The sequence below is a fragment of the Phacochoerus africanus genome, chromosome 8, assembly GCF_016906955.1.
Source record: "Phacochoerus africanus isolate WHEZ1 chromosome 8, ROS_Pafr_v1, whole genome shotgun sequence".
In the NCBI taxonomy this organism is placed as follows: Eukaryota; Metazoa; Chordata; class Mammalia; order Artiodactyla; family Suidae; genus Phacochoerus; species Phacochoerus africanus.
This window is the reverse complement of record NC_062551.1, coordinates 84,282,403-84,421,546: the sequence shown is the minus strand read 5'-3', so window position 1 is coordinate 84,421,546 and position 139,144 is coordinate 84,282,403. Positions and strand designations below refer to the sequence as shown.

Here is a 139,144-nt window from a genome sequence, read left to right as displayed (position 1 = left end):
CGGCATCGCCGCCAACTCTGTGGCTGCCTCGCTGATGAGCTGGTCGGCCGTGGCGAACGGGGGCGGAGTGCCCGCCGGGGGGCTGGTGGCCACGCTGCAGAGCCTGGGTGAGTGCAGGCGGAACCAGGGGCGTAGACACCAAGGCCAGGTGGCTCTCTTTACTGTTCTGAACCCTTTTCACAGGCTAACTCAGCTCTCCGAAGTGGGGATTCTTTCTTTTTTATTTTAATTTTATACTGGAGTATAGCTGATTACAATGTGTTAGTTTCAGGTGTACCGCAAAGTGATCCAGTTAATACATACATCTATTCTTTTTCAGATTCTTTTCCCTAGAGGTAGGGATTTTTTTTTTTTCTCCACACCCAATCCCAGCCACATCAGTGACGACTGCTGCTGATCCTTAACCCTGTGAGGCCACCAGGGAACTCCAAGGTGGGGATTCTTATAATCCCTACCACACAGCAGGGAAACTGAGGCACTGGGGGATTAAATAATTCACTCAAACTCCAGCTAGTTAGCACCATAATGGGATTCAAACCCAGGCAGGCTGCCTTCTGTGTTTTCAGCTTCTAAGGTCGGGTGCCTGGTTAATGCTTTGGCCAAGTCCCAATCCTCATTTTCCTCTTGTGTTAACCAGAATAACCATCCTCAAGCTAACTTTTTTTTTTGTCTTTGTGCCTTTTCTAGCGCCGCTCCTGCAACATATGGCTAGGTGTCTAATCGGAGTTGTTAGCCACAGCCACAGCAATGCCAGATCTGAGCATCGTCTGTGACCTAGACCACAGCTCACGGCAATGCCGGATCCTTAACCCACTGAGCAAGGCCAGGGATCGAACCCACAACCTCATGGTTCCTAGTTGGATTCATTAACCACTGAGCCACAAGGGGAACTCCCTCAAGCTGACATTTTAGGAATCTTCTCAACCTCAGAGACCCAGAGTGGCAAAGAAATGTGGTGAAGCAACCCAATTCAATCTCACACTAAGTCTGGTCTTGCATTTTCTTGAACATCATGAAGGAGACAGATACAGAGCACAGAATGGTGCTTCTAGAAAACATGCATTCATTTCCCCCCTCCTGCTCCCTCTCCCTCTCTCTGAGGCCTCCAAAATCTTAGAGAAAAACTACCCCCTGGAGTTCCCGTCGTGGCTCAGTGGTTAACGAATCCGACTAGGAACCATGAGGTTGCGGGTTTGGTCCCTGCCCTTGCTCAGTGGGTTAACGATCCGGCGTTGCCGTGAGCTGTGGTGTAGGTTGCAGACGCGGCTCGGATCCCGTGTTGCTGTGGCTCTGACGTAGGCCGGTGGCTCCAGCTCCGATTGGACCCCTAGCCTGGGAACCTCCATATGCCGTAGGAGCGGCCCAAAGAAATAGCAAAGACAAAAAAAAAAAAAAAAATGTATGTTAGAGAATGACTAGGCTATAAAATCAAGCAAACAAAGGTTTGCCTTTTCAGAGCAAACGATAGCTCACTACATGTTAAAAAAACAAACAAACAAAAAAAACAAAAACAAACCAAAAAAAACTACCCCTGCCAAACTGCCCCTCTGCCTTTCTGAATGCTTCATCTTCTCTCTGAATCACAAAACCCCAAAGAATAAGCCCCAAAGGAAGACAAAGCCCTTCTCAGAGAGGGCAGAGTCAGCAGTGGGAGACGAAGGATGAAGGCCAAGCTAGAAACAGTCCTGTGCTATGAGATGGTTATCCTCTCACATGTCACAGGGTTGGGACAAGGACGAAATATCTTGCTTGCAACCCCCCAGCACCCACAGGGAGGTCTCCATAAAGGAGGCTGTTTGCATTGCTAATAACGCAGTGCGGACAGGAAGAGAATGAGCTCTTATTTTTGTACCTTCTTTTCTTTCTTTCTTTCCTTCCTTCCTTCTTTCTTCCTTCCTTCCTCCCTCCAGCACCTGCAGTGTATGGAGGTTCCCAGGCTAGGAGTCAAAATGGAGCCCAGCTGCTGGCCTACATCACACCTCTGGATCCGAGCCACATCTGCAGGCAACTTCAGATCCTTAACCCACTGAGCGAGGTCAGGGAATGAACCCTCATCCTCACGGCCACCATGTTGGGTCCTCAACCTGCTGAGCCGCTGGGAACTCTGTGTCTTTTTCATCTCTAAAAAGGAGTTCCCATCGCGGCACAGTGGTTAACAAATCCAACTAGGAACCATGAGGTTGTAGGTTCTATCCCTGGCCTTGCTCAGTGGGTTAAGGATCCGGCATTCCTGTGAGCTGGGGTGTAGGTTGCAAATGTGGCTCGGATCCCACATTGCTGTGGCTCTGGTGTAGGCTGGCGGCTACAGCTCCGATTAGACCCCTAGCCTGGGAACCTCTATATGCCGCTGGAGCGGCCCTGGAAAAGGCAAAAAGACAAAAAAATAAATAAAAAATAAAAATAAAAAAGCAGCTCTGATTTGAGAAGGCAAGTTAGTGGGGGCAGGGGTTCGGCGGTGAGGAGTAGGACTCCCTTCGCAGAAGGTCCTCTAGGGCCTCTCTTTCTCTATCTGGAAGTGAAAAGTTTGAACTTGACTTAATGTTTCCAGACCCTTGGATTCTCAGGCCTGGTGCCTGGACCCCAAGTGACCTGGCTGCATTTGTTTTACAGGGGCTGGCGGTGGCAGTGCCCTCATGGGCAAAGTTGGGGCCTTTCTGGGCTATACTGTCAGCAAGCAACTCGAAAGCAGAGGGGAGAAGACAGAGGATGAGCAGTAGCCAGCGGCTCCCTGGAAGCCCCTCCCTCCCCGTGCTCCTCCTCCTTTTTCCAGCTGTGGTTGAGCTTCCTCTGTCATACTTGGCAATGATCTAGGTCAAAAAACAAAACCAAGCAAAACAGAATAAACTTCTCTCAGAAAACACTCTGTCCTGCTGGGAGTCGCCTTTGCTATGAGAAGCCCAACGAGATCTGGCTCTGGTCTGCCTCCTCCACACTCCCGACCCCGCTTTCCCCCTAAAGTGCATCATACCTCCTGGAGCACAACCAGCTGATCTGGTCTCTGGGCCTTGGTGTGTTTGATGCTCCAGGCCTCGAATGTCCTTAAGGAAGCGCATAACCCAGCTCAGAGATCCCCTCTTCCTCCTGCTTCCCCCCCCCACTTCCCCCCCCCCTCCCCCGTCACAGCATGAACGCTCAGGCTCCATTTCACAGGGGGCCTATTCTCGGTGATAGACGCTTCCAGCTACTTCTCTGATTAGGCAGAGATGGAGAAGCCAGCTCTCTGTTCTCTGAAGAAGCACTCGAGTAGCCTCCCTCAGATGGAGAATATAAGGCCAGGTCTTTGCTTTGGGGAAAGCGTGTAATGGCAGCTTTGAGGGGACTCAGCACAGCCTCCCTGCCCTTAGACAACTCTGGGGGCAGCGTGGACAGTTTGCCTCTGGAGCCTGCATGCCTTCTGAGGGGGAAGAGAAGGCCTACCCAAGCCCCTGGGAGGACCTGAGCTTTGGGAGGCCTGGCCAGTGAAGCAGAGGGCCAGGACCTGGGCGGGGGAAGGGCAAAGAGGCCCTGGAAGTCGTTTGGCGGTAACATCAGCCTGGTTCTAGCCCTAGTGGAGAGAGAGTGAGACTCGTGCTGTGGTTCTGGTCTGTAAAGGGTGCGCCAGCCTCAATGCCAGTTTCCCAGGGAGTCTGCACCGGGGATGGGCTGCGTGTGAGCCACAAAAGCTGGTCACAAAAGGCCCAAGTCAGCTGTCCTCAGGCCCACTGCCCCCAGTCCCACTTGTAATCCAGAATTTCTTCTTTAACAAATGTGGGAGGTGGAGGTGGGTAAGAGGCTCCATCCTGCTTTTGTTCCTGCCCCCGGGTCCTATGCTACCTCTGCAGACGGCAGTTGTGTGCCTCGGCTGGCTTGCTGTAGGTCCCCAGAGAAGTGCTGTTTGTGGAAGCAGAGCACGAATGGTGGAGGCACCATCGGCACCTCTACCACTGTCTCCACAGCTTGGGTCCAAGAGGGGAAGCTGAGCTGGGTCCCCTGCCCTGACAGTCACCATAGGACCTCAGCCGAGTCCTGCCTCGCTTAGGGCCATCCACGGTGGGGCAGAGAGGCTCCTTCTGCCCCCAGAGGATACGGGGTCTCAAGCAGCACTCTCTCCATGCCTAGTAATTGCACTCCAGCTTTTCTATAAAGTTGATATTCCAGAGGCAGAAATGTGAATCCCTCAGCTCCTTCGGGAGGGCACTGCATCTAATTCATCTCTCCTCCCCAGCGCCTGGCACAGGCCTGGCACACAGTAGGTGCTCAATGTATGTGGGTAGACATGAACCTGAGGTCAGTCCCCTCCCTTCAACCTGTCCCTTCATTTTCCCCAAACTTCATGGAAAAGAGCAACTGGACCACTTGTTCTTTTCCTGGGGGACCCTTGATAATATCAGTCTGTCCCTGTCATGCAGACCTGGGAGAGAGGGACCTGAACCCTCTTTAACAGTGAGGTCAAGTACAACGCAGTGAGGTCAAGGGCCCTACCCTTCTAGTCAATATACTCTAGCACAGATGAGGCTGGGTTTTCAGTAAGGCAATAGGGCAAAGTAGTTAAGAATTTCCCTCTGGGAGTTCCCATTGTGGCTCAGCAGGTTAAGAACCTGACATAGTGTCCTCGGGGATGCGGGTTTGATCCCTGGCCCCACTCAGTGGGTTAAGGATCTGGGCATTGCCTCAAGCTGTGGTGTAGGTTGCAGACATGGCTCAGATCTGGGGTGGCTGGGGCTGGGGTGTAAGCTGGCTGCTGTAGCTCTGATTTGACCTCCTAGACTGGGAACCTCCATATATCGCAGGTGAGGCTATTAAAAAGAAAAAGAAAAAAGAAAAAAAAAAAAAGGAATGTCCCTCTGGAGTCCTACAGACCCAAGTTCAAACCTGCCCTGCTGTCTCCTATCTTCCTGTCCTTGCACCAGTTCCTTCACTTCTCTGGGCCTCAGCTTCTGCCTCTGTAAACTGAGCATGATAATAGCATCAACTTCACAGCGTTTTTGTTATGAGATTAGATGAAATAATGATGGAGTTAATACCATGCCTGGCACATAGTAAGCACTGAGTGAATGTCTCCTGTTATGACTAAGGACTTGCATAAAGCAAAGAGGAAATAGCCAAGTAACAAGCAGGAATTAGATAATCTAACTTTGAGGTCAAGGTTTACCTGTTGGGGCTCACAGCCCGTGTTCTTCCTTCCTCCTGAGGGTGAGCACCCTGCTCCAGGACATACACCACCACCCTTATTCCCTAGAGATCATATTGCCTTGAACAGCATCAAGACCAGAGAGAGATGAACAGTTTTGCTTCCGGATTTTTTTTTTTTTTGGCTTTTTTTTTTTCAGGGCTGCACCTGCAGCATATGGAAGTTCCCAGGGTAAGGGTCAAATTAGAGCTACAGCTACCAGCCTATGCCACAGCCTCAGCAATGCCAGATCTGAGCTGGGTCTGTGACCTACACCACAGCTCGCAGCAATGCCAGATCCTTAACCCACAAAATGAGGCCAGGGATCAAGCCCCCATCCTCATGGATACTAGTTGGGTTTGTTATCTCAGAGCCACAACGGGAACTCCCTGCTTCCAAATTTTAGATCTGAGGCTTCAGCAGTTCTTAGGCTGAATGGCACTGACAGTGACCCATCTTTAAGGGCCTTTGGGCCTGTATCCGTGCGGGATAATGCCTTGCTTTCATTCTGCAGCACTCACTCAGTGTCAGGCACTGTGCCAGGTGTTAAGGACACTGCAATGGAAGAAACCCAGTTCTTACCTACCTGGAGCCCACAGCGCACAAACCAGAAGCCTCCCTGCCCCAGGCATCCATGACCCCTCTTCTCCCTTCCCTGTCACCCCCTCCTCATCCTTATCTCCTTTAACCCATCTTGGCCCTTGTTGTTCTTCATTGACCACAATCCTCTTGTCCACAAATATGAGACAGAATGATGAACACAGACCAGAATTTGCGAGTGCAACAAGTCAGGAAATGCTGAGCGCCTTTGGCCTCCTCCTTGGAAATGGTCCTCAGAGACACACACAGCTGTGTCCTGGCCCAGCTCCAGGTTGGGGACACAGGCAGGGTACTTGCCCTCTCTGAGTCCCAGCTTCCTCGAGGGGTTGGACATCAGAGCGGCCTGGCACTTCCTGCCCTAAAATTGCTGAGGCTGAAGCAGAGGCTTCTGAATCCTCTGGGTCCTATCAGAGTCTGGCCCTCTGAGGGTTGACTTTATTTTTGGAAGCTGCCAAAAGCTACCTTGCGATGCCAACTTTGGTGACTAAGGTGAGCGATGGTGCTGAGAGATGCCGTGTTTGGTCACAAATAAGGGTGGCTGGAAACAAGCAGGGCAGTTCCTTACTTTGGGACCACACCCTGAGACAAGCCCAAAAATAAATCCCATCTGTGTGGCTGACTTGATGGAAAACAAGTTGAGGTCCTCTGACGTCATCACCTCTCTCTGGACCTCAGTGTCCTAGTCTGTAAACCCGAGAAGGGAAGAGTTGGACTCTTCTCTAGACCTAAAATGTCTTTTCAAAGTGCTCAGGTTAGAGGTGTCTTGCACTTTGAGAAAAATCCCTTTATCTGGAGATTTCTTTTATTCTTTAAGGGGCCTCCTTGGCCCCCCCAGGCCCTTGAAAATCCACTCAATCCCCCCCTAGACAAGGGTCCCACAATTCCATTGTGCCATACACCAATGTGGCCACCAGGTGACAGCACAGTCTCAGCCTGGAATCCTCATCAGCCTGAATCATCCTTTAGCAGTTCCACAATTATCAAAAGCCTTCCCTGGGGCGGCCCCACCACAGACACTAGAGACCAAAATGAATCAGCCCCCCCCCCCCCCACGTGCTCTGTAGCAGGAGCTCCTGAAGCTCACAGGGGCAGTCAACCCTGAGCCTTCCGGCAGGGCCTGCCCCCTCCTCCCCTTCCAGGCCCTCGCATCTCCGGAACTCCTGAGTACAGCATTCAAGACCCTCTGCAATCAGGTCTCACTTCTAGGCCCACAGCCTAGATTTAAAGGTAATGAGCACAGGGATTTAAAGGTAATGAGCGGATGGAGTACCCGTCGTGGCTCAGTGGTTAACGAATCCGACTAGGAACCATGAGGTTGAGGGTTCAATCCCTGGCCTTGCTCAGTGGGTTAAGGATCCGGCGTTGCTGTGAGCTGGGGTGTAGGTCGCAGATGCGGCTTGGATCCCGAGTTGCTGTGGCTCTGGTGTAGGCCGGTGGCTACAGCTCTGATTAGATTAGACCCCTAGCCTGGGAACCTCCATATGCCACGGGAGCGGCCCTAGAAAAGGCAAAAAAAAAAGACAAAAAAGAAATTAAAAATAAAAATAAAAAATAAAGGTAATGAGTGGAGCACTCCACACACACACTTCTTGTCTGGGCAGCAGATGGCGTTGCCAGGAACAAGGCATCCTTGGACCCAGGCTTGGGGGGCTGGGCCAGCTGAGGGCCCAGGTCAGCAGTAGCTGGAGGGAGATGAGGCAGAGGAGGCTTGTGGCTTCCTGTGAAGAACTGAAGAGCCACTTCCTTTAAGCAGATGGCTGTGGGGGAGGGGCAGAAGACTAGGGGGCATGGGCTTCCTGGCCCAGGTGGGGAGGCCCAGAGCAGCCTTCTATTTCCTTTCTCTCTGGGGTCTCCATGGAGCAGACAGGCAGAGTCACACCTTTACCATGTGCTGTAAAGCTACAGAGAGGAGAGAGATTCGAGGCAGCTCATCTGTACAAGTAAAGAAATGAAGTCTTGTTTAGGAAGGAAGCAGGCCCAAAGGCACCTCCAGGTAGGTATGCAAAAACCTAGACCAGAGCATTGCTCAAAGGCTCCCCCCCCCCCCCCCCCCCGCCGCCGCCTTCCAATGACCTTCCTTCCTCACTCTGGGGTCTCTATTCAAATGTCGCCTACTCCGAGAAACCCTCCTTGACCGCTATTTCAGGTAACCTCCTCATTCATCTCTACCATGGTGGGAATTACAGGGCCTCAAAACCTACCTGTGTCTCACCCACAGAGATTACGATTTAACTGGTCTGGGGGGAGCCTGGGCTTTGGAAGTTAAAAAAAAAAAATTCCCCTGGAGTTCCCATCCTGGTGCTGTGGAAATGAATCCAACTAGGAACCATGAGGTTGCAGGTTCAATCCCTGGCCTTGCCCAGTGGGTTAAGGATCCCGGTGTTGCTGTGAGCTTTGGTGTAGGTCTCAGACGTGGCTCAGATCTGGCGTTGCTGTGGCTGTGGTGTAGGCTGGCAGCTGTAGCTCCAATTAGACCCCTAACCTGGGAACCTCTATATGCCTCAAGTGGGCCCTAAAAGAAAAAGAAAAAAAAAAAATCTCCTGGTGATTCTTTTATTTATGTATTTATTCTAATGTAAAGACAGACAAGTATGGGAACACTGTGCTAACATATCATCCTGTTTTAATTTTCTGCATGAGACCGGTAAAGAAATGGAGCCTTGGTTGCTCCAAGAAGCAGACCCACACGCTCAGCCCCAAATACTCAAGTCCAACTACTCAGCTTCAGAACCCAGTTCCAAACACCCAGATCCAAGGTTTTATATGTATGAACTCATTTAATCCTATAATCCTCTTAAGTGTTATTAGGATCCTTGTTTTACAGAAAAGAAGTCAAGGCAGAGGGAAGTCAAATCACTTCCCCAAAGGCAAACAACTGGCAAGTGACAGGCCAGGATTCGAACCCAGTCCGTCTCACTAGGACACTGCCTGGCACCTAGAGAGGACTCTACAAATAACTGGCCAATCGAGGAACTTAATTTTAAACTCCTTTGGCCTCATCCTATCCTCCCTCACCACACTCAGTTGAGCAACCAGGCAGCCTGTAGATTCTATTTTCTAATTATTTCTTGAGTCTGTTCACGAGTTTCCACCCACATGTCCCCCCTTCTCACCACCCTCACTACCCTCAAGCCCAGAGGACATCTACAAGTTCCTCCTAATGGGTGCTTCAGTGTTCACTCTTTTTTTTTTTTTTCATTTTTTTATTACTCAAGTGAATTTATCACATCTGCAGTTGTATAATGATCATAACAATATGATTTCACAGGATTTCCATCCCACAGCCCAGGCACATCCCCCCAGTGTTCACTCTTGTCTATTCTCCACATACAGCCAGGAAGATATGAAAAAAAATAGATCAAGTGACACTTCCCGCCCCACAGGCTCGAAACCACCCAGTGGCTGCCCATCACTTAGAATAAAATTCTACTTCCTTACTCTGGCCTTTGAGGTATTTAATAATCCCCTCCCCCAACTCTGTTCCAGCCATGCTGGCCTCTTTTCCCTTCCCAGAACCCTCCAAGTGCCTGCCAAGCTCAACGGCTTTCCACAAGCTCTTTCCTTTGCCTGGAACACTTTTGTTGCTTCAGGAGTCAGCTGGAATGTAACTTCTCCAGAGACCCGAGCCCCCACTCTAAATTAAACACTCCGTTATTCCAGCAGCCTGTACCTTATGTTCCTAGAATTGATCACGGTTGTAATAAAAGCATGATTGGTGTAAGCATTTGTTACTGTCAGACCTGCTCACTAGACTCCCATCACAAGCACGGGGCTCATCGTTATCTCCAGCACCCAGCGCAGCACCTGGCACACAGCAAGTGCCCAATAGCTTTGGTTGAGTGGAGAGACAGACAGATGGACAGCTGGGTGGACAGACAAATGGGTGGATGACCTGAATGAGTGAATGACTATATTTTAAAATTTAGAAAACTATGGAGTTCCCGTCTTGGCGCAGCGGAAATGAATCCAACTAGGGACCATAGGGTTGCGAAATCGATCCCTGACCTCGCTCAGTGGGTTAAGGACCCGGCGTTGCCATGATCTGTGGTGTAAGTCGCAGACATGTCTGGGATCTGGTGTTGCTGTGGCTCTGGCGCAGGCCGGTAGCAACATCTCCAATTAGACCCCTAGCCTGGGAACCTCCATATGCCGCGGGTGCGACCCTAAAAAGACAAAAAATAAAATAAAATAAGATAAAACAAAATTTAGAAAACTATTCACCTGGCTGTGTTTCTCAGGCCAGTTATAAAGTGCTCTATTCACCCGGGAGTTATTTTCACCCTTCGAAAGGCCCCACCCACTGGCCCTCAAAGGCCTTTCCCAGGCCGGGCCACTGGGCGGGGTTTCCGGGGCCGGATGCGTGACGTCACCAAAGTAGGTGTGCCCTGGATCAGCCTCTGCTTCCTGATTGGCGGGCGCCGGACGGCGGCCCCACGCTCTGCCGCTGCCGTCGGAGTAGACGCCGTGGGAGCAGAGGCTCGTGAACCTGACAAGGCGTCCTCGTGGGCCGCGTCAAGGTGGTCCGCAGTCGTACCAGCTTCAGCTTGTCAAGGTGGTCCGCAGTCGTACCAGCTTCAGCTTGTCGGGGTCCCCGGGGGACATGTTCACTTAGCGCTGAGCGTTTGGCCTCGCTCTCGCTGTTCTGCTGGAAGATAGGACAGTGGAAGGGGCCTGCGCTGCGGCTGTACCGCTTTCCGCAGCGGGCTGGGTCGAGAACCGGTAACCAAACCTTGACGTGCTCACATAGGCGCGGCTATTTCGGGCCTCTGACCTCGGCGAGGAAAGTCCCAGAAACACAGCCCCACACTCCTTCTCACTCTTTTGGACACGCTTCACCTTTTCCCCCCACCCCAGACTCAGACCTCCAAAGAGCTATGGGGCGAGGAGTAGCCCTGGACTCCTATTGCCTCATTCAGACCCCATGCCAGCCCTGTAAAACAGGAGATGCTATTCCCATTTTACAGATGCACAAACTGGGGTTCCTGGATGAATGGTATTTACCCAAGGTCACACAGTGAGATAGTGGCCCCCAGGCCAAACTTCAAAGCCCAACGTCTTTCTTGTACCCCTCTTGTCTACCTGTCCTGCTACCAGGCCCCTTTTGCCTGAAGCATCTTGAGGTCCTGAAGGTCCCAGGGCTCCTGTTCCACACAGCTGGATGCCACCCCACTGGGGCCTCGGCAGCTGTGTCTGGGCAGCAGCTAAGGGCTGGTTGTATGCTGAGAGTCACCTCTTTCTTCTGTGCTTGCTCACTCCCCCAAACTAGGGAGGACCCTAGACCAAAATTAGGCAGTGGCCAAGGAGCATTCTGGTAGCCATCAAGCCCCTGAAACTGGGCTGGGCCACTTATTTGCTGTATGACCTTGAGAGGCTTACTTTCTCAGAACCTCAATTTATCATCTGTAAAGGGGGCATAATATCCCTCTGCAGGGCCTCGGTGTGCTGGAATTCAGGAAAGCTGCTCTTCTCTCCCTCTCAGGCCTCCTCACCCTTGAACCCTCTCCCCTTGAGGAACGGAGCCCCCTCTCCAGGGTCCCTGTGATGTCAGAACTCCAGCAAAACCTGCACATAGCCTGGTCCTTGATGGGGATCACGTCCTGGGTTGGGCAGGCACCAGGTTGGAGTGGGCACAGCTTACTCGGCTTCAGTCCCTCTTGGTCTCCATCTCTGCTGAGGAGCCGGCTGTCTCTACTATCTGTGGCCTTTGCAGAGCCATTCCCCAGGGGACCCTGCCTCTCCTGCCTCCTTCTATTGTCCTCCCCTCCCTTCTTCCTCCCACAAATGTTTATCCATGCCTACCCTGTGCATATGTTACTGAATAAGCCGGGAGGTCCTTGCAAAGGAGGAAATTGACAAGGAAACCAAGTTATAATTCATTCACCCATCCCCAATCCTGCTGCCCTCCCTGGTTCTGCCCTCCCCAGTGCAGTCTGCTCTCCACACTGCAGCTTGAGCCATCCTGATAAAAGGGAGGTCAGAACATGTCACTCTTATGCTCAGTCCCCTCCCACGACTCCCCATCCCAGAGGAAAAGCCAGCGTCCTTGCTGTGACCTGCAAGGCCTGCATGATCTACCTCATCGCCTCCCACTCTCCCCTCTGAGAGCTCCATTCTGGCTGCAGTGGCTGCCTTGCTGTTTTTCAACATGCCAAGCATGCTCCTGCTTCCAAGCTTTGCATTTGCCCTTGGTGCTGCTAGGAATGCTTCCTTAGATATCCAGGTGGCCTCTCTCCCCTCACTCAGGTGTCTCCACCTCATCCAAGGGCCTTCCCTTGCTGCCCATCTAAATACTACTTTCTATTTCCCTTCTGTCCTTTTATCTGCACTACCAATTGACATGTAATTATTTGCTTATTTTGTGTTCCCCTACAGAAGTATAAGTCCCATGAAATCTACAATTCCCCACCTCTCAGGGGAAAAATGGGGTAGGAGAGAAAAGAATGCCAGGAAACTATGAAAAAAGAAAAGGCGTCACTAACCATACTACCATAGATAATAATATTTAAAGCCTCCATAACTTTTTTTTTTTGTCTTTTTAGGGCCATACTTGCGGCATATGGAGGATCCCAGGCTAGGGGTCGAATCAGAGCTACAGCTGCCAGCCTACACCACAGCCACAGCAACACCAGATCTGAGCCACATCTGCTACAAATGCCAGCCTATACCACAGCTCACAGCAACACCGGATCCTCAACCCACTGAGCAAGGCCAGGGATCGAACCTGTGACCTCATGGATACTAGTCAGATTTGTTTCTGCTGAGCCACGATGGGAATTCCAAAGCCTCAATAATTAAAACAACTTGATTTGGGGAGTTCCCATTGTGGCTCAGTGGGTTAAGAAACCAACAAGTATCCATGAGGATGTGGGTTTGATCCCTGGCTTCAGTCAGTGGGCTAAGGATCCGGCGTTGCCATGAGTTGGACTTAGGTTGCAGATGCAGCTCGGATCCCGCATTGCTGTGGCTGTGGTGTAGGCTGGCAGCTACAGCTCTGATTCAGTTCCTAGCCCGGGGAACTTCCATATACCAGGGGTGTGGCCCTAAAAAGAAAAAAGTGGAGTTCCTGTCATGCTGCAGCAGAAATTAATCCGACTAGAAACCATGAGGTTGCGGGTTCGATCCCTAGCCTCGCTCAGTGGGTTAAGGGTCCAGTGTTGCCATGAGCTCTGGTGTAGATCTCAGACGAGGCTCGGATCTGGCGTTGCTGTGGCTGTGTCGCAGGCCGGCAGCTACAGACAGCTCCGATTCAGTCCTTATCCTGGGAACCTCCATATGCCACAGGTGCAGCCCTAAAAAGAAAAAAGAAAACAAACAATTAATTTGGTGCAGGAAGAGACAAAGGAATGGGCTGGGCTAGGATGTTCAGAAATAGACAGGAGAATTTAGTATTTGATAAAGGTGGTCTCTCAAAGAAAAGAATGGACTCCAGCAAGTAGTGCCAGGACAACTAGGTAGCTAATTGTTTCATTGGGGGGAAAATGAGATCTCTTCCTCACATAAAGCATTAAGTTAAGCTCCAAAGGGATCAAAGATTTAAATGCTAAAAAAATAAATAAATAAAAGCAATAAAGGAAAACATGGGAGAAACTATAATCTCATAGCGGAAAAAGCCTGTCTATACTCAAAAATCAAAAAGCCATTAGAAAATATTGATAAAAGTTACCTGTATTAAAATTTAAAAAAAATTGCATGGAAAAATCATATAAGTCAATTCGTAAGATGAATGATAAACTAGAGAGATGAATAATACACTAGAGGAAGATATTTACAACTCAAATTACAGACAAAGGGTCATCTGTCTATAAAAAATTCCTGGAAATCCATTAAATCCATTAAAAGGACCAAAAATCTAGTATAAACAGGTAAAAGGTATGAATTGACTGTTCCCAGAAAAGTAAATACAAATGGCCCTTCTTTTGGCTGCATGCTCAGCATGCAGAAGTCCTGGGTCAGGGATTGAATCCCTACCACAGCAGTAACTGTAGCCACCACAGTGACAGTGCTGGATGCGCGCTGAGCCACCAGGGAACTCCACAAATGGCTTTTACTTATTTATTTATTTAGCTTTCTAGGGCCGCACCCTCGGCATATGGAAGTTCCCAGGCTGGGAGTCAAATCGGAGTTACAGCCACCAGCCTACACCACAGCCACAGCAACACAGGATCTGAGCCGTGTCTGTAACCTACACCACAGTTCATGGCAACACCAGATCCTTAACCCACTGATTGAGGCCAGGGATCGAACACGCATCCTCATGGATCCTAGTCAGGTTCATTAATCACTGAGCCACAAAGGGAACTCCCGCAAATGGCTTTTAAACATTTGGAAAGAAGATCAAACTCTTTCAAAAGAAATGAAAGTCAGGAAAACCACACAGGCAAAAAAAATCTAAAAGTTTAATAATGTACTCTGTGGGTATTTCTGTGAGGAAACCACCCTCTTACGCGTGCAAATACAAATTGGTACAGGTCTCCAGAAGGACATTTTGGAAAAATCTTTCAAAATTACAAATATGTCCAGATATTCTACTTCTGGGAATTTATCCTTCAGTTATAGTTGCATAAGTGAGAAACAATATATGTATCCAGCTATTCTCTGCAGCTCTGTTTGCAATAGCAGAAGACTGGAAACAACTCAACTGTCCATTAGTAAGTGTTAAGTTAGGTAGAGTACAGTCCATCCATAAAATGGGATACTGTGCAACTATGAAGAGAATAAGGGAGGAATTGCCTTGTGGCCCAGCAGGTTAAGGATCCAGCATTGACACTGCTATGGCTCTGGTTACAGATGTGACTCAGGCTCTATCCCTGACTTGGGAATTTCCATATGCCACAGGTGCAGCCAAAAAATAAAAATAAAAGAATTAACCTGTCCCATTCTCTAGCTAGTGGTCCATTCCTTCATGCCCTCTCCCTTCTTCTGGCCTGGGTGAAGTTATAAGTGGGGGGATTTCTGCTGTTTTGTTTAGTCTCTCCTTCAGACTGGGGGATCCCAAGGGCAGAGCTCTGTCTCTTCCTTCAAACTAAGGGCAAGGCTATGTCTCTTCCATATGTTTCAAATACATTATCTAACATTTCCTGTGCAGGTAATACAAGAAGAACCTCTCCTATGCCTCATCTCAGTTCATCACATAACAGATTTATTAATATACCCAATTTACAGATGAGAAGACTGAGGCTTAAGGAGTTTAAGCAGCTTTTTCAAGGTCACCCAGACAGTAAGTGGAGGAGTCAGGATTTGTCTAGTGGCCAATGTCAGGGTTATGGAGAGAAAACGGTGTTAATCAGTTCAAGCAGACCCTAAGCCAAACCCCAGCCTTTTCACTCATTCACTGGCTGTGTGACCTTGGGCAAGTCTCTGGAGCTCTCTGGTCTCTATCTCTATTAACGGGAAGAATGACTGTGCTTCACAGGGGGATAACACAGGTGACGTCTAGATCAGGGCCTGGTACACAGTAAGTGCTCAATAAAGGGTGTTCCTGTCTCCCTTCCTTCTCTCCTGCCTCTGGTAGAGATTCCAGGCCTGTGGGCAGATGCCTGGCCAGGCGGACCTAGCTGTCCTTGAAACAATGTTTGTGTTCCCTCCTCCCGTACTAAGAAGAGCTGGGGTTGGGGTGTTGTGGAGAGCACCCCTACACCCAGGTTCTCTCCATTCCCAGGGAGCCTCAGTCTGCTGGGGTTTAGGGGATCATCTCCAGTCTGATGGAGACACAGCCCAATCAGAGAGGGGAGATGCTGGCCCCAGCCTGACACAGAAACCACAGCGTTGTGCCACCTCACTGCACAGTGTGTGTGGCTGGGCTGTACACACAGGAGGTAGAAGGGTTGGTGCTCAGGCAGGGAGGGTGTCTGGCATTCTGACCTATGTCCAGTGAGCTGCTGGGGCCATTACCTGTTGGAAGGTAAGCATGTTGTGTGGACAGCAGCTGGAGAGGTTGGCACATCCAGCTGGTCCTTGTCAAGGTGACAGCCGGTAGGCAGCAAAAGTTATGCATGGTGGAACAAACAGGAATGACACCCTGGGGGCCCGAGTCACCCAAATTGGCCAACTTTCTTCCGCTCACTGCCTACTGACACCCTCTCACTGAGCGTCCCTGTTCCCCAAGGGCCTCAGGTCTCAGAGGGTGAGGAGATACCAGAGACCACTGAGGCAGAACTGGCTCCCCCCACCGCCATGGGGCTCCCAAGTCAGGAAATAAGAAAGCCCCCCATGAAAGCAGGAGGGACTGCAGGCAGACCACCCTTGGAAGCAAGGGTCTGCACCCAGCAATGCTCCCCACTCTTGAGAGATGGCTGCTGAGAAAAAAAAGGGCTTCTTCCTGCCCAGAGGCAGAGGATGGCCTAGTTCACCCGACCCTCATCTGGAAGCCTGGGAGCTCAGACAGGACGCTGCATCGGGACTGGCTTTTCCTTGCTGCCATCAACTTGGAGGCAACAGTGCATATTGGCCCCCAAAGTCATGGTTGCCAGCATCACCTTGTAGCCCACACTGAAGGACCACTTATGGCTGAACTGGAGGGTGCCAATCTGCCCTGGGGGGCAGGAGAGAACATGAGACTGGACTCCCTGGGACCCCCAGAATCCTTGGGCTGCAGACTCAGGGCTCTCTGGGTAGCCTCCAAGGATATGAATCATCTCCAATACCATTCTTGCTCATGTCTGAAATAGTTCAGCCCACCCAATGAAAGACCCCAGCCCCCTCCAAAGCACTCCTGTTTCCTCTGAAATAATCCAGCCGCCCCAGAAGACTTCAACCTCCATAACATTCCAGCTTCTCTCTGAAATACCCTAGATCCTCCTCAGTCCCCATAATACTCTAAATCCTTCTGAAATAATCCAGCCCTCAGTGAAATTCTGTAGCCCCCACTATGCAATATTCCAATCATCTCTGAGATGCTCCATCCCCTGCTGTGAATCTTCACTCCACTGTTAAACTGCAGCTCAACTTTATTTTTTATTTTATTTTATTTTTTTGTCTTTTTAGGGCTGCTCCTGCTGGTTCAGATGTCCTCCTGGGCCTCAAATGACATCAGGATAGAAGAACTGGAAGATGACCCCACCATCTTCTTCTCAGTGCTCCAGCCAATCAAAATCCCCTTTTAGAAATCTTTCCCCACCCCTGCCCAGGTTAAGATCCCCACTAATCAAACATTATAGTAATCCCCAAAGTTTGGGGACACCCAGGCCCTGGGGCACAGAACACTGCTGGCCTTTCAGGTCAACTTGTCAGGAGCCCCCGACTGGCTCTGCCACCCAGAGCAATTCCACAGGCTCAGTCAACCCCAGGACCCACTGAGTTTCCCCCTTGTGCTGCTCTAAGTCCCCTGTTCTGTGGCTCCTGGGTCTGTGATTAAATGATAGTGAGGGAGTTCCCACTGTGGTGCAGTGGGTTAAGACACCATCTCAGCAGCTTGGGCCTCTGTGGAGGTAAGGGTTTGATCCCTGACCCGGTGCATTGGGTTAAAGGATCTGGCATTTCCATGGCTGTGGTGGGGGTCACAGCTGTGGCTCAGATGCAATCCCTGGCCCGGGAACTTCCATGTGCCATGGGTGAGGCCATTAAAAAAAAAAAAAAGAAAAAAGAAAAAAAAAGATAGTTAGGTCAAGGCCAAGTTGCTTCTGTTCAAGGAACACAGTGACCCAGTAGGGGCCTTTGAGTCACTAGGGAGCAGAGCCGGGCCCCTGGGGGGCTACCTGCCCTTTTTTGTGCTTGTCTGAGTACCAACCACCAGGTCAACCTTATGGGAGGGTGAGTGTAGTCAGAGCCTAGCACGTCCCTGACCACAAGCTGGTTGCATGGAAGGTGATCTTAATTATGGTTAGCAAATGGCGGGAACTAGGTTCCAAGGCCGCTCTGTTGTGTTATCTTAGGCAAATCAATTTCCGCCTCTGAGCTGCAGTGGCTTCACTTTTTTTTTTTTTTTTTTTTGGTCTATTTAGGGCCGTGTGCGGCATATGGATGTTCCCAGGCTAGGGGTCAAATCAGAGCTACAGCTGCCGGCCTATGCCACAGCCACAGCATCACCAGATCCGAGCCGTGTCTGCAACCCACACCACAGCTCATAGCAATCCTGGATCCTTAACCCACTGAGCGAGGCCAAGGATCGAACCTGCAACCTCATGGTTCTTAGTTGGATTTGTTTCCGCTATGCCATGATGGGAACTCCCGGCTTCACCTTTGAAACAGATAGTAGCACTTATCTGGGCCCTTAGCAGTTTGCTTCAAGGCTCAAGTGAAATAGTGATTATAGAATGGATATGAGTTGGGTTATTTACTGCTGAGCCACAGAAGGAAATCCCTGGTGGTTACAGAATGAATCTTTCATTTAACAAATATTTATTGAGTGCCTACTATATGCCAGGCCTGCGTCAGATATAGACATAAAGTATTATTTCTCCCTGCATCAATCAGCTTATGAGGGGGAAGAGACTAGGGTGCAGAGTGATGGTGGGAGAGATTCTAAAACTCCTGATCTGACATCTCTTCCTGGCTCCTGACAGCTTTTTGTTCACCTACGGTGTACAAGGTGCTTTCAAAGCCATTATATACTTTATTCCTCATCCTGGGAGACAAATAAAAAATTCTGGTTTTACTGATGTGGAAACGAAAACCTCAAGTTAAGTCACGGCCTAAGATAACATAGCTAGTAACTTATGGGGCCAAAATTATTTTTTTGTGGGGGAGGGCTTTTTAGGGCCACACCCCCAGCATATGGGGGTTCCCAGGCTAGGGGTCCAGTAGGAGCTGTAGCTGCCAGCCTACACCACAGCCATAGCAACTGTGGGATCCAAGCCGTGTCTGCAACCTAAACCATAGTTCATGGCAACGCCAGATCCTTAACCCTCTGAGTGAGGCCAGGGATCGAACTTGCGTCCTCATGGATGCTAGCTGAGTTTGTTAACCTCTGAGCCACAACGGGAACTCCTGGGGCCAAAATTCTGGTTTCACTGATGGTGGAAACGAAAGCCTGAAGTTAAGTCGTGGTCTAAGATAACATAGTAACTTATGGGGCCAGTTGGATCCATCCTGCCTTTGACAAGGATGAGGTCAGATCAGCACCATACTCCCTGGCCCTCCAACAGCAAGGTCTATTCCTGGGGTCCTGGCCAGTGGGGCCTGAACCATCTCTGTCCTCCAGGGGTCCCCGGTCCTATAGAGGACAAGAGCATCAGACTCCAGGCAAGACCTCTGGAGGCTGGACAGGCTTCGTACGGTGTCTTGTCCCACCTTGCCCTCATACAGATCAGAAAACAGAGGCACAGAGGTGGGCAGACACTTGCTCAAGGTCACACAGCCCATCAGAGGCCGGGCCTCCATCCCTGTAGACTTGCTACCTGCTAAAGACAAAGCTTGCCAACCGCCCTCCAGTGGTGCAGACAAGAAATGCTCAAGGTTCAGAGAAGGGAGAAAAATATCACTTGCCTAGAAGGCTGAGCAAGAAAAGAGGAAAGAGAGGCTGCCAGCTGTGGGGGGACCTCTGGGCCAAGAGGTTGACAGTAGGACTTGTAATGTCATCAGCATGGGAGCCCGTCCCTGCCATACATGAGGCCAGTCCATGAGGATCCCCTCTGTCACTCACTTTGGTGCCTCCTGAGACCAGCATTCTGCTGCTGAGCTATTCTGAGAACGTGGTTTTTCCTGCTCCTGAGCTGAAATTCTGCTGCCTGAGGCTGCATCCACTGGTTAGAATTCTGCTGCCTAGGTCCCCAGAGTGAGTGTCATCCCAGAGTCACTGGGGAAGAGGGGCTCTATCGGAGTTTTCATCTGTGGACAATCTCCTAGCTCTTCCCCAGAACCCATCAGACACTGCCTCCTCCGAGAATCATCCCTCCCCAGGCCACCCCCAAGCAAAGTTCATTCCATCCTTCATTCTGCCTTTCAACCAACAGCTACCAAGCACCTACTAGGTGCCAAGCACTATCAATATGCTGGGTAGATTTGGTGACAAAACCCCTGCCCTGTTGGAGCTGAAAGTCTAGGAGGGAGAGAGAAAATCACATTGACTAATCCAATGATAGCTGGGTTCCCCCCCCCAAAAAAATCTAATTTTTATATTATATTACATTACATTTGGCAATGATCTCTCTTTTACTATAGAACAATGACTCACCCATCCTGCTTTTTTTACAAAAGACAACGACTTTTAAAAATGACCACATCAGTTGTCTTCCAGAATGTTCCACATTATAGATGAGTCTGAAGCTTCCTTTTTGTGTCATTACCCTATTCCTCTAAACCCGGTATCTCTTGTAACTGGAAGTTAGGTAGAAAGCAGGGGTTGGCAAACTTTTTCATAAAGGGGAAGAAAGTAAATATTTGGGGAGTTCCTGCTGTGGCGCAGCGGATTAAGGATCCTGTGTTGCCACAGCATTTGCGATTCTGTCTCTGGCCTGGAAACATTTGGTGGGTGCAGCCAGAAAAGGGGGGGGGAAAAGAGAAATATTTGGGCCTTTGCAGCTCATACAGTCTCTGTTGCAAGTACTTAGCACTGTCATTGTAGCATGAAAGCAGCTGTACATGGTACACAAATGGAGCGTGGCTGTGTATCAGTACAACTTTATTTATGGATATTGAAATTGGGGTTTAACTTAATTTTCAGATGTCATGCAATATTATCCTTCCTTTGATGTTTTGGAATCATTAAAAAATGTAAAAACCATTCTTAGTTCAAGGGCTGCACGAAAAACAGGCAGAGGGCCATCTTTGACCCATGGTTTGCTAACACTTTGATTGGATTTAGTTAAGCATCTGCAGCAAGACTTCTTCATAGGGGTGGTGCTGATGAATACTTAACATTCATCACCCCTGGAGGGTACTTCCAGCCTGCACCAGTTAAAGGACATCCACCAGATCTCTCCGTTGAAAAGAGGGATTCTCTTTGCAAATGCCAGATCAGCTGCTCGGAGCTCCTTCAGTACTATGTGAACTTTGTGCTCTTTATTTATTATTTATTTATTTATTTATTTGCTTCTTAGGGCCCCAGTTGAGGCATATGGAGGTTCCCAGGCTAGGGGTTGAATCAGAGCTACAGCTGCTGGCCTACACCACAGCCACAGCAACGCAGGATCCTAGCCATGTCTGCAACCTACACCACAGCTCAAGGCAATGCCAGATCCTTAACCCACTGAGCAAGGCCAGGGATCGAACCCGCAACCTCATGGTTCCTAGTCAGATTCATTTCTACTGCACCACCACAGAAACTCCCATCATGCTCTTTAAAGTCTTTCTTCTAGTGTTTTTGGCATCTGCTATGCACTGATATGTGTCCCTGTCAAATTCATATGTTGAAGCCAGAACTCCAGTCCAAAGACATGATTATATTTGGAGACAGGACTCTTATGGAAGTAATTAAGGTTAATTAAGGTCATAAGGGTGGGGCACTAATCCAATTAGACTGCTGTCCTTATAAGAAGAGACACCAGAAGAGTTCCTTCTCTCTCTGCCACGTAAGAAAACATAGAGGAGTTCCCGTCCCGTCATGGCGCAGAGGAAACGACGCCATGTACGTTGCAGACGTGGCTCAGATCTGGCATCATTGTGGCTGTGGTGTAGGCCAGCAGCTGCAGCTCCGATTAGACCCCTAGCCTGGGAACCTCCATATGCTGTGGGTGCGGCCCCCCAAAAGACAAAAGACAAAAAAAGAAAAAGAAATCATGGAGAAAGTGGCCTTCTGCAAGCCAGGAAGAGAGTTCTCACTGGAAACCCATCCTGCCAGAACTTGACCTGGGACTGCTAGCCTCCAGAACTGTCAGAAATAAATGTTTGTTGATTGAGCCACCCAGTCTATGGCTTTTGGTATGGCAGCCCAAGGTTACTAATATAACACCATTGATGATTTTTGCCTAGATCATTGATGATCCTTTTTTTTTTTTAGGGCCATACTCAGGCATGTTGAAGTTCCCAAGCTAGGGGTTGAACTGGAGCTACAGCTGCCGGCCTGCACCACAGCCACAGCAATGCTGGATCCTTAACCCACTGAGTGAGGCCAGGGATCAAACCCTAATCCTCATGTATGCTAACCTGGTTCTCATCACTGAGCCACGAAGGGAACTCCTTATTGACTATTCTTGCCTAAATTTAGGCTGCAAAATGGAGTTTTTTCCTAGTTCTTACATTCCTTCTAGCATATTAGCTGGCGTTTTTCTACAAAGAAAAGCTTTTCCTCATCAACTGGGAATGAACTGCAGTTCCTCCTAAAAAGGCAGGATAAATGCTTAATTTTCAAAGGGGAGGTTTTGGCAGTTTCTTCTTCTGCTTTTTTTCTTTTTGGCTGCACCCCATGGCATGCAGAGATTCCTGGGCCAGGGACGGAACCCGTGCCACAGCATCGACCTGAACCACTGCAGTGACCACGCTGGATCCTTACCCATTGAGCTACATAGGAATGCCATCTTTTTTTTTTTTTCTTCCCCCTTTTAAATGGGAAAATTCTAGAAACTGTGTGCTGAGAGGATAATTCTTTGGAGTGGGAGAGACAGATGGTGCAGGAGAGGAGGTTCCAGAAGGTGTGAAGTCCTAAAAAGGTGGGAGGGGGTAGCTGCAAGTGGGGAAGGGGGAGAAGGGGTGGGAGAGTGGAGGGCAGAGGAAAGGAAGTGAACTAGTTATCTGGGTGAACCTGCAGGGCCAGCTTACTAAGAGATGCACCAGAGGATTGCTGGGCCTGGTTAGTGTCCTTTGAACCTGGGATCTGTGACCCTGTCTATCTGGCAGGTGGTTTTCTCCTTCACACCCGGAGAGGTGGATGGTTGGATTGTGGCAGGCCTGGGGCTCTCCAGGCAAGCACAGTGGAAGGTGAGGAAAGTAAGGCAGTGCAGGAGCCTGGCAAGGGGGGCTGTAATGGCTGACAACAGAATCTAAGATGCTTGAAAACAGCTGTGAGGACAGGAGGATGATAGCTGGATGGGAAATGGTCGGGAGGTCTCAGTGGGCTTGCTGGGCCTTGATTTTTGGTCTTGATGTCAGTTTTCAGAATTGATTTCAAGGAACATGTTGGGGAGTTCCCGTTGTGGCACAGCAGAATTGAATCCGACTAGGATCTATGAGGATGAGGGTTCGATCCCCAGCCTCACTCAGTGGTTTAAGGATCCAGCATTAACACAAGCTGGAACCCCTAGCTCCAGGAACTTCCATATGCCATGAGTGTGGTGCTAAAAAAAGAAAGAAAGAAAAATAAAATAAAGAAACTGTGAGCACAGGAACTGAAAGGTTAGTGGAGGAGGGCAGCAGGCCCCTATGAGGACTCTTTGTTCTGTGCCCATCATCTCCGCTGTTGCATGGGGGGCGTAAGTGCCACATGGAGGACAAGGACTGGACCTGACTCCTATTTGAGCCTCGACCATCCAGCCTGGCACAGACTAGTGACAGGAAAGGCTGAGTTTGATTGATTGAATGAATGAATGAATGACAGCAAACACTTATCTGGCACTTACTATGTGCCAAGCACTAGCCTATCAGCTCATTGGTTTCTCCCAAGAAACATGTAAGGTCGCACCTGTGCCACAGCAGCAGCCCAAGCCAAGGCAGCGACAATGCTGGACCCTTAACCTGCTGAACCACCAGGGAACTCCTCTTCGTTCATTGTTTAATTCTTAGAACCAATCATTTATTTTTGCATTGGGTTTTCATTTGTTTATCTGTTAATTCCTTTGTTCCTTGATGGAGTCATGCGTCCTGTACCCAGAGAACCTGCCTCTTTGTGCCAGACTCTGCCTGGGCTTCAGGGGACATTGCCAAAAGCCAGATCCAGTCCTTGCCCTTGAGGAAAACATATCCCACACCCCACACCCCAGGAAGAAGTGATCAACAGGCACACTGCTGAGTGCTCTGTTGAGGATGAGGGGCCAGACCTTGAAGGATGACAGAGCGTGACAGATTGGGGGATCCCCACGGGCAGGGACCAGTCTCTTTCATCTTTGTCCTCCATAAGCCTGACACCAGAAAGGCAATGATAAATGTTTGTTTGTTAATTGAATACACAGGGCCACAGCCAGTCAGAGAGTGCTTGATGGTGGAGGTGATGGTGCCCAGCCAGGGTGAAGCCACTCTGCCCAAGTCCTGTACCTGCACCTCCTCCCCTGTGTCTTCCTCCCCATCCCTCCTCCCAGTTCCCTAAGAGAAATGCATTCTTATAGATACCCAACTGTTCTCTGCCACCCTAAATCATACGGAGACACACCTGAGCACACACATGTGCACACACACACAGATATTTCCATGCATCCCTGCTCATATATAGAAATACACATGCCTGCATCATGTGCCCCAATTGTTGATCCCAAAATGGCAGTCATTGTGTTTCTTGCCTATAATCACACATACACACACACACAAAAAACAGTGCTCACACACCCTCCCTACCTCCCTACTGTATCCCAACGCACATCCTTCTCCACCAAACAGCCCTCCCACACGCATCCCTTCCTCCCCAGACAGAAGGGACTCTCCTGGCCTTTGGTTGAAGACTGAAGAAGTAACAGTGGTCGGAGGGGGATTGAACCTCAGGCTGAGGGGAGGGTCAGGGATCCCTGCCAGTGGGAAAGGCTGGAACTGTCACTAAGGATGATGCTCAGTTTTTCTAAACCTTGGGTGGGTGTGGGAGGCTGACATGGTGCCAGTTCCTCAGTGTGGCCCTGCAGCTGATTCCTCTGAAAAGCAGTTTCCTAAGAGCGGGGTTTTCTTCTTCTTCTTCTTCTTCTTTTGTCTTTTTGCCTTTTCTAGGGTAGCTCCCACGGCATATGGAGGTTCCCAGGCTAGGGGGTCTAATCGACTGTAGACGCCGGCCTATGCCAGAGCCACAGCAACGTGGGATCCAAGAAGAGTCTTTGACCTACACCACAGCTCATGGCAACACCGGATCCTTAACCCACTGAGCAAGGCCAGGGATCAAACCCGCAATCTCATGGTTCCTAGTTTGATTCGCTAACCACTGAGCCACCACGGGAACTCCACCTAGGAGAGGGGGTCTTCTGCTGCTTCCCTCTGTCCTAGATAGTGCCCAGGCCCTGAAGATAGCAAAGTGTGGTGACTGGAACAGCAGTGGCTCTGGTGACAGCAGTCTGAGGTCAACTGGCCATGAGAACTTGGGTTCAGGCCTGTCCCCATCTGGGCCTCAGTTTCCTCAGCTGCAAAAGGGGGGTGGGGCAGTGATATGGAAAAGCCCCTCTTAACCTTTAAAGAGTGGGTGCTTCTGGGGGTGAGGAACATGCCCTTTTGGAGGGGTCTTGGGAAAGCAGTGCTGGGTGTTCAGGTCAGGGGAGAGGAGCCAGGGTGCAGGGGGAGGCCTGGGAAAGCTGACCCCGCGCGGTCGCGCGGGGGGGGGGTAGGAAGGTGGGGGCGGGAGGGCCTGGGATTTAAGGGCCCCTCCCCGCTGCGGGCAGCTGGCTTGGGGCTGGGGCGTGACTGCAAATTCTCCCCGTCGGCACAGCCACCGCCACCGCGGCTGCACTAAGAGACGTCCGAGGCGGCTTCTTCCTCCCTGCCCAGAGCGGGCGGCGGTCAGCACCCCAGTTTCCTCACCCCCACCCCCGTCGGCACTCGTGGCTGCTGGGAGCCCGGCTAGCTCACCCTGGGGTCGGTCGGAAGCGAACTCCCCTGGGAGCAGGTAGGCGCAGTCAGTGGAGCTGGACAACAAGCCCTGCCCCGCCCCCAGCCTGCCCTGGGCTCCGGGAGGTGGGGGTGGGGTGGGGTGGGGGTGGGATGGGGGAGGGGTGGGGAGCGGAAGCCTGAACTTGGGGAGGAGAGCGGAGGGAGTGGAAGGCCAAAGAGACCCCCCCCTTGAAAAGCACCTGAGGAGGAAAACTGAGGCGACCTGGAGACTGAGACTGATACAATTTGAGGAGGGGGCTGAGGGAATATGGGGACAATAGACTAAAAGGACCCCTCCCAACACGCAGAGGTATGGTGGGGAAAACGGAGGGAACCTGTGGAGTGGCAATGATAGAATTTGGGAAGGGGGCGGAGTCGGGGGGGGAGAACGAAGAGACCCCCAAAAGGGGCTGGGGGAGAAACTAAAGGGACCTTGAAAGCGAGGATTTGGGGGGAGAAGCCGAGGGGTCTGGAAGAGAGGAACTAAGTGGCCGGGACCGGGAGAATCAGGTGAGGGAGTTCGCGAGAAGGGGTCAAGAAGAACCCTTTCTGGAAGATGCAGAATGTGGGGCACAATTCCGGGGGTCCAGGAAGTCCCCCAATCCGGAATCGGCAGAAGTCGAGAGTGAAGTCTGTAGCGGAGAGGGGAGGGGAGGCTGCCACGAGGCAGCCCCCAGACCCTCCCACCCCGCACAGGTGGGCGGGTCCCTGGTGGCCTGGGGACTCCTTCGAGGCGCTGGAGGCGTCGGTCCCGGCTTCCTGGGGAAGTCTCCGCCCTCGGCAGGGATGGGTCTCTCTGGGTGCCCCCTTCCCGCCCGCGGTGGCGGTCTCGGTCCACGTTCCTCTCGGGATCCGGGAATTGCTGGCCTCCCCGACGGAAATCCTGCCTTTGACCGCGACTGCCGGGAGGGGCTGTCTCCATGGTAACAAGAGGGCGGACAGTCAAAGGCGGGTACTTGGCTGCAGCAGGGATCCCCGCCCGCCCGCTCTGCCCCCTTTGATTCCCTCCCCGGCCCCCATTTTGGGTCCTCAGTCGGAGGCAGCCTTTGAGACAGAGGAGTAAGGCCATGATGCTCAGTGTTCAGGGATCCTGGGGAGGGGGATCTGCAGTCTCATAGTCTTAGCCAGACTGGGACCTTGGTTGGTGTGTGACTTTAGGCCAATTCTGAGGCTTCTCTGGGCCTCATTTTCCTTATCTGAATTATGTGGGAAATTATCTCTGCCCCTACCCAGCCCCCAGCCCCACCTTATCCCCAGTCATGAGAATCAAATACAGAAAGCAGTTTTTGCCTAGTGTCCTAGAGGGGCTGAGTTACCACAGATTCAGGGAGCCTCTCCATTTTCTCAAAAGCATGAGGCAGAACCAGAAAGCCTGACAAGGCCTCCAGGGACCAGAACACAGCTGATTCTAATGAAATAAATGTCTGTGGGTCATTGAAGCCTCATCCTGGGAAATTCAGTAGGTTTGAGATCTGGTCCCCCCCCCCCCCCCCCCGATCCCCATGGTGCCACATCCAGTGGTCCCTGAGTCCTTTGACATCCTTCTGTCTGTGTGTGTGTGGCCCCGGGGGAGAGCAGGGCTCTAGGGCCACTTCACAGATGGGAAGATGGAGGTCTGGGAGTCAGTGACTGACAGGCCAGCAGGAGGGACCCAGAGTCCAGGGCATCCTGTCCCTGATGTGGTGAAGGAAGTAGCCAGAGCTGAGGCCTGTGTTTCTGCCTCATCCTTACCGAATCCCAGGAAGCTCTGTGGAGAGGGGAGGGGGTGCGGGGAGTGGCGGAAGAAGGTATAGGGTTCCTGGGCTTCGGGGCTGGCTCCCACTCCCAGTGAGTGTGAGGCTGTGAGTGACGGTGGAGAGTGTTTGTGAGTATGGTTTGGGTTTTGAGTGAATGAGCAGGAGCGTGTGAGCATATGTGTGGATGTTTGGGTATTCTGTGCAGCCATCTGGGGCTGATGTGGCAAAGGAAGTGGTCAGCCCTTAGGAGGATGGGTAGGGGGACCCCAGACCTGGGGAAGAAAGAACCACTGCCCTTCCTGTACAGAGCAGACCAGGCTAGCTTACCGTGGGACCCCAGGGAAGTCTGGCCACACTGTGGAATCTAGCCTCCTATTCCCTCAGCGCCCCCTAGACCACCCATGGCTCCCATCTCCCAAGAATCTTGAGTCCGTCAAGACTCCTGTTTTAGAGGCTAGTGGGTCAGTTTTCAGCAAGAGGTGAGAAACCACTTTTACCTACAGAAAGTGTAGAAAATTCAGCTGACCCCCTCAAGACCTTGTGGAGGGTAAAGCTAGTGTGGCCCCGCCCCCACCCCACCCCCACACAGCTGGCCTTACCAGGGGGGTAGAGTCAGACGGGGTATATCTTCTTAGCCCCTGGGTGTTCAGGGGTGGGGGTGGGGGTGGTAAGGCCCAAAGAAAGAATGATGTGGAGTTTCCATTGTGGCTCAGGGGAAACAAATCTGATTAGGAACCATGAGGTTGTGGGTTCAATCCCTGGCCTCGCTCAGTGGGTTAAGGATCCGGCATTGCCATGAGCTGTGGTGTAGGTCGCAGACTTGGCTTGGATCTGGCACTGCTGAGGCTGTGGTGTAGGCCAGAAGCTACAGCTCCATATAGACCCCTAGCCTGGGAACCTCCTATGCTGCTGGTGTGGCCCTAAAAAGAGAAAAGACAGAAAAAAAAAAAAAAAGAAGAAGAAGAAGGAATGATGTGAGATAGTTGGAGGTTCTGTGAGAGGAGAGGGCCACAGTAAGGGAGATGGGGGCTCAGGAAGGGCACTGGAGCCAGTGAGGGATGGGAGCTTTCAGCAGAGGGGCCAGGCCTTGGTGAGGGATGGGGTGCAGTGGAGCTGTGACTTTTGCCTGCCCCCGGCCATCCCGGCACTCTGAGGAGACACCGGAACTCATGCTGGATGGTGGTTTCCTGTGGCTGTTGAGTCCCAGTTCCCTTTTGGTGAAATCCCCCAGGCGTCTAGGCCAGCTCAGTCCTCCTGCTTCACCCCGACACTTCTCCTTCTCAGCCCTGCCTCCTCCCCCCTGGGCCCTGGAGGCCTTCCTCCAGGAAAGGAACAGAAGTGAAAGTTCCCTGAGCACCCACTAGGCGCCTCGTACTTTCAGGAGCTTGACCTCAATTGATGGGCAGAAGCAGCCCTCGGAGGTAGAGAAGTATATTCCTGTTTTCTAGGCGAAGAAACTGCAGCTCAGGGAGAAGTGAATTGACTTGCCCAATGCCTCAAGCTAGTTGTCAGGCTGGGGAGAATTTGAGCCGGAATCTGTCTCCAGATCCCAGAGATACTTGCCAGAGGTGACGGGGGGGTGGGGTGGGGGGGAACAGGACTTCCTGTGTCTACATCAAAGCCCCGACACAGCTTTGGCAAGTGTGGACCTTGAGAAAGGATAGGTGGGCCTGGGGCTCCTCTGTCCAGGAGTCGGGGTGGGAGAGAGGCAGTTTCCCTGCTGGGTGGCCAGCTGCCAGATGGCGGGGGCGGTGTGCTCAGTTGGCCAGGGGCTGGGTAGGAAATATGACAATCACCAGTCAGGGACAGCATGACCTCCTGCCCAGGCTTTGGAGAGAACAGAGCCGTGAACAGAACTCTGGACCTGAATTAATAGTCCTGGCTTTGAATCCCCTGTCTGGCTGCTTGACCTCCAGCAAGTCACTCCCCCCGCAGTCCCTCCCCACAAGAGGGAGGTAGACTGAAAAATGGTCTCTGGGGCCTTTCTAGCTTTGCTGCTTATGGTTCTCACTCAGCCCCAATGGGCAAGGGCCACATCTCTTCAAGCCTTCCCAGCAACTGCACAGAAGGTACAGATGCAAACACTGAGGCTCAGGGGGCTCCTACTTTTCACCCAAAGCCCCGGAGCTGGGTAGGGCCACACAGGGGGAGATGCTAAAGGTGAGAACACCATGGTCCAGGACTGGACCTTAGCTGGAACAGCCACAGCCTAACCCAGATCAAATTTGGAAGCCAGCGCCTGTCAACCGGCTATTCAAGTGGCATGTTTATTAGCAGACTCAAGTCCCTACAATGACCAGCACGCTTGTGGCCATTCTCTGAGCCACTTCCTCTCTGGTGTTCGCCGGCAGCCTAGCTCCACGCAAAGAAAAGAGAGACCTGGGTTCAGATGCTAAAGGCTAGGAAAATCAGCCACTGCCTGAGAGACCCTGGACAGGTCACTTCCCCTCTCTGGGCGGTAATGAGCATTTACAGCATGTCGCCCAGGGCCTGGCACACTGCAGATGTTCACTGAGGTCCAGATATTACTGCTCTCGAGAGGACTTCGACATAACAACACGGCTTCTCATCGGCTTTGGAGCCACATTGATATGGGGTCACATTTTAGCTTCCCCTTACTTGATGATCTTAGGGACGTTATTGACTATCTCTGTGACTCAGTTTCTTTATCTGTAAAATAGGGAAAATAATAAATAATAAAACTTAACCTGATAGGGTCACTAAATGTGATCAGCACGTGCATTGCTTGGCACAACGCCAGGCGCTGAGGAGGTGTTTGATACATTGGCCTTTTAAAACTAATAGTTACTGCCCACCCCCCACCCCCAGACTTCGAGGAAGTCAAATTACTCTCCTAGGAATTGGTGGCTGGTAGTTGAGATCAGAACCCGGCGAGGACAAAGAGTACCGGGGGCTATTTTCATGCAGATGCCAGCAGAGAGGACCCTGCCTGTCCCTTTTCTCTTTTTTCTCTGTCTCTCTTGTTCTGTCTTCGTCTCTGCCTTTCTCTTTTTCTGACTCTGTCTCACTGTGGCTCTGTCTCTCTACCTCTCATTTCTGTCTCTGTCCCTCCTCTTTGTTTCTTTCTGGCAGCGGCGTGCTGGAGCTAGTTCAGCTAGTACTGGCTCTGGGGAGCTGATTCTGCGAATCTCATTCCACTCCAGCGTTCAGGAAGTCACTTCGGTAACTTGAAATCGGCCATGGTGGGAATATGTACACCATGGAAATCAGCAAATGCTACAAATCAGGGCCTTTCTTTCTTTTAAGAGTCAGTGTACCAGCATAGCCTACCCTCCCGCCCCCTCTGCCCATGCGTCAGCTCTGCCAGGGCTCTGCCTCAGCCCACTAGGGCCCTCTGCCTCCCTTTCCAGGGCTGACAGTTTCTGAACCCCCCACCCCATTCCAGGCATGCAGAATTCCAGGCTCCCCTGAGGCTGATTTGAAAACATTGTGCTAATATGCACCCGTGTTGTTGGGAGTGAACACAGTGTATCTGAGTGGGGACCCCCGAGGTTGTAGAAGTTTGTGTCTCTGTGTGGGTCTGTGACTGAGGGAGACTACATGTATCTCCCCGGGTCCCTGTGGGGGCTCCGGGCACCTGTGCGGGCTTGCAGGCGTGGCTGTAACCATCTGTGTCTGTGACCGGGCAATGGAGAGAAGGGACTCAGATCCTGGAACCAAACGCCAGGATGCGTCACCCATGTGACCTTGGGCGAGTTGCTAAACCTCTTGGCGCCTCAGTTGCCTTGTCAATAATAATAATACTTACCTTGTAGAGTTGTTATGAGAATAAAATGAGGTAATAGACATAAAGTGTTTCATGCAGTGGTTGTCAATAGGAAGTGCTATATATTCTCCATATGCTGTTTTTTGGGAGAGCCTCTGTGTGTGTGTGTGTGTGTGTGTGTGTGAGGGTCGGGAGTGTGTGTGTAAGGTGTTGGCATATCCTTGAAGATGTCTGTGTCTATGAGTCTGCGCAGAGGCTCTGTGTGAAGTGCTGTGTGTAGCTGAGGTGATGTGTGTCTGAGAAGGTGCTGGGAGGGCAGTGTGGACCAGGCTGTAGGGCTTTGTGCCCTCTGAGATGTGCTTGTGTCTTCCTGTGAGAAGACCTCCACCCTCTTACCCGCATCTGACACCTTTGTGCTCATCTTACCCGCATCTGTCTCCTCCGTGCCTGACGTCTACTTCCTGGACTCCCCCCACCTCCCTGTCCCTTCTCTCCCTGACCCTAAGCAGCCTGTCGATCCTGGAGCCCCTCAGACAGGGGTTTCACCCCAGGGGAAGATCCTGAGGTAAAGGCCTTCGCAATGGCTTGGTGAACAGCGGCTATTTTGGGGCTTTCACCACAGCTCACCTCGCAGTTCACCACAGGGGTGTTACCTCCCCCATACACACACACACACACACACACACTCGCAGAGGAGAGAAGAGTTACAGTGGAGCGTGAGATGGGTTGGTGGGTCTAGTGGAGGCCAGGGTGCTGATGTGACAGAATTTTTGGCAGGCAGCTGGACCTGGTGAATTCAGGAAGGCTTCCTGGAAGAGGTGAGTGGTGCTGGGTAGGAGGGGCAGGACCCAGCGAGAAGAGGGAGAGGATAGCCATGAAGAGACCTGGACTTGGGGACCGTGACAGGCAAGGCAGAGGCACCTGTTCCAAGGATCCTTGGGCCCCCACTGGAAGAAATCAGGGTTCGCTGGGTCGGCCCCACCCTGCAGCTCTCCATTCCTCTCATATCTTAGGAAACCGAGCCCTCTCCCCAGCAGTTCCTCTCTGAGTGTCGCAATGGCAGAGTTTCTGGCGGGGCGTGGAGGGCCCTTGCTCAATGACCTGCCTGCCCCGTCACTCAGAGGACACGGCTACCAGGAAAGGCTTGGCTCACTTCGGGCCTCCCCGAGGGGCCGTGGTGGCCCTGGCTCCTGACCTTGGCCTCTCCTTGAGGTGGGGATAGGAACAAGCTCTGGAGGTAGGTGTCCACCTTCACTCCACCGCCAGATGTAGCCCTGGGGCTACTGGGGTTTACCTAGCCCTGCATGGGAGCAGAAACATCACTTGTTTTTAGGAGCCAGTGACTGGAAGCCTATAGTGAGCTGAACAGGGCTTGACAGAAATCCTATCAGAGAGATGGGTCTAACCCCAAAATATGTGTGTGTGTGTGTGCACGAGTCTGTAAGCCTGAGAGGCAGCCTTTGCGTGTGTGTGCCTGCTTGCATGTGTGCCTCTGCACACCTAGAGCTTGGCCTTGTGTGAGAGTTAGTCGTGTTGGTGTGTGACAGTGGTGGTGAGCCCATTTGTGCAAGTGCAGGTTGTGAGTGTGACTGTGTGCTGCTGTGTGTGTTGGTTCAAGTGGGTATAAGCGTAAGAGGTTTGGTGCGAGTTGTGTGTCTTGTGTCAGTGTTAAGTGCGCCTGAGGCGGTGGGAAGGAAATGAAGGCTGAAGGCAGGCTGGGGCAGAGCCCGGGCCTTCTGGCTTCCTGGAGAGGGCAGAGCTGGCATCTGGCTGCAGGAACACTGGCAGAGACTTCATCTTCCGTGCCCTTCTGTCTCACCCTCAGGTCTCCGGCCCCTCCCAAGGACCATGCCGCAGCCCCACTGACCCAGGAGTCGGGGCCTGAGGGGTGAGTGGGCCGAGTGGGGACGGAGGGCTTTCAGGGTCAGGAAAAGGGGTGGAGGTGGCCTGCCTGAGCCCCACAGTTCCTCACAGCCCCCTCCTCCTACAAGGGCCCTGTTGCTAGGTAACAGATGGGGAAGCCAGAATGAGGCAGCTTGAAAGGCCAGAGGCTGGACCTACGACAGGAAATGGCCTTGATCCCCCTCTGCAGAGAATCTCCAGGTGCAGGCACACAGCCCTCATGCACGCACACACACACACACACACACACACACACGCGCGCGCGCGTGCGCGCACTGATACATAGATGTGCACACACACAGAGACACACACATTCATGGAGACATTCACATGTACTTACACAGACCTGCAGACACAAACACACACACATAGACACAAATGCTCCCACACAGGGCTATGCACACGGTCATGACACACAGGCACAGAGGCACCCACTCACACACACCTGCGTGCCCAGAGTGACACTCACACACTCACACAGAAAACATGTGCATACTCCTACAGACACAAATGCATAGTCATCACATGCAGGAAACGTACACACACTCCTATACACACACAGACACAAAAAGTCACAAAGGGCTGGACATATGCACACACAGACACATACCCACAGACAAACTCACAAATACTTAGAGACACACAAAAGACAAACACACACACACAAGCACTCTGAGGGAGTCACAGAAACCCAACACGATGAAGCAATAAGAGGCAGAAATATATTCATAAACACAGCAACATCGTCAAGCAGAAAACCAGCCCCAGAGAGAGGATTCAGACTCTCTCCACACATACCATGGACACCATGGTGGCCCTGAGCCAGCTTTATCCCTCACTAGGGAGGACCCCCTCTTCCAGACCTGAGAGCAGAAGCCGCATGCTTGTGTGTGTGTGTGTGTGTCTGTGTGTGTGTGTCTGTGTGTCTGTGTGTGTGTGCACAAGCATGAATGCATGCATGTGTGCCTTCACTGGCAGGGCCCCAAGTGAAGCATGCCCCCATTCTGCAGCAGGGCACGTGGAATGGGCTGTGTGTTCTGCAAGAAGTTGGAGCCGGGGCCCAAGGAGGATGGTGGCCTGGAAGGCGACTTCAGGGGCTATGGGGCTGCAGACCACTATGGCCCTGACCCTACCCAGGGCCGGCCTGCATCCTCCTTCTCCCATATCCCCAACTACAACAATTTCTCCCCTCAGCCAGCCAGCCCCGCCTTCCTCGATGGGGCCACCATCAGGGGCATCTCAGGTAAGTCTAGTGGGCTGATGGCAGGCACTGGCTGGACCCTGGGAGGACCTAGCGGCAGAGGGGGGAGACTTGGACATCTCCTTCGGAGCCTCCAGGATGACGTGGGAGACATAGCCCTACTTTAAGCACACAGTCTGAGGGAGTGGCTATGGCCTTACCCTCAGAAAGCCCCAACTAGGGTTCCTGTCGTGGCTCAGCAGAAACAAATCTGACTAGCATCCATGGAGATGCAGGCTCGACCTCTGGACTCACTCAGTGGGTTAAGGATTTGGCACTGCCGTGAGCTGTGGTGAAGGTCAAAGATGGGGCTCGAATCCTGAGTCGCTATGGCTGTGGTGTAGGCCAGCGGCTACAGCTCCGATTCTACCCGTACCCTGGGGAACCTCCATATGCTGTGGCCCTAAAACAACAGGAAAGAAAGAGAGAAAGAGAGAAAGAAAGAAAGAGAGAGAAAGAAAGAAAATGAAAGAAGGGAGGGGGAGACAGCTCTGAAGGACTCTGATGACGGATGCGGAGGGGTGGCTGCTTGGTGGGGGAGGGGAGAAGAGACTCCCAAGGAGTCCCCAAGGTGGGAGGGATGGGCTGGAAGGGGTGGGTCCTGCATCCATGGGGACCACATGGGAAATCCACCAGAGTCCAAAGACCTCTGGGCTCCAGGGAGTTGCAGCAGTAAGGAGGCGCAGTGCCCGGCTGGGGAACAGGCCCGGGGAGGGGAGGAGGGGTAGTCCCTCTGGTGCCCCATCCGGTAGGTACTCTACTCTGACGAGAAGCCCTGACTCTGCAGGGACCGGGGTAACCATGTTCATTGCCCTTTATGACTATGAGGCCCGAACAGAGGATGACCTCACCTTCACCAAGGGCGAGAAGTTTCACATCCTGAACAACACGTAAGTGACCAGACCACCTGGCTCAGCATGGCCTGAGCTGGACGCATGACCCAGAGCAATCCTACCTGGTTCTTGTCTTCAGAAAGCTCCAGCCTAGGTGGGGAACGGGTACATGACAACAACAACCCTGGGTGATTGGTACATGTAGGGAAAGCCTGAGGAACTATGGGCACAGAAAGAACACCAAACATGGTCTCCAGGGTAGTGGTGACGACAGTAGGCTTCCTGGAGGAGGTGATTTCAAAGCTGAGGCTAGAAAAAGGAATAGACTTTGAAAGAAGAGGTGAGAAAAGGAAGAGAGAGAATGAGAGAGAATGAGACGAAACCACCAAGTGGGTGGGTCATAAAATATCAAGTGCAAAACACAGAGAGCAGAGCCCAGAGAGGTGGGTGGGAGCAGATTCTGCAGGACTTTTTAAGCCACGTTGAGGAATCTGGATTTTATAAGGAAGGAAATCTAGCCACTGGAGGGTTTTCAGTGGAGAAGTGACCTAGTTAGCTGTCTACTGCCTGCCCGAACCCCAACTCAGCTAAGGAGCCAGAAAAGAAAGCCAGGAGGCCCAGATGTCCCCAAACACATTCCTTCTGCAAGGAAAAGCTCCCAGGGCAGCCGCAGTGGCTGATGGCAGAACAGACAAAAGCCCTGGGGTGTGTGTGTCCAAGGTGAGGGGCTGGCAGGGCCAGTGTCCATCTGCTCCTCTGTTTGGCCCTGATTGTCCCCACCGGTGGGTGCTCCAGGGACTGGGTTGCTAATGACACCCCCTGTTCTGTGCCTGCAGTGAGGGTGACTGGTGGGAGGCTCGGTCCCTTAGCTCCGGACAGACTGGCTACATTCCCTGCAACTACGTGGCCCCTGTGGACTCCATCCAGGCTGAAGAGTGAGTAGGCGGTGGGGGGAGGCCAGCCTTACTGACAGGACCCTGAAGTCTGAACTCAAAGCCACCTCTCAGGCAAGTCCCAGCTCCATTCTGAGCCCGTCTCCTTGTCTATAATTCTGGAAGGTCATTGTGAGAATAAAAGAAGAAGATAATGATGATAATAATAGTAAGTAATACTTATCTAGCACGTGCTATGCTCTGGGCACTATTCAAAGTGCGTCAATAAGTTCTTTAATGAAGTTCGGAGCTAATGCTATTCTGTTTTATGAATGAGGAAACTGAGGCACAGAGAAATGAAATATCCTGCCCAGGTTCAAATGGCTAGGAAGTAGGGGGAGCTGGCATTTGAATCCAAACAGTCTGGCTGCATTTGCTAAGCATTATGTACATGGAGCCTGTCAGCAATAACAGTGCATGAGCTTTTATTTTTTTATTTTTTTAGTCTTTTTGCCATTTCTTGGGCTGCTCCCGAGACGTATGGAGGTTCCCAGGCTAGGGGTTGAATCGGAGCTGTAGCCACCGGCCTACACCACAGCCACAGCAACTCGAGATCCGAACCGAGTCTGCGACCTACACCACAGCTCACTGCAACGCCGGATCCTTAACCCGCTGAGCGAGGCTAGGGATCGAACTCACAACCTCATGGTTCCTAGCTGGTTTCGTTAACCACTGAGCCACGACGGGAACTCCAAGCTTTTAAAAATAATTATAGGGAGTTCCTGTCGTGGTACAGCAGAAATGAATCCAACTAGGAACCATGAGGTTGCAGGTTCAATCCCTGCCCTTACTCATTGGATTGAGGATCCGACATTGCCGTGAGCTGTGGTGTAGGTCAGACACGGCTCAGATCCTGCATTGCTATGACTGTGCTGTAGGCCAGCAGCTGTAGCTCCAATTCAACCCCTAGCCTGGGAACCTCCGTATGCCATGGGTGCAGCCCTATAAAGCAAAACATAATAATAATGATTATTATTATCATTATTATAAAATGCTACACAGATGTAAGGGGCCATTACTCAGAACTAATTCTATTAAGGAATCACGGGAGTATCATTTATAGAGTACCTCAGTATAATTAAGATACCATGACTGGTACTTCACCTACCCCAATTCATTTAATTCTCACAATAACACGATTGATATTATTATTATCCCATTTTACAATGAGAAAACTAAGGCTCATAAGCATTTTTAAAATCTAGCCTCACATATACAGATATAGAGGAGAAAAGAAATGATTAGAGAGACTGCACGGAGTGGGAGTCACTAGAACTTGGTAACTGATTTGCCATTGGGCTCTGGGGAGTTGGAGGAACCCAGGGTGACCCAAAGTCTTCTTGAGGCACTGAGCGGCTGTCATTTGCTCAAGTGAAGAACATAGGAGTTCTCGCTGTGGTGCAGGGGAAACGACTCCAGCTTGTTAGGTTGAACTCGGAGAGAGGAACAGCCACGTGGAGGAGATGGCCAGCAATTAGACTAGGTTGTGCCTTGCATGAGAGGTGCCCAGCCCATGCCAAGCCATGCCCCTGAATCAAGCAAGAAGAAGGGGCGTCTTTGTCTGACTGGCACTAAGCCTCCTGAGTTTATTGGCTTGGGCTCTTGCAGAGGGCACACCTGGGCTGGAGTGGACACTCAGTCCTCTTCAGAGTGGCAATGATCATTAGAGCTGTGTAAGGGACCAGAGGAAGAGAGAGAAGAGGGAAAGCCATTGGCCCCAGGACCTAACTCTGAAAAATCTGCCCTTGAAGGAGCAGGAGCTGTGGAAAACCAGGCCAGCCCAAGGCAGAACAGCCAAAACGGCAGAGGAGCGGTTTCAGGAAACCAGAAAGGGCGTGTCAGAGGCTGACACTGGATTTGGCAATGGGGGTGACCTCCGTGAGAGATCTCTCTGCATGAAGTGAGGGTGGAGGCCAGGGAGCGGGAGCAGGGAGGGAGTGGGAGGTGAGGAAGTAGAGAGCCAAGTGTGAAGTGCTTTTTCAAGTGAACGAAGGTGAGAGAGAGCAGAATGTTGGCGGCAAGCTAGGGCCTAGTACGGTTTCTTTGGGGGAAGGAAGAAATGTGGGCATAGGGAAGAAATGAGGTGGCTGGGATGGGGAAGCTGCAGATGGGGGCAGGTCGGGGGCGGGGGTGGGGGGAAGAGGGGTCCCTGAGCAGGAAGGAATGGACGGGATCCAGAGCTCAGATGGGCTGAGCCCTTCTGGGGAGGGGGGAAAGAGGCATGGAGGAGGGGAGAGGTGATGAGGCAGAAAGCGAGAGGTGTGGGGGTATGTGCTTGTGTCCACATCTCAGAGGAGGCAGTGTCATGAAGCTCGGAGAGGCACTCGGTGCAGCATCGTGGTTAAAAGCAGTGTCGTGGTTTAAGAGTGCAGGCCCTAGAGCAGACGGCTTGGGTTCCGATTCTGGCAACATAGCTTAGCTGTGGCTAAGTTGCTTAACCACTAGGCATTTCAATTTCCTCATCTATCTAATGGAGGTTAATACACTACTTATTTCATAGTGTTGTTCTAAAAATTAAGTGAATGCATATATGTATTACAGCAGAGCCTGACACCAAATAAGTGCTGTTATTATTATAGCAGTTATTAAGGAAGTAGCTGACGTCATGGGTGGGTTGGGGGCAGGGCTTTGAAAAAACTTGGGGATGTGTCCACACAGTCCTTCAGTAATTTCTCCTTCCCCACCCTGCCTGCCCTCCTGGACATTCTGCTTGCCAATGCCGTCTCCTGTCCCCCAAACGCTGCCTGGTACCCAGGTATGGACTGACAGTCCCAGAGTTCACTGAGGCTGCCACCTCCCTTGATTTGAAAACTATACTCCTGTTGATTCAGCCCAGGATGGTCACGGGCCCATTTAGTGATCAAATGATATCTGCGTCCTTTACGACACCTGTGGGCACTTCAGCTCCCCAGGGTACTCTCACAGTTGGTTAAAGCTACCATTCGGCCCCAGGAAGAACATCCAAGAGGCAGCAGGAATGCTCGAGGTCTGAGGTTGAAGTTGAGACTTAGTTTTAATTTTTAAATTTTTTGTCTTTTTGTCTTTTCTAGGGCCGCACCCACGGCATATGGAGACTCCCAGGCTAGGGTTCCAATCAGAGCTGTAGCTGCCAAGATCCAAGCTGTGTCTGTGATCTACACCACAGCTCACAGCAACACTGGATCCTCAACCCACTGAGCAAGGCCAGGGATCGAACCTGCAGCCTCATGGTTCCTAGTCGGATTTATTAACTACTGAGCCATGGGAGTTCCCGTCGTGGTGCAGCGGTTAACGGATCCGACTAGGAACCATGAGGTTGCAGATCCGATCCCTGGCCTCGCTCAGTGGGTTAAGGATCTGGCATTGCTGTGGCTGTGGTGTAGGCCGGCGGCTACAGTTCTGATTCGACCCCTAGCCTGGGAACCTCTGTATGCCGCGAGTGCGGCCCTAGAAGAGGCAAAAAGACCAAAAAAAAAAAAAAAAGGCACTGAGCCACGACGGGAACGCCAAAGCTGAGACTTAGAACAATATCCAAATTGAAGAGCATGAAGGAAAAGCAGTGGTCAGAGCTGGACAGGAATAGTCAAAAGAGGGACAGAGAAGCAGGAAAGGGTGTCGTTCCAGAAACCAAATGAGGAAAGGGTTTGAGGTGGGTGCAGGGAGAGGAACCTGTGTGATTGCCTGGAGTGGTGGAAAGAGAAGTAGGGTGGTGGCAAAGGTTTTCAGGTAGAACCTCTCAGGCCAGCCTTGTGGGCAGGTCACTTCCCCTCTCTGAGCCTCAAGTTCCTCATCTATAAAATGAGCCTGTGGAAGGAGCCACAGTAAGCTGATCACTGAAAACTGGGGTTCTAGCAGTTGTAGTTCAAGAGAAACCCAGAGAGTGGAAAAGAGAAGCCTAACGTTTATTAGGCAAACTACTATGTCCCAGGCTTTCTACATTCCCCCTCTCTGGGATCCTCCTGACCAGGTTGCCAAGCAGGTGTGTGGTCCCTGTTTCAAGGTGAGGAGCTCCAATCTTGGAGGGTGAGATGACTTTTCCCAGGAGGCTGAGTCTGGGGTTCAAGGGGATATACCTGACTTCTGCCCACCCTTCCCAACAGGTGGTACTTTGGAAAGATCGGGAGGAAGGACGCGGAGAGGCAGCTGCTCTCCCCGGGCAACCCCCGGGGGGCCTTTCTCATTCGGGAGAGCGAAACCACCAAAGGTGGGAACTGTGCCATTGCCCGCCCAACCGGAAGCCGGGCCATTAGGGCAGGGCCAGGAGCAGTGGCGGGGAGCTTGGGTCTGGGCCAAGACTGGGACGGGTTGGAGGTCAGAGCTAAGACTGGGACTGGTTTCAAAGGATATGGCCATCCACTTTCAGGGCCCCCAGCCTTTCGGGCCCCCCGGGCTTCCAGACTGGGGGTGAGGAGGAAAACGGGCCCAAAGGTCACCCTTGCCCACAGGCGCCTACTCCCTGTCCATCCGGGATTGGGACCAGGCCAGAGGCGATCACGTGAAGCATTACAAGATCCGCAAACTGGACACTGGCGGCTACTACATCACCACAAGGGCCCAGTTTGATTCGGTGCAGGAGCTGGTGCAGCACTACCTAGGTGAGGGCCACCCCCCCCAGGGTGTGCACTTCGGATTCCTGAACTAGCCCGTTAAGACTGAGGCCCAGAGAAGGGAAAGGTCTCCCAAAGCAGTGGCTGGGCCAGAACTAGAACGCAAGTGTGTGGGCTCCCAGCCCAGGATCCCGCTCTGTAGGTTTCCAGAGGAAACTGAGGCAGGAAGTGATCCCTGGCCAAATGGCGCCCCCTAACGTCTAAGATGGGCAGGAGACTGAATGGACCTGACTTGGAGGAGGGGCTGTGGGGTGGAGGAGGGAAAGCTAACACTGATACCCAGGTTTCTGCCCTGGTTGGTTAAGCCAAGGATAGGTCTGTGGAAGGGTGAGGGCTTGTGTTTACATCTTTGTCAGGAATTCCCAAGTCCATTTCCACCTGTCAGAATCCTACCTTATCCTTGGAGGCCCAGCTGGAGACCACCTCTGATGGGAACATCCCCAGTCCTTCGAGGAATCATCTCTCCCTCTCAGTGCCACCTTCTTCCCTACTCACTGGGCTGGTTGCCTTATGCCCTGGCCTGTGACCTCAGCTGTGGCCTAGCTCCTGGTTTGTTTGTTTGTATGGCCCGGCTCATTGCATGTGGAAGTTCCAAGGCCAGGGATCGAACTCACACCACAGCAGCAACCAGCACCACAGCAGTAACCTGCACCATAGCAGGAACAACAAGGAATCCTTAACCTGCTGCAGCACAAGAAAACTCTCAGCTTGGCCTAGTTCCTCATAACTGATCCTGGGGTCTCGGGCAGGATGAAGAATGTGTTGGGCATCCTGGCCTGTCTTTGGCCTCCAACCCCCCCCAACCCTCTACCCCCCCAGAAGTGAATGATGGGCTGTGCCACCTGCTCACGGCAGCCTGCACCACCATGAAGCCGCAGACGCTGGGCCTGGCCAAGGACGCCTGGGAGATCAGCCGCAGCTCCATCGCTCTCGAGCGCCGGCTGGGCACCGGCTGCTTCGGGGATGTGTGGCTGGGTACCGAGGTCCCCGGGGGTGGGAGCTGGGGCCCGAGGCTGGGACGAAGGCTTGGGGCGGCGGGGAGCCGGTCCTGACAAGCCACGGCCGCTCGACAGGCATGTGGAACGGCAGCACGAAGGTGGCGGTGAAGACGCTGAAACCGGGCACCATGTCCCCGAAGGCCTTCCTGGCGGAGGCGCAGATCATGAAGCTGCTGCGGCACGACAAGCTGGTGCAGCTGTACGCCGTGGTGTCGGAGGAGCCCATCTACATCGTGACGGAGTTTATGTGCCACGGTGAGGGGCAGGGGCAGGAGGCGGAGTCCAGGAGGGCGGGACTTAGCGCGAAGTTAAGGTGGGTGTCTCTGGAGGGGGGACCTGGGAGGCGATCTGTGATGGGACAGAGGACTGTGGACTGAGTCCGAGTGAGGGGCTGGAATGAGTGACGCCACCGGAGTGCCGTGAGGTAGAAGAGGCGGGGTTCTGCGCCTGGGGGCGGAGCCTCGTGGGGTGGTCAGCTGATGGGTGGGGCGTGGGCGAGCAAAAGCGGGAACTGCGAGGAGAAAGGATCGGGGGCGGAGTCTGAGCGGGGCGTGTCTGGTGGGAGGCGGGGATGGAGGAAGAGAAGTTGTGGGCGGAATCAGTGTCCGTGAGAATGAGGCCTGGGGGAGATCTGTGAGGGGCTGAGGCCCCTGGCAGGGTCCTGAGTCGGGGCGGATCTAAAGTGTGAAGACCTAGAGCAGGGGGCGAGGCCAGGCTACGCGAGATGGGTCCTGGGTGGGGCGGGGCCACGTGAGAAAAGGCAGGCCTAGTGCTGGGCAAAGGGTCTTGCTGCTGATTTCTGAGTTCTTCTCCTCAGGTAGCTTGCTGGAGTTTCTCAAGAACCGGGAGGGCCAGGATTTGAGGCTGCCGCATCTGGTGGACATGGCAGCCCAGGTACACTGGGGACAGCAGCCTTACCTTTCCCAGAGCCCCTTCTATTATCTTGCACAAACCCCTGTGCCCTCAAATCCCTAGCCTACCCCTGAAAGTGCAGCCGCAGCTCCTGGATCATCTGTGCAACAGCCCCTCTCTTTGAGCCCTAGTCTGAAAAGTGGGTTTTTCAAATGATGCCTCGCAGAAACCGTAGTATTCGGATCTCTCCATACCTGGCCCCCAGGTAGCTGAGGGCATGGCCTACATGGAGCGCATGAACTACATCCACCGAGACCTGCGGGCAGCCAACATCCTTGTGGGGGAGCGGCTGGTGTGCAAGATCGCTGACTTCGGGCTGGCTCGTCTCATTGAGGATGATGAGTACAACCCCCAGCAAGGTGCCCTGCCTCACCCCACCTTCCAAGAGCTCCATGGGGCCCCACATTCTCAGGAACCCTTTCCCCAGATCATCTGAGACACTCCTGTTCTGATGTAGAGGAAAAGGCAACTCTGGGCTCAAACTCAGGGCCTCCAATCAACAGGGCCTTGGGCAAGTCACCAGCCTGTCTGGGAGCTGTCTTTTCTAACAGTGAAATTCTCTATGAATATTCTCAATGAAAATCGTCAGACAACAGTAAGTCAACAGATATTTATCAAGCACCTACTATGTGCCAAGCACTGCTATAAATCTCACGTGAAAGAACCACAGGAGTGCAATTCTGAAAACTCTGTAGCCAGAATGCCTGAGTATGAAGTCTAGCCACTTACAAGCTGGGTAATTTGGGCAAGTTTTTTGTTTCTGTTTTTGTTTTTTGGGTTTTTTTTCGGTTGTTGTTTGTTTTTGCTTTTTAGGGTTGCATTTGCGGCTTATGGAAGTTCCCAGGCTAGGGGCAGAATCAGAGCTGCAGCTGCAGGCCTACATCACAGCCACAGCAACACCAGATCTGAGCCACATCTGTGACCTACAGCACACTTGCGGCAATACCAGATCCTTAACCCACTGAATGAGGCCAGGGATTGAACCTGCATCCTCATGGGTACTTGTGGGGTTCTTTACCCACTGAGCCATAATGGGAACTCCCTGGCAACTTATTAACTGCTCAGTGCCACCTTTTCCTTATCTGTACAATGAGGATAATAATAGTAATAGTTAAAAAATAGTAATGAAACCCATGGGTTTTTCATAAGGGTTAAATGAATTAACGCCTTTAACTCACAACAGTGCCTGGCACGTGTTAAAAGCTACACAAGTGTTAGCTGTTATTTTATTTTATTTTATTTTTTTGTCTCTTTGCCTTTTCTAGGGCCGCTCCCGTGGCATATGGAGGTTCCCAGGGTAGGGGTCTAATTGGAGCTGTAGCTGCTGGCCTACACAAGAGCCACAGCAACACAGGGTCCGAGCCGCGTCTGCAACCTACACCACAGCTCACGGCAACGCCGGATCGTTAACCCACTGAGTGAGGCCAGGGATCGAACCCGCAACCTCATGGTTCCTAGTCGGATTCGTTAACCACTGAGCCACGACGGGTACTCCAGTGTTAGCTGTTATTAGGATGAAAATTATTACAATGTTTATAATAACTGCCCAGCACTAAACTAGATACATAGTAAGAGCTGGCTAGGTACCAGGTCCTTTCTGATATGCCCAGAGACCACTGTGCTTCGGTCCCCAGTCCTAAAGATGCCATTCTCCTTGATCCAGCTGTTCCCAGGGATTCCTTCACTAACTTTCTCTTCTCTCCCAATCTCTCCAGGGACCAAGTTCCCCATCAAGTGGACAGCCCCAGAGGCTGCCCTCTTTGGCAGATTCACCATCAAGTCAGATGTGTGGTCCTTTGGGATCCTGCTCACTGAACTCATCACCAAGGGCCGAGTCCCCTACCCAGGTTTGCTGAGAGGTGGAGAGGTGGAAGGGTGGTCTCGGGAAGGGCTTCTTTCCTGGTTGCTGCTTTAGGAGGGGCTAGTCCCCCCGACTGATGGAGCCTCACTCTCCAGGGATGAATAACCGGGAAGTGCTGGAACAGGTGGAGCATGGCTACCACATGCCATGCCCTCCAGGCTGCCCAGCATCTTTGTATGAGGCCATGGAACAGACCTGGCGTCTGGACCCAGAGGAGAGGCCGACCTTCGAGTACCTGCAGTCCTTTTTGGAGGACTATTTCACCTCCACAGAACCGCAGTACCAGCCTGGGGATGAGACATAGCCTGTTTGCGTATCTACCAGCTCTCTGGGTGTGCCCACCAGCCCCTTCCAATCCCCAGGGCTCTGGTCCCAAAGCCCCCAGGCCTAGAACCTTGTAGAGTCCTGGTGTGTCTGAGCAAGCCAGTTGCTCTGGCACCATCTAGGGCAACCTATTCATTTGAAAGATGGGGCAAATCGAGGCTCAGAGATCATTCCTCACCCACTCTGGCCCCAAGCACTATTTCTCCCTTTCCCACTTAAGCCCCTGTAGGCCTCTAGCCTCCCTACCTGCACCCCACCCCCAAAAAGAAATGCTGAGATCTTGTCTAGTTATTTATAAAACTGTGTATCCTTTCTCTCCCTTATCTCCGGTCCCTGCTTTGGTACCCTGTCATACCACCCTGGTCCACGCTCCCGGAATTCACTTCCTGCTCAGTTCGCTCTTGTCTGTAAGTTACAAAGACAGGGAAAGTCTCTGCCAGATCCCTTTCCTGCTGCATGGACGCTCTAGTCCAGGACTAAGGTCCAAGCTCAGGACTAGGGAGAGGGTTGCTGAGGGCTCATCACCTCTTGGAAACATATGTGTGTTGATTGATTCTGTAAATAAGAAAAATGACAGTATGAATCCTTGAGCCATGAAAGCCCCTTCCTTTGGGAGGGATGATGGTTGGTGGAGGTGAGTGGAGCTGCTTTGGCTGCTGGGAGGAAGGGGAGGTGAGTCACTGCTGCACTGGGCCACCAGTTACTAAGCACTGACTCTGTGAAGGGCCCTTTGCTAGGCAGGACCCTGGGAAACAGAGATGTGAATAAGACCTGTCCCTGTCCTGGAGGAGTTCAAAGACAGCCTAGGGAGAAATAATAGTAATAATAATAACTTATTAATCAAGCATCTGAATTGATGCCAGATGTGTTTACATCCATCTTTTCATTTAACCCAGTCCTGAATCTGGCTCTATGCCTAGCTCCCCATTTACAGATAAGGAAACTGAGGCCTGGGGTCAGGGGTTACATGATGTACCCAGGTCACACAGACCTTTGTGACAAAGCTGAGATTTGTACCCAGGTCTCACAGAGCTGGGGTTTGCTCTTTCTACTAGACCTCACTGTCTCTGGGCTTTGGGGAAGGATCCTGTCTGCTGCAGGTGGATGTTTGGGGATCTTTCTCCCTGAAGATATTGGTAGAAAGTTTCCTCAGAACCCCCCCCACCAAGTTGAATGACCTAAAAGAAGGGGAATGAGGTGGCCATTGCAGCTTGAGAGTTCCCTGTGCTCAGCCATGTGCTGGGGTTTGCTGAGAGGGAGCAGTAAGATGGGGAAAAGCCAAGTGACTGCTTAGGGGAGTGGTCACAGGGGTGGGAGCCTTAGCTCTGCCCATGTCAACTGTCAGGGGCCAAGGCTTTTAGAAGGCTATGGTCTCTGGCCAGCCCAACTCACCAGAGCCTGGTGCATAAACCAGAGACCCATATTTCCACCTGCGGTGGGATAACCAGGTAAGAGCACAGCCCCGGAGCTGGGGGGCCATTGTGACTCTTGCCTCTATGACTCGCTAGTTGTGCCATTTTGTGCAAGGCTCTTCATCTCTACAAGCTTTAATTTCTTCACCTGTGAAATGGCAATAAAATGCACAATACACATTAGCTGTCACTACCATTTATAAGTCATTTACTCTCTGCCAGGCGTCTTACTACGTGCATGCTGCCATTCAGTCCTCACAGAAGCCCGTGAGGAGGGGGCTATTGTACCTTGATTTTACCAATAGGAAACTGAGGCGAAGTAAATAGATTACAGGACATAAGTGGCAGAGCAGGGACTTGAACCAGGTCTTCTGACTCCAAAATCAGTGCTCTTAGTCTCTAGAGTCTTTTCCTGGGACCAGAGTATTCTTGTCTGCCCAAAGGTATTCTGTCTGGGAGTTCCTGCTGTGGCTCAGCAGGTTAAGACCCTGACTAGGATCCATGAGGATATAGGTTCCATCCCTGGCCTTGTTCAGTGGGTTAAGGATCCAGTGTTGCCGAAAGCTGCGAAGTAGCCTGCGGTTGCGGCTCAGTGTTGCTGTGGCTGTGGTGTGGGCATGTGGGCCTGCAGCTACAGCTCCAATTCAGTCCCTAGCCTGGGAACTTCATATGCTGCGGTTGTGGCCCTAAAAAGACAAAAACAAAAAAGCACAAAGGTACCTACCTGGTACCTGGACATCCATTTAGTTTTTTTTTTTTTTAATTTTTTTTAAATTTTTTTTGTCTTTTTAGGGCCACATCCATGGCATATAGAGTTTCCCAGGCTAGGGGTCTAATCGGAGCTGTAGCTGCCGGCCTACGCCACAGCCACAGCAGCAGGGGATCTGAGCCGCGTCTCCGACCTATACCACAGCTCACGGCAACGCTGGATCCTTAACCCACTGGGCGAGGCCAGGGATCAAACCCGCAATCTCATGGTTCCTAGTCGGATTCGTTTCTGCTGCGCCACGATGGGAACTCTAAATCCATTTAAATGAAGGCCCAGCAGGGCAGGGAGCCACCAGGAGCCCACCAGGTCCCCACGACTCCTCAGCAGAGACCAGAGCCACCTGAGCCCGGAATCCCTGTGTCTACCGGTTCCCTGTCCCTCCCTCTGGTGTGGCTGAATGAACTCTCCCTCGCACCCCCGTTTCTGCACATCCTTCTGTTCCCTTCCGATAGAGCACAATGCAATTGATTAGGCCTCTGTTTTCTCAATTTCCATCACATCCTCTCCCTGCCTCCCTGAGATTACAGGCGGGTCACCTTGATTGCGGGTTTCCACCGTTCACAAAACTCTTCAGTCATTTACAAAACCATCTCTCGCCTCATTCACTCCCCCACCTGGCTCTTCTCCTCTGCGATGCATGATTTTACTGGCTTAAGGCTCAGAGGGCAATTTTATTTCCAAGTTCACGGTGAGGGAGGAGGACACCTAATTGACTAATGCTGGGTATTTCACATGCATCATCTAATTTGAGCCTCACCGTGAGGCAGTGCAGAAGTATGATTATTCTCATTTTACAAAAGAGGAAACAAAGACTCTGAAAGGCTCCAACATTTGCTCAAGGTCATCTAGCTGGATGACAGAGTCAGAATTTGAACCCAGGTTCATGTGATTCCAATGTCTCGTGCATCCGTCTGTGTAGCACTCCCTTATATGATTGAGCAGAATGGGAAAGTATAATATGAACCCAGAGTCAGGCCGGGGGAAGACATGGTACCGATAGAGGTTAGGGGTGGCCCCATATATGCTGAGAATTGTTTTCATAAAAGAGCTGAGTCATTTATTAATTTCACACACATCTACTGATGTCTCCTTAGGCTGGTCCTGTCCAGGAGGCAGAAGAGTAAACAATTACGACATTTAGGGGCAAGGTCAGTCTAGAGGCCAAGGGACACTTCTTGGAGGATGTGAAAGAAAAGTCTGCCTAATGAAGCAGCCAAAGGGTGAGATCATCTTCCATTGAGAGGACGGCATGTGCAAAGGCCCAGAGGTACCGTAGAGCAAGGCCAAGTCAGGGAAGTGCAAATAGTTATGTAAGGGAGGATTGAGGGGAAAGATGAGGCATGGAAGAAGGTTGGAAGGTCAGAGAGAGGCAAAAGATAGGAGGGTCAGAAAACCAAGGCCTCTGACCCCTGAGTTGTAGAGAAAAGTCAGAAGAAATCTCAGTTGCCCAGAACCTATTGGGGTGAAACTATTCTGGATCCCACTGCTCCAATACTGAGCTGGTGGACCCACTGTCCGCTCCAGGAGTTCTCTCAGGTACAGTATCAAAGCCTCTCTCCCACCCCACCACTCATTACACACACACACACACACACACACACACACTCACTCAGTCACTACGGTGCACTATGAATGCCTGCCTCCCACCCCACCATCCGTTTCAAACACACCCCCCAGATGGTCCTGCAGTGATGTCCATGCTCCCTCTAGTGGTCACTCTGGGCACTACACCCAAACTGCAGGAAACTTTCCTCAGGGATAGGAGGTCTAAATCTGTGCAGAACCTCCCCATCCCTCAGGATGGGAGAGACAGCAATTCAATACAGTTCCTGCTCTTGAAAACTCACAGTTTAATGGTGGTATGAGAAGGGCGCAGACACAGGCAGAAAATGTGGGAGAGCAGGGGAGGGTCCTAACTCAATTGGGACGGGGGAAGTCTTTTCAGGGGAAGTGTGGCTTCATCTCCAGAGACTTGAAAAAGGTTTAAAAGTTTGCTTGATAAAAAAGAAAGAGAGAAGCATTCCAGATTTGATAGAAGTAGGTAGCTCAGAGGCAGGAAATGAGACCATGCAGGGAGTTGCAATTAAGTAGGTGTGACGGGAGCGAAAAATTTGAGGGGGGTCAGTGGCTAAAGATGAAGGCGGTGCAGTAGGCATGTGATCTTGTCAGCTATGCACACCGGCTAGGATTCCAAGCCTTGGGCCACATGAAGTCACTGCAAGGTTTTGAGCCAGAGAGTAACACTTTCCAGAAGGAACCCACAGGTGACCCATGCAGAGGAAGGATGGGAGGGCAAGAAGCAGCAGAAGAATCACCCTTCTTGGACACAAAGAACCACACCAGGAGTTCCCACTGTGACTCAGTGGTAATGAACCTGACTAGTATCCACAAAGATGCAGGTTTGATCCCTGGCCTCGCTCAGTGGGTTAAGGATCTGGCGTTCCTGTAAACTGGTGTAGGTCACAGACACGGCTCAGGACTGGTGTTGCTGTGGCTGTGGTGCAGGTTGGCAGCTGCAGCTCTGATTCCACCCCGAGCCTGGGAACTTCCATATGCCATGGGTATGGCCCTAAAAAAAAAAGACTCACACCAGGTCACACTCAAAGGAGGACACAGAGGGTTCAGTAGGCCTGTGAACCAGACATCTCAACACACATGATGGCATCTACAGACATGGCAGTGGGGCCCCAGGCTGCACCCAGACAAACACATACCCAGACTCACAACTCAGCTCCACAAGCCGAAAGGAAACTGAAGACACACATGCGGCCCCAGACCTAGGGCGACAGTGGGAACCAAGCATACCCTGAGGGAGGCAGGGATACACACACATGCAGCGTGTCTGCCAAGGTCCCCCACACAAGCTCCCACCCTCCTCACCCCCCCACCCCGTCCCTCATCACCTCTGGCAGGAACAAAGCTGACCTTTGCCCTCTGGCCTCTGGCCTCTCCTCCCACACCCCCTGCCCAGAGGGAGGAGCTGTTTGAAGTCTGGGCTGCAGCTGGGGTTTCCTGTTGCCTGGAGGAATGTGGGAGGACTTGAAGAGAGGGGGGAGTAGAGGGAGGCCTACACAGGAGGAGGGATAATGGGGACCTGGGGGCCTTGGTTCCCACTGTACCACAGTGAAGGAGGGCTCCTGGGCCCCACTTCTGAGGTGTTCTCCTCCAGAGGAGGGGAAAACCAAGGCCATAATGGCTCCAGTCCAATGGGCCTCTTGTTCCTGGATCTGTGGTTCGGTGGCTTTAGGACAGACCCCCAACCTCTCTTGGCCGCAGTTTCCCCTTCTGTGGACTGGGGTGAATTCATGTGCAGCAATCCACACCTTTCCTGAGACAGCTCCAAGACGGAGGCCAACCCCAGACCTCTCAGAGAGGCCCATGCCCATTCCTGCTGAAGGTTCATTTCACCCTGCCCTTTCCAGGAGCTCCAGGGTCCTGGCTCCAGCTGCTGTGACCTCTCAGTTATTGTCATGGCTCAATAATCCTTTGACAGGCCCTTGCCACTTCCCAAAGTGCCATCACATTCATGCGTTCAGTAAATCTTCTCAACAGCCTCGCCTATAACGCAGGAAAGGGGTTACTCCTCAAGTTTACACATGTGGCCACTGAGACCCAGAGAAGTTAAGGACACACAAGTAAAAGCAGGATCAGAACCAGGCCAGTCTGGCTCCCACCACGTGGCCTCCAAACCCTTAGGCCCCACAGCTTTACCTCTGGACTCTCACCTCTATTTCCTCAGGTCTAACTGTACAGCGTCCTGCTTATACTGAAACAAAAGCGGTTGTGGGAGCTGAACCCAGAAAGAGATGATGCAAGTTCTTCTGTAACCTGGGCATCCTTCTTCCAGTCTGCTTTCTCTGGGAGCTTACAGCTACACTGTCCAGCCTGCGGTGACCCCAGAAGCTGTTTTGAAGGATTGGGTGGCCCCTTTTTAAAACAAGGCTTATGAAGCAGATATGGCAATTAGACACTAGGTGGCAGCAGCCGCCCGCAGGATGACTCCGCTTGCGTTTGGCTGGGGAGACCCCCCCCACCCAACACGATTTGAAGAGGCTCCAAGAGAAAGACTGGCCCCCCAATGACTGGGAAACCCTGTAATGCTTGATTTCCAGCTATGCCCAGCACCTTGGGCACCCACCCTCTCTGGGGAGGGGGCAGCTGAGAGGGGTGGGAGGGGGTAAGCTTGGATAACCCAATCTAACTTTTATTCCCCTCTCACTGAGACTTGGGCCCCACTAACCTTGCCCTCTTGCCCCTCATCACTTAACCTCTCCCCTCCTGTGCTTCTTCCAAACTCCTCTTCCATCCCATTCTGCCTGGGGCTCCCTAGCACCTGGAAGCCGGCCTTTATTCCCACCCAATTCCCTCCCCACACTTGATTTGGCCTAGGTGGGGCCTTCATGCCCTGGGGCACAGCCTAATAGGTAAGGATGTGGTAAGGGGGTAAAAGAAAGGGGAACCTAGGCTTCTTTGCCTGCCTTCCCCAACACCAAAGCCTCACTGGTGGGGGACCAGCTGGGGCAAAATGCCAAAGCCTCATCTACTTGTGATAACTTCAGACTTAGGCTTTAGAGCTGCGAAGGGCCTCTAATGACTTTAACCACTGCTTTCATTAATATCTGACCTCACGATTGTTCCCATTCAATGAAGAAATCTTTGAACCCAGGGCTTGCCTGCAAGAAGAAGCAGCTCCTAAATGGGGGCCTCTGCTGCTGGCCATGCCAGGCCCATAAAGCCAGATCAATCGGTGTTCTATGTAGAGTCCTAGACCATTCCCATTGCTGCTGTACCCCCTCGTTCCTGCAAAAGGCCAATAGAAAATGTCCCCCAGGCTCTCTTTTGTCCTCTGAGAGTTTCAGACTGTCCTAGAGGAGGGGCTTGGGAGGTGTGGAGGTGAAGGGAAGGTGGTGGCAGGGAGCTGCAGTTGGCACAATGACACCACCTGCCTTTGTCACACGCTGGCCATCACCTCGCATCACCCTGCAGGGCCAAAGGAAGAGTCAGAAACAGGTGGGCCAAGGACAAAGGCACTGCTGAAGGAACTTCAGACATGGGGCAAGACAGAAACAGCCAGCAGACACTGGGCAAAGGACTGTCAGACACACAGATGAAGTGTGTCTAGTGCAGAAATGGGACCAGCACAGGACCAGTCAGGGCCGGTGTTGGTAGACACTGAGGACAGGACAGTGACCATGCATTATTCATATCCTTGTCCCCTGTGAGCCTTGCACACCTCAGTTAACATTGGTTAAATTGAGGTGCCAAAGGAGGACACACAGGCACTGAGAGAGAAGGTCAGATGGAGACCTGGGGAGTCACAGCTCCCTGCCATGGCCCAGAGGGTAAGCAGTGGGCTTTGCAATCAAACACACCCTGGTCTGGCTGGGCTCTCCCACTTCTTCAGTGCCCTCATCTCTAAAATGGAAATGATAACAGTACCATTTTGCCAGGTCTTTGCAGGACTCAAGGGCCCTGCCGTGTGCAATAAATGGCAGCAGCAGTTCTTCCTGAGCTGTCCAGCTACTTCCCCTTGGTAACCAGGCCCTGGCAGTGCACATTCCCATCTGTGGGGATAGGCCAGGCAGGGGGCCAGGAGCCAGGGGCTGGATAACAGATGTGACCTGAAGAGGAGGTAGGTGAAAGTGCTGAGTCCAGCCCCCTGGGCACAGCAGGAGCTCTGAACTGTTGAATCTGAATCTTGTTTCCTGACACAAGGAGAAAACTCAGTCGAATTTAGGAAGGCAAAGCCCGTGTGTGTGTGTGTGTGTGTGTGTGTGTGTGTGCGCGCGCGCGCGCGTGTGTGTGTATGTGTGTTCTGTGGATCATCCAGGACTTTTGTGCCCTTGCCGCCCTTGGACTGCCAGAAAGACTGGGCTTTGGTGGGCGGCGCTAAACCAGAGCTCAGAACTTGAGTTCGTGTCACTGAGGAGGAGATGCTGGTGGGCTTTGAGGTTTCTGGAGCAGGTCTCTCGCCATAAACCTTTGCGCTTGACGGAAAGGAAGAACGCCCCCAAATTCAGGGAGCTGGCCCTCTCCTCTCTCTTCTTCCCCTCCCATTTAATTGGGACGCCCCAGAAAGTCGCAGGCCCTTAGTTAATCCCTCGATTCCCCATTCTACTCTCATTTTATTCGCAGACCCCGCCCCTTCGCTGCCGCCCGCAACCTCCGCTCGAGCCAGAGCCCCCTGCGGGGGACGAGGCACGCGGGAAATGTTCCCAACCATTGAGGAAGACCAGCAGCCCTTGGTAAAAGAGAACATGCCCCCGCGGGAGGAGCCCAGGCGCTGTGTCCCTCTGGGATCCCGGCCGCGCCGTCGGAGCAACGGGCGCCGCCCCGCCCGCCCCGCGCGCCGAGCGGCCGAGGCGGGGACTACAAGTCCCGGCGTGCCGCGCGCGCGCTCCCCCCTGGGGTTCCGGATGGTGAGCGGCGAAGGTAAGGCGAGCTCGCAGAGGCAGCGGCGGCGGCGGCGGAGACGGAGAGAGGCAGGCAGGCAGGGCGAGGGCGAGAGACGGAGGGAGGGAGCGAGCGAGCGAGGCAGACCAGACAGACAGACAGGCGGGCGGGCGGGCAGAGCGAGCCACCCGCCAGGCTGCGCTCAGCCCCGCTCGCAGCGGAGAGAGCAGAAGGCAGGAGGAGGGAGGGGAGGAGGGGGAGGGAGGGAGAGAGGGAATCCAGCTACCACCACCCAAAGCCAGCGTCTGCTTTCTGTCCTCATTTCCTTTTCCCACCCAGCTCTGAGAGCGGAGAAAGGCAGAGGGAGCGAGAGATAGAGACAGTCAGACAGACAGACAGACAGCCGGAGAGAGCGGGAGGGAGGAGGGCGGAGGAGGAGGAGCAGGAGCAGGAGGAGGACTACGCGGGGCGCGTTCCCTCCCAGGTTTGCAATTGGGGGAGTGGGGGCGGGGGTGTCCAGGGCTGTGAGAGTGTGTGCACGGTGGGGGGAGCGAGGGGGGCGCAGAGAGAGCGAAGGAGTGATCGAGGTGGGGGGCGCCGCGGGAGCGGGGGGCCGTGTCCAGCGGAGTTAGCGGCGGAGAATGTGAGCCGAGGCGCGAGCCATGCTGTCAGCAACGGCGGGCGGCTCAGGGCTCCTCCACGACTCCTCTCCCCAGCAGCCGAGCGCCCGCGTCGCCGCCGCCGCCGGAAGACAGACGCCCCCCAAAGCCCCTCGCCTGGCTCGGACCCACGGAGCCGGCAGACCAGCACTCCGGTGAGTGGCGCCTCCTCCCCACCCTAGACCCCCGCTGGGGACCGGCCGGCCGGGCTCTTTTGTGCAGCGCACCGGGGGGGCCCCGCGCCCCCTCTGCGTGCCCCGGTCCGGTCCGCCGGACCCCGTGGCTGCGGTGCCCGCGGTGCGATCGGTCTTTGTTTCCACCGGGGCCCGCGGCTCGGCTGGGCTCGGCTCGAAGCCTGGCAGGCAGCGCCGGGAAGGGGGAGGGGGAGGTGGACGAGCAGGGGGGGCAGGGAGGGGGGGTTCTCGGGTTTCCTGGCCGCCCCGCGGCTCCCCCGGCTCGGGGGCGAGGTGCGCGCCCAGCGCTGCCGCGCGCCCCCTCCTCCTCCCCCTCCCTCCGTCTTTGGATTTAAAACTGCAATTTGCTCTCCAGCTTGCTGAGAATGGGGCGGGGGGGGGAGAATGAAGGGGGGACCGTGGGAGCGGAGAACAAGGCTGGATTTTAGGAACCGCGCTGGGAAAGGGGGAGACTGCGGAGGGAGGAGCACCTCCCCTCCAACCCCCAAATCCCAAGGTTCCGTTGGTGCTCTGGGAGTTCAGGGGCGGGGACCTAATGACCCGGAGGGGGTGTGGGGTGGAGGAGGGATTTGGGGGCGGCCGGGGCTGGAGGGGTTGGGCCGCGTGCCCGGTTACCTGGCGAACAAAGTCGGCTCACTTTTGCATAAATAAATAAATAATCGCCTATCAATGCGTTTCCTCTGAGGCTCTGATTGAATCGGCCCCCTCTTCCCCAGGGGGTGGGGTGCTGAGTGACAGCTGTCAGCCCCCTGGGCCGGTAGCAGAGGGTGAATTGCTGAATCCCTCTGCTTTCTGGCTAAGGGCGCCTTCCCCTGCTGGGTCCTGGTCCCCCGGCAGAGCCAGAGGGGCAGGGGGCTGGCTCTGAGTCTAGGAAATAACCTTGTTTCCTGTTCTACAGGAAAAGGGACAGCAACCCAGAGTTTGGGGGCTGGGGATGAGGACTGGTGGGAGCTGGAGGGGTTCCCCAGCAGCCTGACCCCCCCAGTCTCCTGCCAGGCGAAGGGGCCAGCTGAGGGAGGAAGGATGTGGGCCTTGCTGGCCGGAGGCGGGAGCTGGGGCTGTCCCTGAGGCGGGCAGCGGGCACCGAGAGGGAGGAGGGAGAGAGAAGCGGGGGCGGGAATTCTCTACCGCAGACCCTGGGGGCCAGGGCCAGATGTGGAGGGGTGGGGAGTCTCCCCTCCCTCCTAGCGTGGGGGCCCTGGGGCTGGGTTGGGAGGGGCTGAGCCTGGTGCCCTCGGTTCTGCACCAGTGCCTGACTGGCAGGGCCAGCTGAATTTGGGCCCAGGCGTCACCCTGGGAGGCAGGGCTGGGCTGCAGCAGCCTGGTCCCTAAGCACACGGAGGGACCCTTGGGGGGCCTGTGCCTGTCTGGCTGGGCAGGCGTTTCCCGCCGGACCAGTTGGTGTCAGGCGGGACTTGGCCCCAGCTCTCTGGGCAGAGCTCAGGGTGTGAGGACAAGCTTTGCCTCCGGGTCAGGGTGGCCACATTTTGTCCGCTGCTGCTGCTACTGCTGCCGCCGCCGCCGCCGCCGCCGCCACCGCCACCGCCGCCGCCGCCGGCGGGGCGGGGGCATGTGCCCAGGCCTGGGCAGAGTCCTGCCAGGAGCATTTGGGGTGTTTCTATTGTTGGCTTGTTCCTGTTCCGTGTGGCTCGGTGTGTGTAGCTGTATGAGCTGGAGCTGTAACTGAAAGATTACCCGTTGGTCCATCCCTCCAACCCTGCTTGGGGGGGTGGGGGCAGCCTGGGTTTCGGTGGTGAGCTGTGGGGGTACCCCCTGGGTGGCATGTGCCTGTAGCTTGCCGTCTCCCTCCTTTGAGCAGATGTATATTTATTTTTGTAGTGATGGAAAATCAAACTGGATAGTAAGTTGAATTCATTTTTTTCTTCTGCTGTGTCAATAGTTGGAATAACCCCTAGAGACTAATGAACTTCTTGCCCCAGAGTGCCCATCCTCCAGAGGTTGCAAAGATCAGTGAGGGCATGAGCTTTGGGAGACTAGTGGGCACCAGTTCAAACCAGTGAGTCTTGTCCCTCTTGGTCTGGCATCGGGGGCAGGTGCCCAGGTGGGCAGGCAATGCCCCCCTCCCCAGGCATCCCCCCCTCCCCCAGGGGTGTAGTCTGGTCTCTCAGCCACCTCCTTGGTCAGTGCCTAAGCTGTGCCCAAGCCCTCAGAGACATTCTCCTGGTGGGCTCTTTCCCCCTGCCTGGGCTCCGGGCCCACGTGCTGATATTTATTTTCTGTAGTAAAATCCATTTTTAATGCCGTTACTTTTGAAATAATATAGAGAGAAACAAATGTGATGTGTTTAAGTTGCCCTCTGTGAGTTTTTAATGTGATCTATGGCTGAGGTACTGATGGAAGGAGCTGTTGGGCTTGGAGAAATTTGGTGTCATAAAGAAAAAGAGCTTGCTGTTTGTTATGGTTGCTGGGCTGGGGGGTCTGGAACAGGGTCGCAGGGGCAGGGAGTCCCAGCACCCCCAGGTGCTGTGATGGACAGCATTGCTTCTCACTTTGGAGGTGTGTGGGTTCAGGATTATTTTGCACGAGCCCTCCCTAGTCCTTGATGGGGCCTTTGGTGAGGGGACTTGGGAGCTGGGGGGCTTTGCCCCCCACATTCCACCTGCTTAGATTTTGGCAGGGAGGCTTCTGGAACCCCTGCTGAGCTAAGTGGAGGTGTACTGTGGGGAGGATGGATTTGGATTCTGAAGGAGATTAAGGGATGGGATCGCCACCTGCTTGGTGTGGCTGTGCTGGAGGCTTGAGGGGCAAACTGCCCCTGGCTGAAGACTTTTTTTTGAAGTGGGGGGCCGCAGGGGGGGGCTTCTCTGGACCAGCAGAGCTCCGGAGGGACATTGGCTGGTTTCAGACCCGCCTGGAACACTGGCTGAAGCCACTACCTCCTCTTGCCTCTATTCCCCATTGGATAGGGGCTTCCTCCAGGCAGATTCGATCCCCCTCACTTTTCCTCTCTGTCCCACCCACCCCCTTTTCTTTTAAATTTGGTTTGTGGAATACCGAGCTCTGTCTCATGTCAGCCACCCAAGACCAGGGGTACCGTGGTACCAGATGCCCAGGCACTTCTAGTCTGATTAGTGAGGTCAAGCAGACTCACTGTCATGGGATGGAGCCCAGCTCTGTCTCTGGGTCCCCTGGGTCTTTTGGGACAGAGCCCGGGAGGGGAAGCCAGGATGGGGAGCCAGGATGGGGTGGAGCTGGGAACTGTAGGGGGAGGCAAGGGTAACATTGTTGCTAATGTCAGCAGATGGGCCCCCCAGGGAGGTGGGGAGGAGAGAGACAGAGACTGCCTCACGGGACATGGAGAGAGGAAAGATGGTGACAGAAGCCAGTGATGAGGGGGTGAGCGAGAAAACAGTCAAGGAGAAGAGCCAGAATCGCAGCCTCTGGAGATGGCGACCAGGGGACCAAGAAGGGCTAGGCACATGCCACTCCCACCCCAAAAGCCTGAAATGAGTGGGTACAGAGCACCTCTCACCCAGGGTGAAATGCCGCTCAGATTGCATTTGGAGGAGAGACAAGCCAGTGTCTCTGGGAGGAGGGAGGAGGACAGGTGGGGGAGAGGGAAGGTCTCGGGAGGAGGGAGACCTGGGAGACCGGGGGATTCCAGGGGTCACTTGACCAGTGCTCCTGCCCCGGGGCAGCGTCTCCCCACTGCCTTCTCTGAACCTCTGGGCACAGAGCCCAGCTCTTCTTTGGACCGGGGGCGGGGCCTGAGGCAGGTACGGCGCCTCACAGGTTGTGGGCACTCTGTGCCAGGAGGCACCAGGGTTTTATAAGCAAGGAACATGAAGAACCTTAGACACACCAGGGGCGTCATCCAGTTGGATTCCCGCCCCCCCACCTTGTTGGGCAGGAGGAAACCCAGTCTAGAGAGGGGGGCCGCTTGCCCCCGTCAGACCCTTGGCAGAGCCGGGCCTGGGATCTAGCTCTTTCCCTCCACCTCTCTCTGTAGTTGGAGACTTGGAACAGCTACAGGGGGCCTCCTGGGTGCAGAGGGGGGCCGGAGCCTGGGGAGAGGAGCGGGCGGGCACCCTTGTGGCCAGAGCCCCCCCAGGGGAGGGGGAGGCGCCGCTGCTGCCGGGAGAGAGAGGGAGGGAGGGGAGAGAGGAGGGGAAACAGTGAGTCAGGCTTCCAAGAGCTGAGGATGAGAGAGCCAGAGCTGGGAGGGAGAGGGCAGGGAGGGCTGCTCAGAAGTGCGGAGAGGGAGGGGGCCCAGCCAGGGGCAAGGAGAGCTCTAGAGGGAGGGAGCCAGCCCCTGGCCCGGGCCCAGCAGCAGGGCTGTGGGGAGGGTGCAGCCAGTGGTGGACTTTGCCCGTGGCAGGTCAGGAAGGAGCCAGTTCTGCCCCCGCAGCGTCCCTTCCTTTCCCTATTCCTGGTTTATGATCCCACCCTGGGGTCTCAGGAGGGACGGCTGTGTCATCCCCTCCCTTCCTCAGTTTCCCATCTACTGCGGGGTTTGGGAGCTACTCTCAGAGGGGCATGGGGGGAGCAGAGCCTCCAGGGAGGTGTCGAGGGGCACCTCCTCAAGCCACGCCGCCCCATTGGAGGCTCCCGCCAGTCAGGGTAGGGTGGCAGGTCTTTCGGGGTTCCCCTCCTCTTGAGCCCTCTGGGAGTTACTGGACCAGGGAGTGGGGGTCATGGGCCGTGAGTGCTGGGATGCTGTGTGTGTGTGTGTGTGTGTGTGTGTGTGTGTGTGTGAGCTGCTGGTCTGGCTGTGGCAGGTGGACTGACTGGGGCCTCCCAGGATGGCCAGTGCCTGGACAGGGCTGTGATTTCCACATGTCCAGAGCCAGCCTCCATTTGGGGAGTAGGCAGACACTCCTGTGACCCCCCTATATCCCTGTGGGTCAGATGCTCCGGAGCAGCTGGGAGGGGAGTGGTCCCTGTGGGAGCTGGTGAGAACTGCCTGTGCGGCCCCTCATGTCTGGAGCTGGGACCAGAACTGGAGGGATCCCCAGAGGCTGCCTGGAAGGGAGGAGGGAAGGGGCCCCCTCCCAGCCGGCTGACAGGAAGCCATCTCTAGCCCCTCCCTCGAGCGAGGCCTGGCACTGCCCCCCCCCACCCTTGGCCCTTCCCTCCTGGATCCTTAGCATCTCTTGCTTCCACTAGGGGATGGGGAAGGTGGGCACTAAAGCTCCCTCTCCCGCAGGGCCTGGCTTTGGGGGGAATGGTGAAGTGAGGGCAAAGTGGGGGCCCCTGCCTCCCTCCCCCTTCTGCACGCGTACGCAGACTGAGCTGCAGGGAGGCCCTGCTTTCTCTCCTCTTTCTGCTCTGGGGTCCTTGGCTTGGGAGCCCAGGGGAGGGGCCGCTTCTGCAGCTGGCTGGCCCCCCGAACTCCCAGCTCAGCCCAGCTGCTACCGAAGCTTCCAGAAGCTGCAGCTCTGCCCCCTCTTCCCACCCTCTGAACCAGGAAAGGCTTTTGCTGACCTGGGGGAGGGCGCCTTGTGAGTGAGTGGGCACCCTTAGAAGGACTAGCACAGACAACCAGACAGATGGGTGGCGGAGCAGATGGACAGAGACACCCACGCACAGGCAGACGGAGAGAGACGGACAGATGGACCAGGACAGGGAGAGACGGACAGACAGAGGTGCTGGCAGAGAGCGGAGTCAGAAAAGTGGAAGCGCCTGGGAAGAGAGAAACAGAGAGACAGAGACTTGGAGAGAGGGAGCTCCAAGGAGGGAGACAAGGTGACTGAGATGGGAGAGGGAGAGGCAGATATGGGGGAGAGAGCGAGTGGCAGGAGGAGATAAAGAAAGGGGGAAACCCAGACCGAGAGAAGGAGAGGAGAGATGGAGGCTGCCAACCACAAACAAGAATTTGATGAGAATCTGGAAGGTGTTTTCTCCTGCTTCCCTCCCCAAACCCCCAGGCCAGCCAAGTCTCCATTCCTTCCACCCCCAGCTCAGTTTCCAGCTGCTAAAGAGGTCAGGGAGAAAGAGAGAGAGAAAGAAAGACACACATGCACACGCACACACACACACACACACTCCCCGCAGATCCGGGAGACCCCTCCTCCCCCATCTCTTCGTGGGGGGCGGGGAGTCGCTGGGGGCGCCTCTCCTATCTAAGACCCCTACTCACAGACGTACCTCTTGTCTCAGAAAATATCCCAGAACATTCCCCACTCACTAGGTGTATGACTCCTCGTATAAGTGCACGCCCCACATTCACACCTGTTCACACAGGCCTCACCTCACACACACTCACAAACCCACATTTTGTGGCATACACGTCTCTCCTCTCACACTCATCTGGAATCTCACAAACATAACTGGTGAACTCGTCCCTTAGGCTTTCTTATCCATACAGGCGGGGCCACTGCACAAGCCTTTTCGTGGGGTCTTGGGACATGTTCACACACACACACACACACACACACACACAGTCGTACTCACACGATGGTGGCAGTCACACTAGGGCAGAGAGAGGACTCTTCCTCTTTGGAGGCAAAGATCAGGGTATCCGGGGAGCCACGGTGTCGTGGGGGCTGGGGGGTAGAATGCCCCCCACTCTGACCTAGTTGGCAGGGTGGGGAGGCAGGAGGCCCTCTCAGCTGGTGGGAGCCCTCCGGGGAAGTTGCAAAGCCTGGCCTGGACACAGATGAATTGGCCGGTGTGAAAGAGCTGAGGGTTGGTGAGAGTGTGTGTGCACATGTGCAAACGTGCACCTGTGTACAGGTATACGGGATGGTGAGTGTGTGTGAGAGAGACTGAGTGCATGGGAGATGAGATACGCATGTGATAGGGAGAGCCAAGGTGTGTGGAATGTGTGGGTGTGGGGGTGATAGCTACTCATCAGGTGCGTATGGGTGATGACATGTATGTGACAGGTGTGTATGGCTCTGCCTGCTTTTGCAGCGTGGGGTGTGTGTAACGGGTGTACATACGTACGTACGTACGTGAAGGGCCGAGGCGCCTCTGGGTGAGGGGGCAGCATTCTGCAGATATGAAGGTGTTGGGGGGCGTTTGTGTGGGAGTGTAGGCAGGGTGCATGTGTGAGGGGGAGCTGCCTGCAGGAGGCCGCGCTTGGGGCTTGGGTTGGAGGGCTCTTTTCCAAGACAAGGATGCTGCTCCTGCAGAGGCCGTGGGCTTGAACACATGCGAAGGGGCTGCAAGGCTCACAGTTGGGCACTGACCCACACAGATGCACAAGGACAGACATACCCGCCCCTGTCCTCCCTCTTCCTCTCTCCTGGCGTCAGTGGTTTTCAAAGGAGCCTCCATGAGGACTGTTTGCTGTGCAGTCTCCCCCCCCCCCGCCCCCCCCCAGCCCGTGCCTCTTCAAACACAGCGATGCCCTCCAGGCAGCTTTGTGGAGGCTCCTGCCTCGACCATCTGAAGGCAGATGGGTGGGCTGGGATCCGCTGCCCCCCCCCCCCCCCCCGGGGAGCGAGGAGGCAGCTCTGCTCCTCCGGCCGGGCACTGGCTGAGACAGATGGACTGCCTGTCTCTGCACCCCCACATGGGGTCTGGGGGTGGGCAGGCCCCCTGCCAGCAGGGGGGTTCTAGCGGGCAGCCCTCAGGCAGGCCCCTGAGCAAAGGCCAGCACTCTGCCCTTCTCCTCCTCAAAGGGGCACCCACCCCACCCTGCAGCTCCATCACCTGTCTGCGCACAGGGACCCAGCTGCAGCCCCTCACGACTGCTTCCCCACTCGCGGCTCCAGCACCCCCTCTAAGCAGAGCCCCACTGTCTCCACAGACACACGACCACTCTGCCCTCGAACACCTTGCTATCACCCACCGGCTCAGGTACACGCAGCCCCAACACGCCTCCAAACACACAGCCGCCACAGGCTGCACACCCTGACACGTTTACAGTCCTGGTACTTAACCAAAACCCAGATTGCTTGGACCCCCAACATACTCCCTCCCAACATACACACACATGGCCTCTGCCACATCCTCAAACATACTAGCTCCTTCTCTGACCCCAACACCTCCCCACATACACCCGGGACCCTGCTACAGCCCGTAATACCTCCTGCGCACTCAGACTCTAGGAGCCCCAACACCTAACCAGACACATCCAGGCTCCCTGCAGCTCCAGAATTTCCCCCAGCTGCAGCCCCACACCTCCCGAACACCGATACAGCCCCCTACACCTTGTCAAACTCACAACTCCCCCCCCCACACACACACAGCTTCAACACCCGCTCCCATGAGAACACCCCCTGTAGCCACACCATCACCTCAAACACACAGATATAGCTTCAGTTCTAGTTTATCTCTGAACACACAATGTCCCCCCAGCTTTTCATACCTTCCTAGGCATGCACCTGTGTGCAAGCGTGTGCACACACACACACACACACTCCCCCCCCTCCCGCCGCTCCCCCCAGATCCCAACACCCCCTTAAACAGGCAGCCCTCTGTGCATTCCCCACAATGGCTGAGGGCTCCAGGACTGCCCTCAGCCATCTCTGGGCCCAGGGGCTGCCCCCACACCTCTCTAAACATGGGTCCCACACTCAGACAAGGACACACACAGCCCCAGCTCCATCACAATCCTGCGCCTATTCACCCCGCAGAGCAGCTCTGCCCTGCACCCCCACCCTCTCTGCAGCCCTCCCTCCCACTGTCACACATTCCAGCACACCCGCCCCCCACAGTGCTTCCCCCACCCCACTTTCTTCTCCCCCAACACCGTCGACCTCGCACACACACTGGCTGGCTCTTGTGTGCTTGCTCTCTCTGCTGCCCCGTCCTCCCCCACTTCCCAGCGCCTCCTCTGCCTGGGGAGGCGTCTCCCCCTCCCTTTGCCCCAGGCCTTTCATTCCTGGACAGTGAGGCTGTACATCTGGTTCAGAGCTGCCCCACCCAAGACCCTGTGCTCTGGGCACCCTGGCCTGGGCTTTGGGGGTTTGGGGCCTCTTTGGGGGCTCTTGGCACCTGGTCATCCTGGTCTCTCAGCCAAGAACTCTGAGTGCCCAGCCCTGCCCTGGTGCATCTGGGGAGGGGGCTGGGCAGGGGGATTTACCCCCAGCCTGAGCTTTCTCTGGGGCTTGCCAGATCCTCCTCCTCCTCTTCCTCCTCAGCTCACCTGAGGGGGACATTGGACCTGGGGCTTCAGGGAGAAAGATGAGGAAGGTGCTGGCTTGACATGCTCCCCCCCCACCATTTGGGCTTGGGGCTTGGTCTCCCTGGGAGTCAGTTCCGACAGTGAAGGTTACTTTACTAGATGCATGATTTTAAACGGAATCTCCACCATCTGTTCCACCCCCTAATTACAGATGCACAGAATCCGCCTCAGAGGGCAGCATGAGGGGAGTGATTTAGAGGCTGAGCGGCTTCTGCCTGCATTAGGGCTGGGGAGACTGGGGGGGGCCTCTGGGTATTGCTCACAGCCCCCCAATCCCATCTCTTTCCCAGGGGCCCCCCCCCGTGCCCCTTCTCTTGCTGGAGGAAGGCTCATAGAAAGGTCCCCCTGACCCCCGAGGCCTGAAAGAGGAAGCAACTGCAACGCTGAGGGAGGGGTTGCTGAGACACCGCCTGTGTCCCAGGCCCCAGGTCTTGGGATGCAGGCTCCATTAGAGCCTTAAAAAATTCAGTGGATCGATCTCCTGCCTGCCTCTTGTGCTCTGGGGAGCCACAGGCACTGGCCTGGCCCAGCTGTCTGCCCACTCCAGGGGTAGCAAGGACTGGGGAGGGAGGGGAGGGGTGGTTGGAGCAGAGGTGGGAGCCTTCAGGTTTTGGCAGCTGAGGACGTGGGCAGGGCGCGCGCCAAGCTGCACCAGGTGTGTTTGCACGTATGCGCCCATCCGCCTTGGCGCTGCTGGCAAGCCTGACCCCAGCTGGGGCCGCGCTCTGTGGGGCTGGACCAGCACCAGGGGCAGAGGGGATGGGCCAGGACCCATCCCTTGGAGGGTTCTGAGGGACACTGGACTACACCCGAGGATGGGTCCGCCTTTCCCCGTGTTGCCAGGGCCCCAGGCCCCAGCCTGCTCCAGCAGCCGCGGGCACACTGCGGTAGAAGCTGGAGCAGTCACTGTGGGGAGAAAGGGAGCGAGGCTGGGCTGGAGGAATTTTAAAGATTGCTGCAGGCAGGAGGGTCTCGGGAACCCTGTGGAGCAGGCAGTCATGCAGAAGTAATCCTATCGCCGCTGCCGCCTGCCTGGAGGAGTGAGGGGAGAGGGGGCCGGGAGGGGAGGGAGGGCTGCAGCCCTGTTCCCACCTCAGCTCCGGCCCCAGCCAGCTGTGGAGGCAATCGGGGACCCCGGCGGGCTCCCCTGAGGTGGCACCACCATTCCACTGTGGCATGTGCCCCCTGGAGGGGCAGCGCCACAGCTGTCGCCCAGCTCTCAGCTCTGGTTTTTATAAATAATGCAGCTTGGAGGTGGGGGCCAACTCAGCCCCCGGTCACCTTGGGTCACCCAGTGTGGCATCTGCAGCTGGCAGTCCTGTGGCAGAGCCCCTCTCCCTTCCAGCCCGCTCCTCTTCTTTGGCTGTGTGAGCTTGGGCCGGAGCCCTAGCCTCTCTGAGCTAGGCCAGGGGCAAAGGAGTGTGGAAGAATCCAGAACCCCTGGTCCTTTTGTACCCCCCACCCCCAGCCTTCCCAAGTTAACCGGCCACTGGCTCAGCAAATCTGGGCTGGGAAGGGATGGTCTGCTCTCCAGGGACCTCCGCATTCCAGCCCCTCCATTTCACAGATGGAGCAACTGAGTCCAGAGAGGGCGGGATGGCCAAGGCCAGCCAGCTGATGAGCACCTCCTTCCTGCCCCACTCTGCTGTCACTCAAGGCTCTTCTCAGCCTCAGCTCAGCTAAGAGCAGGGCCTGGGGGGGCGCGGGGGATGTTTGGGAAAGTGGTTGCGGCTGAGAGGTTGCCATGGCAATGCTGCAGGATGCTGAGCTGAAGTGGGGGTCCTACAGGGTCTCTGGGGCCCCCAGCTCCACACCCCTGTGGTCTTCTCCTCCCCATCGCCTGTCCCCCACCCAGATGCCTGTCACACAGCTCCGGTGACAGGCTGGGTGGGTGACAGGTGGTGCAGGTGATGGGCTGGGTGGGTGACAAGCTGGGTGGGTGACAGGTGGTGCGGGTGCGAGGCAGGCAGGTGACAAGCTGGGTGGTGACGGGCCCTGCTGATGACAGGCAGGGGGTGTGGTTGGCGAGGATGCTGTCTTCTGGCTGGTGGCCTGTTGCAGCCCCCCACCCTCATGCATGTGCACATGCACAGACTCTGGGCCCAGAGCTTGGGGCTAAGATACTAATGAGGCTTATTACGTGTGGAGGGGCAGGTGCCCGGGCTCACTAATGAGAGGCCTTTAACGAATCGGGGAGACAGCTGGGGGGCTTCCAGGAATTTGGCTGGCCCTCCTGGGCTGGAGGATGAGCCAGGTCGGGACCCTTCCTCCCCTTCCCCCACCCTGGTCACTTGGCTTTGTGTTAATACTGCCCACGGTCAGGCTGGCTACCATTGCCAGAGCGCTGGCTGCACTGGCCAAGCCCTTTACATGCATTTTTTCATTTCGATTCAACAGTGTAGGAGGGAGGCACTGTTGCCCATTTTACAGATGAGAAATCTGAGGCCGAGAAGACAAGGGAATTCACATAGTAAGTTTCCACTGCAAGTGGTATTTTAATCCAGGTCTTTCTGTCTCCAGAGCCTGTGCTCTTCACCACCTACCAGTAAAACTCAGGCCTTGGTGCAGACCCAGCCCTCTCAGGGTCTCAGTTTCACTCTTTGGGAAAATGGATGTGTGGTAGAGGGGTAATCACCATAGGCTCTTCAGCTCTGACTTGGGTGGCTTCAGGGACTCCTCCAGGTAACTGCCGAGGCCTCACTCCATCTGGTCCAGACTTTAGGTGACACCTTTGCACTGGAGAGAGGACAGGGCTTAGCGCTGAGGGTGCAGAGCTGAAGGGGGGGGTATCTGGGATGTCTGAACCACTGCCTCCATTGTGAGGTGGGGAGGCTGAGGCCTGGAGAGGAGCAGCCACTGTCCAAGGTCACATGCCCTGGGCGCTGTAAGGCCCCGTGGGATCCCAGGTCTCCTGGCCTGTTGGAAGGGTGGGGCTAGGTGTGGTGCCAGGGCTGGGAGGTCACCTCCTCTTGGTCTCCACCCACCAGCCTGGCTTCTTTCCTGGTGGTTGTGAGCCCCTACCTCCTGGGAGGGGGCGGGGGCGGGGGCCGGGGAGGCTGTTGAATGCCTCCGTAGGGCCTTGCCCCTTCCCCATCAATCTAGGCCCCTAGTGTCTGTTGACCCCCCTCCTTTGGAGATCTGTTGGGGTAGAAACTTTCCCTGGCAACAGCTGATGGATGGATTAGGGCCTTGACATTGGCCCAGGGCCACAGCCTGACCCTGGAGGGACCAGGCTAGGGCTGGGGGGGCTTGGAGGGGAATTTAAGGGAGAAGAATTAAGCTCATAAATCTTGGAGCATCTCAGTTCTCTTCTCCTTGACCTTAATCTCTTACCAAACCTGCTCTCTGGCTGCATATCCAAGGCCGGGGTTTGAGGGAGTCCACCTGCCCATTCCCCTCTCCCGCCCACTGATGCTCCTGCTCCTGGAATTGCATCCCCTATGGGGAAGGAAGTACAAGTTGCAGCCACTCTGTTGGGCAGAATTAAGAACTTGTGTGTCCAGACGATTGGATTTGGCCTCTGATTCATAATGGTAGGTAGGGCAGAGGGCTTCACTGCCTCAGTTTCCCTGGCCTTAGCTTTGAAATTCTCTCCTGGTGCCTGACTGCTCAGGAAGGAAGGAGTGCTGAGACCAAGAGGGATTTCACAGCTGTGGGACACGTGGTGCTGTCCTCAGAAGCCCCATTCTGAGATAAGAGGCACAGCTCTGGCCTTGGGAGCCCTCAGACCCAGAGGTGAGATCTTGAACCCAGGCTGGGCATGTGCTGAGGTTCAGGCAGGGAGCGGGTGGAGCTGGGCGGCTGTCTGCGATGGCTTTTGGAAGCAAAGGCTGAGGCTGGGGAGAGGCCAGAAGGAAGGTGGCAGTTTGCCTTGGGGGGCCAAGGAGCCATCTTTGGTTGGGGGGTAGGAGCCTGGAAGGGTCTGGCTTTTCTATAGTCCCAGGCAGCTGGAGCCTGAGTTCTGAGACCCTCCTAGCTCCCCAGGGAACCCACTGCTGCCTGGCCCTGGAGACCCAGGCGTCCTGGCGGGTGAGGGCGGGTCTCCGGCAGGCGCCCTGCCAAGCCCCGCAGCCTGCTCACCAGGAATCTTGTTGCTGAGAGATGGAAAATCCCGGCCGGGCCTGCAGCTCATCCCTCCCCTCCGGGAGGAGGAGGGGCCCAAAGATTCCTTCCTGCACCCCCCTCGCATCTGGGGCAGGGCCCTCCTCAGCAGTGGGTGGGGCTGGGGGGCCCAGGACAGGCCTCTAAGCCTCGGTCACATGTCCTGGAGCCTAGCCCAGCCCGCAGTGGGCACCAGGGCACTCTGGAGGCAGAATGGGCCTGGTGTGGCAGAGGAGAGGTGGGGGTGGGTGCTGAGGCCAGAAGGGGGCCTGGATGGGGGCCTAGGCCTGGCCCTGGCCCCACTGGCTCCCCCAGGGCGGAGGGTGAAGAGTTGGTTCTCTCCTTGGACAGGAAGACGAATGATCCCATTATGGGAGCGTGATTTTATTCCACGTGTCACGGAGTCTGAGATTAACTTGCTCACCAGTCTGTGACAAACCCCTACACTCTCACACCCAACACACACACACACACACACACACACACACACACAGGCACAGAGACACACATATATCCTTGGTCTCACAAATGCACACCCCACAGGCACACATAAGCATTTCCCTACTACAGCATCCCATACAGGTACACAAGCGCACATTCACACTTAGATACACCGAGATCTAGACCCACAGCCTCAAATGCACAACGTTCTCTCACTCCCACTAAGGCCACACAGACCCAGAGATACAAATGCATCTAGGGGGATGCCCATGGCCCTACCTAGACATGCGCAGATCAAGGATGCAGAGCACCCCCTCCCCACAGATACACCTAGACACACACCACCCCAGACACAGTCATGTGGGCAGGCCTAGACCAACAGCCACACACACTGAGACAAAGGCCCAGATACATACAGAGACAAAGACAGGCACAGACACACAGCCGGCAGCGCGCACACAAGCACAGGCGTGCACACCCGGACACAGACAAAGACAAATAAATGCCCAGAGGTTTTGCTGTGGACAGATGTAAGGCACACACATCTGGGCCTCCTTCTCGACCTCCCTGCCTGGGGACATGGTAATCTGGCGCCTGTGGCTCCAGGGAGAACTCGGAGGAATCTTCTGCTCAGTCAGCGCCCCCCACCCTGGGCCCGGGGCCAGCCCCCACCTCTGGCACCGGGTCCGCGGCCGAGGCCATGGCAGCCACACCCCCAGCAGAGCCCAGACATCTCTTCCCTGGCTCTCCGTGTGGGACACACTCACGGGCACACCATCTCCTCCTGCACATGCTCACGACCCCCCCCCCCATGCCCACACACTTAAGAGTTTCTCCCTCAGACCCACCCCCCCAGGTGTCCCCTTATGGTTGTCATTCTCAGTCACTCCCCACCAGAGACACGCACGACCTCGAGCACAGACGCACACAGCCTTGCTCGCTCCGCACCCCCGTAGCCTGCGTGGCATGTGCCCTCACCTTCTCACACAGGCCCCACGAGCCACGGCTGTGCGCGCCTTCCACGCTTCCTCGCCAGTGCTCTCACCACCGAGTTCACAGATGCCGCGCACACATACCCTCCCCCACGCACATCCTCCCCGCTTTCTCACATGCGTGCGTGCGCGCACACACACACTCTCAGAGCCTCCCTCACACCATCACTTTCCTTCCTCTGTCTCTCACAAACACTCCCTCTGCCAAGAGTGCGGCTGTGCTGCAGCACAGCCCCGAAGTACTTGTCACTGTTCTCATCAGGTCCTTGGCCTTCCTGGCCTCAGTCTCTTCCCTTTCACCTCCAGCCCTGCACACTGCGGCCCTGTATTCTTTTGTCATGTCTCTGTCTAGTCAGCAGTAAAGTACGGAGTGTTCATTTAGTCATTCAACAAATGTTGATTGAGCACTGATGATGGGTTAAGCATTGGGGCTACGTCAGTGACACAGGTCCTTCCCTCATAGAGCTCTCCATTTTGTGACCGGTTTCTTTGTGGCTGATCTTGTCTGACTAGATTGTAAGGTAACCCTTGATCTTGGATGTTGAGAGATGTGTAGACAGTCACAGGAGGAAAAATACGGGAAGGGTGTTCTCGGCCAAGGGAACAGCCTGTGCAAAGCCTAGAAGTGAATCACAGTATGGTATGCCGGGAACTGAGGTGATGTTCAGAGACTAGAGGAGAAGCTGCAAAGAGAGCAGAAAGCCAGATGCCACAGAGTGTGGATGCCATGTTCAGAGGGCTGGATTTTGTCTCATGAGCCACAAGGAGTCATGAAAAGTCTTTAGTGACAGGACAGGGTGGGGGCATGATGGTGTTCTGACCTAGAAGAGGTGAGCAGGAAGGAGAGATCTGTTTAGGAGCAAGGACCACAGTTCCAGAGCTGTGACTTCAGCTCTGGGTGACACCTTCTATGACCCAGGTCCATCATGTGAGGGCGGGACAGTCCAGGAGCCAGGGCTTATAGTACATGCTCAATAAATGGGAGTCATCACTGTCAGTTATCGGTGCGACGAGGCGGGACATTGGCTGAAGAGGAAGTTTACTGAGCACCTACTGAGTGTGGGGTACTGTGCGGGCTCTGCAGCTTTGAGAAGCTCACACACCAAAACCCCAGCTTGCTTGGACAACAGTGGGCCATGTGGCAGGGGTGGAGGCAAAGCACCCTGGAAAGTGAAAGGAGCGTGAGGATTCTGGGTGGCTCACAGAGGAGCTGGTTGGTATTGAGCCAGACCCTGAAGAGGCTGGTCAGACTTGGGCAGGCAGAGGTGGAGAAGGAGCCACATGAAAAAAAAAAAAAAGGAGTTCCCATTGTGGCTCAGCAGAAGTGAATCTGACTAGCATCCATGAAGTCGAAGGTTCAATCCCTGGCCTCGCTCAGTGGGTTAAGGATCCAGTGTTGCTGTGAGCTGTCATGTATGTAGATTGCAGACTCGGCTTGGATCTGGTGTGGCTGTGGCTGTGGTGTAGGCCAGCAGTTGCAGCTCCGATTCAACCCTTGGCCTTGGAACCTCCATATGCCACGGGTGTGGCCCTAAAAAAAAAAAAGGAAGGAGCCATGTGAACATCAGCCCAAGGGCAAGGTGTCTAACCCAGCTGCTGTGAGGGACATAGGAAGGAGGGGCTTGGGATGGGATTGTGGAAGCAAGACCTCTGTGGCCAGGCTGAGGGGGGTCAGCATGGGGCTGAGCTACACTCTAGAAATCCCACGTTTTGGTGGATTATGTTCATTAGAAATTGTGCTCCAGGAGTTCCCGTCGTGGCGCAGTGATTAACAAATCCGACTAGGAACCATGAGGTTGCGGGTTCGATCCCTGGCCTTGCTCAGTGGGTTAACGATCCGGCGTTGCCGTGAGCTGTGGTGTAGGTCGCAGACACGGCTCGGATCCCGCGTTGCTGTGGCTCTGGCATAGGCCGGTGGCTACAGCTCCGATTCGACCCCTATCCTGGGAAGCTCCATATGCCACGGGAGTGGCCCAAGAAATGGCAAAAAGACCAAAAAAAAAAAAAAAAAGGAAGAAAGAAAGAAAAAGAAATTGTGCTCCAGGCTCTGGCAGGAAGCCTCTGGGTGGCCACCAACAAATGCCTTGGCCTCCTTGGTCTCAGTTTCTCCATCTGAGTGACGAGGTGACTAGTCTTGTTTAGGAGGGAATTCTGGTATTGTGTCCTGCCGTTGGCCTTGCCAACTCTGTCGGGCATCTCGTGGCCTGGGCTTCTGGGCCTCAGCCGTACATCCTTCTTGAGCATTCTCGGCCAAAGAAAGGAGCAAAATGAGGGGTTCCCCAGAGGCAGGTTTCAGGCTCCACAGGAGGGGCCAGGAGCTCAGCATGGAAGGGAGGGGTCTTGGCCAGGATCTGACTCCAGGCCCCTGGGAAGCCAGACGAGAAGGCCAGTGTCCCTCTTCCCTCCTGTCCTACCCGTGTGGTGGCAGATGTGGGCCATGCGCCCAGGAGGGCGCAGTGCCCAGTCCCTGGCCCAGAGGGTATCAGGACCCTTTCTGCCCACTGACAAAGGAGCAGGGCACATAGGAATGTGCCCAGGGCTTAGAGTCCCCTGGGCTAAGGAGCCAGAAGCCCAATCTCAGGGAGCTATGTAAAGGGCCGTGGGTAGCCGGATTCGTTGATATTTACGTGTTACAGGGAGTTGGGGGTCTAAGGAAAATTCTGGTGACCCCCCAGTCACCCAGGATCCTGGCTGCAAGGGGCTCTTTAAGCATCTCACCTGTGAGGTGGGGCTGGTAGAGAATTAATTTCCTGTGCTATTTTAATTTTGCTGTATTTAATTCGCTGTTTATTTTAATTAATTAACGGCGGGTAATCGTCTATGTAGCTTGCTGCGGCGGCTCCTTTGTCTTTTCAGAGGGCCAGGCCAGGTGTTTGCCAGGTAGCCATGGGGGGACGGGAGGGCCTTGGGGCATGACCCTCTCCCCCTTTGCCCCTCTCAACCCAGGGCCTTCCCCACTCTCCTTGGCTCTCCTCCTAAGGGGCGTTCTTCCTGTTGCTTCCCCCCACACACCTGTGGTCCCTCCTGCTTCCTCCTCTCCGCCAGGTCTGCCTTGGGGCCTCAGATGCAGCAACTTGGTGAAGAGAAGCTGACACGAAGCCCCTGCCTGTGCCCCTAAGAAACGGTTTTAATGTCACAGGTGATGAATTAAAGGACAGGGAGCTTGGCTGGCAACCTAAGCAGTGCTTCAGGCTGTTGGGGAAACGTATCAAGTAGGCGTCAGTGTTAAATGGCAGCTCCGATCCCCACCTCAGTGCCCAAACAGCACATGTCCATGTAGTCGGGCCAATGGGACACTAGCACATCCAAGCACCTGCGGACACATCTGTGGGTGTGATTAAACCTCTAGGACAGACTTCCAGGGAGGGTTATCCGCCCCGCTCTCAGAGAGGAGGAAGTCAAGTTCCAAGAGGTTAAGTCACTTGTCCAAGGATGCACAGCAACTTAAAAAAGCTGAGCCTGGATTCTGGCTGTCATCTGTCTGGCTACATGAAGAGTTAACAGTTGGAAGGCAGGGAGGGGAAGTGGCTTGGGGATTAGAGGAGGGGGATTAGGTCAAAAGACTGATGTGGACCAGGAAATGGGGTCCTCTGGTTCTCAAGGACGTGGGGAGAGGAGTGGAACTGGTCCCCGCCACAAGGGCCTTCCAAGGTGTGAGGTCTCTGCCACCTGTTGCCATTTCCCTTGGTGACTTCCATTGTCCGGAATTGGGGTGGCTTTGTCACTTGCACTGTACCTCACCAGGGGGACCCTGCCGTGGCTAGGTGGAACACTACTTTTATTTTTTTAACAAACACATAGCATTTACCATGTCTCCGATACTCTTGTAACTGTATAAATAGATACTCATTTCATCATCACCATCATCATAGCCCTATTATTATCATCTTTATCTTACATATCACAAAACTGAGGCCTAGAAAGATTAAGTTACTTTTGTCCAAGGTCCCTCAGCCAGTACCTGGTAGAGCAGCCTTTGAACTTGGAAACTTGGGATCCGGAGTCCTTGTTCTGAGCCACACCGTACTATGCTGCCCCCTTGATATTGTCAGTGGAAGATGGGAGCCCAAATTCCCAGGAGATTTGGCATCTTTGGGGAGCCTCTGGTCTAGGTTGAAGGGGAGATCCCATCCTGCCCTGGCCAAACCCAAGTCCAATAGGGCAGACGGAGCCCACAGATCAAGGCCTGCTTTGTGGGGAAGCTGGCAGAGTGTCAGGGTGTGTCTGGCGGACAGGCACAGATTGGCACTTAGGAAGCCTCTGTGGAGCACGGCCCACGTGGCCACGACAGGGGGTGGGGGACACAGCTGCACTGATGAAAGTGTTGGCCTCAGACTGCCCTCAGAGAGCTTGCTGTATGACCGACCAGAAAAACAAGGCAGGTGCGTGTGAACAATTACCAACAGTAGCGCAGACAGTGGGAGAGAAGCAGCACAAAACACGGTGCAGTCGGAAGAGTCTGGGCTTGCAATCCTGCGTGGCCTTAGTTCTTTGACTCCTTTCTCAGCCTCCATTTCCTCTGTCACAGGGAAATGATGATGGCACTGACTCCATAGGATTTTGTGAGGCTCAAATGAGATAAAATGTCAAGAGTTTGAGCTCGGAGTTCCCACTCTGGCGCAGTGGGATCAGCGGTGTCTCTGGAGTGCTGGGATGCAGGTTCGATCCCAGCCTGGTACAGGCACAGAGGATTAAGGATCCAGTGTTGCCACAGCTGCAGTATAGGTCACAACGGTGGCTCCGATCTGACGCCTGGCCTGGGAACTCCACATTCTGTGGGGTGACCAAAAAAGAAAAAAAAAGAGGAAAGAAAAAGAAGGAATAATGCTTTAAAAAAGAGAGAGAGAGTTTAAGCTATAGAGCAGGGGCTCAGTGAGCATCCATCCAGATGTTAAGGTCCAACATCTGGAGAAAGAAAGGGACTTGCCCCTGGGGTTGGCATTGGCATAGATCAGGATGGCAGTAGTAATAGTGAGGACGAGGAGGCCAGTGAGGGTCTCAGCTTTGGAGTCAGACTGCTTGGGTTTAAATCCCAACCGTGGGAGTTCCCGTTGTGGTGCAACAGTAATGAACCCGACTAGTATCCATGAGGACGTGGGTTCCATCCCTGGCCTCACTCTGTGGGTTGACGATCTGGCATTGCCATGAGCTGTAGTGTAGGTCACAGACACAGCTCGGATCTGCATGGCTGTGGCGTAGGCCGGCAGCTGCAGCTCTGATTGGACCCCTAGCCTGGAAACTTCCATATGCCACAGGTGCGGCCCTAAAAAGACCAAAAAAATTAAAAAAGAAAATCCCAACCATGACAAGTCACTTACCTTTTCTGGGCCTTGATTTCCTTGTCTATAAAATGGTTATAATAATAGTGCCCCCTTTCCACATCGTGAGGATCAAACCGGTTAATTCATTTATTCAGTTAGCAATATTGAGCACCTCCTGGGTACCAGACATATTTCTACTCGCTGCAGAAAATAAACAGTCAATACATGTTAGCAGTCTTATTATTATCATCAGTCATATTCTGGGAGGAGAGGAACTGTTCAGGGAGGAGGAGGAGAGGAGGCTGAGGCTTTTAGGGGTCTTTGCCTGAACGGGGATGGATGACATCCTGCTCTCAGGCCGGTACTGAGTGCTCACAGCGTGCTAGGCACACTAGCTCGTGAGGCAGTGTGTTACCCGCCCTTTGCAGGTAGGAGACAGGCTGACAGGCATAGTGACATGAAACGCAGCTAGTAGGTGGTGGAGCTGGGGTTTGAGAGACTCACAAGCCAGGCTCTTGATCACAAGGCTGTAAACCTGATTAAGAGATGGGGTGGAGTAGGGGCGGTGGTCCAGCAGAGGAAGGAGGGAGAGACCTGGCCAAGAGAGGGACAGAGGTGGGCAAAGCCTCCAAATTCAGTAATCAAAGAGGGCGTGAATTGGAGTTTCCTGATGGCACAGCGAGTTAAAGATCCGGCATGATCACTGCTGTGGTGCCAACTCGATCCCTGGCCTGGGAACTTCTGCATGCTGTGGGGGTAGCCCCCAAAAACACATTAAAAAAAAAGAGGGATGGACCCAAGTCAGCCTGTGTTCCCCCACTGGGTTTTTCTCACAGCAAGTGCGAGCTCAGGGAAAGGAGCGAGGCTTCCCAGAAGAGGTGGGTCTCGAGAAACAGGCAAAGTTGAAAGAGTTGGGGAGCCCGTGCGTTCCACGCAGAGGGCACAGCATCAGCGAAGGCCCTGAGGTGAGTGAGCAGGATGGCTTAGAGCTGAGAAGGGGGAGGAAATGGCTGAGAGAGGTCAGAATGGGGGTTGGGAGGGCTGATGGCCTCAGGGGCGTAAGGAGAGTGACAGCCCCCAGGAGATAGGCAGGGTGACAGATTCAAGAGGCCTAGCTAATGTAGAAATAGAAATAACCTCCCATCTGAACTGGAAATAGAGCTTAGTGATCAAGAGGGCAGGTTCGGGAGTCACTTTCTAGGCAGCCTGCTTCCTACCAGGTGATCAGGGCAAGTCGCTTGACATGTCATGTTCAAAATGAGAAGCAATGGAAGCACCTCTCCCCTAAGATGAGGCAATCTGTGGGGAGCGCTCAGCACAGTGCCAGCCAAGGAACAAGCCCTTGGTTCATTCATTCAGCCCTCAACTGCCAAGTGCACGCTTGGTGTCAGGCACTTTTTTAGGGAACACAGCAGAAAACAAAGTAGATAAAAACCTCTGCCCTCAAGGAACTTACATTTAGAGGGTGAAACAGTTAACATAAAAATCAGGAAAAGATGTGGGTTGTTAGATACTGATAAATGCCAGAGAGAAAAGTGAAACGTGGAAAGGGCTTGGGGAGTGCCAAGGTTGCGGGGCAGTTATAATTTTAAGTAAACTTATAAATGGGGGCTATTGGATAGAATTATTGTTTAGCTTTATTTATTTATTTCTTTTTGTCTTTTTGTCTCTTTGAGGGCTGCACCCACGGCGTATGGAGGTTCCCAGGCTAGAGGGCGAATCGGAGCTGTAGCTGCCGGCCTCCACCACAGCCACAGCAACATGGGATCTGAGCCGCGTCTGCGACCTACACCACAGCTCCGGATCCTTAACGCACTGAGTGAGGCCAGGGGTGGAACTCGCTACCTCATGGATGCTAGTTCGTTAACTGCTGAGCCACGACGGGAACTCCCTTGTTTAGCTTTATTATAGCATTATTTGTATAACAGGTTTGAGTAGTAGGTTTTATAGTTTATAAGGCATTTATCCTTCAATAGAACACTGCGGTGTAGGTGTTGCTGTCCCCATTTTATAGATGGGGATGTTGAGGCTCAAAGAGAAGAATCTAACCCTGGGGTCATGACCCTGAGGACAGACTACCCCAGCTGACTCCCCGTGACTCCCTGTGACAAGAGGAGTGTGTTCCTGAAAGTCCAGAGGAGAGACGGCAGCGAGGGAGGTTCATGGAAAAGGATATCGGCTGTGGCTAAAGTGGGTCAGTGTCTGAGGATGGAGCTGAGCTGGAGAGCAGGGGCAGAGGCCCTACTTCCTGGAGCCAGAGCTGCGGTCAGCATACCTCCATGTGGCCTGATCAGAGGGAGTTCGAAGTGGCTGGACCCTGGGGCAACCCTGAGGGCAGAGCGGGGGCAGTAGGCTGGGCACAAGACACTGCGTGATTGAGCAAAGGGGCAGAATCTGTCCGGCACTGACTGAGTGTGTGGGTGGTGTGGAGACCACGCGGAGGGGAGGGGAGGGGAGGAAGAAGTCAGCTCCACTGACCAGACGAGAGGGTACAGTGAGGAGGCTGGCGGGGGCCAGAGCCGCCTGTGAAGGCTCTTGAATATCAGGCTGAAGACCTCGGCCTTGATGTTGTCGTCAGCAGTGGGGAGCTATTAAAGTTTTTGGAGCAGAGACACGGTGTCATGAGAATGATGAATCTGGCACTAGGTGGAGCAGATTCAGTGGAGGCATTTGGAAGTGGGGAGCCCTCTGGGGGGCTGTCATAGTTGAGCAGGCAAGAAATGATGAGGTCAGATCAGAGAGACAGCTTGGACTAGTGGAAAGAGTGGGGCCCAGGAGACTACAGCCTTAGGTCTGCCTCACATTTTCTTTTCTTCTCTTTTTTTTGCTGCGCTGGCGGCATACAGAAGTTTCCGGGCCAGGGATTGAACCCACGCTACAGCAGTGACAATGCCAGATCCTTAACCACTAGGCCATCAGGGAATTCCTGCCTCGCATTTTCTGGGCCCACCCTTTCCCCTCTGTGCCTGTTTCCCCTTCGGATTGGCTTCTCTCTCTCTCTTTTTTTTTTTTAACCCTTTGGGCTAAGGATCTATTTTGAGAAGATGATGGGTCTTCTCTTCAAAAAAATACCGAAACACATTTTGGTTAAAACTGAGGTTTATGGACTTGTCAAAGTCCATCCGTGGACCCATGCTAGATCATCAGTAATAGTCAAATTAGCAGCTAGCGTCCCATGCTTATTATGAGCCAGGTGCTGAGCAAAGTGCTGTACATCATAATCTTGTTAAGTCGCTCAACAACCCTATGAGGTAGGTACTGTTATTATTCTGTTAACAGATGAGGACACTAAGGAAGCCTAGAGCGTTGAAGTGACTTGCCCAAAGTCAGAGGCGGAATTGAATCTGGGTTTGTCAGCTCCAGAGCTTAGATCTTGACTGCTGACGTGAAGGCTGGGATTCTAGGATGGGGAAAGGAGAAGTGGCAGGCAGGAGGGCAGATGTGGGAAGATTTTCAAAGAAAGCCAAGGAGCAGCAGAGCTGGAGGGAACCCGTGGGAAAGAGGGATAGCGGTGCCAGTTCAGTCCTGAGGTGATAGGCTTTTGGAGGTGTTTGGAGGTGAACATTTCATCTGGAGGCCTTTTGTCTGGCTTCCAGGGGGTGGTTGTCTGTCCCCATGACCCCCATCTTAGCGACCTGCTCCGGAGCCTGCTGGGAAGGGGTGGGGCTACTCTGTCTTCTTGGCTTGATGGTGTTCTACCCCCTTGGCAAGAAGAGCTTACCCCTGACTCTTTGACTCAGCCTCCAGTGTTGTCTCTGATATCTGCCCTCCTTCTTCCTTCCCAAGGCCACTGAGAAGCGCCACTGGGCCTTTATCTCTCCAGGGGAGTTTGGAAGTAGGGACACCCTTTCCATCCCAGAGAAGAGTACTGGGGCCCATCTCCTGAGAGCAGAGTGAAACCTGGAAGGCAAAGAGCATGGGGTGCTTGTTAGGTTCTGGTTTAGATCCTGATGGGCAGTACCATCCAGGAGGAGGTGATCTGGATTAGACCAGGCCATAGCCTCAGGCTGGAATCTGGATTTATGGTGGGTGGGACTTGTCATCTAGAATAGCGGTTGGAAACTTTCTCTAAGTGGTCCAATAGTAAAAGTTTTAGGCATTGTACACCATTGGGTCTCTGTCATGAATCCTCACCTCTGCCATAGACAATGCGTAAAATGAATGAGCAGGCTATGTTCCAGTCAAACTTGAATTATGAAAACAGACAACAGACTAGATTTGGCCCTCAGGACATAGTTTGCCAACCCCTGATCTAGAACTTTAGTCTTCCTGCAGACGTCTAGATCTTTTTTTTTTTTTTTGTCTTTTTGCCATTTCTTGGGCCCCTCCCACGGCATATGGAGGTTCCCAGGCTAGGGGTCCAGTCGGAGCTGTAGCCGCTGGCCTACACCAGAGCCACAGCAACACAGGATCCGAGCCACGTCTGCAACCTACACCACAGCTCATGGCAACGCCGGATCCCTAACCCACTGAGCGAGGCCAGGGATAGAACCCGCAACCTCATGGTTCCTAGTCGGATTCATTAACCACTGAGCCACGACGGGAACTCCTCTAGATCTTAAATATTACTAGACAGTGATCTAAGCAAACAAGACTGGGGTTGTCAGGCTGGTTAACATGGAAGGTGATCTGGAGCTGCACATTTTCTGGGATCTAGATATTGGGAATTGGTGATCAAGAAATGCACTGGACAGTGGTTTAAAGCAGACTAAATTATAATCTCTGCCTGAGTTGGGAGGGGTGGTGTGGGGTGGTGAGATTTAGACCCATAAGGCTGTGGTCTGGGTATGGGGAAGTAGGTGAGCTAAAGCCACATAGATATTGATCTAGAGCAGGCAAAGTCTTGGTCCAAAGCCAGAACACCATATGATCTAGAACAGCACCCATCCAATAGACATCTAATAGGATGTCATCTAAGTTTTCTAGTAGCTACATTAAACAAAGTAAAAAGAAATGTGATTAAGTTTAATATATGTTATGTAACTCCATATAGCCAAAACATTATCATTTCAACATATATAATCATTATAAAAATCATTGAGATATTTTACATTTTTTTTCATTTTTAGATTTCAAAATCTGGTATATATTTCATACGTACAGCACATCCAAATTCCAACCAACCACATTCCCAGTGCCCAGAAGCTAGTTTCTACCATACTGGGTGGCATAGTCTACCAGCATTGGGCAGTTCAGAAGCAGGCTTTTCTTTGGGACCAGGTTCCAGAGGAGACGTGAGCCAGAATGATCTGGAATAAACAGAGGTGGGCACACCAGAGGTTGTATTCTTAGCAGACTTGAATTGGGTATAGACTGGCTCATCCTGGGAGAGCATCTAATCTCTGGTGATCGGGTCCCTCCCTCGGAGTCCTGACCAAGTGGCCTCCAGCTCCTCCCTCCCTCATCTCAATGTCACCTCTGACTCTGGAGTCTGGTCTGGCCTGGCAGGTGGGGGTGGGGCAGGGTAGCAGCTGGACCCTTGAGGGAGCAGGAGCTCCACCCCTCCAAGCCAGCTGCTGCCAGCCTTCCTGGACTGCCCCTGTGGAAACAGGGGGCCCAGAGACAGAAATAAACTGCCAGGTTTCCGGGGCGGAGTGGGGGGGCGCTGCCAACCTTTGTGCTTCCTTGCTAGGGGGTGGAGGGGGGCAGGAAGCAACTCCAGGCCCTGTCCCAGGCTGTTACCCCTGCATGCCATCTCCCCTCCCCTCACCCTAGGTGGCCTCACCCCCATTTCTCTGAGGCAGAACTAGGTCTAGAATTTGATGAATTAGTGAACCCTGGGGGCCCAGGAGTCTGGGTCTGACCTTTGGGAGCAGAGGGTGATCCCCAGCTTTGTTCCCCATCCTGGGGGCCCCACTAGCTGCTCCAGGGTGGGAGGTGAACAGATTCAGAGGGCTGCAGTGGGGCATTCGAACTAAGATCTATGTTGGATGCTCGGCCCTGCCACTAACTGGCCAAGGACAGCTTTGGGCAAAATCACTTTGAGCCTCAGTTTCCTCTTCTATGAAAAGGGGGTAGTGTTTGTCCCGTTTGTCTCAGGGCAGTGTAGTTCAGTTGACTACATTGTTGACTCTGGAGCCACAGTTTATCTGACTCTGGCCTCTGCCGCTGTGTGACTTTTGGCCGGTCACTTAACCTTTCCTGGGCCTATTTCCTCATCAGCCAAAAAGGGATATTACCTACTTTATGGGAACTTTATAATCAAGTGAGTTAGTGCGTGCTAATCACGCAGGACAAGTGTCCTGAAGTTCAAATGGGTTTTAAGTGAAAACGCTTTATTCAGATATAAGGGATTCTTGCTCTGTTAAGAGTTCTCTTGCACCTCCTCATTTTATAAAGGAAAAACCGAGCCCCCCCCCCAAGAAAAAGGGAAGGCGTTTTGGCCAAGGAGAGGCACACAGCAAGCAAAACCTTTATTTGGTACCCACCATGTAAAGCCAGGTAGCTCATCCCCAGTTTACAGGTAAGGAAATCGAGGCCAGTGATTGGCCACCGGTGCCCAGCGGCGCTATCCAGTGAGGCCTGAGTCCGCCGCTGGGGAGGGAGTGCCCTGGCCGCCGACGCTCGCGGGAGGAGGGGTGTGCAGGTAGCGGGCGCCCTGGAGCCGCTGCCGGAGCCAGGCGCGCTATTAATCCCGCCGCTCGGGCTCGGCCCCAGCCTCAGCCGAGAGCGCAGGTCCGGACCGCCGCCGGGCGCCTCCCGGGCCTGGGCCCGGGCCTGAGCCCCAGCCGGATCGCGGCGGCCCTCCCCTTCCCCCCGCCACGTGACCCCCCCCCCCCACTCCGCGGGCAGCAGAGGGCCCGGGCTGGCGGGCCGGGGGCCAGGAAAAAGCCAAAAACACCGAGGCTGGGCCGCTTCCCTCCCGCTCAAAATAGCCCCCGGCCGGGGCTGCCACGCATTCCGCCGGGCCCGGGGCGCGGGAAGGGGCGGCCGGCCGGGCCCCCGCCCGGCCCGACGTGGCTGCCTGGCCGGGTTGGAAGGGGGGGGCGGCGAGGGCGGACCGCGCGGCCGGCCGGCATGTGGCTCTCCTTCGGGGAGCCTTGGCAGCCCGGGCTGCGCGCTGCGCCGGGATGATGGAGAGCTTCTGGAATTTCCTGCAGCTGGAGAGCGCGGCCGGCCGGGGGAGCGGGCTGAGCGCGCGGCTCGGGAAGGGGCGCCTTGCAGCCCGACCCTAGGGGGCGCCCCCGCGGTGGGGGTGGTGGGAGAGATCTCTCGACCCTCCCCGAGACTGCGCCCGCTGGGGACGGCACACCCCTCCCCCGCCGCGTTTTTCGGGTCTGGCGGGGGTCCAGTCCCGCCCCTCCCGGCCGGGGCGGCGGAGAGGGGCCAGGTGCAGGCAGCGCCCCTCCCCCAGCCGCCTGGTTTCCCTCTCGGCCCGTCACCTCCTCCAGGAGTCAGAAGCTCCGCGGCCTCATCTGGGAGGGGGGCGGGGGTGGCTGGGATCAGGGGGCTGCGCAGGCCTGCCAGGTAGCCCGAGAGGCGGCGGCGGGAAAACTTAGAGGCGGACCGTTCAGGCCCGAGAACCGCGGGGCCTGCGGACCAGAGCCTCTTGCTCCAGCAAGAGGCGCCTAAGGGCATCTAGGAGGGAGGTGAGGCAGTTATCTCCCCACAACCTCCGACCCCCGTCCCCCATCCCCCGCAGCTGCCGTCGGGTGGGGGTCGGATGTGCCCGCAAAATCCTGGACAGTTTTCTTGACGGCAGTGGCGGCGGCAGCTTTCCTTGGGGGCGGCTCTGCACCTTGCAGGTTCCGACGTCCAGAAAAGGGCTCCCAGGAGGGAGGGGCTTCCTTTTACAGGAGCCCTGAGATCCAGGGGAGTAGGTAAGTGACCGCTTAGGGCTCACTCTTGGCACTGTGGCTTGCGGGAGGGAAAGAGGTCTACCCTGCTCTTTGTGGGGGAGGGGAAGGGATGCTTTCCCACCGCTTTGCAAGTTCTAGAACCATTTGGTGCGCTGCAAACTGATGAACCGTTTGGCAACTCAGCAGGCACCTCCCCCTCCTGGGGTGGATCCCCTCTCCTTTTGCCAATGGTTCCTGTTCCGCTTCTTGTCCTGCCCTAACCCGGCAAACCCTCACCAAGTGAAACAGTGGGGCTGGGTATAGTTCAGTACCTTCGCTGTCCCCTCACTGGCTGTGTGACCTTGAGCAAGTCCCTCCACTCCTTAGCCCTCTTGCTTGTTTGAAAAACTAGATAATAGTAGGTAGGCCACAGCCTTGCTGCGGGATTTAAAGTTGTGTGACATTTAAAGCAAGTACCATAGTGTCTGCATATGGTAAGGACTGGAAATAAAGAGCGCCTGTGTGTCACATGGCCCCATTCATGGCCTTCAAAGTGTTTGAACCTCTTTCCCCTCCAAGAACCCTGAGAAATTTGGCTTCCCAAGGTGAGCGGTGCACCCTGTCAGTTGGGCTGGGAAGGATGGGAAGACGCTGGTTGTGTTGAGCGTTCTTTTATTCATTAGACATATATTTAATGTTGTTCTCTGCCAGCTCCAGTCTGGGGGAGAGACTTATACATTTGTGCTGGGGAATTGAGAACTAGGACTGGTCACCACACTGCTAAGCTGGTAGGGCCTTTGAAGTCCATCCTGCTAGGCTAGCTCTTAGTACAGATGGAGAAACTGAGGCCCAGGGCGGGGTCACGGTCTCCTCGCAGCGCTCTTCCAGCTGGTCGGGTGAGGGTAGGAGAGGAGGTGGGAGCAAGGGCTGGCAGAGAGAGCTCTGTGCCAGGGAAGTTGGGGCAGCCCCTGGCCCAGCTCCCTGGGATATGGCCCAGGCGGGCTGAGAAGCTGGTGGAATTCTCCTTTCCCCTCCCTCCCATCTTCAGGCTGACCTCTCACTCCACCTCTGCTAGAGTGGGTGAGGGCGGAACCCAGATACCCAGATTCAAATTCAAATGCTTCCTCAGCCGAGGAGGTTGGGCCTGGGCCTGTGTCAACTCCCACCCTTCCCTCTCCTCCTATCCCCCCACCCCCACCCCCAGTTCTCCCCGCTTCCTGTTGGACGGGCCTTCCTAGTGTACTGGAAGGAACTTAAGGTTCCATTTGTTGTCTGTGTGAACTTGATCAGACTACACCACTTCTGTGAGCCTCATTTTGCTTTTTCGCAAAATGGAGTTGAAATAAAACTACCCAAGGTCCCGCTGTGGCTCAGTGGTGACGAACCCGACTAGTATCCGTGAGGACACGGGTTTGATCCCTGGCCTCGCTCAGTGGGAAGGATCCAGCATTGCCACAAGATGAGGTGTAGGTCGCAGACGGGGTTCGGATCCTGCGTGGCTGTGGCTGTGGCTGTGGCTTAGGCCGGCAGCTGCAGCTCCAATTCGACCCCTTGTCTGGGAACTTCCAGGGTGTGGGTGTGGCTCTAAAAAGACTAAAAAAAAAAAAAAGAAAGAAAGAAAGAAAAACTGCCTTGCAAAAAACCTTTCTTGCAGCATTCCAGAGGCTCCCCGGCAGAGATCTATTTAAATAATAAAAGGCAGAGATTCCCTAGAAGGTACCTTCAAGGCCAGGTATAGGGAACAGAGCCACCTCCCTTTACCTTTGGTTTGGAGCGGCAGCTCTCTGGGGCCCTGGGATAGGAAGTGGGGTAGGGGTGAACACCAGATCATTTTGGCAAAGTACAAACTCGAGCAAATTTATGTGGCCCAGATTCCAGGGCTGCCAGGTGCCCATGTCTCTGAATGGGGCAGTTCTCATAAACTCTCTAGGTCTACAGACCCTTCTCCGAGCTCATCCTGTTCCATTTCCCTCTGCTTCAGGGAAACTTCCTGGGCTGACTGTACTCCACGCCCACCCCCCCCCCCCCCAGTTATCATAGAGGGGGGTCTCAATGAGGGACTGTAGAAGAGAAAAGGGCTGAAGCAGCAACTGGGCTGTGTGACTTTGGGCAGGCCGATTCCCCTCTCTGGGCCTTGGTTTCCTCCTGCTTCATGGAGGAGGCTAGATTAGTGACTCCCTAAGGCACCTTCCAGCTCTGACAGGCTTGGAGCTTGTGTTGACTGATGTATCCTAGGAGATAGGAGCACACAGAACCGAGTCAGCTGGGAGATTCCTGCCGAGGTATCACCGCCCCCCTCCAGAAAGCTGGAGCGCCTCCCTTCCCAAGACACACCCTCCAGGGATACTGGCTAAGATTCTGGTGGGTGGAGGGGGGCATATCACCCAAGTGGTGCTGTTGATTCCCAGGGTCCCTGTTGTCAGTAGAGAAGCCTGTGCCTAAGAACAAGGGCTTGTGGCAGGCGGGGCTGTGAGACTGTGCTTGCTTCTAGGGGAAGGGAATGTGTGTGTCAGTGACCAGTAGGCCTCCAGGGAATGGGGGGCGCGGTGCATGAGGCAGCTCGCTTGCGAGGTGGTGTGTCCAGAAGAACAATCACAGGGGCAGTTTACTGGGTTGTGTGCAAGACAAGGAGGCTGACAATGGGAGGGAGAAAAAAAAAAGACATGGATGAACCCAAGAGCCAGGCTTTGGGCTAGGGTAGGCTGTTTGGGGAGGCTCCAGCCTTACTGGGAAGTGAGAGAAGATTCAACACAGTCCGACACAGTTTTGTCTGTGCCTGGGTGGTCGGCTTGTTTACAGGTGCTGAGCTGAAGTGCACTGTTCTGAATTGCAGTTGTCACATTCTGTTGTGGGGGTATCTGTGTCAGGGGTGTTGTCAAGGTTTCCTGAATAGCAAGTGTCTGGCTGTTTGGGGGAAGGTCTGTACAGGACGACAATGTAAGGCAATGGGCAGCTTTTGTCCATTTGGGGTGCCACGAGACTGTACCAGGGGCATCCGTTCTGGCTCTTAGGAAGCCTTGGGCTATACTGAGGGAATTGCCAGGCTGTAACGGAGGGTGCGATCAGGCTGTGAGGGAATCCTGGCCTTGTTTGGGGTCCCTCTTCCCCCTCCATCTCCCACACACTGGGAGAGAGGTCTCCTGTCTTAATCAGACCCTCCGCAGGTAGGCAAGCATGCAGTCGCAACCCGCTCACACCGGCAGTAATTTTACCACGGTGCCTAAATCAGGAACAGGCGTGAATTGACCTTTTAACCCCTTCCCCGCCACGGGATTAGACTCCGTTTCCTGTTCAATCTCCTCCAGAACCAGTTCCATCCCGCCTGCCCCCCCCCAAGAAGCGGTTAAGCAACCCCCACCATCTCTTTTCTCCCCCTTCCCCTGGCAAGCCTTGGGGGGGCCCGAGGGCCAGGCTGGTGCAGGGCCTGGCAGGAGCTGAGGGCCCAGGCGGGGAGTGATAAATATTGAAGAGGAGGGATTTCGGTGTGGGCTGGAGCAGCTGCAGTGGTTCGAGTGTCACACTATCTCTCCCCAGGTTTACTGACCCATTTCCATTCACGCGGCTGCCGGTTTCCTAGCAACGGCAACAGTCCCCCCAGAACAGGCGGAGTGTGTGTCTGCCATTAGCGACTGCCGCAACTGTGTCAAGGTTACCCCGCTCCCTGCAAACCCACCCCGGCGGGTTTGTTTTCTGCCAGCGCCTGGCACACACCGTGCCAGCCAGGGAGGGAGAAGGGGGGGCCAAGGGGCCAGCCCAGGGGCTTGGGTGGGGGTGGGGGGCCGAGGAGGAGCTGCAGTTCCCGGTCCAGTGGGAGCCAACTTGGACGGAGGCCGAAGCAGCCCCCCCCCCACCCTTGGCTGGTGGAATTCCTGAGCCCGAGGGGAGCAGGGGGCGGGGCTGTCCCTCAGCCCTGACCCCCGAGATTCCAGAGCCTGGGGGGAGGGGTGTGGGCCGAGGGGCCTCTGGGAAGCCTGCCCGATCTGACCCCACCTGGCTTGTTCTGCTCCTGCCCTGGCTTCCTCCCACTTCTGCACGGCTCCATGCTCTGCTCTGCTCTCAGCTCTTTGTCCCAGCCTCTGTGCCTGGCCTCCCCCATCAGACTCCCCAGGGCAGGGTTGTGTTTCTCCCTTCAGACCAGGGGCTCCTGAGATTGGGGTGCATGATGCCTCATTTCCTTCTCTTCCCTCAGCACCAGTTCATGACGGGTTTGCTAAATGTCATGGGAGATGAGATTAAACAGTTGGGGTGGCAAAGGATGATTTTTCTTAACAGGGACCAGAAGGGCAAATACCCCCATTCCACCTCCTGGGCAAAGGAGGTTCTGCCTGCACTCTGCAGCCTGGCGGCATTTGTATGAGAATGGCCAATGGAAGGAGAGTACCCCTCTTTTTCAGGCTACCCTGAAAGCCTGGCTGCAAAGGGTTAAAGCAGCCCCCCCCACCTTGCCTTGGTATGTGAGCTCCCCCAGGCTGGGGGATGGGAGGATGGGGGGTCTGTCACCTCCTAGCCACTCATGTGGTCAACTGGACCTGACCAGTCACATTCCTGCCCAGGAGGACTGGGGCTTGAAGTGGAGGGGCAGGGGCCTGGAGGGGGCTGGGCTGGTAGGAATGGAGGGGGGAATACTGAGAAGCAGGGGCAAGGGGCTGCTGGGAACAGGGAAGGATTGTGCAAGGTAAACCTCTGGAAGCCTGAATCCGCCTCCTGTTCCTCTGGGTCTCAGTCCCCCTGTCTTTCCTCCTGGTGTGCACACCCCCTCCCACCATCCCTGTGGGCCACACGGCTGTGATACAGGTACAGGTCTGGTCCCAATTCTAAACAAAGAGAGGAGTGTGGCAGAAGCAGGATAGCCTAGAGGTTTGTAGGTAGCATCCAGGGTGACTTTCTGGTGCCTGGAGGAGGTCGTCTGGGTTTTTGGCTGGGTCAGAGGCTCTGAGATCTAGGGTACGGAGCAGGCTGTGCTAGACAGTAGAAAGAGACCTGGGCGGGGACCCAGGAAGCCTGGTTCTCTGCCCAGCCCTGTGCCTGACTCCTCATGGTTTCAGTCTCCCCACCTGAGGGGCTCAGGTCAGTGGTCTCTAAGAGTCCTCCTGAACCCTTAGTCAGTGGTTCTGAGTAAGGGATGAGGAGTGGGGGGCAATGGTCTGGAGGGATTGTGGGAGACTGCCAGCTCAGGGGGGAGTTTGCAACGTGATCCCAGAGCGAAAATAGCCCAGGTCATTTTCAGCTGCTTGGGCGGAGGTATCTGATCCCGGCAGGGCAGGGCAGCTTGGGCAGGGGGCAGGGAGGAGCATTCTGTAAAGCCCGCTGGGAAACTGGACCCCAGGATGGGAGGGTGAGGAAAGGTTGGCATGCCTGGCTGGGCTTCCTGATACCCCCCTGGTGGGGGCTCTGGAATGGAAAAATGAGGAATGCAGAGGGTTAACAGGAGGTGAGGGCTGCACTCCAGCCCCCTTTGGGTCCTGGCCTGGATGGGGTGAAAGGTCAGCCCCAAGGAGTCCAGGCACAGCTGGGGAAAGAGTAACCCGATCCTTCTCCCTAGCCCTGCTCAAGGGATCACAGAGCCACCTCCCCCAGGAAAGGTGCTTTGACATCCCCAGGAAGGAGTTTGTTTCGACTTGTTCTCCGCAGGGGTTGGGGGTGAGGGGAGGGTCCTGGCCCAAGGGGTCAGGGAGAGCCGCAGGCCCGGAGCCACAGCCAGTGTGGCAGTGCTTTGTCATCCTAGGGTCAGGGGAGGTGGAGGTGAGCTTGCTGGAAAGGTTAGAGGTAGCCTGTTCTGGCTCTGCTCATACTTGGCGTCCCATTTGTGACTCCGATATACAAAATTGGGGACTGGGAAAGCGTAAAATGGGAGACTCTACCCCTTAACACACACATTGATTAGTGAGAGAAGCTGTGTGATACTAGACAGTGACATGGGGATGGGTTTGGGGTGGAGAATTCCACCCTAACTCTGGGGCAGCTTTGCTGTGTGTGGTAGGGTGTTAGAGAGTAAGATGTGAATGTGAGATGTAGCAGGAGGCTGATGGCACAGGGAAAAACATGGGCTCTGAAGTCAAGCTTGACTTGGGTGCAAATCCTTGCCTTTGCCTTAGGCCGGCCATTTATCCTAAGCCTCATTTTCCCCACCTACAAAATGGGACTAATAGTACTCATCCTAAAGGGCAAGTGTGAGGATTGGCACAGAACAAGTGCTCAGTAAAAAGTAACCCTTAATGGGCCTCATTGCGTCCCAAGGTCGCATACCAGTGTGGCACCCATGTTAAAGCTGGCCCATCTGGCTCCAGAGCAGGAGCTGGTGAGCTCCCGTTGGTGTGAGGGAGAGTTACTAGGTCAGTGTCCCCAGGGTGTATGAGGCTGTGGGAGTATCCAGGTCACTTGGGGTAGGATGGGGTGAGGTGAACGATGTTTAGTCTGTGGCACGGCAAGGTTGGGGCAAGGTTTTGCTTAACGCCGACCTCTGGGGCTGGCGATAGCCCCCCACTCCCCACTCTGGCGGCTTTGTGCAGCTACGTGTGGGTGTAGCTGTCCCTGGAGTGCGGCTGTAGGTATGTTTGAGAAGGCGCAGGCATCCCAAGAAAGAACAAGTCGCCTTTTGTATGAGTCCAGCCCTGGACTGGGCTGGGCCCTCTCTGGGGGATCCCCTGTTTCCGAGCCCAGCTCCCCGCCCACGGACAGCGCCCCGTCCCGCCTGCCACCTGAGGAGGCTTAGATGCCGCCTGAGCATCCCCTCCCGGGAGCCGGGGGGCGGGGGTGGTCTGGGACAGGGGGCGTGCCCAAGCCCTGGCCCCGCCCAACGTGACATCATTCCAGGTGCTACCAATCTCCGGGAGCCGTGCCCACAGGCGGTCCGCCCCTCCCAGGCTTGGCTGTCCTGCGATCCCGGCGCAGCGGGTGGAGGAGGAGCAGGGCCGGCCCACGGGGCAGGGAGGCCATTGAAGGCCTAGCCCTTCCTGCCTTGGGAGAGGCTGAGCCCACGACCCCTGAGACAGCCCAGTTCAGCTCCCCCTAAGAACCTCACGAGACCGCCTCTCTCCTGGAGTCCTCTACCTTCTTGCCCACCTGTCCAAATCTTACCAGGTACCACTTTGAGCAGGAAGCGTTCCAGAACCGACCTTACACCGATCTTTTTTTTTTTTTTTTTTTATTCTGATGACCTACACCCTTTTAACCATCCTCTGTGGTAACGCCAATGCCAGGCCTGCTGTGTACACCAGCAGCTGTGCCCTGAACGGTTTGCTGTGTACGAGACTGCTCCGGGTTTTTCATGGAATGTCTTAGCTGACAGCTCTCTGATTGCCTTCTACCTTGTATTCTGAGCTTTTCTCACCCACTGGATTGGAAGTTTCTCCAAGCAGGGGTTCCGGACAGGGCATCACTTGAAATCGGCACTACTAAATGTTTAGGATGGATAATAAATGAGGAGACAGGCCCGTGGAGGGAAAATACCTTGGCAAAAGTCACGCAGCAAGTACAATAATCAGAGCTAGAAACCAGGTTTCCAGACTCCATTCAGGTCTTTAGTTCCGGTGTGTGACCAAGAGTAGGGAGTTGCATGGAAAGATGCCGTAGACCTTCCCTTTCCCAGGGCTTCCCCCCACCCCCCACCCCGCCGTCCCCCTGCAAGATCAGAAGAACCCGAAATCTGTCTTCCTCTGCAGTCCCCACACCTTGTACCAGAATCCCTGGCTTCTGAGAGAAGGAGGAAGAGATTTTGGGGGAGCTGGGAGGGCTTTTACAGGCCAAAGGGGTGGTTCTGAGCTATAAGGAGTAGTGTGCTTCCAGTGCTGGGGACATAAAGGATTTAGCTCGCAGGTGGGAGGTTCCACGTTGGGCAGGGAGGACTGTTGGGAGCCAAAGTATGTAGGGGTTCAGTGCAAGGGAGGTAGGGATTGTGCTGGGCCAGCACTCCCCCCACCGCCAAGCTGGCCCAGTGGAATGCTGGGAGGCCCCGGGGATGGGGCCAGGCAGCCAAGGTGTCTCCGGTGGCACAGAAGCAGTTAAGAGCTGCCTCAGCCCGTTTCTTCAGACAATTAGTGACATCTCGCTTGACAACACCACACTGAGCCGATGCAGACCTCAGCCCCCCTCCCGGCCCCCCCACGGCCGCTTCAGCTGTTTATTCTTGGGCTTTAACAATTGGGATTCTGACTTGGAGGAGCGGGCGCCCCGCGCTGCCCTCTGACCCTCCGTCGCCTTGGCAACTGGAGCCCGGTAGGCCTGGGCTCTGCGTTAGGATTACAGATCCTGAATTCACAATCTTGCTGCTCCCCTGCAAGCAGAAGCAGCCGCAGCAGCAGGCTAGATCTTTGACTAGACTGGAGGGGACAGAGGAGGAGGCTCCCCAGGAGCCAGCCTGAGGCACAGGTGGGGACCAGGATGCCCACAGGTGACCCAGAGAGTAACCCCCCCGCCCCCCGCCCCCGCCATGTGATGGAGCAGGATCCAGAGCCTTCCTCAGTTCCCAACATCTCCCATCCTCTCTCTGGAAACTTTCTTCCTGGTAGAGCCCTGAGGGCAGGAGCCAGGCTTCTTCATCACTGCCCCCCCCCTTTCCCCTCAGTCAGCCCCCTACCATGCCCAGAACTCCAAGTGCCAGCAGACTGTGCCCCTGCCGTGCCCGCAGCCATGGCAACAGGCCCCCTTCCCTCATCAGCTCTGCTCCTTTCTCCCCACACCGCCCCCCCCAGCAGCCAACTGCCCCAGCTGAAACCAGAGCCGATGCATCTGTGAGCCTCATGCCCAGACCCACATTCCATTTCTGTCCTCTGTCCCCCCCAGCTCTGGCGACGACAACTCCCCCACCTCCTCCTCCCACCTCCTCCTCACGCCCCCTCCCTCCTTGCCTCTGTCTACTCCTGCTCCCCCCCCCCCCCGCCACTTTATCACTTAGTGTCTCCTTCTTCCTCCCTCCCCAGGCTCTGAATGCATCTCACCCGCTCCCACTGGCTCTGTTGGTCTTTGGGTGTGTCCATCCCTCTGTCTGTCTCCAGCTCCCTGTGGTGTCCTCAGTTCCCGGTGGCAGCTCCTTCGCCATCTCCTTCCCCTCTGCCTGCGTCTTGCTCCCTGTCTTTGTCTCTGCCTCATCCTGCCTGTCTCTCTGTCTCTTTGTCTTTTTCTTCCTCCTCTGTCCCTCGCTCCCTGAGTCTCTCTTTTGCTCTTTTCCTTTCTCTAGCTTTTTCTCTGGCTCTCTCTCATACCCTCCCTCCTCCTCTCTTTCTCTTTAACCTCATTCTGCCCCCAAGTTCTTCCTCTTTCTCTCGCTTCCTGGATTGGATCCCTGGCCTTGGTTTCTCCCCCTCTTTCTCTTCTTCTGGCTCTCTCTGTCTCAATACATAGATTTCTTTCCAGGCTTCTTTCTCTGTTTCCTACTTGGTCATTTCCCTCACAGGTTGGATCTGGGAGAGGGGCGCCCTCCAGAGTCACCCCAAAGGAGTCCCCTTTCAAGTAGGAGCCAGATGTCCTGGCACCCCAGTGGACACGTGTAGGTGAATCTGAGATGAGAAGGGGAAGTTCTAAGGTCAAAGAGCCAACAGGGGGTGGGGGCACCAGGACGGAGAGTGCGGGGTCTCCCTTCCCAGCATTTCGGGGCATGGGCTTCATCCATCTACTTTATATTTTTCCAGCCCAGTTGGGAACAGGGGGTGGTCCTAAGGGCTAAGCTGGCCCAGGAAGCCCCCAGCTCTAAGATCTCAAAGAAGAGCATGTCTGGGCCTCCCTCCCTGATTCCTAGGACTTGTCTCCTCCCCTGCTACAATGAAGGCTACTTCAGGCTGTGCCTCGGTTTCCCCCCCGTGGCACAGGGGTACCACCCCTGCTCTGTCTCTGACTTCTTTAAAGTACTTTGAGCTCCTGGAGCAAAGTCAGGGTTATCAAGATCAAGGAAACGGTAGAGTGACTCCCACTTCCTTGCTCACCAATACCAGGAGGACTCCAGCACAGAAGAATTTGGCTCTGGGCAGGGGTAGAATTAGGGTCCTGTCTCCTTAAGTATTTGTTGGAGGGCAGTGCCCCACCTCTCCCATCCCAAGACTGGCAGCCCCTGCTATCAGGCCCTCCCTCCCAGTCTGGGCAGGGGCCCCTAGCCCTCCTTCCCACAGCCCCTCTTCCGAATGAGCTTGGAGTCATGGGAAACAGACCCTGGAGTGGGGGTGCCAGGCCTCCAGGGCCCAGCCCTTGCCCCTGGGTGTGATGAGACCTGGTCAGGCAGACAGTTCTAGGCCCCTGGGGTCTGGGCACCACTCACCAAGGGGCCGGGCGGGGGAGTAGGGGTGCCTGGGGGAGGCGGGTTGCACGCAAGGCATGCTGGGCCCCCTCGGCGGGTGGGTGGGGGGAACAAAGCTGGCATCGAGGCCTCAGCTAAAATTAGCCGCTTCCCTGCGCGGGAGCGAGCATGCCTGCCAGCCGCCCAGATCGCCGCTGCCTCGGCAGGCCATCTGTCGCCACGTTTTGCTCAGTCCCCCAGGGCCCCCCAGCTCCAGCCACCCCAGGGGCTAGAGGGACCCTGCTCTGAAGCTGTCCCTGGCCAGGGCTCTGGGCTCTGCTGCTATCATGCTGTGTGACCTCAGGCTAGGCCTGTCCCTCTCTGGGCTCCTATACAATGAGAAGGACCCGTATACTGATATCTGAGCACCAGGTGCTAGCACTGGTCATGGGGACTGGGGTGTGGGCTGCCTCCCTCCCCTTAGAGCTGGCCTGCTGGTCCTGAGTTTGAAGGTGGGCCAAGTGGGGTTTAGGCTCAGGGCCACAGTATGTGACAGACCCCTGTCTGGTTTCTTGCTCTTCACTGGACAGTAGGGCAGCATCTTAACCAAGAGCGGGTGCGTGTGTACGCATGTGCACGCGCGCACACACACACACACACACACACACATACACACACACACACACACACATACAGAGACACAGGAGTCAGTGTCCAAGCAACCTTACAGAAACAGCTCCGGGGGGGAAGCCTGGAGGTGGAGGCTGAGTTCAGCTGACGCTACCTCGCTCTGTGGCTTGGACAAGTGTCCTGCCCTCTCTGTGTCTCTTTTACCCTCCTCAAGAAGAAGCTCCCGTTTCCTGAGTGCACGTGCCCCCTTCGCGCCGTGTTGTCTCGCGAGGCTGATATCATCATCCCTGCTTTACAGCTGGGGACACTGAGGCACAGAGAGCCAAGGTTCCTTGTGAGGGAACCATGGAGCCAGGGCCAGGACCTGCTGTGTCCTCCTTCCCATGCCCCCAGTGCTCCGCCTGCTGCCTCGGCGCGCCCCTGGCTGCTGCCACTTCCCCCTCCCCAAAGCCAAAGAGACTGAGCCTCTGCTACAAGGTCACTCATCTTGGCCTGGGAGGAGCTCAGACTTGAACCCAGGCCCCTTGGCTCCTGGCCTCCCTCACTTTCTGGCCAGCAGGCTGGGCCTGTTCCCTGGGTGAGTCATGCCCCTGGACTTTGGCCTCCTTGTCAGGCTCTGTGGCCTGAATTTGGAGAGGGGGACTTTGTAAGAAAGAGGGGCTCCCCTGGCTGCAGTGGAGGCCTGAAACTGTCATCCTGCTCCCTCAGTCCTGGGCACCAAGAGCACGGTGACAGCAGCCGCTCCCGTGCACCACCTCTAAGAAGTCTCATCGGCACTGCTCCCGGGCATCAGTGACAGCCCTCCTTCCGCTGCTCGTTCTGCCCCCTCTCAGTAACGACTGCATTGGGTTGGAGATGGGCTGGGGGCGGCTGCTTGGGGAGGTGGCATTTTCAGGTTGTCTTTGTGCCCAGGCATCTTTCTTCCCAGTGCTCATCTCGCCCAGCCCCGGGCCACTGGGTTACCCAGGAGGGAGGCCATGGCGCCTCCCCTCCTGGTGTCCAGGGACCAAGGTCACGCCCAGAGCCCTGTGCGTCTCCACCTCCTGGGGCCAGTGGTGTTTGTCACTGGGGCAACGTGTGTCTGTGCCCGGCTTTGGCGGTGCTGGGGTGACATTCATGCCCTGTGAGCTGTGACGCCTCTGCAGGCAGAGGACGGCACCACCAGGCTGGCAGTGACGGGGGAGGGGTGGGATGGGCTGTCACCTGTCCAAAGCGGTCAGGGCGACATGTCATGTACCCATGCGAAGTCTGGAGGGAGGGCTCATGGGAAAGGGGCCAGGTTGTTATACTCTGTTAGGGGAGGGGTCCGTACCTTTCTCACACCTGGAAGGTGGTGGGTGGGTGTGTGTGTGTGTGTGTGTGTGAGTGAGAGAGAGAGAGAGAGAAAGAAGGGGACAAGTTCTCTGTACATTTCACATCCTCTTAGCAGGTGGGGGTGCTGGTTTTATGTCCGTTACACCACTGCGAGGGTGACAACCTGTGTTCCTGCCTCACAGTGTCTGGGGTATCAGCCGTGCCCATCCCAGGTCCTGTGCTTCGCTCATCCTGTTAAGAGGGTAGTTACCCACCCGTATGCCTGTCTCCCTGACTGTTGGGCATGTGTGAGATGTCACCATGTGCCCATCTCATGCTGTTGTGGGGACTGACATGTGTGATTATCTCATGCTGTTGGGAGGTTGTCAGTAACTTGGGAGCTTGTCTCTCACCCTAAGGAGACAATACGTTGCCAGTGGTACAGGGCTGACATTTGGCAGGGCCCCGAGGGCAGGCCAGAGCAAGCACTCAGGCCCTGGGCACGGGGACAAGTTGGGAGGGCGGGGGGCACCTCAGTTCCGCAAGACCTACCTTCTGACCCCGGCGCCCGCCCCAGGGGCCGTTCCCCAGTGTTTTTCAGAGGGTGTGGAGAGGGGCCCGGGGGCTGGGGCAGGTGTGACCGGGGAGGTGGGGCAGCCAGCAGGGCTTGTGTGGGGGGCTGTGTCCCCACAGGCCTGGGGGACCCTGTTCCCTGCTTCTGCCCCTGAAACTGTTAAACTAATTAAGGCTGTGGAGCTGCAGGATTAATCGGGGCAGCTCGGCGCGGGCCGGGAGCTCAGGTAGTCGATTAGTGCGCCGCGGAGGATATTGGATTTCTGAACCGCAAGTCAGCACTATTCGGGCCTGTTATCTCTCTGAGGCTCGAGGGTCAGGAGGCGGGAGGCTCCGGGCTCACTGGCTGGCCCCTGCCCGGCGGCTCCGGAGCATCCACTCTTGCTGCCCACCCAGCGCCACCTCCGCCCCTGTGCCCCCCACCCACGGCCCTGCCCTCCGGGCCATACTGCTGCCCACCCTGGCCCTGCATCAGGCTCTTCTCTGTCACCCTGGGGTCCCCTCCATCAGTCTTGTGACCCCAGGCCCTCTCCCCCTCAGTCCCCTTCCCTGTCACCACCCTTGTCCTCCACTCTGTTAGCCTCTCCCGTCACTCTCTCTGTCTCTCTGCTTTTGTTTCAGTGTATGCCTGTCTCTGTCTCTCTCTGTCTCTGTGTATCTTTCTCGCTCTCCCTCGGTCTTTTCCTCTCTCTGGTGCTCAATCTCTCTCTCTCTCTCTCTGTCTTTTCCTCTCTCTCTCTTGTGTGGTCTCGGCTGGTGTCTGCAACCAGAACAAATCTCCCCCAGCCAACACCCCCTGAACAAGGAGGCCAGAGCAGCTAATGGGAAACATGTGATTCTGCCTTGCGCCTGGAGCACCGTGAAGGGAGCCTTAGTCCCAGCTCAGCCCCTGCACCCCCCTACCCCATCGCATTCCCCCCACCACGCTGTCCCCTGCCTCCCAGCGTCTCCCCCAGCCTGTGTGGGCACCGTCGCCAGCTCCCCAGTCATTTACATTTCAGGGGCTGGGGGGAGCTGGCATTTATCAGTTGGGGAGTATCAGGTTGTGGAGGGGCTGGAGCAGCTCTACTCCTTAGGTCGCCCCAGCCCCCAGGGCCAGGCAGACCTCATGCAGCCTCCCCCCACCCACCACCACCATATGTAGGAGAACGGGGCCAAGACGAGCTGAGCCGTGGGGGCCTGGATGGGGAGGGGGGCAGCCAATCCACCCCCACTGGAGGGCTCGGGGGCCACCCAGATTTCCATCTTTTCTGCCCTCCTGGGCCTCTGGGGAGCTGCAGAGGTGGGGACTCCCCAAGGGCTTGAGAGCTGCCGGGCTGCATTTCTGTGCCCACCCAACCACGGGGAAAGGGGGGACGGATCAGAGGAGGGAGGCTCTGGCAGGTTGGAATTCTCCTTCTCTGCCTGTGGATAAATTGTCCCTAATCCAGGCTTGGGGAGTTGTCTGGCTCCTACAGAGAGAGGGAGAGAGGGAGAGAGAGCAGGAGATAGGGAGGGAGGAGGGAAGCAGGCATACAAACACAGTGACACAGACACACACTGTCTCACAAAGGGTCTCATGCACACACACGTACACACACGCACGAAGTTACATAAAGGTACCACACCAAAAACGAGGCACAGCAGTGCTGGCAGGTACACCGTGGCACACAGACCCACTCACACATGTTGACACTGCCATAGCTCTCCTGGCACGCTGCAGTGACACGGCACAAGGACCACGGACACACAATGATAAGGACATGTTGCACACACGTGGCGGGTGGCGCACATGAGCCCCTACTGACCTGCAGGGACCCTGACCAGTCAGACCCTCACACCGTGACCCTGAAAACCCAGAGAAAGGCAGAGGTAGGAGGGAGGCAACACTGATTCACAGTGACACCAGTGCCCGCAGTCACAGGCCTCAAGATTGGAAACCTGCAGGGATGGCAGAGGATCCACCAAGCATCTGCTGCCCCCCCACCCCAGAGTCTGAGATGGGCAGAAGATGGTTCAGCTCCTGACACAGTGAGATGCGGAGAGCCAGGCCAGCGCACACATGCGCACTCATCCCTGCCCACAGCTGGGCACACCTTGTCACACATACGCACACACTCACACTTCTGTGTCCCCACAGGCGTGCACAGATAGGCTCAGCTGGACACACACAGAGCTGAACAGACCCGGTTGCACATACCTACACGTGTAACTGAACCCCGGTACATATCAGCTCACGCGTGCGTGCACTCACACACAGTCCCTCACATGTACACTCTGACACAAGTATACTCTCACAGCTATGCAGAAATACACAGAGAAGCATACAGAAGGCTAAGTAGACCCAGGAAGCCACACTCAGGTGAATTTGCCCAGGCCGCTGAGCGTTCACAGCCGCGCATCTGTGCATCTGTACAGGCGAGCTCTCTCACACACACACACACGGATTCCTAGGCAACCCAAGCCTCTGAGCCGTCCCTGAGGCCTGGTTCCCAGACCCCCTCTGGGCTCCAGCACAGACCTCGGGGAGGCAGACAGATGGGCCGGAAGCAGGGGGCCGGTGAGGAGGGCCGTGGTCATTAAAGACAACAAGGGACATAGAACCCGTCGCCGCTGGTGGAGACGGGTAAATGCCGGCTGCGGGTGCACCCTTCGTGGAAATCTGCTTTCAGCCTCACTCTGAACAGCAGCACTCACACCTGCATCGTCAACCAGCCCTTAGCACCTGTAGCTTCCCCGGAGCGCTTCTCCCCATCCGTAAGCTCTCCCCATTTTCTAGATGAGAAAACTGAGAGCCAGAGAGGTTCCCTGACTTGCCCGAGATCACCCAGTTGGTGAGAATCGAGCCAAGGACCATTCTGACTCCCAAGGCCAGATTCTCTCCACCAGAGCGTGGGTGTTCCTGTTCACGTGTACACGTACCTACCCGTGCAAAGTACTGCCTGGGGTCTCAAGAGACAGGCTCGCACTCCCCGGAGAATTGAGGTTGGCGCCAATTTCCTCATGTGCAAGAGTAGACCCCATCTAGGATGGCCTCCCAGTCCCTCTGCCTGGCTCATCCATTACCCAGGCTTATGTCAAGATGCTGTTTTTGCTTCCACAGATGGGAGCTTGCCTGCCTGTCTACCCATCGGCCTGGACCCCAGAGACCGCCCAGCTGAGTGCTTGCAGAGGGCCCCGGGTTCGGGGCAACTCTCAGGCCACCGAAGAGACCACCCTGGAATCACTGGCGAAGACAGACCTTTCCTGCTGAGCCGGGCTTGTCTACACAGCCTGCTCAGGTAACAGTGTCCAGGGAAGCCGGGTCTGTACCTGGCCCCCCCAATGGTGGGGGTCAGGGGTACTTCCTTCCCCGTCCCAGCAGGGATTTCCCCCTCCCAGCTTAGGCTAAAAAAAGGTCCTCCAGAATCAAACTATAGTCATCCACCTTACTCCCCATCATCCAGAAAGGTGAGGCCCGCGGATATACAGCAAGTTTCCCAGAGTTCTGCCTCCTAGTACGGCGACTCGTCCCTGCACCTGGAGGGCCCGAAAGAGTTGGGAAGGGAACGACGTTGTGACAGTGACCAGAACTCAGGGCAGAGGTGGAAACCAGAATGCCTGCTGTGTGAAGCTGAACCCCTCTCAGGGTTCTAGAGTCTGTAGAAGCAGAGAGCTGGGAGGCCAGGGCGAGGTGCTGAGAGGACCTGGGTGGCTCGGGTATGCTAGGCTGCCCTCCTGGGATGAGGTGAGATGGGGGCGGGGGCAGGACCCACCTCCCCACTCTAGGCCCAGATTAGCCCACCCAGGTTCAAGAGCCACAGAGACCAGGTGGGGCTGCCCTGCCCTGCAGAGGCAACTCCCTGAACTGACACATGAAGCCTCGGGCTCCAGGAAGCTCCCTTAGAGCCCAGCCTGCCTGGGGACCCCACCCAACTTCCAAAAGAGCATTCCTGGGGCCTGAGGTCTGGGGGTGGGGCCTCCTGGGATCCTAAGGGTGGGGAGGTTCAGCCAGGGGAGGATGCCAGGTGTACCGACCGTAAACGTACAGGGCATCTCATGTGCAAGTACTCTGGCTTCTGTGCAAGCCAGCATGTATAGGACTCTGTCCTTAGGTGTGCTTGCTTCTGTACACAAGAGTTACGTAAGTGGACTGGGCTGGGGGACATTCTGAGACTGTGTGTGCGGTTCATTGACGTGAGCACGCAGGATTCAGTATGCCCTGGGCAGGTTATGGGAAGACTGGAGTGTTGTGTATGCTGCACTGGATGGCGTGTGTGTGTGTGTGTGTGTGTGTGTGTGTGTGTGTGTGTAGGGTGCTGGTGTACACTGGTGAGGTGTGTAGACAAGAATCTGAACACACTGGGGTGTTGTGTGAGTACACGGGAGTGGGGTGGGGTGGGGTGTTTACACAGATATCCTTCCGAGTGTCACTAGGGCAGTGAGTGTTCAGGGTTCCGGCTGCACTCTGGGGGTGGCGTGTGCACGTGGCTCCGTTTGTGCTTTGGAGGTGGGCTGGACAAGCCTTCAGCTGAGCTGGGCTCAGCAGTGCCCAGCCTTGTGGCCAAATTGCTGAAGTCACTTCCTTTCCAGCAGCAACTTTCCAGGAGGAGGAGTTCTTCAGACCTGGGCAGGGAGGAGGGGGGGCGGAACAGGGAGCTCTCAGGGGAAAGAGGTGGGCGGTGGTGAGAGGCTGTGGGGAGGGCCTGGTGGGGCTGGAGGAGGGGAGTCCTCCGGGACACAGAAGGAAAGACAAGGACAGGAGTCTGCAAGGGCCAAGGGCAGGAGGGGATGGGGGCGGAGCAGGGCGGGAAGCACAGTCCCTGGGTGACCTCGGAGGGAGGAAGGGAGGGCCTCCCGGCAGGGTGACCCTTGGGTTCAGCCAGAGCTGGCAGTAGTGCCCACACACCTGGCATCCAGGGCAGGGGGCTGGCAGGGGCGGGTCTAGGGCCGACCTGCTTGCCAGGTGCCCTGCTCTGGGCAGGAAGCGGGTGGGCAAGGGCTGCACAAAGGAGCTCTGTGTGGCTGGGGGTAGGGTGGGGTGGGGTGTGCAGTGCCGTGGGGGGTGGGGTGGGCTGTCCTGATGGCTCCCCGGGGGCGGAGCAGGTCTTGCTCCCCTTGGGGGCATCAGTGGCTATAAGGGGACACCTAGTGGCGAGGGAGAGTAGTGCATTGGATGACCTAGGCGGGAGGGGGTAGATTAGAAGTCAAAAATTAGAGCTGGTGGTTGGGACTAGGGCAGTTGGAGGAAGCTTGCAGGGGAGGGCACGAGTCTCTGGACAGTGAAGGAGAGATTGGTTTAGAGGAGCCTAATAAGCCGAACTTCAGACTCTGGCTCTTCCCTGTTATGGCTGTTTTCCTTAAGGGCATTACTTAACCTCTCTGAGCCTTCATTTAAATGCCAGATAAGTGGCAGCTGCCATTATTACTTTCATTGTTGTTATTTTTCATTATGATTTTGGCCTGGAGTCAAGTTGGAAGATCTTTAGGTACAATTGGGTGGGTGGGAAGGGGCAGAAGAGAAGGAAACTGAGAGGAGTGATGTATCATTCTTGTGGGGGCAGGTCCTGGGAGATAGAGGCCCCCCAAAAGGGAGATGATGGGGGAGGTTTCACAGCAGCTATAATAGCCCCTTCGGTGCAGAGTTTTCCATTTGAGGACATCCCTGGGCCTTCAGTCCTGGCTGGGAGGGAAATGGTGTGTGTGTGGCGGGGGGAGTATGCAGGCTGGAGAGAGGGTCATGAGGCCGGAAGTGAGAGCTGGGGCTGGCAGCCTGGCTCCCCTGGGGAGGCTGTGGGTGGGGGAGGGGGAGGCTGGCTGGGGAAGGGGTGGGGTGGTCACAGCCGCAGCGGGGGAGGGTGGGGCTGGGGACTCAAGGATGTGGGCTGGCCCTTCCCGGCACTGTGCACAGCAGGTTGGGGCCCCCAGCCCCCTCCCAGCCGGCTGGTGTCCCCATAGGCAGGCTCAGGCACACTGACCCAGAAGCAGACAGACGGACAGAAGAATCTTTTTAGCTTGGTTCGCAGACGTAGGATAGAGGGTGCCCTTGGGAGGGGTCCAAGAAAATGGCTGCCTGGGTGTGGTGGGGAGGGGAGCCAGCTGCTTCCCTCAGATGCTAGAGGCTGCAGGAGAGAGAGTGGCAGACAGAGTCAGGAGGCCTGGCAGGACGACATGCCCAAAGGTCTCCACGGGTGGGTGGAACAGAAGCAACCACTGGAGAGGAGGTTTCTGTCTTCTGCCAAGATCACACCCTCGGGCCCCAAGTGGGAGGTCTCCAGAGCGGGGAGGGTTGGTGAGCCCCACCCACTGTAAGGGGGTGGGGGATGGTGGCTCCTGGTAGGCATCTCCAAGAGGGCAGCAGGAGCCACAGGTCAACCGTAAACTGTTGGAAATTGGACCTGGAGACTCCAGAGTCTGGGCCCCTTCCCTCCTTTGTGACTGTGCTCCCCACAGCCCTTCCTGCAAGAGCCACAGGGAGATTCTTGAAGCAGAGAGAACTTGGCTTAGAAGGGGCCAGGCCACAGTGTACAGGCAGGCGAGAGAGAGCCCAGAACCCTGAGTGATCGAGTAAGTGGGACAATGAGGAACAGCTGAGGCCTGGGACCTGCAGAGAGGGAAGAGACCGTGGACAGAGGGATATTCTGCTTGGATGAGCCAAAAAAAAAAAAAAGCATACCATTTTGTAGCCTCAGGCAAAGTCCTTCTTCCAGTCTCAGTTTCCTCCTCTGTAAAATAGGAGGGGCACGAGGTGGCCCTTGAACAGGGTACCCACCAGCAGAGCTGATGAAAAATACAGATTCCCAGACATCCCTTCAGATCTATGAGTCAGACTCCCCTGGACTAGGGCCTGGGTATCTGGAATGTTGCACAGCTCCCCCAGGCCCAGGGTTTGGAAGCCAGTGGGTTAGATGATTTTAAGGTTCCTCCCACCCTTAAATTAGACCACAGCTCTAGAAGGAGCTCTTTCAGGAGTGACCGAAGAAGGGTTGCTGGAGCTGGGAGTGGAAGGAGGCTTCGGACTTGGGGTGAATTAGGAATCTCACCATTTAGCAACTGTGTGACTTCAGGCAAGTTATTCAGCTGCTCCGAGGCTGTCTTCCTCTGTAACACAGAGATAATAAGCCATGCCCGCCCCATTGCCGTGAAGGCTTGGTGGGTCCTGTATGTGGAGATGCTTCAGAGATTTGCAAATCGCTGCCCACCAAAGGGGGAATGAACGAGTGTCCCTGTCCATGCGTTCTTGTCCCCAAGTCAGCTCTGCAGGCGTCCTGTGGGATAACAACCCAGGCCCAGTGGTCAGGGCCCATTCAGCTCCCTGCTCCCCCAAAACCCCAGCTCCCGGAAATCAGCCAGGGCCCTGAGTCCCCAGGCTGCCTTGGGAGTCAGATGCGCCTGGATCTAAATCCCACCTCTTCCCTGACCAGCTCAGGGCATCAGTCAGTAAATATTTATGTAGCATCCATGGCCCAGGCCCTCGGGTCAGGGGATCCAACGGTAAACAAGACAGACACAGCGCCTGCCCCTGAAGAGCCCACCCTCAGGAGACACACTGCACAGCCCGGCCTACGAGTAGTTGACCTCGGTTGCGATAAGCACTGTGAAGACGGACTAGAGAGGGCTCTAAAAAATAGGTAGGGGGCCTGGACTGAGGCCAGGGGTGGCACGGGGGGGTCAGAGAATGTCCCTTTTCACATTCTCAATCTCCCTCCCCCTTCCCCATCCTACGTGGGTCCCTCTCTGGGATCTGGAGAGGAATGAGAGTGCCTCATGGGGAAAGGCAGGGCTCATTGTTCTGCGTGCCTCATTCACTCAGTAAATGTTTTTTGGAGCCCATTGCTGGGCCGTGGGCCGATCCAGGTGTTGGGAGACACACCCAGAATTCAATAGGACGGAATCCCTGGCCTTCCTGGTGTTTACCCCCTTCTGGTGGATGGTGTCCTCATCTGTAAAAGTGGGGATGAAAATCCTATGGATCTCAGATTCTTAGGGAGATGAGATAATCCATACAAAGCACTTGGTCCAGTGTTTGGTGACAGAGAAGGTGTCCCCAGAGTATGAGCTTTTTATTGTGGACTCCTTGGTGTGATTGTTAAACCTCTGACCTCAGGCACTTGTCATTTTTTTCTTTGCAGCTCCTATCCCACTAATAATTAAGTCATTTATGAGTATCTACTCAATGTTTGTCTACCCAGTCCTTGTGCAAAGTAGGCGCTCCATAAGTAACAAGTAGATGAATGAATGATGTAACGTCATCTCTGAGCCTCCATTTCTTCATCTGCAAAATGGGGTTATTAATAGCCCCTACCTCGCAGGACTGGTGTGAAGAATTAAATGAACCGATGCCTGGACAGCTTCCAGCCCAGTGCCTGGCGCGCAGTAGGTGCTCACTAAACCTGAGCTGCGATGGTCCTTTCCAGGCGCTGTCCACGCCCCGAGGCCTGGGCTCAGGCCGAAGTTGCTCCACAGCACCCCCAGCTGACAGCCAGCGACTGGCAGAGCCCCCAGGCACGGGGGCCCTCTCTCTTCCAGGTCAGCCGGGCGTGCAGTGGAGGGAGCATCTGGGGAGCTGGGGTTGGCAGATGGGGGAGACCAGGCCCAGTGGGCAGGTGGGCAGTGCTTGGGCTGCAGCCACCAGGCTGCTGAGATCTCCTCTTGCCTGTCTTGTTGCCCACAGAGATCGCCAGTGTGACAGCCCAGGCGGCAGAGCCGAGGGTGAGTGGCCGGGGTTCTCCCAGAGCTCTGGGGATGGGGCAAGAAGGAAGAGGTCATGTCCTCGATAGGACTTCCAGGCCCTCTGGCAGGGGCCTGGCCTTCTCCTTAAATTTGGTCTGGAGTGATCGCTCCACCCTGCCGCCGGGCTTCCCTTTTTAAAGCAGGTGAACTGTTCTCCCCGCGGCCCTTAGCCAGGGTCTAGACAGAAGTGGGCGAGCTGTTGAGAAGTGGAACTGGGGCCTCTGGGGTAGCGGGGTTCAGGGTGCATGTGGTGGTTTGGGAAAAGCCGGGGGGGGTCAAGAAGGGGACTGGGATTCAGGAGAGGGGTGCCGGGGATCCTTAAGGGCCTGGGACGCTGATGAGGACTTGGGTATTCAGTGAGGGACGTCCTGCCCGACAGGTCCTGGTCCCGGCTTCTCGCACCCTCATGTCAGCCCCGGCCCCGCCCGGCGGCCCGCGGAGGACAAGGTCAGGATGCGTGTGAAGCCCCAGGGCCTGGTGGTGACTTCCAGTGCCGTGTGCAGCTCTCCTGACTACCTCCGGGAGCCCAAGTACTACCCCAGCGGCCCCCCCACCCCCCGGCCCTTGCTTCCCGCCCGGCCCCCTGCCAGCCCACCCGACAAGGCCTTCGCCCACACCTTCTCTGAGAACCCGCGCCCACCCCCACGCCGGGACCCCAGCACCCGGCGCCCACCAGTCCTTGCCAAGGGGGACGACCCGCTGCCCCCAAGGGCAGCCCGTCCTGTCTCACAGGCCCGCTGCCCCACACCCGTGGGAGACGGCAGCAGCTCCCGACGTCGCTGGGACAACGGGCGGGTGAACCTGCGTCCAGTGGTCCAGCTGATTGACATCATGAAGGACCTGACCCGGCTCTCCCAGGACCTGCAGCACAGCGGCGTGCACCTGGACTGCGGCGGGCTCCGGCTCAGCCGCCCGCCCGCCCCACCCCCCGGCGACCTCCAGTACAGCTTCTTCTCTTCACCCAGCCTGGCCAACAGCATCCGCAGCCCTGAGGAGCGGGCCCCCCCGCACGCCAAGTCTGAGCGGCCCGGCCACCCCCTCTACGAGCCCGAGCCTGAGCCCAGGGTCAGTCCCCCGCCCGGCCAAGGCCATAGTCCTGGGGCCACAGCCGCGGCTACCGGTCTGCCACCGGAGCCTGAACCGGACGGCCCTGATTACTCGGAACTCGCCGACGCCGACATCCTTAGTGAGCTGGCCTCCCTTACTTGCCCTGAGGCCCAGCTGCTGGAGGCCCAGGCCCTGGAGCCACCATCGCCTGAGCCAGAGCCTCAGCTCCTGGACCCCCAGCCCCGCTTCTTGGACCCGCAGGCTCTAGAGCCACTCGGGGAAGCCTTGGAGCTGCCACCCCTGCAACCTCTTGCCGATCCTCTGGCGTTGCCGAGCCTGACGCTACAGGCCCTGGATACCCTGCCTGACTCCCTGGAGTCACAGCTGCTTGACCCTCAGGCACTTGACCCCCTGCCCAAGTTGCTAGACGTCCCTGGCCGCCGTCTGGAGTCGCAGCAGCCCTTGGGGCCCTGCCCACTGGCTGAGCCCTTGCGCTTGGACTTGTGCTCACCCCATGGCCCTCCTGGGCCTGAGGGTCACCCCAAATACGCCTTGCGGCGCACTGATAGGCCAAAGATCCTGTGTCGCCGACGGAAAGCTGGACGGGGACGCAAGGCAGACACTGGACCCGAGGGCCGCCTGCTGCCCCTGCCCATGCCCACAGGGCTGGCAGCCGCCCTGGCCGAGCCCCCGCCCCCACCGCCCCCACCGCCTTCTGCCCTGCCAGGCCCAGGCCCAGTCCCAGTCCCAGTCCCAGAGCTGGAGCCTGAATCTGCCCAGACCCCCATGGCCCCTTCCCGCAAAGGCAAGTGCCGGGGCGTGCGACGCATGGTGGTTAAGATGGCCAAGATCCCCGTGTCCCTGGGGCGGCGGAACAAGACCACGTACAAGGTGTCGTCCTTGAGCAGCAGCCTGAGTGTGGAGGGCAAGGAGCTGGGCCTGCGCGTGTCGGCAGAGCCCACCCCGTTGCTGAAGATGAAGAACAATGGGCGCAACGTGGTGGTGGTCTTCCCCCCCGGCGAGATGCCCATCATTCTCAAGCGGAAGCGCGGCCGCCCCCCTAAGAACCTGCTGCTGGGGCCAGGCAAGCCCAAGGAGCCAGTGGTGGTGGCAGCCGAGGCAGCCACGGTGGCGGCGGCCACCATGGCCATGCCGGAGGTGAAGAAACGGCGGCGGCGGAAGCAGAAGCTGGCATCTCCCCAGCCGTCCTATGCTGCGGACGCCAATGACAGCAAGGCCGAGTACTCAGACGTCCTCGCCAAGCTGGCCTTCCTCAACCGCCAGAGCCAGTGCGCCGGGCGGTGCTCACCACCCCGCTGCTGGACACCCAGTGAGCCGGAGTCCGTGCACCAGGCGCCTGACACCCAGAGCATCTCCCACTTCCTGCATCGCGTGCAGGGCTTCCGACGGCGAGGTGGCAAAGCAGGCGGGTTTGGTGGCCGGGGTGGGGGCCACGCGGCCAAGGCAGCCCGATGCTCCTTCAGTGACTTCTTTGAGGGCATTGGCAAGAAAAAGAAGGTGGTGGCAGTGGCAGTTCCTGGGGTCGGGGGCCCTGGCCTCACGGAGTTGGGGCACCCACGCAAACGGGGCCGGGGGGAGGTAGATGCCGTGACTGGGAAGCCCAAACGCAAGAGGCGGTCCCGGAAGAACGGGACTCTGTTCCCAGAGCAGGTGCCCAGTGGCCCGGGCTTTGGGGAGGCAGGGACTGAGTGGGCCGGGGACAAGGGTGGTGGCTGGGCCCCTCACCATGGGCACCCAGGCGGGCAAGCTGGCCGAAACTGTGGGTTCCAGGGGACCGAGGCCCGGGCCTTTGCCTCCACTGGGCTAGAGAGTGGGGCTTCAGGCCGAGGCAGCTACTATAGCACGGCTGCACCTGCAGGCCAGACTGAGCTCAGCCAGGAGCGCCAAAACCTCTTCACCGGCTATTTTCGCTCCTTGCTCGATTCGGATGACTCCTCCGACCTCTTGGACTTTGCTCTCTCGGCCTCTCGGCCCGAATCCCGGAAGGCATCCGGCACCTACGCAGGGCCCCCCACCAGCGCCCTGCCTGCCCAGCGCGGCCTGGCCACCTTCCCCAGCCGGGGAGCCAAGGCCAGCCCGGTGGCAGTGGGCAGCAGTGGGGCTGGGGCGGACCCCTCCTTCCAACCTGTGCTGCCTGCGCGCCAGACCTACCCACCAGGCCGGGCAGCGAGCTACGGGCTAACCCCAGCCACTTCAGACTGCCGGGCAGCCGAGACCTTCCCGAAGCTGGCTCCTCCGCCTTCGGCCGTGGCCCGCTCACCGACCACCCACCCGCCCACCAACACCTACCCCCCGCAGTACGGCGGCTATGGGGCCGGACAAAGTGTATTCGCCCCCGCCAAGCCCTTCACGGGCCAGGACTGCGCTAATAGCAAGGACTGCAGCTTTGCCTACGGCAGCGGCAACAGCCTGCCTGCCTCACCCAGCAGCGCCCACAGCGCTGGCTACGCCCCACCGCCTACTGGTGGCCCCTGCCTGCCACCAAGCAAGGCCTCCTTCTTCAACAGCTCTGACGGGGCCCCCTTCTCTGGTTCAGCCCCTACTCCCCTGCGCTGTGACAGCCGGGCCAGCACTGTCTCGCCCGGCGGCTACATGGTGCCCAAGGGCACCACGGCCTCTGCCACCTCCGCCGCCTCTGCCGCCTCCTCCTCCTCCTCTTCCTTCCAGCCTTCGCCTGAGAACTGTCGGCAGTTTGCGGGGGCTTCTCAGTGGCCTTTCCGGCAGGGCTATGGAGGCCTGGATTGGGCCTCGGAGGCCTTCAGTCAGCTCTACAATCCCGGCTTCGACTGCCACGTCAGCGAGCCCAACGTGATCTTGGACATCTCCAACTACACGCCCCAGAAGGTGAAGCAGCAGACGGCGGTGTCGGAGACCTTCTCCGAGTCGTCCTCCGACAGCACCCAGTTCAATCAGCCGGTCGGCGGCGGTTTCCGGCGTGCCAACAGCGAGGCCTCGAGCAGCGAGGGCCAGTCGAGCCTGTCCAGCCTGGAGAAGTTGATGATGGACTGGAACGAGGCCTCGTCCGCCCCCGGTTACAACTGGAACCAGAGCGTCCTCTTCCAGAGCAGCTCTAAGCCGGGCCGTGGACGGCGGAAGAAGGTGGACCTCTTTGAGGCCTCCCATCTGGGCTTTCCGTCATCGGCCTCGGCCACTGCCTCGGGCTACCCGTCCAAACGGAGCACCGGGCCCCGACAGCCTCGGGGCGGACGGGGTGGCGGGGCCTGCTCTGCCAAGAAGGAGCGGGGCGGCGCGGCAGCCAAGGCCAAGTTCATCCCCAAGCCACAGCCGGTCAACCCGCTGTTCCAGGACAGCCCAGACCTCGGCCTGGACTACTACAGCGGCGACAGCAGCATGTCACCACTGCCCTCGCAGTCGAGGGCCTTCAGCGTGGGTGAGCGAGACCCCTGTGACTTCATGGGACCCTACTCCATGAACCCATCCACGCCATCTGACGGCACCTTCGGCCAAGGCTTCCACTGCGACTCGCCCAGCCTGGGTGCCCCTGAGCTGGATGGCAAGCATTTTCCACCACTGGCCCACCCGCCCACGGTGTTCGATGCTGGCCTGCAGAAGGCGTATTCGCCCACCTGCTCACCCACCCTGGGCTTCAAGGAAGAGCTGCGGCCGCCGCCCACAAAGCTGGCTGCCTGTGAGCCCCTCAAGCATGGGCTCCAGGGGGCCAGCCTGGGCCACGCGGCTGCAGCCCAGGCCCACCTGAGCTGCCGGGACCTGCCGCTGGGCCAGCCCCACTACGACTCCCCCAGCTGCAAGGGTACGGCGTATTGGTACCCACCAGGCTCAGCTGCCCGCAGCCCCCCCTATGAAGGCAAGGTGGGTTCGGGGCTGCTGGCTGACTTCCTGGGCAGGACGGAGGCTGCGTGCCTCAGCGCCCCACACCTGGCTAGCCCACCGGCCACACCTAAGGCCGACAAGGAGCCACTGGAGATGGCCCGGCCCCCCGGCCCACCCCGTGGCCCCGCTGCAGCCGCTGCTGGCTATGGCTGCCCACTCCTTAGTGACTTGACCCTGTCCCCCGTGCCGAGGGACTCGCTGCTGCCCCTGCAGGATACCGCCTACAGGTATCCAGGCTTTATGCCGCAGGCGCATCCCGGCCTGGGTGGGGGCCCCAAGAGCGGCTTCCTGGGGCCCATGGCGGAACCTCACCCTGAGGACACATTCACCGTCACCTCCCTGTAGTGCCAACTGAAGTGCCGACTGGACCTCGAGGTTTTGTTCCTGGGTGAGTCTGGGGATGTGGGTGCAGTGGGCAAAGGCCTAGGGGTTGGGGTTGGAGGTGGGGACGAGGACATTAGAGCTTGGGCGAGGGGAAGAAATACAGCGATGAGCGGGAAGGATTTGAGGACTCGATTTTCCTGGGGACTCGATAGCAGGGACATGGGACTCTGGGAACGCGGCATTAGATTTTGGGAACGGTCTTAGGGAGGACATGGGTGCTTGGGAGGGGGACCCGGTCCGGGGCTTGGACCTTCAGGAGGTCCTGTTTCTGAAATGCCTGGAGGGCCATAGACTGGATGGGACCATCTAGTTTGCTTCATCAAGCGTTCATTTCCCTCATCCAGGCCAGGTCGTGGGCAGGGATCCCCACCTGACCTCTCCCAAGGGAGGGCGTTTGCATCGCCCCACGTGAGACACGTGAAGGAAGAAGTGGATAATTATCCGCTGAGGCCCATCCAGGACACTGCACCTGCCAGGCCTCCTTGCTCCCCTGGGAGCTTCGCTCTGTCTAAGATGCAGTCGGTCGGGGGCCAGGATGAGGGTGTGGCCAGTGTGTCCCTTTCTGGCTGCCCAGGGTATCCCAGAGGCTATTTTTCAGCAGGGGTGTTGGGAACCCACTGGGTCTGGGAACCTACAGCCAGTGGGTCTATCCCTGGCAGGACGTTTCCTGCCTGGAAAAAGCTGGTCCCTTTCCTGAAGCCACATGCTTTTCTAAGAATTCAGTTAAATATTGTGAGGCATTCCGACATGGATTTATCAGGTCCCGTGACCACCTTCAGTATTCTTAAGATGGTGTGTTTAAGAAAAGGAAAACACGGAGTTCCCATTCTGGCTCAGAGGGTTAAGAACCCAACATAGGGTCTGTGAGGATGCGGGTTCTATCCCTGGCCTCACCCAGCAGGTCAAGGAGCCAGCGTTGCTGCAAGCTGCGGCATAGATCGCAGATATGGCTCGGATCCGGCGTTGCTGTGGCTGTGGCCCAGGCCTGCAGTGGCAGCTCCCATTCGACCCTTAGCCTGGGAACTTCCATATTTAGCAGCCACGGCCGTAGAAAGAAGGAAAAAAAAGAAAAAAGAAAATGAAAACGCAAGAGGGGAAATGCCCCCCAAATGGTAGAAGGGGACAGAAATGGAGGAATCATTTTCTTGATGAGCACCTGCTGTAGAAATGCAGCCATAATTGGCCCATCAGATCCCACTTTGGGAACAGACCTGTCACAAAATTGACCCAGAAGTGGTGGGTGGTGGTGGAGTGGGCTAGGGGTTTGTTGGAACCCCTCACCCCCCCCCCACCTCTGCTGCTACAGCAGCCTCTTGGGAGTGTCTCTTCCTGGAGAGGGAATAGCAGGGCTCCTGGAAAACCCCTTCCCTGCTCTGGGAAGGCCATTCAAGGCCAGGGTGACTCAGGGTCCTGAAGTCATGTCAGTGGAAACTTATTACCTCCTCTCTGCCTGACCTCAGCTCCCTTGGTGCCTGCAAGTGGCAAAGGGCAGCACGTGAGAGTCAGGAGACCTGGGGAAGGACCAGTCCCCAAATTGGCCAACTTGCTACATGCCCTTGACCAAGTTTTTGCCCCTCTTCCCATCCCCGCCTCTGTTTCCCCATCTGTTCGAGGAAATTGACCCTGATAATCTCTTTGGCTTTTAAAAGTGCATGGCATAGACAATGGACTAGATTTTCTAAGGGGGCAGCATATTTTTCCTCCTAATGAAGCCAGACCAAGATTAAAATGGCCTTCCATTCCCCATGCACCTCATTGCAAGCAGCAGAGCCGCAGATCTGAAGCAGGCCAGGGAGAAGCAGCTTAGGGTTTAAAATGTCAAACTCTTGATCCTTCTCACTGGAGGGGAGATGTCTCATGGATAATCCAGAAATGTGAAATAATCCAAAAACCTTTCCTCCCAGGCCCTGGGTGGGAAAATAAACGGTTGTGGGGGCTGGGTGTTTGGGCAGGTCACGGCTCAGTGAGATACATAATGGAACCACCCAGTGAGGCCTGAACGCAAGAGGAACTGGGATGCCATCCAGCCCCACATTCTGGCCCTGCTCCCCACTCAGAGCTGGGAGTCGACAGCATTGTCCTCAGACTGTTGTGTTTAACTGCTCCGGAGACATCTGTCCAGCACCCACTACATGCCAGGCATCGGGGACACCACAGTGAACGCCACAAATGAGGTCCTGGTCCTCAGGGGGCTTCCAGTTTAGAGGGCAAGACCGCACACAGATCATTCGGTAATTAGCGCCATGGGAAGGACTGTGCAAGAGCAGAAGAGCTAGGAGGTTGGAGTTGCCGTTGTGGCTCGGCAGTAACGAACCCGACTAGTATCCATGAGGATGCAGGTTTGATCCCTGGCCTTGCTCGGTGGGTTAAGGATCAATCCACTGTTGCTGTGAGTTGCGGTGTAGGATGCAGACATGGCTCGGATCCCGCATTGCCATGGCTGTGGCGTAGGCCGGCAACTGCAGCTCCGATTCGACCCCTAGCCTGGGAACCTCCCTATGCCACAGGTGCAGCCCTAAAAAGACAAAAAGAAGAAGAAAGAAAAGCTAGGAGGCCATGAGGGCCTACAACTGGCTGGCCAGATGCTCAGGCTGATGCCTGAAAGAAGAGGGGGTGTCGGCTGGATGGGGAGCAGGAAGAGCATTCTGGATGGAGGGAACAGCAGTGGCTGCAAGCAGTTCAGCTTTGAGGAACTGATGGAAAGCCCGTAACACTGAGCAAGGGGCTGCGAGGGCAGGGCCAGATCATGCTGTGCCTTGGAAGGAGGCTTCACTTTGTGGGGAACCTTTGGGGAGTGCTCAGCTGGAACGCCGTGGGCCGCCGTGGAGCAGGGCGAGTTGAAGGAGGGAGGCCAGGCAAGCCATGATGGACCATGGTGGTGGTCGACACGCTCCTGCCTCTAGAGGAACCCTGCAGTGCCAGGGACTGATGCAGATCCTTGTGGGAGTGAGGAGGGGTTGGGGATGCAGGGAAGGAGAATGGTAAGGGAGTGTCCCTGTCAAGAGAGGGTTTAAGCAGACAGGACAGTGACATGCTCATTCACCAACAGGCAGTGAGCCAGCACAGGGGGAGCAGTCGTTGAGCTCGGCCTCACACCTGAGTCCCTCCAGGCCTGTCCCAATGCCAGGCTCGGGGAAGACAAAGCAGACACAGCCCCTGTCCTCGGAGTGCCCATCTACCCCAGGAAGCTAAAACAAGCAGACAAAGGACCTGAAACACTTGGTGGGAAGAGGCAGGGAGAGGCAAAGTTCGTGCACCGGGAAGGTGGGCCCTGGGGTCAGAAGTCATCTCTCTGCCCCTTTGGTGAGAAAGGGCAAATGTATCTGTGCTGGGCCCCTCGCTGAGGCGTCACAGCGGCCTAGGGAGTGGGGGTACCCACCCCTCCCATCAGAGAGCTGAGGAAACAGATGCTGCCCTGGCCCTTAGCCGGGGGATCCATGGTTAGTAAATGGTGGAGTCAGGATTTGAACCCAGTACTGCCCCCTCCCCCCAGCCCGGATGCAGCTCCCCCTCCACCCCGTGCCCCCGATTCTCCATCCGTAAAATGATGGATTCCTTGGATGCTCCCTACAACTCTTTCTGGGTCTGACATTTTAAATGGATTTGGAGATTCTGTGAAAGAAGCTTCATCTGAGCTCAGCCTTGAAGAATAAGCAAGATTTGGATGCATGGAGCACGGCGAGCAGGGGAAGGGCCTGGCAGGCAGGGACCGGTCACACCCCAGCGTGAATTAGAGGAGAGCTCAGAGGAATGTGGGACCCAACTGGTCTGGGAGCTGAGCTGATGGGACAGACAGAGAAGGGGGCTTGCGGGGGGGGGGGGGGGGGGCGGTGCTCGAACCCCGGGATGACATCTTCTCTGGTCCCTTAGATGGAAGGCAGAGCCAGACAGACTGGCTCCGCCTTGGGCCCTTCCAAACCCTGCGGACAGGGCGGGAAGGTCGGAAGGGCCCTCCAAGGTGTTCAGGGATCTCGAGTCCCCCTGTCCTCTCTCTTCCCTCTCAAGCATGGACCTGAGGCCACAAGAAATGTCACAGGTCCTCCAAGGTTACACCATCTGGGGCCTGACCAGAGCAGGAAGCAGCTTCCAAAGCCACCATCCAGCCAGGGTCAGCAGGCATGCCCGGACCTGGGCCAGGCCCTGGCCGCGCTGGGCTTTGTCTCTCCGTGTCTTGAAACCTCAAGAGATCACCTGATCTTGCCTCTGGCCCTGAGCAAGAGGCCCTCACGTCAGCAGTCAGCCAGGCCTGCCCTGCCCCCTCGACGCTCCTCTTCCCACTCTCCAGGGCTGTCCCCTCTCCAGCCCTCTCTCTTGCCTCTCGTGAAGCCGTTTTTTCCGGCCAGACCTTCTTGTGCTGCGGGAGCCCGCATGTCCTGGAAATATAATCTCTCCATGAGCAGGTCCTCTCACACTCCTCCTCTCCCTTCTCCCCACATCCCTGCGGACCCGGAAGAACCCAAGGGAGCAGGGACCCGAAAGTGGCGGGTGGTGGCTAGGAGCAGGCCTGTGGGCGCAGACAGGCCTCCGTGCAGGGCCCGGTTCCATCCCCTACCAGCTCTGTGACCTGATGAGTCACGTCACCTCACTGCGTCTCTTGTGAGAATTAAATGAGATTACCTGTGAAGCATTTAGCCCGGTCCCTGGCACTCAGTAAGCACGTAATCAGTGGTTGGTAGATGGGTGGATAAAATACCTCCCCACAGTCTGGGTGAGTCAGTCACACACCTCTGACCCTTTCCTCTGTGCTCGGGACTCCGTAACCAGCCCTCCTTCACCTGCTCGCCCTGCTTCCCTCCTAGGGAGGATCTGGTGTTCGAGGGTGGGGTCGGGGCCCTTTGGTAGGAGGCTGTGAAGTACCGCCTAGTTATATGCCCTAATGGTGGGCACCGAGTCCTTAGCCTGATGGACTAGGACTCAGATGACCCAGGTCGGCTAGGGACCCTGTCCACACAGTTAGCCACATGAGTCCTCTCTCTGGGTGCAGCTCATCTGAAAAAAGATTTCCTTGTGATTTTGTCATGCATCATGATTTCTCTCCCAGCAGATTTGCCATCTTTGTCATCATAATTTTTGCTGCCACGAAGCCCTCTGGGCTGGAGGGCAGGAGGAAGTAGGCTAATTCTGTGTTCAAACACCCCCGCCCCCGCCCCCGCCCCCGCCCCCAGGGCAGGCATTGTAGCTGGTGCCAAGGGTACCACTGAATAAGACTTGCAGTGTCCTGCCCTCGTGGTGTTTGCAGCCTTTAAACAGGTTTTCGTTAAAAGTCTCCGCATGAGCATCACCCTCCAGGGGAGGGCTGAGACCGCCCCACCAGAAATACCACGCTCTGGAACAGGGCAGGGCAGGCAGCTAGAGCTGGGGCGGGGAACAGGAAGTGGAGCTTGAATAAATTTGAGGCTTCAGAAGCCGTTGCCCTGGAGTTCTCTGATGGCTCTGGGGGTTAAGGAGCTGGCGTTATCACTGCTGTGGCTGTGGTTACAGCTGTGGCACAGGGTCCCTGCCTGGGAATTTCCACGTGTCGTGGGTGTAGCCAAAAAAGAAAAAGAAAAAAGAGGCTGTAGCCCTAGTTCAGCCGCCTGGGTCAGTGCAACCAGCACCTGCCAGGTCTCTGCCCCAACACCTGCTCCCTGAGCCCCACCCTGTGACCGCCACAGTGCTTGTCCTTCAGCGTTTGGGGATGCGTGGTTGTCCAGAGCCCCTTCCCCCCTACCCCCGAAATATTTACTGGATGAATTGATTAAAACCTATCTGCTCTTGTAACTTCATTTTTAGTTTTTCAGGGCTACACCCACGGCATATGAAGGTTCCCAGGCTAGGGCCGTAGCCGCCGGCCTATTCCACAGCCACAGCAACACCAGCCCCGAGCCCCGTCTGTGACCTACACCACAGCTCATGGCAACGCCACATCCTTAACCCACCGAACAAGGCCAGGGATTGAACCTGCATCCTGAATCTGGATGCTAGTCAGATTTGTTTCCCCTGAGCCATGACAGGAACTCCCTAACTTCATTTCTTACTACCTTTTGATTTCACCTTCCCCTCTCCAGCCTTCTTGCCTCCAAGATAAAGGCCCAACTTCCTAGTGTGGTGTTCTGTGTTCAAGGCCACTTTTTCAGCCCTGACTTCGTGCTCACACAGCTTCCCTTTCCAGCCCTAGACTGTGGGATTGGGAAGGAGCTTTCCAGGCCCTTTCCCCTGGGGTGCCCTGTGCCTTTGCTCTAGCTGTTCCCTGGCCTGGGCCGCCCTTTCCTAGCTACCATCCATCTCCCACCTGTCAGTTCCTATCTTTCACTTAGACATTGCCTCCTCCAAGAAGCGTTCCAGGATCCTTCCCAGGCCCAATTAATCTCCAGCCCTTTATGCATCCATGACAGCCCTTCCTGAGAATGTCTTCCTCACCACGCCACCAGCTCCTTTAGGCCAGTTACTCATCCCTGTGCACTGTCCCCATCTCCCTCCCCAGTGTCTCATCACGCCTGGGACGTGTCAGGGATCAAAGAAGAGCCTGTAGACCGGGGAGGACTGTGAGGGCAAAGGCTGGGCACTGGGGGACGAGCATGAGCTGATTTCTCTCAACCCCACTGTTAGCAGATACGCTGCAAAAGATGGGGCAGGGCAGGGGCATATAAATCAACCACTTCCAACTCTTGGCTTTTGGAGTCTCCAAGCACAGCCCCTCCCAGTTTACAGAGAGGAACAGGGACAGCCACCCAGGTGGGGAAGCAGACAGGTCCCTTGAGGATCACCGGCCCCGTGTTCTTGCCCCTTCCTCAGCCTCCATTCAGTTGCATGTCCAACACATGCCCACTTGTGGCACCTGTCTTTACATGGGCACCTCCATTAGGAGGGCGGGAAGTGCAGGCACTAGGGGTGGGGATGGTCTCCCCGAAGGACACACAAGGTCACACAAGCTTGGTGGGTGACCATGGTTGTGAACCCCATTTGGTCCCACTAGCATCCCCCTGTATGTCCAGCAGTGCTGGCAGCGGGGGGATCCCTAAGGAGGGAATGACTGGCAGAGCTGGAGTTTAAAGAATGCCAGTGGTCACTGGCAGACAGATTTTGAAAAACTTTTTGGAGCGAGGAGGGGAGCGCCACAGCCACAGCCACAGCCTGCCCATCCTCATTTGGAAGCTTCATCCCCCAGTGAACTCTCTCAGTCCACCCGGCCTGAGTCAATCTCCAACTGTCGGGTGTGGCCTGGGCCTTGGGGAAGCAGTATCCTCTCCACATTTAAGGAACTTGCAGTCCTGGAGTTCCCATCATAGCTCAGTGGTTAACAAACCCAGCTAGTATCCAGGAGGACGCGGGTTTGATCCCTGGCCTTGCTTAGTGGGGTAAGGATCTGGCATTGCCATGAGCTGTGGTGTAATCACAAAGGCAGCTCGGATCTGGCTTGCTGTGGCTGTGGCGGAGGCCAGTGGCTGTAGCTCCGATTTGACCTCTAGCCTGAGAGTCTCCATATGTTTCGAGTTCAGTCCTAAAAAAGACAAAAAGAAAAGAAAAGGAACTCACCAGCCAAACTCTGCCTGAAAATGTCAGAGGGTTTGCCTCTGACCCGTCATCTTTGGTGCCCTATCAGTGCCTAAAGCGCTCTGCCATCTCCCTTTGTTTTACACAGCAACCGAAGCCCAGAGAGGGAAAGGACTTGCCCTTGCTCACACAGCAGACCAGTCCCTCAACTTCTCAAGTGCTCTTTGCCTTCTGCTCCACTGCCTTGTTTGAAGTTGAGACCCCTTTCTGGAGAGACTAGCAAGGTGTGGCATTAGCCTGTGGCCTGGCCGGTAGTGGGTGTGCACACGTATCTACTGGTTGCTTGAATGAATGCTCGAAGGCGCGCTCCTTTTGTGGGGTAGGGCAGCCCTCTCTGGACAAGCTGATTTATGCAGGATCTGCAGCACTTTGAATCCCTCAGTGCCCCCGGTGCCAGCCCCACCCCCGACAGGCAGAGACCACTTAAAGCCCTGACACCTCAGATGGGAAAACGGCTGGAGCACACGGACTCCAGCGTGTAGCCGTGAAGTCCTTTTGGAGGCACGAAAAGGTTAAGTCTTGCGAACAATGGCTGGTGTCCTGGGGCGCCAGCCTCATGCTGGCACTGGGGAGAGGAGGTACCACACACAGGTCTCTGCCCAGGAGGAGGACAGAAGGGAGGGACGAGTGCCCCAGTAGCTATGGTAACAAGGTGGTCCGAGGAGGCGTCCGGAGGTGTGCAAGACCTGAGCTGGACCTCGACTTGCCAATTGGACTTAGACCAGTCGTGGCTCTGTCATTCAGTCTGCACACGTTCTTGGCCCCAGCATGTGCTGGGAGAGGAGGAGCCACAGCCCCTCTCACCAAAGCTGGATGAGGTGCCCCCCCACTGTGCTCCCTGAGCCCCCTGCTGGGGCGGGGGGGTGCTCTTCCTGGCATACCCCATCTCCCTGCACTGTGATCGCCTGGTTTGGGGTCTGCTTTGCTTCCCTCTGCCCTGTGAGCCCCTCCCAAGCGGGCACCAGATCCAGCTTGTTCTCTGCTTTGTCTCGGGTGCCCAGCTCCGGGCTGCCTGGCCCAGCAGCACTGGCTCTGCTCTGTGGCCGTTGAACCTGGGGAGGTCAGGGTTCCGCACAGCCACAGCATTCTGCCTTCTCCCCGGCTCCGGGAACCTCTGGTTTTGATTCTCTCGCAATTCCCCCCCCCCCACCATCCCCCAGATTCTGGCCAAGTCATGAAAGCTGGGGAGGGCGGGTAGGAGGAGGAAGGTGAGACAGTGGTGGCTTAGCAGAGGGTGAGAAAGCCTCCCTGCTGCCTGGCCGCCAGCACCACGGGAATGGTTCTGGCAGGAGCTGCCTGCTGGGCTGAGATCACCATGGAGACCTGGCTTGGAGAGGGTCACTGGCAGTGGCTAAGGGCTGGAGGGGGCGGGGGCGACGGATTTGTGCAGAGGCTCCCAGCCTGCCCTGGGGCCCTTAGGGGGAGCAGGGGAAGCTGGGGTTCAGTACAATCTGCTTGCTAAGTAGTTTGGAGCCACCCGTCCTGAATCTCCCCCTCACTTGTCACCCCAATACACTATATCTGTCACCCCAGCAGAGGTTCCTTAGCTTGGCAGCTGTTCCTCAACTGTAATAAAGCTGTCCCACAGATAGACGCCCCCAACCCTCCAGCAGAACCTGTCCCCCCGACGCACAAGTCTGTCTGTCCCCTGATGGACACTCTCTTTATCATCCTAACTGGAGAACTGACGTCCACCCTAGCTGCATCCCCTGGCCCAATCACCCTAGTTGTAATATAGCTCTTCTCTCCCCACCCCCAGTTGTAATACAGCTGTCACCCTAACAAGCACACCTCTTACCCCTATGGCTCACATTCCATCCTCTGTCCTCTCTGCACCAGCAGGAGACCTGACTGCCTAACAAAGATGCAGCTCCTACCCTCCCTGCTCGTGCCTCTGCATGCCACCTGGGCCGAGGCACCAAGATGGGGTGCTGCCCTGCCCTGGAGGAGCCCACCTGGCTCCCCCGGCCCATGGGGGAGTCCTGGCAAGTCCCGTCTCGGGACAAAAGTCTTCCCCGGGGCTGACTGCCCAGCAGACAGCAGCCGAGTCTGAGCAGAATTTAAATGGCCCTGTTGGAAAGGGAAGCCAAGAGAGGACAAGAGAGGGAAGGCTCTGTGTGGCCGCCTGGTTCCTGCAGGGCTGGGGGAGGGTGAGTGGCTTGCTGAGGGGTCGCAGAAGGTGGCTTCAGCACCCCCACGCCTGCCCTGAGATTTTAGTGGGATGGTCGCTCAGTAAGTGGATTTCAGGGCTCCGAGGAGAGGTTGGCAGTCCAAAATGCCAGGCTGATGATGAGGTCCTGAGAACCATGGAGCCCGTCCCGCTCCCGCTGGGTGTCTTCCCACTCACTCCGCCAGAGCTGGGGGTCTGGGTGGGGAAGTCGGGCCCCCAGAGCCCTGCAAACATAATTAGGGCCATCCAGGGAAAGGGAGCACTTCAGATCTCCGGTGTCTGGTGTTTATAGGCAGGGGTGCAGCCAAACACAGATGGTATTGTGTTGGGCAGTTTCTTTATTCCTTTATTCAGACAGGCTTCCTCATCACCTCGGCTCTCTCAGGCACGGAATGGCGTTGGCAGGGGCTGGGGAGAAGTTGGATTTGGAAGAAATTAAAGCAGCAGTTCGCACCTGTGCTGTGCTGCGGCCTCTCTTCCCATTGTGTCCTTCCTCAGAACAGCCCAGGTAGCAGGAATTACCAGGCTCTTTGTTACGTGAGGAACCCGGGGCCTGGAGAGCCTAGCTGGCTCAGGCCCCAAGAAAAGAATGACTAGCACTAATTAGTATCAGGTATTATGCATTTATGGACCAGGCTTAACCTGTCTGAAACCACTGAATCTCCCCAAGAAACTTAAGGGATCGTTCTATTATCCCCTTTTTACAGAGGAATAAACTGAGGCTCACAGAGCCTCACTGACTTGCCCAAGGTCATAGAGCTATTAAATGGTGATGCTAGCATTTAAATTGCGTTGTGTCTGTCTGACTCAGAAACTTGTGTTTTTTTTTGTTTTGTTTCTTTTTCTTTTTTTTTTTTTTTTTTTTTTTGCTTTTTAGGGCCATACCCGTGGCATATGGAGGTTCCCAGGCTAGGGGTCTCATCGGAGCTGTTGCTGCTGGCCTATGCCAGAGCCCCAGCAACGCAGGATCCGAGCCACATCTTTGACCTACACCACAGCTCACGGCAATGCCGGATCCTCAACCACTGAGCGAGGCCAGGGATCAAACCCACAACCTCATGGTTCCTCGTCAGATTCGTTAACCACTGAGCCACGACAGGAACTCCAGGAACTCGTGTCCTTAACAAATCTCACCGCCTGGACTCCGGACTCCTCGTCCAGCACAATCTTTACCTCTCAGTGCTGTGGGCCTTGGACACCCACCTATTTTACCGACGAGGAAGCTGGGCTCAGAGCAGGCCAGAAGCAGCCCAGGGGAGAAGTGTGCATTTGGCACTTTCTGGGAGATGGACCAGTGTGATTCTGCTAGGAGCTGGGTGGGGGTCCCGCTCTTACCCTCCCTGTCCCCAGAGCTCAGGGTCTGTGCCTGCCGCTGACTTCTGCCTCTCTCGTGTTTCTTTGCAGCTTTCAGAAAACCAACGCCAAGACCCCTCCCAGCGTCCACATCGTCCTCTGGCAGGAGCGCCTGCCCCTCTGCCTCCCGACCCACCCCCCTGCACCCCCTGCAGCCCCATCTCCCTCCCCACCCCTCCCTGCCCATCTCCTCCACGCAGAAGCCGAAGGTGAGCCCTTTCTGCACAAAACCAGCAATTGTAAATACTTTTTAAAAATGTACAAAACTTAAAAACAAAACACAGTTTTAGAAAAAGACAAAAAAAAAGAGAGAGAGAGAGAGAGCGCGAGCGAGCGTGTGCAAGAGGTTGCGAGCGGGGCCTCGAGGTGTCCAGAGCCCCTGCAAGTATGCACTGAGAAATTTATCTACAGGTTGTTTGACAAAAATGAACAATATCCTATTTATTGTATATACTGTTTTATTATAAATCGTGGATTGTATATTGCATTCTGTAAACCTGCTGTGGTCCCGTGGTGTGCAAATTCGCATGGTTGGGGGGAGGGAGAAGAACCTCTTGCGGGAGCTTTTTTTTTTTTTTTTTTTCCTTTCTTATTTTTCACTCTTTTGGGTTTTCTCTTCTGTTGTTGTTGTTGTTTTCTGTTGGCAGGACACACCCAAAGATCCAAGTTTGTATTAAAAAGAAATGAAAAAAAAGCAAAAAAAAAAACAAAAAAACAAAAACCTTGTGTCTTGTGAAGGGGGGAGTGACGGTGGATGGAGTGGAAGGGGCGTGAGGGCCGGGGATCCTCACCAGCCACAGGGTCCCCAGAGTTGAAATACCTCTGTGTGTTCCCTCCTTCAGCGTTCTCCCTTCTGTCTGAGATCTCAGTCGCCTTTGCCTCTGGGCCCCTCCCTGTGTACCCCAGGCCCTGGGTCTCCCCTGCCTTTGGGTTCCCAGGCTGCCCCCTGAGGTTTCCTGACCCTCTGGTCCATGCCTTCTGTCCCAGGTCCGAGGCCTCTGCCTTTTAGAGCTTCATTTTGCCCCAGGTCCTGGGTCTCCCCTGATTCTGAAACCTTGATTCTCCCCCAAGTTGTGGGTTTCTTCTCCCTTTATGAGTCAGGTCTTGGGTCTCCCCTGCTTCCAGACACCCCACCCCCAGCCTCAGTGCCAGGTCTCTGTCCCCAGCCCCTTCCTTTGTCTTAGGTCCACCCAGCTTTTGGGCCCCACAGCTCTCCTCTGGTTCAAGGATACCTGTCTCTGAGGCACTCGTCTCATCCTAAGCCCGAGAACCCTTGTGGGACACCCCCTTCCCCCCAAGGACAGGAGTATCCCGTTTGTGTGTTTCCTATTCACCCCAAGGCCTGGGTCTCCTTTGTCTCCAGGCCCCCCTCTTTTTTTTGCCACAGCACCCCTGTATCTCCCTATGCAAACTCCAGGCTTTGACTAGGCCAACAGCCCCAATATTTCTGCCTTCCCCTCCGCCCGCCCCCCCCTCTGGCCCACCCTAAATGGTCTGTATTCCCACCCAGCTTTTATAAACTTTGGAAAAAGAAAACTCCTAATCCTGTGCCTATTTCTGGTGCACCTGGAAAGATGGAACTGTTTCCACTCCCTGACCTTGGGGAGCTCTTGGCCACCCTTGACCAAATAATGCCCACTTCGGGCTGCGGGGTCCTTAGCAAGCAGCTTTTCCCATAGGCCCAGGTTATGTTAAAGCTCTGCGCAACATGGCTTCCCTCTGGCCCTCCCTGCTGAAGTTCAAGGAAACCTCAAGGGACAGCTCCAAACAACCTCCCTGCCCCTTGGCCAGTAAGGCCCAGGCCTTGAGAGTCAGAGGAATCCTCTGTCTATGGAGGAGATGGGTCCCCAACTTCTAGGCGCCCTGGTCTGAAAGAGGATGCTGGAGAGTTCAGACGGGGGCAGGTAACAGTCCCTAAAGCTACAGCCTCTGTGCTGGATGTGAAGGTTCAGCCTCCCACCAGGCCTCCTCAGTGCAGCCCCCAGACTCAGGGGAAGATGCCCTTCCTACCCTCCAGCATGGTGAGGGTGGAGCCATCACTGCCCTCAGGCTGCGGTCCGGGGTGGGAGTAGTAAGACCAGGTGAGGGTTTCCTAGAGGCCAAGACCAGGGCGCCAGGCGGAATGAGGGACTTCCTGGAGGAAGAAAGAGCTTTGTGCACAGGCCTGGAGGTGAGAGAGGTGAGAGCATGAACGAAAGGGGCCAGGGTGGCGGAAGCCGCACATGGGGCTCTGTCTGTCTGGAGTAGACTCTCTGTGTGTTTGGGGAGGGGTGAAGGCATTGGCAAGGTCGCACTGGGCTGGAGCGGGGAGGCTGGTTGGAAGGGTAGGTGGCATCAAGGAACCAGTGGGGAGGCCACGAGAAGTTTGTTTTCAGCCCCAAGAATCACCCACAGGGAGCAAAGGAGTGTGTTCTGCAGCTGCTGAGGAAGCAGAAGAGACTTGGGGAGGCCGTCCAGGTGGGGGAGGCTGGGGAGGGTGGGGCCTGGTAAGAGGGCTGGGGGATGGGGGTGCAGAGAAGGGAGCTGGGAGGGGTGTATTCAGTGGAAGGGGTCATTGGGGCTCTACAAGACGGGGAGGAAGGGAAGTGGCTGTGTCCCCAAGAATTGGGGTGGGGGTGGGGAGGGGCAACCCCGGAAGGAAATGGGAGTTTAGGGAGGTAATTAGAGCCCAGCAAGGGGGCCCTGTAACTTGAAGAGGGCATTGTTGGAGGGGTGGGGATTCATTGAAAAGAGAGGGGCACCTGCACAGGGAAGGAACCCAGGGAAGGCCTTGTGGTCTCAGGATGGTGGGGAAGCTCGTGAGGAAAACTGGGGCTCCTTGAAAGGTAAAGGCGGGGGGCTCATGAGAGAGAAAGGCGCTCGGGCAGGAGAGGGGTCTCAGCCTGGGGCTCTGTGGCTTAGGCCAGGGGTTAAGGAGGGCCTAGGTGTGCTTGGAGAGCAGGCTCAGATGTGCCAGGGCCAAGGGCCCAGCCTTTGGGATGGAAGGTTCTCTGGGCCCTTGGACCTTGGGGGTTCTGGGAGGAGGACAACAGAGACCCTACTCAGAAACAGGGGTCTTCACAGCCACAGTCCTGCACCGGATCCCAGAGTACAGCAAGGCAGCCTGGCTCCTAGATACTTGGATTTTGCCACCATTTATTAAGCATTTCCCCCTGAGGTGTTTATTCCTCAAGACAATCCTTGAAATAGAGAAAAATAGTCACTTCATTTACAGATGAAAAGACAGGTTCAGAGACTCAGAGTAAGTGACTTGTATAAAATTACCCTGGAGGAGTTCACGAATCTGACTAGGAACCATGAGGTTGTGGGTTCGATCCCTGGCCTCGCTCAGTGGGTTAAGGTTCCGGCATTGCTGTGAGCTGTGAGCTGTGGTGTAGGTCGCAGACACGGCTCAGATCTGGCATTGCTGTGACTGTGGCATTGCTGTGGCTGTGGCATAGGCTGGTGGCTACAGCTCCGATTAGACCCCTAGCCTGGGTACCTCTATGTGCCGTGAGTATGGCCCTAAAAAGCAAATAAGTAAATAAGTAAAATAAAATCACCCTGGAGGTGGCAGAAGTAGATTGCCCTTGGCCCAGAGTCTGGCTTTGAGCCCTTGCTTTTTCATAATAATTTAAAAGAGAAAAAAAAAATCCAGCTTATAAAATTCATCCATTCTATAATAAAATTTTTAAATAATAGATAATAGAAATAAGAATAAAAAGGAGTTCATCCTATGGCACAGTGGGTTAAGGATGTGGCATTGTCTCTGCAGCAGCTTGGATTTGATCACCGGCCCAGGAACTTCCATATACCAGAGGTGCAGCCAAAAATAAAACATTGTTTTAAAAAGAAATGAGGAGTTCCCTTCATGGCTCAATGGAAACGAATCTGACTAGTATCCATGAGGACAAAGGTTCGATCCCTGGCCTCACTCAGTGAGTTAAGGATCTGGCGTTGCTGTGAGCTGTGGTGTAGGTCACAGATGTGGCTCAGATCTGGCATTGCTGTGGCTGTGGTGTAGGCTGGCAGCTGCAGCTCCGATTCGACCCCTAGCCTGGGAACCTCCGTATGCCGAGTTCGGACCTAAAAAGAAAAAAAAAAAAGGAAGAAGAAATGTGAATAAGGAATAATTATAGAACACTATGTACTCATTACTATTCTAAACCATATATGTAAACTCAACCCATCCCCACAACAATTCCATAAGGTTTTGCTGTAATGATTATTAACCCCATTTTACAGACAAGAAACAGGGGCAGAGAGGTAATTTACAAAACCACTCGATGAGTAAATAGTGATACTTTGCTTCAGGAGTTTGCTTCCTTATACTATTCAAAGTGAAAACCTACTCTACCTCTATTCCTGGTAATAATCTTTGTGTCAACATTTCTGAGTCCATTCATCTAGATCTGTGGTTCTCAACCTAGAGATTTTATTGCTCTGGGTGGGGCTTGGGCTTCGGGATTTTTAAAAGTTCCTCAGGTGGTTCTAATGCGCAGCCAAAGTTGAGAACCTCTAATCTAGCAATTGTGCTGGGTGTTTGCTCACAAACAGCCACCTGTGAGCACACGCCTATATTTACTGTGTTGTCCTAGGTGTGCACAGGATGCCTTGTGTGTATACCATGGTCCCTACCCATCCGTGTTTTTCACTGAATAGCTGGCTGTAAATTGCCATGGGTTCTCTCAGTGACTGTTAGAGACACTGTGTGAACACATTCATTCAAGCGATATTTCTTAAGCATCTACAAGATTCCAGGCACTGTCCCAGGCATCTGGGGATACAGCAGTGAACAAGACAGATGGAATCCCTTGCCTTTGTGTGTATAGTCTAATGGGATTGACAAATTTGGTTTTATGTCCTTCCCTGTGGGTGGCAGGAGTTGGGAACCCCTCAGGGGTTGCGGAGGGGTGAATGGCTGGCTGGGAGAGCGAAGGAAGGTGAGACTTGTCTGTTGGTGTGGTGGGTCTTCTGCGTGTGCACATGTGTTTGAGAGAGGGAGACCCAGAGCATGTTTCCAGCTTGGAATGAGTGTGGCTGACTCTGGCATATGTGTAAAGGTGTGCGTGATCTGGGCCATTGAAAATGTGGACAACAGTGTGTGTCTGTGGAGAAGGGGGTGATGGGGGAGGGCTGTGTGCACAGTAGGCACCAACCCAGAACAGCACACAGATGTGCGCACGCACACACACACACACACACACACACACACAGAGCCAGCTGCTTCAAGGAGGAGGCTGGGTTCCAGTCCCAGGGCACATACTCCCAGGGCCAGGAGAATTCTGCTTCGGGTATGTGGAGGAGGCTCAACTGGGCCAGGGCTGGAAACTGCAAAGTGGGAGGAATGGAGGGACAGAGGGAGGGAGCCCCGGGAGCCACATCCTTGATCTCTGGTCTGTTTCAGCAGATCCGGACTTGGTGCTCTGGGTTTCTGTGTGACTCTGGGTCTCCCTCTCTCTAATATCTGGATCTTGGCATCTCTGTTTCTCTCTTCTGGGTCTTGGGCTCTGAGGCTGATCACATGATGCTGGGTCACCACCTCTCCAGCCTACTTGGCTCTCTGTGTCCCCCTCCAAGTCTCCCTCTCTTTGCCTCTATGTCTGCCTCTGTCTCCGTGTCCTTCCTTGTCCTTGCCAGGTGGGAGGAGGGGGCCCAGTGCTCAGGAAGCAGGTGTCGGCTCACTCATACAGCAGGGAGTGAAGTTGAGGAGGGCACAGAGCCAGTAGCCCCTGGACACACAGCCACACTCCAGGACACATACTCAGGGCGCTCACAATGACGCGTAGAGAGATGGGGTTCTTGCAGACACACACAGGTACACAATTCAACACACAGCTCTGCCTAAAAATACACAGGGATGCCAGACACCGAGGGTCACAGGTAGCTGCTAAACGAATCCTGCACACACACAAACACTCATCCAGGCACCCCTGGGGCTGTGGGCCCCACACACCCTTAAGAACATACAGACAAACAGGCACAAAGACAGCAGACACGGTCACACCCCGGAACACGGATCTACGGAGGCCCCAGCACTCTCAGTTACACCGTGGCGGTCACCCTCAGAGCCACATACATACAGGATTAAGGAGGCAAATGAGCACAGACAGGCAAATACCCTCAAGGACAACCAGAGACAGAGACACCTCCGGCACACCGAGGGACACGCCCAGGCACAGGCCGAGCCTCCTCAGGTACGGGGCCCCCTCACTCGGGAGCACCTGGGGACCCGCCCACAGGCGGCGGGAGCGGGGCCCGGGCGGCCCAGCGCACCTGGCGCCCGCGGCTCGCCCCCAGGCACCCTGCGTGTGCGCGCCCGCCGGGTGCGCGCCACCACCTGTGGGAGGAGAGGTGCGCGCTGTGCCCGGGGCTGCCCGGCCGGCGCGGTGCGGGGGGAGCGGTTGCCATGGCGTGCGGCGCGCGGCCGCATACTAATGGGGAGGCCACGGGCGCTGCCCTCTGCCCGCCCGGCTCCCTCCTCCGGCTCGGCCCGCGCGCTGCACTCCAAGGGCCGACACCCGCCTCCCGTCGCCTGGGGCCTGGAGCGGTCAGGTGGCCCGGGGCTGCGGGCCCCCAGAGGGGGCCCAGGCCGGGTGAAAGGTGGCGCGGGGGTGAGGGCCTGGGGCGCTGCGCGGGCTGCCCAGCCTGGGCACGGGCACCAAGAGGCATGGCAGCTGGGAGCGCAGGTGCTGCCTTGGAAATAGGGGTGGCTATCCTGGGGGGCGGGGAGGGGGGTAATAAAAGGAGAATTTAACCCCCTTGTTGCCAGAGAAGTCAGCCTGTCTTCCCCAGGCTTGGCTGGGGAGGGGGCAGGGACTTGACCAATGGCTAATACCATCCACACCCCTCACTTTCTATCTGCTTCCAGCATCTCTCCAGTTCTGGCTTGACCTACGGTGGGGGGAGGCATCAGTTACCGTCACTCCAGTTCTGCCCTGGTCCAACTGGTAAGGCGGGGGTGTGGAGTGTGCTGAGGACAGAAGGGAGGGGAGCAGTGGCACAGGAAGGGTTACACCTCCCCATACCTCGATCCCAGTCCCAGAGCCCCCCTTTCACTGCAGCCTCCTCGACCCCCTACCCTCTCAGCCCGCTGTTTTAATTGGCATGGAGGGGCGTGGCGGTATCCTGGGGTGGGGGGAGCCAGCAGAGGGTTTGCAGGTAGAGGCCGTGGGAGGGGAGCCCTAATGGGGGTGTGTGTGGGGGAGCCAGGCAGTTGCCTAGCAACTCCACAGCTGTCTGTTGACCTAGAAGAAGCTGCGCTGTCTTGACACAGCTGGTGTTTACATGTAACCGAGGCTCTGGCTTACCGCTTGCTTGGAGGAAAGCTGAGGCAGTGCCCTGGTGGCAGCCTGGCCCTGGCCCCCCAGCTGTGGTGGGCTCCGTGCCTGTCTGACCTCTTTGCTTCAGTTCCCTCCTCAAGTCCAGTGGGAGAGAGATTAGGAAGGCGGATCTCAGAGCTGGAGGCTTTGGGGCTGGGGAAAGTTGATGTATCTAGGCACACACACAAAACCCCAGGCCTTCAACACAGAAGCAGTAGGAGACTACAAGAGGGCTGGGGGACAGGGGTGCCCAGTTTGTGCGCAGATTTCAACCCACACAGACAACTCCAACATTCGCAGGGACATGTGGACACACAGACCCAGGAAATCAAACCAACACAGGCACAGAGATGGCCATTGACTTAAAGACATCCAGGCAGACACACAAACACACAGAAATGCAGTAATCAAGTGACTGAAACCCCAACACACAGATACACCCACTGACCTCTGGACACAGAGGACAGGCACTGACCCTCTGACAGACACAGACTGCAACACTCTGACACACCAAAACCCCCATATGGTAACGCCAGCAGCTCTCACACTAACGGTTCATTCCAGCTAGAATGTGCAGGTCTGCGTTATGAAAGGGAGAAACCAGTCCCCCATATGGAGGCACCCACACACACACAGAAAAACATACAACTCCCCAAACTTTTGTTGATTGCCCACAAAGCTTTAAAGGCAGGCAGTCACTGGCACCACTGACATAAGCAAAGACACACCCAAGAGCCCAACATGTGAAGAGACACTGGTCCCTGAAGGACCATGGGCCCTGACATGTCCCACCCGCACCCACACAAACACATGCCGGCCTAGGGTGTGGGCAGAGCTGAGACTCCTCCCTGCCCACAATTCCTGAGTAGCAGCAGATGTGCCTTGGGGTCAGAGGGCTCTTGTGGCCCCAGGACCATCTCTAGATGAACCCATACAGCTTGGGCTGCAGCAGCTCTTTCCCTGAGAGCCCCCAAACAGAAGGGAAAGATATAGCCCATCCCCAGGAGTCCCCTGTCTGAATTGTTCGCTCTCTCTCTCTTTTTTTTTTTTTTGTCTCTTTAGGGCCACACCCTCGGCATACGGAAATTCCCAGGCTAGGGGTCAAATTGGAGCTACAGCTGCCGGCCTACACCACAACCGAAGAAACTCGGGATCCAAGCCTCATCGCGTCTGCAACCTACACCACAGCTCAGAGCAACACCAGATCCTTAACCCCCTGATCGAGGCCAGGGATTGAACCTACATCCTCATGGATGTTAGTAGGGTTCGTTACTGCTGAGCCACGATGGGAACTCCCCCTGTCTGAATCTCTGTCTTCCCAAGTCCCTGCCTGAACTGACAGAAAAGGCACTGTCCTGCCCAGATGGACCCCGGGCTGATGGAGGCCCTCTCTCCCTTCCAGGCAGTTCTGGACACCATCGACAGACACACATACACACACACCAGCATGTGGCAGCTCCTGGGGGTGTTTGGAGGGCTTCCTGGCAGAGGTGAGCCTGGGGTCTGGTTTTGGAGGCCAAGAGGAAGGAGGAGGGAGTGTGCGAAAAGGGCCTTCTTATCTTGCCCTACACCCCCCCCCTCACCCAGCAGTTCCTCCTCCCCCCAGGGCCCAAGGGGCCTGCTGGGGCCCCACAGCCCCATCAGCCCAAGCAGTGAGCAGGAGGAGGAGAGCGGATATTTTTAGCTTCTCTGCCACTGACATTTCGCAGCAGGCGACCTGGGGTGAAGCTGAGTGAGTGCTGAAGGCTGGGAGAAGCCGACAGCGCCTTCCCCGCCCCCGTGCACATGCACACGGCCACGTCCCCCAACACTCCCAAGGCACACCTAAGAGGCACAGCTTCAGTTACACGGTTATGCGCCGATCTAGACATACACACACACACACACACACACACACACCTGTGTACACACTTGGTTCATGTGCCACAAATGCCTAAAACCTCACATACCTGCACACACATAAAATGTACCCATTCACACACCCAGAGACATGCACACATAATTCAGACATATAGCACACTTCTCACACCTAGCCAAGTGTGCACACGCTCGCTCATCATTCATTCAAGATGTAAGATTCGGTGCCTATGGTGTGTTGGGCACTATTCCAAATAGCGAGGGTACCATGAGCACAACAGACCAAAATTCTAGCCCTCATAGAGTTTACATTCTGGCAGGAGAAGTTTGACCATAAACAAAAAGTGAATAAACAAAGTATTGCCAGAGTTCCATTGTGGCTCAGTGGACGGACGTGAACCTAACTAGTATCCATGAGGACATGTTCAGTGTGTTAAAGGAGCCGGCGTTGCTGTGAGCTATGGTGTAGGTCGAAGACGTATCTCAGATCTGGTGTGGTTGTGGCTGTGGTGTAGGCCGGCAGCTACAGCTGCTCCGATTCGGCCCCTAGCCTGGGAACTTCCATATGCTGCAGGTTCAGCCCTAAAAAGCAAAAGAAAAAAGAAAAAAAGAACTAATCCCCCCAAATAAACAACCACACGTGAACAGATCCCTGACATCCTCTCCCTACCACTACGCACAACCACACACACAGCCTGTGGTCAAGACCCATACAGACATCGCCGCCACGTATCTCACAACAATCACAGACGGGTACACAACTCCACACATATGAAATTATACACTTCACATATAAATACTCATGCAATTCAAACGCATGATACACACACACAAATCTAGCCACATAGACACACACTGTGCATAGCTATATAATTTACTTACCGGCCCACATGGAATACAGCCTCCACAAGAGCATATAAATACAGGTTCACACACCCACCCCCCCCACACACACACACCCCCACACACAAGCACACAACTATTCCCTCAGGGTAAAATTTCTCTCCCCACCTCTAGCAGACACACACTTGCATACATTCTCACAATCCTCCCCCACACCCAGTGAGGCCCAAACCTGTTCGCCTTTGTTCACAGGTGTACAGAGTCCTATCACTCGCAACTTCACACACACACACACACACACACACACACACACACACACCCCTAAATCCAAGGCTCCAAAGAAGCCCCATACCCTAAGTCAATTCAGACCCAGTTTCACACCCACCCTCCCCGCCTCCCTCACAGGCCCCTTCCCTCTTTTCTCCTGAGGTGAGTGTGGTTACTGTACACCACACATGCACCCAGACTGCTGCCCCCAAGATTGCAACCATGCTGCACCAAGGGTTGAGGCCAGGCCCTAGAGAAACCCAGGAGTCCCCATCCCAGCAAGGGGCAGGTCTGCCTCTGAGCTCAGGGTTTGCCCCTAGTGCCCAGGCTGGAGGTGGAGCCAAAGGATGAAGGAGAGTTTGTGCTTCTCAGATCCACCCCTAGGCCCCTCCCTGCTTTGGTCTCCTCCTCCCTCCCTCCCCACCTCTCTCTTTTTTTCTTTTCGGCCTTGGCTTGTAGCAGCTTGATGTGGGATCTCGGTTCCCAGGCCAGGGATTGAACTCTGGCTGCAACAGTGAAAGCTCTGAATTTTAACCACTAGACCACCAGGGAACTCTCTCCTCCCTCTCTTCTTCTTCTCCTCCTTTTTTTTTTTTTTTTGTCTTTTCTAGGGCCACACTCATGGCATGTGGAGGTTCCCAGGCTAGGGGTCTCATTGGAGCTGTAGCCACAGGCCTACACCACAGCCATAGCAACATGGGATCTGAGCCACATCTGCGACCTACACCACAGCTCACAGCAATGCTGGATCCTTAACCCACTGAGCAAGGGCAGGGATCGCACCCGCAACCTCATGGTTCCTAGTCGGATTTGTTAACCACTGCACCATGACGGGAACTCCCTCCTTCTCTTCTTGAGTTCCTTTCTTTCTATTTCTCCATCTCCCCATCCCACCACCACCTCCCTAGTAGCCCTTGGCCTAGAACCAAATTTCCTTTTCTTTTCCAGGTTTGGCTGTCCCAGAGGGTGTTGGAGTCCTTGTGGTGAACAGACAGACTAACAAGCAGACAGACACATTACTTGGGAACAACAACAAAAAAGCAAAAGCCAGAGGTCATTGTCATATCTTGAAGAACTAGGAGGGAGAAAGAGCTGAATAGGCCATGGGAAGGCTAGGCCAGGACTGACTGGCCCACAGGCCAGCGTGCGCGGCAGACACAGCTAGGGGAAGCAGCAGATGTAGGTTCTAGGCCTGACACTGCTGTGTTACCTTGGATGGGTTGCTGCCTGTTTCTGGGTCTCTCTTCTGCTTCTAACAAAGAGGGAGTTGCCGTTGGTGATTCTGAAGCAGTGAGATTCTCAAAGACACTGCAGCAGTTGTATAAACAGGGAGGGGTCCTGGGAGCCTTGGGAGTCTGATTAGAATAATAAGAGCCCCCTCCCCTCCTCGGAGACTCCCCCCCAAGCCTCCTCCCCCGCCTCTAGACCTGGGCTCTACTCTGGATTGAAGCACCAGAGGCCAGCAGCACCCCCTGCCCCCCAATACACACAAACACATGTGCTCCCGCAAACCTCAGCCGGGTCTTTTGCCCTCTCTGGACCTTAGGCGTCCATGCTTGTGTATTTAGGGGCTCACATTTGGGCTCTGCGCCGGTGAGCCAGTCTATGTGTGCACTGTCTGTCTGTCTGTCCGGCTGCCAGCAGCCTTCAGGCGCCAGGAGGGGAGGCAGCAGTCGGGGGAGGTGGGGGCGGGGAAGGAGGTAGCGTTGACAAGTTCCAATGTCTGGCTTTCCCTCCTGGAAACCCCAAGCTGGGGCTGGCCCCCCCTCCTCTTCCTGTCTCTCTCGCTCAAGCACGTCCCTTCTAAGAGCCCCTCTCTGCAGACACCCCCAGTGGAACCAAGCCCAGATTTGCTGCCAAGAAGGCCGACATTTCTTAGACTTGCCACGTTAAAGGGGCCTGCACAGGCACGCACTCAAATCCCCCTCCATGTCCTCCTCCTGTGCACATTCAGACGACCCGAGACACACAAAGACACGGTTGGACACAGCGGCCACCTGTGCACACAGGAGGTAGCACATGGAGCGCATCTGACCTCAGGCTCACAGACAAGTACAAACACAGCCGTGTACCGCCCCCCACACACACACTCAGCTCACCATAGACTCCAAAGCACGCAGTTTCCAGCACGCGGTGCTCACAGACACGCACAAACACAGTCACACGCAGGGCCTTGCCGCGCAGAGGAACAAGTGCAAACCCGTAGCATGTTGTCTCCCTGCACAAGCACAGCCATCGCCACCACCAGGGCTGCTGCTGCCTGGTACAGACACAACCCCAGGAACACGACCTGTGCCGCCTGTTCCTGGTACGCACAGCCGAGCCCAGTCACACAGGGCGATCCCCTGCATCACCAGAGAGAAGAGTCCGCCAGGCACAGAGACACCCTGTGCCCACGCTCTGGACTTTTGGACCAGTCCACACTGTTATACAGCGTCTTCCTGGGCACGGAGACCTGCCTGAAGTCCCACTGCATGCAGGGCTCCCCTGTGCATGCACAATCACTGTCCCTGGGGCACACGCAGATGAGCTCCAACTCACACACAGTTACATCGTTAGCCTCTTGTACACAATAACAAATTCACAGGGGCCCCAACGCACCTGGACGTGGGGCGAGTATGCAAACTCAGACACACATGCTGAGCCTTTTATGCACACACGGAGTCCTCGTCACTCACAGTGTCCTTCCATGTGCACCCACTGCTACGTGCAGCGTCTCTCTGAACGCAGGCATGTGTTCGATCTCAGTCCACACAGCTTTCCCTTGTGCTTACACAAACACTCAGTGTCCTCCGTGTATCACAAACCAACACACACACAGCATCGCCTGTGCATGCTGAGACAAACACAGACTCACAAATCAGCCCCCACGCTCCTCCCTGCACACACAAGTGCACGCTCGCACAGATAAGACAACACACCCAACAGCCCCCAGCCCCCAGCCCCAGCCTCCCGCCTCTCTTTCTTGTCTGATGAGGGTGAGGAAGGACTGGGAAGGTTGGGGGCTGGCTTGGCTCTTGTTCCCTCCCTCCACCGGCTGGCTCGCTCCCTCCTGTCTGGCAGAGTCAGCCAGCCCAGCCCGGCTCCGGCAGCCCTGGCTGTTCTGGGCAAACTCTCGGCGGGTTGGTCTCGGCTGATGCCGCAGCAGCAGCAGCAGCAGCAGCAGGGGCGAGAAGGCTGCGGGCGGCTGCCAACGTGGCAGACGGCGGGCAGGGCGGCAGGAAGGAAGCTGGGCCCGTTCTGCGCCCACTCACTGGGGGAGACAAAACCAAAGGGGGCTGGATGAGCAAGCGAGGCAGCTGGGCAGGGGGACTTCATGCCCAGCCTGGGCTCTGAGCCTGCATTGGCCCCAGACTCACTGGGTGACCTTGGGGAAATTGCTCCCCCTCTCTGATCCTGTTTCCTCCTCCTTCAGCAAGTGAACAGTCTGGTCTAGATGCTTCTTTCAGCTCCCAAACCTTGTATCCAATTCGGTGCAGAACTCATGGGAGGGTTCACTCTGTGGCTTCGGGCTAGTCCCCTTTCAGGGACAGCTTTTCAGTCCAACAGTTAAAAATGCCTCACTCTGTACTGCTGTCACCATTGGCAATAGGTTTTCCTTCTACAAAGGTAGCACCATTTTACAGATAAGAAAACTAAGGCTCAGAGATGCACCGGAGGTTGCCCAGTCAGTGAGTGTGGCAGAACTGGGACAGCAGCTCGGGGCTTCTGATTGAGTCTCTAAAATCAATGTTGCCTCGTTCATCTTCCAGACATCCCACCCCCCACGTGTACCTCCGGCTGCCCCTCGGAGGCCTCCCCACCCCCTGGGCCCTGGCCCCTCCCTCCCCAGAGCCACCTGGTTCTGCCCTGGGGAGTCAGGGTGCAAAGGCCAGACAGGCCTCCCACCAGCATTCCAGCTGCCACTGGGAACACAGCTGTCAGCAGGGCCAAGAGAGCCAAAAGCCACCTCCCAAGCAGGCCCACATAATTGGTACATTGTCAACTCAAAAACAGAGCTGCTGTGGGATCTTGGGTAAGCCACAGTCCTCTCTGGGCTTTGGTTTCTTCATCTGACTGCAGTGGATTAGACGAGATGCTTTCCAAGGGGCCTCTCAGCTTGGAATGTTGCCTCGGGAGTGACTGAGGAGAAACAAGGCTGGGGGGGAGGCAGCTGTCCCAAGGTGTGGGCGATGGGTGTGCCTCAGGTGTCAGAACCCAGGAATCTGGCCTTTGCATCACCTGTTCGCTGGGGTCACATCTGGGCCCTCTCACACATCTCTGCAGGATGGCTGGGTGGACGGACAGATGGACAAACAAAGGTATGCAGGAGAGAGGCAAAGGAGGCCCTTAAGCAGTGCTCTGGGGCTGAGCACCCCCTGCGGAGGAAGGAGGACAAAAGGCAGAGGGAGCCTCCCCCCTCCACCTCCTTTGTAGACCAACCTCTCCAGCAGCATACTCTGCCCTGCCCTGCCCCACAGGGTGGTCTGCTGGGAGGACAAAGGTGGGACAGACAGTGACAGGGTGTGTGTGTGTGTGTGTGTGTGTGTGTGTGTGTGTGTGTGTGTGAATGCTGTGAGATCAGTCCTGGGGACTATGGAGGAGACACCCAGCTCAGCTGTGAGAGTGAAGAAAGACCTCTACTCCCAGAGGCCCAAAGTCACAATATTGAGCTCAGGCTCCTAGGATAAATCAGAGTAAGCCGGGAGAAGTGGGCATGTTCAAATGTGTGTCTATATGGGTGCAGTTACTATCCCATTTTACAGATAGGGAGATCGATGCTCAGACGTGGTGAGACAGAAACAGGCCTTATATCCGGGGCTGTCTGACTGCAAACCAGTGTTTTTTGTGCTAGGCCACAGGCCACGCTGCCTCCCAAAGGAGAGAATTGCTAATGGTGGCATTTCAGATTTCAGATGTAGTGACAGCAAACTAGGGAAGAGGTTCTGGACAGATGGTTCCCAATCGGGTCCCTGCCTCGGGCTAGCAGAGCAGAGGTTTGTCAGGGCAGGCAGAGCGCCCTCCCCTCCATTCCTCTCGTGTGTGGGATGCAGGCAGGTTCCCCCCAACACACTCCCCTCACCATCCCCCTCCAGCCCTTTGGCCCTGCCTGGGTGACCTGCATGAGCTCAGCTTCCCAGCAGCCCTGCGGAGGAGTCAGCCAGGGCACAGGCTGCCTCTGCCCTCTCACTGCTTGGCAGTGCCAAGGGAGGTGGGGCTTCCGAGGGGCGGGTGGGGGGAGCCTCCCAGCCACCAGACCTCCAGTCCCATCTCCCACCTTAGGTGCCCCTGGGGTTTGCTGCAGAGGCCTGGGCTGGGACAGGTGGTGTGGGGCTGGGGCATGCTGGTCAGGCCCATCCCTGTCCCCCATCCCCGTTGCTGCAGCCTTGTTGAGCTGCCATTAACAAGTGGCCGGAGGTTGCCGTGTCTCCATGGAGACCAGACAGTCAGTGCGGCTCGGCTAGGGGTGAGGGCCGTGATTAGTGAGTGTCAGCTTTGCCAGCCCTGCTCTTCCCACCGCCCGCCGCTGGGCTCTGAGACAACAGGCCTGGCTGAGGGTGGGAAGGACAGGGAGGGGGCTCTGGGCCCCCACAGGCAGGGGCTTCCAAGCCTGGCCCCAGGTACTGTCTTTGTCTCCCCTACTGTCGCCTCAATTCCCCCTGCCTCCCTCCCCAATCCATCTTCCACACAGCCCCCAGGGTGAGCTTTCTAAAACACAAGCTGAATCCCGACACTGCCTCCTTTCAGAATTTCCCATGGCTCCCCAGGCCTTTGAGGCTAAGAGTCAAATTCCTTATCATGGCATTCAAGGCCTTCCTTCCTTCCCTCATTCATACCAGAAAATCTTGTTTTGAGCACCTACTGCGTTTCAGAGAGCCTGCCAGGTGTATGCGGTCGATAAAGCAAGCAAGATCTGCCTTCGTGGAACTTCCCATCTATTGAGAAAGACACATTATAAACAACATACAGGGATTCCCGTTGTGGCGCAGTGGAAACAAATCTGACTAGGAACCATGAGGTTGTGGGTTCGATCCCTGGCCTTGCTCAGCGGGTTAAGGATCTGGCTTTGCAGTGAGCTCTGGTAGAGGTGTAGGTCACAGATGCAGCTCGGATTTGGTGTTTCTGTGGCTGTGGCGTAGGCCGACAGCTGTGGCTCCGATTCAACTCTTAGCCTGGGAACCTCCATATGCCGTGGGTGCAGCCCCAAGAAAAAAAAAAAGCAAAAAACCCCAACAATATACAAATCAATAGACACAAGATGATAATCATGAGGAGAGCTGGGAAGGAGATGGAGAGGGTGTATTGGCAGAGAATAATCTGTAGGGGGCCAGCCTACCTAGGGTGGCCAGAGTGGCCTCTCTGGGGAGGCAACATTTTGACAAGTCATGGACATTAATGGGGACCCACTAGTGGGGAGACGGGGGTGGGAGGGTGGGGGAAGGGCATTTCAGGGAACAACCTGCCCCAGAGCCCCATCTCCCGCCACCCAGGCCTGTTCCTCCTCCCCATCATTTCTGCCCCCCACCCATGTCTCCTGCCTTGGTTAAAAGCATCAGGGGAGTTCCCCATGTGGCTCAGCAGAAACAAACCCAACTAAGTATCCGTGGTGTTCAATTCCTCAACCAGTGGGTTAAGGATCTGGCGTTGCCGTGAGCTGTGGTGTAGGTCACAGATGTGGCTCAGACCCCACGTTGCCGTGGCTGTGGCGTAGGCCGGCAGCTATAGCTTCAATTTGACCCCTAGCCTGGGAACGTCCATGTGCCATGGGTGTGGCCCTAAAAAGCAAACAAAGAAAAGAAAAGGAAAAAAAAAGCCATCAGGGGTACGCTAGGGAGAAACCTCTAGGTTATGGCCGCTCTTTCTTTTTCTGCCTGTGCTCACGTCTCATCAGTCGTGTATCCTGTCAATTCTTTCACCAGCTTCTCTCTCCTCATTGCCCTGCAGACCCCTCATTTTCACTCCACCCGCCACACCTACCCCCTAACAGGCTTGTCCCTTCGCTAGCTGGTTCGAGCATTCCTCTGATCATGGGTTGAGCGCCCCCTATGTGCCGGGCCTTGTGCACGTCACCCCGAGAAGGACTACACCGTCCCTGCCCTCGGCCAGAGTCCAGTCCAGACAAGTACCGAGGAAGAGGAGGAAGAGGACCTGAACCAGACCAGGGGTGCCTAGAAGAGCTTCCAGGGAAATGTGTGAATAAACCAAGACTTGAGGGAGGACAAGGATGTAGGCAAAGGGAGCGGGAAGATGTCCCACGCAGAGGACAGAGCACGGGGGCAGGCGGGAAGGAAGAGGTCAGAGCCTGATCTGCCGGCTGCTGGGGAGCCCCTGGAGACTTTAACCCACGGGGCACAAGCTCAGATCCGCTCCCCGACATCCAGTCTCTCCCCTTCCGGTCCACTCTCCACACTATAGTTAGAATCATTTTCCTAAAATAGGCACAATCATGTCCCTTCCCAGCTCTTAAAGTCCTGCTCTGTCCCCAGCCCTTTAAAGTCCAAAGTCAGCAGGGAGGCCCTTGAGGCCCCTGAACCAGCCTTTCCAGCCTCATTTCCTATCACTCCCCCAGCTGACTCTGCTCAGCCACACCCGAACAGGTCACATCCTCCATCTCTGGGCCTTTGTCCCTGTGGTATATCCTCCTGGAACACCCTCCCCCACTTCTCCAGGTGGAGCCTTCATCCTTCAGGGCCCAACACAGATGTCCCCTTCAAGATGCCTATCCTGGGAGTTCCCGTGGTAGCACAGCAGAAACGAATCCGACTAGGAACCAGGAGGCTGAGAGTTCAATCCCTGGCCTCCATCAGTGGGCTAAGGATCTAGCGTTGCTGTAAGCTGTGGTGTAGGCCGGCAGCTGTAGCTCCGATTCGACCCTTAGCCTGGAAACCTCCATATGCTGCAGGTGTGGCCCTAGAAAGACAAAAAAAAAAAAAAAAGCCTATCCTGAACCCAACAAAAATAGGTTTCTCCTCTATGCCCCCACTACACTCAATTACAGAGAGCTAATATGCATAGACAGGCCCCCCTCCCTCCCAACTTCCTCTTTCTTTCCTTCCTTCCTTCTTTCTTCATCTACAGCGTATGGAATTTCCCAGGCCAGGGATCAAACCCATGCCACAGCAGTGACAACGCTGGATCCTTAACCTGCTGAGCCACATGGGAACTCCCATGTGCTAGACTTTATATAAGCATTTCATGTTTATGATATTACTTAATTCTCATGGCTATCTTGTTTTTTTCTTTTTGGTCACACCAGTGGCATATGGAAGTTCCCAGGCCCGTGAATGAATCCAAGCCACAACTGTGACCTATGCCACAGCTGTGGCAAGACTGGATCCTTTAACCCACTGTGCCAGGTTGAGGATGGAACCCATGGTGCCAGAGATGTAACACTGGATCCTTAACCTGCTGTACCACAGCAGGAAGTCCCTTGTGGCAATCTTTTTTTTTTTTGTTGTTGTTGTTGTTGTTGTTGTTGCTATTTCTTGGGCCGCTCCCGCGGCATATGGAGGTTCCCAGGCTAGGGGTTGAATTGGAGCTGTAGCCAGAGCCAGAGCAACGCGGGATCCGAGCCGCGTCTGCAACCTACACCACAGCTCACAGCAGCGCCGGATCGTTAACCCACTGAGCAAGGGCAGGGACTGAACCCGCAACCTCATGGTTCCTAGTTGGATTCGTTAACCACTGCACCACAATGGGAACTCCCCTTGTGGCAATCTTAAAATATCTTATCATCATTCCCATTTTCCACGCCTGAAACTGAGGCTTTGAAAAATTAGGTGCCTGGCCCAGTTTCTTTTTTTTTTCTTGTCTTTTCTAGGGCCGCTTCCTGTGGCATATGGAGGTTCCCAGGCTAGGGGTCTAATAGGAGCTGTAGCTGCTGGGCCTACACCACAGCCATAGCAATGCCAGATCTGAGCTGAGTCTGCGACCTATACCACAGCTCAGAACAACGCCGGATCCTTAACCCACTGAGTGAGGCCAGGTATTGAACCCGCAACCTCATGGTTCCTAGTCAGATTCGTTAACCACTGAGCCACGACAGGGACTCCCAGTTTCTAAAGGTAATAAGTGACAGAGCTGGGGCTCAAACCCAGAGAATTGGTTGCCTCAGCCCATATGCTTAATCCCTAGTTCACTTCATCCTATAAGGTTTTCTAGGGAGTTCCTGTCATGGCGCAGCAGAAACAAATCCAGCTAGGAACCAGGAGGTTACAGGTTCAATCCCTGGCCTTGCTCAGTGGGTTAAGGATCTGGCATTGCCGTAACCTGTGGTGTAGTTGGCATATGTGGCTTGGATCTGGCATTGCTGTGGCTGGGTGTAGGCTGGCAGCTATAGCTCCAATTGGACCCCTAGTCTGGGAACCTCCATGTGCTGCTGGAGCAGCCCTAAAAGGCAAAAAAATAAAAAATTTTTAAAAATACTGTTTTCTAGCTATGTACCTACCTCCCCTATCAGACTAGCAGCACTTAGAGGGCAATATCCCAGTCTGATTCGCCCAGGGTCCCTAGGGCCCAGCATATGGCTCCACATATGGGTGTGCAAGTGTGTGTAGAGTGAATAAACAACTTAAGCAAGAAAGCTACTAGAAGTTGTGAGCTGGTCTCACAGGCAGGTTTCTGAGGATAAATGAAACCCCTTCATCCTGAATGGATCTGGCATT

The 139,144-nt window shown here is 55.5% G+C and overlaps 3 protein-coding genes and 1 long non-coding RNA gene across 19 annotated transcripts in view; all 4 read left to right on the top strand.

Moving 5' to 3' along the window:
* Positions 1 to 2,860, top strand: part of IFI6 (interferon alpha inducible protein 6) — a 5,712-nt gene extending 2,852 nt beyond the window's left edge. The window contains exons 4-5 of the mRNA XM_047792835.1: positions 1 to 107; positions 2,611 to 2,860. The exon at positions 1 to 107 is cut by the window's left edge and continues 43 nt beyond it. Of these exons, the coding sequence (XP_047648791.1) occupies positions 1 to 107; positions 2,611 to 2,717 (214 nt within the window). The 3' untranslated portion in view covers positions 2,718 to 2,860. The remainder of the gene's footprint in view (positions 108 to 2,610) is intronic.
* A 22,289-nt stretch (positions 2,861 to 25,149) lies between these two features.
* On the top strand, positions 25,150 to 45,979 carry FGR (FGR proto-oncogene, Src family tyrosine kinase). 11 transcript variants are annotated; one of them, XM_047792833.1, is made up of 13 exons: positions 25,150 to 25,349; positions 32,622 to 32,684; positions 33,893 to 33,941; positions 34,726 to 34,828; positions 35,608 to 35,706; positions 39,783 to 39,886; positions 40,128 to 40,277; positions 41,109 to 41,264; positions 41,363 to 41,542; positions 42,105 to 42,181; positions 42,405 to 42,558; positions 43,915 to 44,046; positions 44,156 to 45,979. In XM_047792833.1, exons 4-13 carry the CDS (start codon positions 34,740 to 34,742, stop codon positions 44,362 to 44,364), a joined length of 1,350 nt encoding a protein of 449 aa, XP_047648789.1. In that variant the 5' UTR covers positions 25,150 to 25,349; positions 32,622 to 32,684; positions 33,893 to 33,941; positions 34,726 to 34,739; the 3' UTR covers positions 44,365 to 45,979. The 11 variants fall into 11 exon arrangements, with proteins under 11 accessions (XP_047648789.1, XP_047648786.1, XP_047648782.1 ...); XM_047792830.1 differs by having other exon boundaries at positions 33,712 to 33,941; XM_047792826.1 differs by having other exon boundaries at positions 33,709 to 33,941.
* Positions 45,980 to 52,973: 6,994 nt separating this feature from the next.
* Positions 52,974 to 119,709, top strand: AHDC1 (AT-hook DNA binding motif containing 1). 6 transcript variants are annotated; one of them, XR_007136543.1, is made up of 8 exons: positions 53,080 to 53,442; positions 53,675 to 53,772; positions 97,264 to 97,441; positions 102,557 to 102,668; positions 102,814 to 102,851; positions 103,252 to 108,180; positions 118,234 to 118,387; positions 119,284 to 119,709. XR_007136543.1 is itself a non-coding variant. In XM_047792820.1 (7 exons), the coding sequence occupies exon 6, from the start codon at positions 103,326 to 103,328 to the stop codon at positions 108,135 to 108,137; it is 4,812 nt and encodes a 1,603-aa protein (XP_047648776.1). In that variant the 5' UTR covers positions 52,974 to 52,997; positions 53,675 to 53,772; positions 97,264 to 97,441; positions 102,557 to 102,668; positions 102,814 to 102,851; positions 103,252 to 103,325; the 3' UTR covers positions 108,138 to 108,180; positions 119,284 to 119,709. The 6 variants fall into 6 exon arrangements, 5 of the variants coding, with proteins under 5 accessions (XP_047648776.1, XP_047648775.1, XP_047648774.1 ...); XM_047792820.1 differs by lacking the exons at positions 53,080 to 53,442; positions 118,234 to 118,387 and adding an exon at positions 52,974 to 52,997; XM_047792819.1 differs by lacking the exon at positions 118,234 to 118,387 and having other exon boundaries at positions 53,678 to 53,772.
* Positions 119,710 to 124,420: 4,711 nt separating this feature from the next.
* Positions 124,421 to 131,960, top strand: LOC125134505 (uncharacterized). The gene is made up of 3 exons (XR_007136656.1): positions 124,421 to 125,408; positions 126,083 to 126,161; positions 130,449 to 131,960. It is a non-coding gene; the product is annotated as an uncharacterized LOC125134505 (long non-coding RNA).
* The last annotated feature ends 7,184 nt before the right edge of the window (positions 131,961 to 139,144 follow it).

Excerpts from the sequence above, each read along its gene's own strand:
- FGR (XM_047792830.1), top strand. The coding sequence starts at position 33,722 with ATGGGCTGTGTGTTCTGCAAGAAGTTGGAGCCGGGGCCCAAGGAGGAT. Across the intron at positions 33,942-34,725 it reads CACCATCAGGGGCATCTCAG|GGACCGGGGTAACCATGTTC; the intron begins GTAAGTCTAGTG and ends CTGACTCTGCAG. Across the intron at positions 39,887-40,127 it reads GGAGAGCGAAACCACCAAAG|GCGCCTACTCCCTGTCCATC; the intron begins GTGGGAACTGTG and ends CCTTGCCCACAG.
- AHDC1 (XM_047792820.1), top strand. The coding sequence starts at position 103,326 with ATGCGTGTGAAGCCCCAGGGCCTGGTGGTGACTTCCAGTGCCGTGTGC.